Source organism: Pongo pygmaeus, chromosome 14 (genome assembly GCF_028885625.2).
Source record: "Pongo pygmaeus isolate AG05252 chromosome 14, NHGRI_mPonPyg2-v2.0_pri, whole genome shotgun sequence".
NCBI lineage: Eukaryota > Metazoa > Chordata > Mammalia > Primates > Hominidae > Pongo > Pongo pygmaeus.
The window spans coordinates 122,298,893-122,443,071 of NC_072387.2; the positions used below are offsets into that span (position 1 = coordinate 122,298,893).

The 144,179-nt window shown below is 45.5% G+C and overlaps 1 protein-coding gene across 4 annotated transcripts; it reads left to right on the plus strand.

The window, feature by feature from the left end:
* Positions 1-52,359: 52,359 nt before the first annotated feature.
* On the plus strand, positions 52,360-111,498 carry SPACA7 (sperm acrosome associated 7). Of its 4 annotated transcripts, none has more exons than XM_054446820.2 (8): positions 52,874-53,021; positions 55,165-55,253; positions 69,593-69,649; positions 74,695-74,784; positions 75,714-75,821; positions 77,712-77,807; positions 109,239-109,316; positions 111,294-111,498. In XM_054446820.2, exons 2-8 carry the CDS (start codon positions 55,202-55,204, stop codon positions 111,356-111,358), a joined length of 546 nt encoding a protein of 181 aa, XP_054302795.1. In that variant the 5' UTR covers positions 52,874-53,021; positions 55,165-55,201; the 3' UTR covers positions 111,359-111,498. The 4 variants fall into 4 exon arrangements, with proteins under 4 accessions (XP_054302793.1, XP_054302794.1, XP_054302795.1 ...); XM_063650697.1 differs by lacking the exon at positions 52,874-53,021 and adding an exon at positions 54,099-54,253; XM_054446818.2 differs by lacking the exon at positions 55,165-55,253 and having other exon boundaries at positions 52,360-53,021.
* The last annotated feature ends 32,681 nt before the right edge of the window (positions 111,499-144,179 follow it).

Sequence of the window (144,179 nt, forward strand, 5' to 3'; positions counted from 1 at the left end):
ACCCATGGCACCCGGGACTTTATATGGAAACAGGATCTTTGCAGATGTAGCTGGTTAAGATGAGGTCACACTGAGTAGGGAGGGCCCTAATTCAATGGCCGATGTCTTTATTAAATGGGAAAACATGGACACAGACATGGGCAGAGGGAAAACAGCCACGCAGCAGCAGGGGCAAAGACCGGAGTGATGGGTTTACGAGCCAGGAGCGGCAAGGAGCTGGAAGAGGCAGGGAAGGGCTCCTCCCTGCAGAGCTCAGAGGGGCAGGGTCTCAGGCTTCCAGCCTCCTCTGGAGCTGGAGGTAAGAAACTCAGGCTGTCATATGCCACCTGGCCTGTGGCACTTTGTTACGACAGTCACAGGTGGGGGGCGAGGACCACCTGCTGAGGAAGCTTCGTTTATACAGGGAGGGATGCGTGGAAACTGAACAGCCCCACATCGTCCCCCTGCCGCCCCCACCCCCTTTCTAGCCCCAGTCAGTCTAGGGAATAACAAAAACCTGTGATTCTAAAACATCTTCCAAACCAGTAACGGGCCTCATAGAGACAGATGGGGACAGTCAGGAAACTTAGTCATATTAGTCATATAACTTAGTCATATTAGTCATAATTCTAAAGAAAATTATCTTCCTATTTGTTTTCAAAAATACCAATTTTCTTCAAATATGAATATAAGCCTGATCAATTGGTTCATTATATTGAAATGTTCAGTTACGTACAATAATTATAATTAAGCACTGAAATCCGACTCAAACCAATCTATTTAAATGAACCCGAACCTATAAGAAAACATCAAACTCATGTAAAAAAAAATGTGGGGTTAGAATATTCCACAATCCTTCGAAGATATTATTTATAATCGTGCTTGGTAAATCAGAGAAACCCCTTAGAGCCCAAAGACAATGTCTAAGATAAAGCACTGTAGAAATAAAACCCTTTATACATTTTTTATAAAGCCTAAAATCAATCCTGACCCAGGCAGCAGTTTCTACATATTTAGATTTTGTTTGTTGCACCTTTAATGGAATGCTATCAATTTTCTGCCTTCTAGATGCTTGGGCAATTGAAGCATTTTAACACTGCTCTAGAATAAGTGCTTTCTGTGAGTTTATCCTCCAGTTCAAACAGAACTGCATTTCCTGGTAAAATTTTACCTCGTAATTATTACATTTTTTTTATCATCTTCATGCCACAAGATGTGAAGTCCAAAATATTTATGTTCCCGATTGTCAGTCTTTCCTTCTTAGAAATGTCGAAGTGAAAACAAAATAGACAACTCATTTTGTTGAATCAATACAGGCGCATTATCACAGCAAGATTATAATTCAGGTGCACAAAACCTGCATTTTCAGAGTACAGCAAGGAAGTCGGGAGGTGCTGAGAGGCACAGCAGGTAACTAATATCAATAAAGTGGCCCAGATCTGTGTTCAAACAACAGAGTAGGGGTCTAACTTCAACCCACAAAAGTGACGAAAATCAGAGTGAAGCGCAGAGTCCGTCCCTGAAACCGCCCTGCCACGAGGCAGCCAGGAGGGTGACCTGCTGTTGTCTGGGGTGGTGCCGCTGCTTGGTGACCTTGCCACACGGAAGGACCATGATTCCTGCAGGGCGGAAGAAAACCGATGAACAGTGACAGCTCTTCACGGGGGCACAGACAGGTAACCGGGGCACAGGTGTCCTGAACACCGCGAGGCAGCCCCCTCCTCCGAGCTCCCTCTCTCTCTCCTCTCTCCCGCCGTGGCTCCCACACTTCCTTCCTCCGTCGCAGCCACGGCCTCCGCATCTTGATGATCTCTTTTACAGAAACAACGTTATAACGAAATAGATGAAACCTCAATCATCCACGGGGAAAGCAGTGCTTTCCAGCATTTAAGCGCATTTCTGAATGCACTGAGATACACAGCATTTGAATGTAAACTTTATGTCTATTTTGGCTTCCAGAGATCACTCTCTCTAGAGCTTAAACTACACAGAGAGTCTCCTACAATGAGTGAAGAGCAGACCCCAAAACACAGAGCATTTTCCTGGCTGCCTACCCACCAAGCCTTCAGCATGCATAGCTGACTCTCAGGCCAAGAAACAGCACAGGCGTGCAGACCCCAGCCTCGTTCCCTGCACGACCCAGCGGCACCTCTCCGTGAGCCGGACCGAAGAGGGACCCGGTAGCCCATCGCGGCCTCTGATGGTGCTCAGGAGCAGACCACAGCCAAACGTCCCAGTCACCCGTGGAATGTGGAGGAGGTTAGAAATGTTTCTGTTGTATGATTTCAGGACATCAGGACGCTATTTTTAGGCGTGTGAGTCATCACAGTGTTCCCTGACAAGAGCCAGCCCGAGTGTGTGCACGACACCCACAGCGATGGGCTGGTGGAAAACAAGCTCAGCCCGGCTCACGGTGCCTGGAGATCCACCGTGGCACCCACCAGTGACCACAGTTCAGGGCGTCGGGTCTTGGCCTTAGCAAGGCGAGCGACAAAGTAGCCCCAGGCAGCGGGCAGGAAGAAGACGTGTCCTCTGCCCTGGGAGCAGCAGCTCCGCCCTGTGAGGGCTATGTGGGGCCAGTGCCTCCTGCTCTGCCCAGGACACCCACAGCCGGGCACACGGAGGGCACGTGCTCACTCCCCATCTCCTGGAGGCCTGGAGTCAGCGGGGCCCGGGGAGGCAGGGCAGTTAGATAAGGCAGCCGCCCCGAGGGAACGGCCTCCCTAGAGCATCACACTCACCCCAACAGCACACACGAGCACACACATGAGCACAAAGGAGAGCACGCACAAGCACAGAAGGGCACACGGGAATATACGAGAGCACAGAAATGCATACAGAGTATATGCAAGCACATGCAAGAACACCCCCATCATATTCCTTAGCAGCTGGACACCCTGATACCCTCCTTGATGAAGCTTCGTGCCCGTAGCCTGGGCCCTGGCTCTAAGGTGGCTTCGAGGACTGACTGGAAGCTCGCATGCAGCACTGAGCTTTGCCTGGCACCACAGGTCCCTGAATAGCATCACTACGTTCAGCGTCCTTTCCTTAGAACACTGATGAAAAGAAATCTGGATTTGGGCAGGGCGCTGACTGTGCTCAGGGGCGTGTCCCCCACATCTGCATGGTTCTCACCAGTTCACTGTACAGACAGCAGCCGCAGCCACAGACAGCACCATGCCCTCCCACTGCTGCGTGTTCCCCCAGGAGCCAGCCACACAGCCAGCCCCTGCCTTCCGCCCCGCCCTGTGTCCCTGAGAGGGTTGCTCACCTTTTCTCATCCTGTGGCTTGGGGAGGTTAGAAAATCTGATAGAAGGTTAGAAAACCTTCACGCACAGGTGCGATGGCTCATGTCTGTAATCCCAGAGGCCGAGGCAGGCGGCCTCTTGAGGTCAGGAGTTCGAGACCACCCTGGCCAACATGGCAAAACCCTGTCTCTATTAAAAATACAAAATTAGCTGGGCATGGTGATGGGCATCTGTAATCCCAGCTACTGGTGAGGCTGAGGCAGGAGAATCAGTTGAACCCAGGAGGCAGAGGTTGCAGTGAGCCAAGATCAGAGTGAGACTCTGTCTCAAAAAAAAGAAAAAAGAAAAGAAAATTTAGAAAAGCACACTTCCACAGCACGTGGCTTTAGTAGGGCTCTTGTACTGAAGGAGCACCCAGTGGCCAGGGCTGGAAATTCTAAACTAAGAACAATACTAGTAATAATAATAAATTCTATTCCATAGAATAAATATCCATGAGCTTAAGCTGATACAAATAGGTAATCAAATAAGTACATAGGATGGAGAGAGACAGCCCTTTCTCACAGGAGACTCCCAGTTACTCAGTGTGGAAGGAAAGAAGAAATGGGAAAAGCAGGAACACCACCATTTGGCAAGCAGCACGAGAAGAAGTGTAGAAGGCAGTGTTCTCAAGGGAGCTGAGATCGGCAGGCAAAAATATGAGAAACTGGCTATTTCCGTAGTCCTCAGATACCTTTTCATCAGACACTGAATCATGGCAAAGGGGAAAATCCCAAGCTGACAGGGGAGATGCCCGGCAGATGCCACCTACCTGTGTGGTCAAAGTTGCACCACCAGGAGTGAGGCTGGGGGACGTCACGTACCTGCCGGGAGGGCCCAGAAGGACGTTTGGCATTCTGGCCAAAAACACATAATTTTAATTTATTCATGAAGAAACATCAGACGAACCCAAACAGAGGGGCATCCTATAAAATCAGCTCTCCAGACCTGCCATGATCATTGAAGAGGAATCCACAGGGATGAATTCCCCGAGCTGGGCAGAGACGAATGACACAGCAGCTAGAAGCAACCTGGGCCCCGAAATGAGTCTGGGACCAGAAAAGAGGCAATCACAGGGAAATTGGTAGCGTTCATATAAGGCCTGTAGACCGGCTGGTAATAGTGTCATCTGCTATGTGACTGTAAGTTTAACACAATGGATTACGTAACCACAGCCTTCAGGAAGCTGGGTGGAGGGTAGGGCAGACACTTTATACTAGTTTTGCTATTTTTGCAACTCTTTTATAAGCATGAGATTATTTCCAAGGTGTATTAGTCTTTTTTCACACTGCTATGAAGAAATACCCGAGACTGGGTACTTTATAAAGGAAAGAGGTTTAATTGACTCACAGTTCCACATGGCTGGGGAGGCCTCAGGAAACTTACAATCACGGTGGAAGGCAAAGGGGAAGAAAGCACCTTCTTCACAAGGTGGCAGGAGAGAGAAGCCCGAAGGAGGAACTTCCAGACACTTATAAAACCATCAGCTCTCATGAGAACTCACTATCATGAGAACAGCGTGGGGGAACTGCCTGTACGATCCAATCACCTCTCTCCCGGGACACATAGGAATTACAGGTCAAGATGAGATTTGGGTGGGGACACAGAGCCAAACCATATCACAAGGGAAAAGCTAAGAGATAAAGGAAGGACACTGACTAATTGGCATTCTTCACCATCCTTGCTCTGGATTTGTCTAACCAAGGGCGTTGCCCAAGCCAAACCCCCAAGTTGAGAAGCCGGAGTTTCCATGGTTTTATTCGCAGATGGAGTCCTTTCTCAGCCCTTGGCCTTGCCTCCATTCACTGGGGACCTCACAGGGACCTGGCTGGGCCCTCCTCCTGGGACTTACTCTGCTTCAGGGCCCCATTAACTAAGGGCATCAGCAACCTGCCCTACACCAGCCCCTGGGTCCTTCTGTCCGCCCTGCTCCACACAGGAGCATGACCTTCCCAGAAAACTATGATAGTGACCACCCTGCACATCTGATTGGCCTGCCTCCTCCAAGTGGATCCCATCCTCTGCCTGCAGCCTCCACCAAACAGCCTGGTGGGAGCTCCCAAGTCCTGAGTTCTGAGCCAGGTGTTTTGATGTTTTTGCAGACTAGTTTTAAAGATTACGGGGTGAAAGCATAACAAGAAGGAAGGAATATTCTCTATGGACTTGCCTATAGTCACTCAACAGAGGTGATGAACCCCAGGAGCTACCCTCAGCTGCCCTCAGCTGCCCTGGGTGCAGAGGATCCCGCTCCCGCTCTCAGGCACAGAGTCTCAAGGCTAAAGGGCTGAAGGCAGAGCTCACTTTGTTCTGCCAGGGCTCAGAGTCTCCTGGGCGCACTCCCCCAGCTCCGTGCTCCCACTCAAGAGACCATCAGGGGATGAGGGGCCGGGGCAGGTCATGTACACAGCCACCTGGGGCACGGTGGCCGGTGCTCCCCAGAGGTATGAGGGACATCAGAAAACGACTATAGGTGAATCAGGTGTGGGGAGAAGATATTATTGTAAACATGTATACAATAATTTTTTTAGTTTTGTTGTCGCTGTTTGGAGACGGAGTCTCACTGTGTCTCCCAGGCTGGAGTGCAGTGGCATGACCTCAGCTCACTGCAGCCTCTGCCTCCTGGGTTCAAGTGATTCTCCTGCCTCAGCCTCCCAAGTAGCTGGGATTATAGGTGCACGCCACCACGCCCGGCTAATTTTTGTACTTTTAGTAGAGATGGGGTTTCACCATGTTGGCCAGGCTGGTCTCGAACTCCTGGCCACAGGTGATCCGCCCACCTCAGCCTCCCAAAGTGCTGAGATTATAGACATGAGCCACTGCACCGGGCCAAAACATGCTTTTTAAATCACAAAGGAAAGCGGTCAGGGATGCATGTTAGATGCCCCATGTTTGCATACTTACCCGAGCAGCCTCCGACAGCACATCCTGCAGCCCTCTTCAGTCTCACGCATGGCCGAGGACCTCATCCTGTGCCTGCCCGCCCCCCCGAGATGCAGCCTCCCACCGGCTCACCCTCAGTCACACTCCGCTCCATGTGAGTGACGCCCCTTGGCCGGAAGCTTCCTTGGGTCACTGTCCCCATGCCACGAGGCCCCATCCCCCCACCCCACCCCACGGGGCCACCCTCTTCGAAGCTCCTTCAAACACATGCCCGCACCCCCATCTGCTCTTTCTGGAAACGCACAGAACCCTCTGCGGGAACTCAGAATGGAGCACTCGGTTCTCCCATCATGAACGAATTATTCCTATTGGCGCTTAGAGCGAGGGTCTGTATCGTGGGCAAAGAGCATTAGAAATGTGCCGTGGAAAGAAAAGGCTTCTAATCAAAGCTTCTAACAACAGGGCCCAGAAACCGAAGGTCGTGGGCGAGGTTCTCACATCCCCGCCTTCTGCATCTCTACACAGAGCCAGGCACAGCCCTGGGACCTCAGGGACCGAGGACGAGGCTCTGTCATCGCCTCTGCTCTCACTCTGAACTCGCTGCCTGTGGGTGCCTCCTCTTCTCCCCATACCCCTCCTCCGAGTCCGACACGAGGCCCGTGTTCCTGGCTGCTTGCGTCCCACCTCCTAAGTGTGTGAGCTAAGCTATTCCCTGTCGCCACGCTCGATGTGGCAGCGTGACAGTGTCAGTGTTCGCCTGCCTTTAAGTCGGCCCGGGCTGCATGCAGCCTCCCGCGTGCCTAGAGAGGCGAGTGCTGCAGGCACCACCCCTGGGCCCTGAGACCCCAGGAAACTCCTGCCACGCCCTCTTCTTGCACTTACTCAGAGACTGTGAAGTGTATTCGCGGGCTTTCTGGTCTCTGTGGAAGGAACTGGGGGGACATTGATCAATTTCAAATACACGCCTGTATCCGTGAGAGTCCGAGAGGCAGAGTTGGAGCGTCGCCGGGAAGCTGCCCTCTGTGGCCATGAGTGTGTGTCCAGCCCCTTCCAAGGCTGCACCAGGGAGACACTGGTTTTCTGCTCATTGTGACCGAACAAAGCCCCTAAGAGTCAGTGCGCAGAACAGAAGAGCCGGACCCCCGACAGGCTGAGTCCCAACATGAGGCACCCAGCAGAGAAAAAAACGTTCAGGGCCCCAGCCTTCCACAGCCACAGAAGAACACGCACAGGGGCACGCGGTGTTCACAAGGGATTCATGGCTGTGTTTGAAGATTTTTTTTTTTCTTTTTTTTTCCAGTGAGACAAGTTTTACTGAAAACTTTTCCCATCTGGCTCATCAGATCTCAGGCCTTCTCTGGTGGTTTTAGCTTCTTTAATTTAATTAACTTTAAAAGACCTAGAGAGTATTAGTAAAATATACTCCCCGGTCACAACTCCATGGATGTTAACAACCTGTCCAATTACAGCGAAGGGGGTCCCGACCCCTCGCACCTGCTAATTAAAATTGCTAATCACCAGCAATTATCTGGCTGAGCTTTAGAAACCATTTGACCCTTCGCCCACCAAGGGAGCGATGTTTGCGGCCCCTCCCCGGAGCCGAGCCAAGCTGTCCCCAGCGCCTGCCTATTAAGTGTCACTAATAGGAAATCAACAAAAGCGCCGTGACATCTGTGTAGACGTCCCAGGCCCCAGGTCTGAGTGCACAGGTGCTGGCCATGAGGCTGCCAAAGAAAGTGCCAAGAGCAGGAAATTCACCAACAATGAGGCGGACTGTGCTCGCTGCGGAGTCGGCAGCCCCATCACCCGCAGCCGCGCCTTGGCCTCCGGATAATTAGGTCCCCAAACCAGGCAGCCCTTTGTCCTGAGCGGCTGGCTGGCCAAAAGCATTGGACAGGGATTTTAAAAATCTCTTCTTTTTAATGACTCTTCTCCCTGCTCAAGCATAAATGGAAGATGTTATTTTTTTTAAAAGTCCACTGAGAGGATCTCAAATGTGTAGACTTTATGTTGGAGGGAGAGTGGGATTTCCTACTCTTATTGCTGGAGTGCAGAAGTGTCCTATCATTGCTGGGTTGAAGCGGGCTCACAGAAGAGACCCTCATTGTGATCTGCTACTAGGAAAAGGTTCTGGGATAGTTCAGACTCCCAAAAGGCAGCTTCCTGGGAAGCTCGTAGGTTTTAGCACCCCAATCCATAGGTTTCTGCAGTGCCTGCTTTTTCCCTGCAATATGATCTTTTAAAAACACCCCTCGGCCCATTCAGCAGATTCACAGACACATCACACTTTCTTTCTTGCCGTTTGAGGATGAGATGGTCTAAGTTTAGAAATTCATCCTAGGAGTGGTTTCAACAGCTCTGGATATAAAAACAGCGCAAGAAGGAAATGTAAATGTAGCTGAGTGGGACGCGGGTGATTTCAGACCCAATTACCGGCAGACTGCAAAGGAGACAGATGCAGATGGCTCCAGATGCGGGAAGTGCGCTCCGGTCGAGGGCCGTGATCCGGGATAATCATCACCTACAGCGGCCTTTGGTCCTTTATGAAAAAATAAAGTGAATAAAATAAATTGTTTTACCCCACGGGTTTCAATTCCCTGCTCACCCTCTCTTGGCCTTCCCTCCATCTCCCTGCAGCCTGGGTGTGACCTTCAGTCGGCAGGTGGGCATTGAGGCCTTGGCACAGTCTGGCCTTATTTCTACAAGGGGAGAAGGAGCCTGGCACGGTCAGAGTTTTGCCAAAGCCACGGCCATTGCCAAAGTCCACTCTCCACATGTGTCTTGGCTGGAGTGGCTGGTTTCTGGAATTTACCATGCAAAGGCACCAATGACCCCTCTGGGAAGCCAGACAAAGGCAGGTTGGAGGGTACTGCCGTGTTCCACCTGGCCTCTGTCCGCATGCCACAGCTGGGCACCTCCACCCTCTCCCCGCACAGAAAGGGGACTGCCGGACGCAGGCTCCAGAGAACAGGGCTGCCAAGACCCACGGAGGCCTCCCCATCCCTGTACTGGGGAACTGAGATGAAAGCCACCCCAGCATTTGTCCAGAATGAGTGGAGACTGGACTTCAGGGCTGGACCCACCTGCAGGGCTGAGTAGGGGTCGGTAGGCATTTGTTGAAGGTGCTTCCTGTCCCTCCCAGCGCCTGCCTGGCTTCCGCATTAGCCCCGACACCTGGGATCCTGCATTTTCTTATTAATCCTTTATCCAAGGCCGAACTTGATAGTTCTGTCTATTCTCCTTCCCCCCGTTTTCCTCCCCTCTACCTAACAGGTTTCTGGGCTTCTGACCCATACCCCTGACCTCACTACAACCTTTGTTTTCAGTGTAGCAAATACATAAACCAGGACCATAATCATTGATGATCATTCTCAAGTACTATGTACTGTACACAGCTGTCTGTGCTAGACTCTTACATGCTGGCCACGCAGCAGGTTTGTTCATACCAGCATTACTGCACCCACGTGAGTGATGCACTGTGTGACCCCAAGATGGCTGTGATGTGACAAAGCCCAACACACACAATTAGCTATAGCGGTCATATTTGATAATGGTAACAAATGATCATGTCACAGGTTGGTGTATTTATTATGCTTTACTTCTTATCATTGTTTTGGAGTACTGGTCTTTCTATATATGTGTAAGTTAGCTGCAGAACAGCCTCAGACAGGTCCTTCAGGAGGTGTCCAGAAGAAGGCATTGTCATAGATGACGGCTCTGTGTGTGTCACTGCCCCTGAAGACCTTCCAGTGGGACAAGATGTGGGGGTGGAAGACAGTGATGTTGACGGTCCTGACCCCAGGACCAGGCCGAGGCAAATGTGTGTGTTTGTATTTTTGTTTTTAACAAAAAAAAATTTTTTTAAGTAAAAAATTAAAAATAGAAGAAAAGCATATAAAGATACAAAGAAAATATTTTTGTACAGCTGTACAATGTGTGTTTTAAGCTGAGTGTTATTAAAAGAGTCAAAAAATTAAAAGTTTATAAAAGTAAAAAAAGTTATAGTAAGCTAAGGTTAATGTATTATTGAAAGAAGAAAACTATTTTTGATCAGTGTAGTGCACTGAAGTGTACAGCGTTTGTGAGTCGCCAGTAGAGCGCAGTCATGTCCGAGGCCTTCACAGCCAGTCCCCACCCACTCCCTGACTCACCCAGAGCAACTTCCAGTCCTGTAAGCTCCATTCGTGGGAGGTGCCCTGTGTAAGTGTGCCCGTTTTTATCTTTTGTACTGTATTTTCACTGTATTTTTTCTATGTTTAGATATATTTAGACACATAAATGCTTACCATTGTGTTGGAGTTGCCTACAGTGTTGAGTAGAGTCACGCACTGGGCAGGTTTGTAGCCTAGGAGTCAGAGGCTGCACCATGGAGCCGAGGTGTGCTGCAGGCACTACCATCTAGGTTTGAGTCAGCACACTTTACATCGGGGTGTTCAATCTCTTGGCTTCCTTGGGCCACATTGCAAGAATTGTCTTGGGCCACACTTAAAATACACCAACACTAATGATAGCTGATGAGCTAAAAAAAAAAAAAAAAAAAAAAAAAAACGCATACTGTTTTAGGAAAGTTTACGAATTTGTGTCGGGCCACATTCAAAGCCGTCCTGGGCCACATGCGGCCCATAGGCCATGGGTTGGACAAGCTTGCTCCAGATGTCCACACGGTGATGAAATTGCCTAACAACACATTTCTCAGAAAGCGCCCCACGGTTAAGCGATGCATGGCTATAGCTTTGGACTCCCATGTCATAACTAACCTTAAAGAAACTGCCTAATGGGTGTATCATCGAAGAAGGTCCACATGTAACTGAAAAGGCCATTAAAAGACTCCTCTTACCAACTGTGTATCTGAGCGAATGGAATTATCTTCATCCACTTCCACCAGAAAGAGATGTGAGAATCCACTGACTCCTGCTAAGCCAGGCATGAAAGAGATTGGCAAAGGCACACACACCAAGACCACGCTTCTCATTAAATATTTTTTTATCTAGAAAATATCACTTTTAATAAAAATATGCTAGGTTTACACAGAATGTATTTAATATTTTAAATTTCTCAGTTTTCATAGTTATTATTGTAAGTACATTAAGAGCGCAAAGTTGCCCAGAGACTAGGCCACTTGAGAACAGCGGCTCCACCCTCCCACGTCCGTGCTGTGAAGCCACCCCACGCCAGAGGCAGGCCAGGATTCAGGCAGCTCCTGCTGCACGCGTTGGAGAATTACTTCCCCTGGAAGCTGGAGAGCGTTTGGAATGAGATCCAGAAAAGCTGCCACCATCAAGATCACCGCCTCCTCTGTGTGCCTGTTTCAACCCAGCACCGAAACACCAGCATCCTGTTGGCCCAGAAGCTTTGGCCTGGCTCTCAGAAGGATGCTCGAGCAGCTCCTTGGTGAGAACCACAACAGAGAATGGCACCGGGGCCTCCGAGGTGGTGCAGGTGAGCTGCACACAGCTGAAGGAGATAAATGGTATTTTGCACGTCAGCCACAAAACCAGATTAAGGAACTTCCGGTTCCAGACAACATGAAGTAGGTCCAGTTCTCTCTATTCCCCTCACTAAGAACAGCTAGAACTGTATGTATTATACATCAAACACTCAAGAAAAAGCTGTGAAAATTAGAGAAGGCAGATGGGCTAGAGACAGCAGGACCTGAGGAAACATGTAGCATTTTCTTTATCCTCACTGAGGCCTGGAGAGTCCAGCCACCCAGAAACACTAACAGACACAGACCCAACAAAAGGTCAAAGAAAAGCCAGCTCTCTCTCTAGGTCAAAGGAATGGAGCAACTTAGCAGGAAGGAAAACTTTTCAACAACAATGGCCTCCTCCAGCCAAGCACCAGAGGAGAGGTTGTGGCCCTGCCCACCCTCCTGATGGGTGGATCAGCAGAGACCTGATGGAGAGTCTGACCTCCACCCCCTGCACTCAGAAGGCACCCCCCAACACCCCAGGTGTCAGGGCACCTGGTGAGGAACACAGACTTCTACTGCTAATTGACAGTAATGAGACAACAGCCTCCTTCCCTGATGGTGTGCTGTCAGAGGAGACCTGCTAAAGCAGAAGGTGAACATAAGAACGTGGTGTAATACTGAAGGTGTTGAGATACAATTAAAAATCACTCATCTGGTGATTCCTCAAAGGCCCAGAACCAGAAATACCGTTTGACCCAGCAATCTCATTACTGGGTATATACTCAAAGGAATATAAATCAGTCTGTTATAAAGACATATGCATGTGTATGTTCATTGCAGCACTATTCACAATAGCAAAGACATGAAATCAATCCAAGTGCCCATCAATGATAGACTAGACAAAGAAAATGTGGTACATACACACCGTGGAATACTACACAGCCATAAAAAGGTTGGGTTCATGTCCTTTGCAGGAACATGGATGAAGCTGGAAGCCATTATCTTCAGCAAACTAACACAGGAACAGAAAACCAAACACCACATGTTCTCACTTACAAGTGGGAGCTGAACAATGAGAGCACATGGACACAGAGAGAGTAACAACACACACAGGGGCCTGTGGTGGGGACAGAGGGAGGGAGAGCATGAAGAAAAATAGCTAACACATGCTGGGCTTAATACCTAGATGATGGGTTGATAGGTGCAACAAACCACCATGGCACACATTTACCTATGTAACAAACCTGCACACCCTACACATTGCACCCCAGAACTAAAAATAAAATAAAATAAAAACCACTCATCGTACTAAGAATCTGGAAAACTTCAACTTAAATGAGAAAAGACAAGCAACAGACACCAACTCTGACATGGCACAGATGTTGGAACTATCAAACAAGCAATTGTCACAATTACAAACCTGCTGGAAACACATGTGAAAATAGAAAGCATCAGCAAAGAAACAAGATACAGCAAAGAACAAAATGGAAATGTTAGAACTGAAAAATATGATAATGCAAATAAAATAACCTGCTGGATGGGCTCAACACAAGAATGTAGAAGACAGAGGAAATAGCCAATGAACTTGAGGATGGAACAGTAGAAATTACCCAATCTGACCAGCAGAGAGAAGACAGGTTAAAAAAAAAAGAATAAATGCCTCCGGTATCTTGGAAACAGCAACCTAACATTCGTGTTGTTGGAATCCCAGAAGAAGAGGAGAATGAGGACGAGGCTGGAAAAGCATCTAAAAAAATAATGGAAGAAAATTTCCCAAATTTGGCAAAAATCATACACTTCAGAATCAAGAACCTGAGCAAAGCACAGACAGGATAAAGCCAAGGCAGAGCCCATATCCCAGTCAAACTTCAGAAGCTGCAGGCAATGAAAAACTCCCAAAAGCAGCCAGAGAGAAAGAAGGCATCACTCATAGGGAAAAAAAATACAAAAGATAGCAAATTTCTCATCAGAAACCCTAGAGACCAGTCCCAATAGGGCACAAATTCTTCAAGGGCTGAAAGAAAAGAACTATCAGCCCAGAATACTATATGCAGCAAAGATTTCCTCAAGACTTAAGGGAAAATGACATTCTCAGATGAAGAAAAATGGAGAAAATTTATCACAATCAGACCTGCCTTAAAACAATGGCGAGAGGAAGTTCTCTAAACAGAAGGGAAATGATGGAAAAGGGAATCTCTAAAGGCAAGAAAGGAAGGAAGAGTGACAGAAAGAAAGGAAATGCTGGTGGAGACAATAGACCTTCCTCCTCCTCCTGAGGTTTTTGGGGTTTGTTGTTGTTGTTGTTGTTGTTGATGTTGTTGTTTTTTGAGATGAAGTTTCTCTCTTGTTGCCCAGGCTGGAGTGCAATGGTGTGATCTCAGCTCAGTGCAGCCTCTGCCTCCCAGATTCAAGCAATTCTCCTGCCTCAGCCTCCCAGGTAGCTGGGATTACAGGCGCCCATCACCATGCCCAGCTAATTTTTGTATTTTTAGTGGAGACGGGATTTAGCTATGTTGGCTTGGCTGGTCTCAAACTCCTGACCTCAAGCAGTCCACCCACCTCGGCCTCCCAAAGTGCTGGGATTACAGGCATGAGCCACTGCCCCCAGCCTCCTCCTGAGCTTTCTAAATTTTGTTTGAAAGTTTGAGCAAAAATAATCATGTTGTGATTCCCAATGTATGTGTAGGAAATTGCAAAACAATGATTTTTCAAAGGCAGGGGGTGATAATGAACTTACAGAAATGTAAGATTTCTGCAGTTCACTCAAACGGATAAAATGTCAACACTAAAATAAAATAAAAATAGTTTAAAATTTAAAAAAAATCCAAAGACTAGACAATTTTAGAAGAGAAAACCCACTGAGGATGAACGCAGTCCCTGAAATGAAGAATGTGTGATGGGCACCACTGGTGGGGCCTGGGGGCATGTGCCAGGGCAGTGCTCAGTCCCTGGAGTGAAGAATGTGTGATGGGCATTACCGGTGGGGGCTGGGGGCATGTGCCAGGGCAGCGTTCAGTCCCTGGAGCGAAGAATGTGTGATGGCATCACCGATGGGGGCTGGGGGCATGTGCCAGGGCAGTGCTGGTGGCATCTCTCTGCCACCACAGAGACTCATCAAGAAAAATGGTGCTGTCTCCAATTTACAGGTCAAGACAGATCTGGTGACTTGCAAAGTCCAGCATCCAAAAGCCAGAAAGTGACTGAGTGAGAATTCAAACCCAAAACCCACCTTATCTTCTCCCAGTGCTGCATGGCTCCATGGCACCTGTCTGTGTCCAGCATCCCCACTTATTGATGGGGACTCACTGCAAGACCCCAGTGGATGCCTGAAGCCGAAGCTCCTTCAGAACCCTGTGCAGGCACACCTCATTTTATTGTATCTCACTTTATTGTGCTTTCCAGATACTGTGGGGTTTTGTTTATTTGTTTTTTACAGATTGAAGATTTGTGACAACCTTGCAGTGAACAAGACTGACAACACGATTTTTCCAACAGCGGGTGCTCACTTCATGACCTTGTGGCACATTTTTGTATTTTCACAATATTTAAAACTTTTTCATCATTATTCCATCTGTTATGGTAATCTGTGATCAGTGATCTTTGATGTTACTATTGTAATTGTTTTAAGGTGCCACAAACCATGCCCATATAAGACAGTGAACTTCACGGAGAAATGTTGTGTGTTCTGACTGTTCCATCAACCAATCGTCTCCCCACCTCCCTCCTTCTCTTCAGTCCTCTCTATTCCCTGAGACACAACAATGTTGAAATTAGGCCAGTTAAGAACCTTACAATGGCCTCTAAGTGTTTCAGTAAAAGAAAGAGTCATGCATATCTCACTTTAATCAAAAGCCAGAAATGATTAGCTGAGGGAGGAAGGCATGTCAAATGCTGAGATGCCAAAAACTAGGCATCTTGCACCAAATAGCCAAGTTGTACATGCAAAGAAAAAATTATTGAACAGAATTAAAAGTGCTACTCCAGTGAGTACACAAATTATGAGAAAGTGAAACAGCCTTATTGCTGATGTGAAGAAAGTATGAGTAGTCTGGACAGGAAATCAAACCAGCGCAATATTCCCTTAAGCCACAGCCTCATCCAGAGCAAGCCCCCAACTCTCTTCAGTGAAGAGAGTTATGAAGGCTGAGAGAGAGTTGTGAAGGCTGAGAGAGGTGAGGAAGCTGCAGAAGAAAAGTTGGAAGCTAGCAGGAGTTTAGTTCCTGAGGTTGAAAGAAAGAAGCTGTCTCCATAACATAAAAGTGCAAGGTGAAGCAGCAAGTCCTGATGGAGAAGCTGCAACAAGTTCTCCAGAAGACCCAGCTGAGGTCATTGATGAAGGTGGCCACGCTAACAACAGATTTTCAATGTAGAAGAAACAGCCTTCTGTTGCAAGAAGATGCCATCTAGGACTTTCATAGCTAGAGAGGAGACGTCAGTGCCTTCCTTCAGCGCTACAAAACACAAGCTGACTCTCTTGTAAGGAGCTAATGCAACCAGTGACTGTAATGCAACTGGTGACTTTAAGTTGAAGCTAATGCTCATTGACCACTCCAAAAATCCTAAGGCCCTTAAAAATTATGCTAAATCTACTCTACCTATGCTCTATCAATGGAATAACAAAGCCTGGATAACAGCATATCTGTTTACAGCATGGTTTACTGAATATTTTAAGCCCACTGTAGAGACCTACTGCTCAGACAAAAAAAAAGACTTATTTTAAAATATTACTGCTCATTGATAGTGCACTTGATCACCCAAGAGCGCCAATGGAGATGTATAAGGAGATGAATATTGTTTTCATGACTGCTAACACAACATCCTTTCTGCAGCCCATGGATCAAGGAGTCATTTTGACTTTCAGGTCTTATTTTTTTGGAAATACATTTTGTAAGGCTATAGCTGCCAGAGAGAGTGATTCCTCTGATGGATCTGCATAAAGTAAATTGAAAACCTTCTGGAAAGGTTGCACCATTCTAGATGCTACTAAGAACACTGGTTAAGTGAAATTTGAAACCAAAATGTCAGCATTAACAGGAGTTTGGAAGAAGTTGATTCTAACCTTCATAGGTGACTTTGAGGGGTTAATGACATCATTGGAAGAAGGAACTGCAGATGAGGTGGGAACAGCAAGAGAACTAGGATTGGAAGTGGGGCCTGGAGATGTAGCTGGATTGCTGCACCTTCATGAGAAAACGTAAATGGATGAGGAGTTGTTCCTTATGATAAGCAAAGAAAGTGGGTTCTTGAGATGAACTGGTGAAGATGCTGTGAACATTGTTGAAATGACAACAAAGAATTTAGAATATTACATAAACTTAGTTGATAAAGCATTGGCAAGATTTGAGAGGACTGACTCCAATTTTGAAAGTTCTACTGTGGGTAAAATGCTATCAAATAGCATTACATGCTACAGAGAAAACTTTGATGAAAGGAGGAGTCCATCAATGTGGCAACCTTCACTGTCTTATTTTAAGAAATTGTCACAGCTACCCCATCCTTTGGCAATCACCACCCTGGCCGGTCAGCAGCCATCCATATTGAGGCACGACCCTCCAACAGCAAAGATTACAACTTGCTGAAGGTCCGGATGATTGTTAGCGTTTTTTAGCAGTATTTTTCAATTAAGGATTGCACATTGTTTTAGACAGAATGCTACTGCACACTTCATAGGCTACAGTACAGTGTAAATTTTATATGCACCAGGAAACCAAAATGTTTGTGTGAGTCACTTTATTGAAATATTCTCTTTATTGCAGTGGTCTAGAACTGAACCTGCAATATCTCTGAGGTATGCCTGTATGTACTGTTTTTTCCTATACCTGTATACTCACAATAAAGTTTAATGTATACATTAGGCACAGTAAGAGATTAACAACAATGACTAATAACAAACTAGAACAGTTATAGCAATCTACTGTAATAAAAGTTATGTGAATATGCATGTTCTCTCTCTCTCCCCCCTCCCCCTCTCTCTCCCTCTCTCTCCCCCTCCTCCCCCCTCTCTCTCTCTCCCGTCTCTTTCTTTCCCCCTCTCTCTCTCCATCTCTCTCCCTCTCGCTCTCCTTTTCTCTGTCCCTCTCTTTCCCTCTCTCTCTCCCTCTCTCTCTCCCTCTCTCTGTCCCTCTCTTTCCCTCTCTCTCCCTCTCTCTCTCCCTCTCTCTCCCCCTTCCTCTCTCTCTGTCTCCCCGTCTCTCTCCCTCTCTCTCTCCTTCCCCCTCTGTCTCTCTCCCTTTCTCTCTCCCTCTCTCTCTCTCTCTGGCTCTCTCTCTCCCTCTCTATCTCTCTCCCTCTGTCTCTTTCCCTCTCTCTCTCTCTCTTTCCCCCTCCCTCTCCCTCTCTCTCTCTCCCTCTCTCCCTTTCTTTCCCTCTCCCTCTCCCTCTCTCTCTCTCTCTCTCTCTGTTTCTCCCCCCAATATCTTATTGCACTATAGTCACCGGTTTTCAGACCACACTTGGCCTTGGGTAAATGAAACACAGAAAGCAAAACCGCAGATGAGAAGGACTATGGCTTAAGTGTAAGAAACTCTCAAAGCCTATGTATGTTTTCTTGTACCAAAATCTGAGAACGGTTTCACGATTGTTAAAGAACCATAGTGATTAGAAGGAAAATAACTGGGAAATCAACTGATTTCTGTTTATTTTGTAATTTCTAGGACAACGGTGCTCAGGGTGCTGCTCATTCAGGAGCCACTGAAACCCTGCTGCTCAGAGCCCAGCCCAGAGCCTGGACCCAGCTCTCAGGCCGCCCAGTCAGCCTGTGTGAAATCTAATGTCACAGTTGTGTCCAGTGTGCGGCCAGGGGCGGCCAGGATTGAGAATGCCACTCCAGGGTGATGCCAGACCTTCACCTGAATTCAAAACCCATTTGAACTGTTACTGTGAAAACCAAAAGAAAAGCAAGGGATAGAGCCCCACGGCGCCATGCTGGCCCCTGCCACAGACCCAGCCCTGTCCTCATCAATTCTCGCTACCACGGAAGTGTCCTGACCTCATGAGGTCTCCCTTTCCTCATTGCAAAATGGGAACAGTCCCACCCTTTCCTGGTGTGATCAGGATTAAACTAGTGGAGGGGGTTGGACAGTGGTCCTAACCCCCAGACCCTATGAAGGAGACCGTGTCTGGGGAAGGCTTCTCTGCAGATGTAGCTAAGGACCTGGAAAGGAGATTGTCCTAGATTAGGGTAGGCCCTGCATCCAACGCCAGCTGTCCTTCTAAGGGACATGGCAAGTGAAAGCACAGCACAGTGTGGCCGCGAGAAGACCAAGGCAGAGACCAGCGCGATGCAGAGCAAGCCAAGGAGCTCCTGCACCATAGGAGGCTGGAAGGGGCAGGAAGGACCCCCACCCCCGGCTCCCTGGAGGGAGTGGGGCCCTGAGACGCCTGGATTTCTGACTTCTGACCCCAGAACTTTGAGGGAAGGAATTTCAGTTTTAAGCCAACCACCGGGGCAGTCTCCAACAGCAGCCACCGGCGGCTCCAGGCACTGGCTCATGTCTGGTGGGGGTCTCTGCATAAGCGGCTGTGGATGCCTAGTAGCCATGCTCTCAGAGACTTATTCCGAAGCTCCCCCTCCACCTGCCCTCGGTGTGAGAAGCAGCCTTCGGGCCTAGGTTGGGACTAATGAAAACGCAGATTAAACAGCGTCCTCCCTTCGGGCGAGCCTGAAGACCACCCTCCCTTCCAGGCGGGCAGCGATGCCCGAGAGCCCAAGGTCCCGGGACCTGGTGCAGAAAGAGCCGCCTGTGCGGGGGAGACGCAGGGATCGTCGGCCACATCCCGGACGCTCAGTCGGGGCCTTACTCGGGGGGCGGGCAGCCCCAGCCTCCCGGGAATCCAGGGACGTCGCGGTGTGGCCCGGGTTTGCCTCCAAGACGCTGCGTCCTAGGCCCTGCCCAGGGCGGATGGGGTCCGCGTGAGTGAGGCGAGTCCACAAGTGAGGCGAGTCCACGGGGCAGGCCAGGGTCTGAGGGGGAGGAAGCCGACGGCGGCGCCCCTGGGCCCGCTGGGCCAGGCCGGGGAGGGACGCGGAGGGGACCCGAGCCCACCGCGCGCCCTCCGGGGACTCCCCACGCAAGGGGCAGGCGCCAGCCAGGCGCCCACGGGAGACGCCCCTTCTGCCGCCCAGAAAGTGGGAATAAAACAGACAGGACAAACAGGCCAAACGCTTCACGTGCAGCTTTGGGAGTGGAAAGGAATCATTCATTTTCCCTCTTCTTAACAGAGGGTGTTTCCAAGTAAGGATGTATCACTTCAAAAGCTTGTATTACTTTCGTAATTAAAAAATACATTTGGTAAAAGACTGAGTACTTTTCTATCTAACCGGTCCGGGGAACGGGATGAAGTCGACCTTATATCCCAGTGGTCTCTGAGCCAGCCCTGGGCAGGCGCCTCCGCAGCTACACCCATCCTCATCTCAGGATCCTTCTGCAGGATGGTTGTGAAAATCATAAAGGACCAAACACAGGGCCTCATCTCCAAATGCGCTCAGTAAATGGTGGCTGCCGCATGCTGGCCGCCCACCAAACAGCCCCAGCGCGGCGTGTCCTCGCCGTCACCCGCCTCTCCGTCCAGGGCTCGGGGGAGCTTATTAATAAATGCATAGCTGTCCCCTAGGGATGCACACGGCGAGGGCTGCGGCCCTTCAGCGCCTCCGCCAGTTTCTCAGATGCCACAGCCCACGCCCATGCTTCTCTCTGTGGAGACCACGTCCCTGTCCCGAAAGCAGGGGGAATTCGCACATGGGCTGGCAAAGGAATCACCTCCTCACCCCATGCCAGACCATCGTTTTCATCCTGCGTTTTTGCACGTTTTTCTAGGGATTTCTCTCGTTGACAATTCAGAGAGAATGTGACCTCCGTGGCCATGGAGGCCCCTACGAAGCATGCCTTTCCTTTTTCTAGCTCTTAGGTGCTCAGACTTCCACAATATGGGCTAGAACAAGCGCGCACACTCATCTCTCTGCTTCTAGTGACGAGATCCCTGCATCAGGGCTCAGTGAGGCTCAGAGAGTTCTTCTCTGCCTTTTCCCTCTGCTATCCCAAAAACGCCAACGTGCAGAGGAGAGAGCATTTCTCAGCCTCACGTTAGAGAAAGCACAAGATGACACCCCCTGCGTGTACCTAGGATTCTGACATAAGCAAAAATCTCACTGAATTAACTCTCCAGGAATGAGTTGGTAATCCCGTAATCTGAAGAACAATCAGATTCTGCCACTACTGGCTGCGAACCAAGAGAAAACGTTGTACGGGCAAGCTGCTCTGGAGGGTCGTCCTTACATTATGGAATCCCAAAAGATGGTAAACAGATTTGGGAAAGTACCAGCGATGTGTCTGGTTACCGGCTCTGAAAGGGACTGGACCCTGGATAATCATCCAGGAAGTAAACCAGAAGGGAAATAGCTGTTACCACGGTGAGTTCTTAGCTCCTGCCTCTTCCTTGTGTGTCGCTCTGAAGAACGTGGCAAAATTGGCCTAGTAGCCCCTGTCTTCTGAACCAATGGTACAAGAAAAAAAATGTTTAAATTCTTCCAGCTTCTGAGTAAAAAGACTTATGTAAAAAGTCTTTTCTGTTGTTCACGACGCATGCCCCTCACCTCCCCTGACAGGCTGTCAACATATGAGCTTTGCTTTACTGTGAGGAGATTTGAACCCCCAGCCCTGAGAGAGTCCACGGGTTCCACTTGTTTCCAGGAGATGGTTGCAATGACATCATAAACAGTATCCTGTGAGTTGGTCGTCTAGAATTCTGGGGTTTTTTTTTTTAAATAATGGTAAAAAACACATACATTAAAACTTACCATTTTAACCATTTTTCAGGGTCCAGTGCCACGGTGTTAAGTACGTGCACATTGTTGTGTAAGATCTCTAGGACTCTTTCATTTCCCAAAATTGAAACTCTGCACCCAGTAAAGGACATCTCCTCACTTCCCCCGCCCCCTACCACCTCACCCTCCGCAGCCTCTGGCTTCAGTTCTTGTTGTTAACTATCAGTAAGGATCTAATTAAAGAATGCAGAAAGAGAGAAAATTCTGACCCAAGGAATTGGGGGCTGTGAAAATGAACAGAGGTCCCTCATCTGGAGGGAATGTACATAGGCCACATCAGGCCTGCCCAGGGTCTCTGTGGTGAAATTAGTAGCAAATTCTACAAAGACACTGAAATCACGGCCCCTGTGCTGGAAGCAGGTGCATCTCCCTTTGACTCGAAAGCCTCTTTTCCCAGTGAGTTCGTCTTTCATGACAACTGCTGCTGGCCTCCCATACAAAAGTTCATGTTTTCATTCAATCAAGTTGCCGTCTCCCCAGTAAGTTTAGGACTTGCTAGAACCATTTGCTTCTGTGTGTGGGATCAATCCCATGTCACTCATAGGCTAGACTTTTCAGTTTTGACATTTGGATAATGCAGCTACACAAACCTCTGTTCCCTGCCTGGGACCCCCAAGGCTGCAGTCGAGGGGCAGGAATTCAGAGCACGGTTCAGAGTCAATACCTATCAGGGACACTAAAGGTCCCACATGCTCCGTAGCTAACACTGTGATGTTTCTAGAATATCAGCTTCGGAGATACACAACACAGTTTTGTATTCTTTTCACATGCCGAGAACTAAACAACCATATTCATTATGTAGTTCTCCTATCAAGCAGTGGCTACTTTTCATCAAGAAATTCACAAGGTGATCAAACATTTGAGCAAGGTTGCTCCTCAAGGGAGAAAGAGAGGGGCCCAGGAGAACTGTGCTCTGGGCGGGTACCCGGCACTTAGCTTACATGGAAGGTGTTCAGCAGAGGGCTGGGCGTGCAGCTGCGAGGTGGGCCAGGCAAAGCCCCACACACTGAAGCTTAGAAACTCGACTGCACCAGGCCTTTCTCATGTCCCTGCGCTGTGATGTGTCTGATGAGGGTAATGAGGGCAGCATTTGCCTGAGCCCATGAACACCTCCTCCACCAGACATCGGTGTGGTGGTGTCAGGCCATTCAGGCAGGGCTACGAGTTGCCTCCACTGGATGCCCCTGAGGCTCCCCAGATCACATCTGCCAGCTCCCCAGAGAGAGGACGCTGGCAAGACAGGTTCAGAGCAGTTGCCAAGCCTCGAACAGCCTCTGCTGGACGGTTGCCGCTCCAGGGAGGCTTCAAGCAACGCCCTCCCCTGGCCAAGCCGCCCTCTCATCAGTCATCAGGAGCCGTGGGGAAATCACTCTGAGCCCCGAGGCGGGAGCTGCCGACAATTGCCTGTGATTGATAGCACTAAATATGAAACCGCATGTACCTCATCCATGCAGCATGGAATCAGAGGCATATTGTTAGTGGGGGAGATGAATAGAACTTGAGATAACCTCGGCAAATTAGGCATATGTTAGCGTTAAGCTTTGTCAGTAAGCAGGCTATAAATTACAGACAGATTGTAACTCCATAAACTCTCCTAATGAATTGGATGACAGTGGTAATTCAATGCGAACACAGCAGCTTAACCCTTTTAAGAAGTCAGCCCTAGGCCTCCAGGATGCACCTAGCCAAAAGGCCCTGTCAAAGTCTGTCTTTAATATCTCCCTAGAGAGCATCTGCGGCAAGATAAAATAACTTCTTAACATTTTCTGTATATCAAAAACAAAAGTTCGAGACCCTATAGACAATTATATTATTTCATAGTTCGTTCCTTTTTGCGTTTTTCTCCCCAGCACATAATTTTTATTATAGTTCTTTTTTCCTTAAAACGATCACACTAAATGCTAGGAAGGCAGAAGCCCCAGCGTGCCCTGCAGCTCTGGGCGATTACTGAGCACATCGGGGGGTATCCTGCACTCTCAGGCGAAAGGCTCAGAGACTTTTACCAGAAGGAGAGGCGGTCTTTCCATACAAATGCACTACCTGCGGTGTCTTGTTGCAATAATGAAGTGGAATTTATAAATAAAAATAAGGTGCCGAGACAGACCCTGTGTGATTTGCGATCATTACTGACAGAGGAACGACGTCAGTGACAGCTAAACTGAGGCTGTGAGGCTGTTTCGTAATTTGCTGTATATTTTAGTAAAAGTTGCATGTAGAAATAACTGACAAATCAATGTTGATCAAAAGAAAACCTTAAATTCAAATGGGAAAATTAAAGGTAATATGTCATTATTTAAAATGTGTTGACATAGTAAAAAGCATTCTTTAGTTCCTATTCAAAAGGAAGTAACACGAAATAGCACCAATGGGTATAATTATTGCATATCAGGTACAGCTACTGGTACTCATGTTACAAAACTAAGAATTTTAAAAATAAATTACCGTTATCTAGGTGTATTTTCTCTTCTACAGAACACAATTCTCTTTTACTATAGATGTTAAAGGAAACATGTTCTTTACTTCTTTTATCATGGTGTTAACCGTAGCCATCTCTTTCTTCATAGACCCACAGCACGTAATTCCAACCAGACATTCAACCCCTGCAGATTTTATGTGAGCAGATCCACAGTATCATTTTCTATGGCTCTAGTAGAAGGTGTTTGTTCACAGAGCATTTCTACAGAGCCCAAGGGTCACATTTACAGTAGCGGGGGAAATGAATAACAACTGTAACTATTTTACATATTCTGTTTCATAATTTGCTGTATATTTTAGTAAAAGTTGCAGGTAGAAATAACTTGGAAATATACAGCAAATTATGAAACAATGTAACTATTTTACATATTCAAGTTACACCTGTAGTCTGATGATCTTCCAGGACTTCAGAGGACAATGTTAGAATATTGTCTGTTTCAGTGACTCATGCACTGCAATCATTAAGGAATCTGAATAATGCACCTTAAAAAATCTAATCTGGAAAACAATCTATGTACTTGTCCTTTGCCACTCAGACAGGAAACAGATAAATTCTGAACCATCAAACTTCCATCGCTTTTGTGAGGCTGAATGCGTTCTTTTGTTAAGGTCGAGTGCACAGCCATCATCTCACCTTTCTGGGATTCACTAGGAATCACTTTGCCTTCTTGGAGGCATCAGGCACAGCTCAGCTGGCCCTGTGTGACAGGGACGGGAGGTTTTCAAATGTAGGAAAAAGTGACCCTGCTTCCAGGGCCCCTTTCCCTGTCCCCACGCCAGGGACACTCCTGGTCTCAGCCTCCCCCATGTCGGCCTCCTTGGCTATTTGTCCCCTGGGGCTCCGTGCATGCACTGGGTCTCAGGCAGACATTCTGTGTTTCTGGTGACAGACACAAACACAGCCACTGATGCTCAAAATTTTGCAAATATTCTCAGCCCGTAAGGGTGGCCCCCAGGATCTGAGCAGGCCCATCGGCCTGTTTTATTTGGCTTGCCTACTACTCAGAAAAGACAAGATTTCACATAAAAATCCAGCTTCCCATCCATTCTCAAAAAATCTGAAGAGCAACCGTGCAGAGCCCGCTCACCAGGGAGCAATGCCTGGAGCCCCATCTCTGTGATTCCTTCTGTAGCCACAGGCCTGGCAGCCAGTGCAGCCCCCACCCAGCCTGGCCGGAGCCTTCCCCTCTGTCCCTCTCACCCCTGGGTCACCCACAAGGACGTCAGTGTGTGAGCCCCGGATGAGAACACCTGGGGCAGGTGCCACCAGCTGGCCTTAAGTGTGACTGTCCCCTGCTGGGAATTCTTCTTCTGTGTGTCTCTTTTCAAGTCCTGGTTTCCCAGTGAGCTTCAGTGAGGAAGAGACATGACTTTCATCGTTCTGACCTTTAAGGCAAATCCTGGACCAGCAGCCTCACACCCACCTGGGAGCCTGTTAGGGATACAGAGTCTCAGGCCTGCCCGGGTCCTGCTGAATGTGAAGCTGTGATTTCACAAGATGCCCAGGTGGTGCTGTGCTCATTAACCTGTCCTCGAAGGCACCTCCAGCAGGACTTGGAGCAGGTGCACAGTCAGCACTGGCCGACGGCTGGCAAGAGGGTGATGCTGGAGAGTGGAAAACCTGGACCCGATCCTGAAACCAACCAAGAAGCCAACAGAAACCGCACGTGGGCCAATCAGCAGTGGGGAGCCTCTGCACAAGAATTCTAAGACCTTCAGGGAGTAACATGAAGAAAATTGTGGCCAAATTATGCAACCCCATTTTTTAGACAACCTCTGTGCCAGAGAGTTGAATGATGCCTGTGAGTTTTATTGATAAGATTTCAAGAAGACTCTGAGAACTTGCCTTCCTTCTCAGGTGAGTGGGCTCTGCACGATTGCTCTTCAGATTTTTTGAGAATGGATGGGAAGTTGGATTTTTATGTGAAATCTTGTCTTTTTTGAGTAATAGGCAAGCCAAACAAATAAGCTAATGGGCCTGCTCAGATCCCGGGGCCACCTTTAAGAGCCAGAACTCAGCAGTGTTTAGTGATGATCTTCCACGAGCCCACAGCTCTGCTGGAAGGTGTGCTCCAGTGCAAAGAGGAATAGAAGGTGACTCCATTTCCTACATTCCTCTCCAGTGCAAAGAGGAATAGAAGGTGACTTTTGTCCTCAAGGAGCTTAGAGTCTAGTGAGGGCGTTTGCAAATTTCTGTTTGTGGTGGGAAAATTACAAAGAAGAGGCCGTGAACCCTGAGGTCCTCACAAGCCTGCCAGCTTGCTAGTGATGCGGGTTCCCGGGCTGTAGCCCCGAAGACTCGAGCCCAGTAGCACAGTGGTAAGACAGGCATCCGCCTTGGTACGAGCACCTGTAGACTCCCCTAGATGTGGTCAGCACCCTTCTCTGAGGCCCCCGCAGGTGTTTGTCTCCCTCACACATATGCAAGCATGAGTGCATTTTTTAAATGAATGGAGAATACGGTACTCACTTCCGGCTCTGGAACAAGGGAGGCTTCATGAAAGAGGTGGCCCTGGAGCCACCCTGCCTGATGGCAGGACTGGCCTTGCCTTCTCACTGACACTTGCTCTGGTTGTCTTTCTAACTTCACCAAATTCAAGACTACATGGGAGAAACTTCTTCTGCTCAGGCCCCACATGAGAACAAACCAGAGGCAGATTTGGGTTCATTCAGATAAGTGAAGTCTTTGTACTTTCCCTTGGTCCCGACCTCCTGGCTGCAGCCTCTCCCATGAAGGGACTCAACTCTCCTCCCTTCCTCTGCATGCCACAAGGAGCCATGTGCGCTGGGGTTGGGGGGAGGAGGAAGCCTGTGGCTGTCACGGCCCCTCTGTCTCAAGTGCCTCTTGGGTGTCTCTCATGCGTGTCACCATCCACTCAGCATGTCTTCGCAGAACTCCTGAGAGCAGGGCCTGACCTCCTGCCACCTCCCAGGCAGGCTCCCCAGCGCCCTGGGCCCCGGCTCCAGCCCACGAGATGTGCTGAAGCAGCCCGCACAGCAGTGAGCCACTGCTCTGGTTACCCCATGATGGCCTGCTGTGCAGATGAGGCAGCAGCAACTCCACTGAGCAAGCCAGCACCAGCTCCTGTACCGCCACAAATACACAGATTCTCAGGAACAATCTAGTTTTCTCATCTGTAAATGAAGAGCTGAAAAAAAAAACCTCTTCCAGCCCTTAAATTCTATGATCAGAAACTGTCACTACCTTAAACCATCTCCCAAGTACTGTTCACCATGAGTAGCACCTTTGTGTTCCATTTGCTGGTAGCTCTCTTTGCAGATCTGTGTCAGATGTTGTGCACAGCTGTGCATGGCTGTAGGTGGTTGTGCATGTCTAAACGGTTGTGAATGTCTGCATTTGGCTGTGCCTGGCTTCTGGCGATTGTGAATGTGCATGGTTGTGCATGTCTGTGAATGGCTGTGCACAGCTGTGCATGGCTGGGAGTGGCTGTACGTGATTGTGCATGGTTGTGTATTACTGTGAATGATTGTGAATGCGCTTGGGTGTGCATGTCCGTGCATGGCTGGGAATGATTGTACATAGTTGTGCATGGTTCCACATGGCTGTGCATTCCATGTGCATGACTGTGAATGTTGTAAATGTGCATAGTTGCACATGACTGTGCCTAGTTGTGCATGACTTTGCATGGTTTTGCATGACTGTGAATGGTTGCAAATGTGCATGGTTGTGCATGGCTATGCACAGCTGGGAGTGGTTGCACATGATTGTGCATGATTGTGCATGACTGTGAATGGTTGTGAATGTGCATGGTTGCACATGGCTGTGCATGGCTGTAATGTTGTGAATGTGCACAACTGCGCATGTCTGCACATGGATGGGAATGGTTATGAATATCTGTGAATGGTTGTGCATGGTTGATTATGCAGCTTTGAATGACTGTGTATGGCTGTGAGTGGTTGTACATGGTTGTGCATGGTTGTGTGTGGCTGTGAACTGTCTTAACAGTTCTCATGTGAGCAGGGTTTATGAGTTTCTACAGACACTATATTTTCTCACATCCTCCATAATATATGCCACATCTTCATCACAAACCTTACACTCTCTGTCTCTCTCTCCTCCTTTTCTCACTCACTCTTTCTCTCTCCCTCTTCTTTCTGCCCCTCCACAAAAGACAGAAAGCATGTGTACCTTGGTCTGTAACTTAATGAAAGCTCAGTCTCAGAGGCTGTAGGTTTCTGCCAGGTTGCAGAGATGTTGTGGGATCCAGTTCAATTGAAACAAAACAAACTTTTGCTAAAAGCTCTGCTAGAGATGCTTTCTGTATTAGATACATGTTGTCAACAACTCAGAGGAAATAAACACGTTTGGTTATAACTAACATGTACTGAACACTCCGGGGAGCAGGTGCCATGCTAAGCCCTTTACTCAGGTTCTCTCATCTAATCCCAAGAACGCGGGTCAGATGGATACTGTTGTGATTCTATAGATGGGTTTGCATAGCCAGTAAGCAGTCCAGCAGGAATTTGAGAAAAAGGCACCTGGCTGCAGAGCTGCCAGTTGAACCACTGTATCGTGGCCCTCTTAAATTACACCCTCACGTCCATGAAGCATTTGAATTTCTCAAGATTCAAGGTATTTTTCAAATATGTTTTAATAGTGCAAAAAAATCCAGTGAATGTTGAGAAATATTTGGGGAATGGGAGCAATGTTTGTGAAGCTCCTGCCAAGCTGGCTGCGACTTAGGGCCTCTGAGTCTTGCTCAAGAAGGGAGTATTTGGGACACTCATAGTGCAAGGGTGGGGCCTTTCCAGCACCTGGGGGTGAGGACAAAGGGCATCAGGACCCCAGGCTACAGGGAAGACCTCACCATGGCAAACTTCCATTCAGAACAATCCTGTAGGTGAAAAGCCTGTTTCTGTCTACCAAGGCCAACTCTGTTTTCTTCTGTAAACACAATAATATTTGTTGTATGGTTTTAGTATATACTGAATTCTCCAGTAATGCAACTACTTTGAAAATCAAGAGAAGTCAGTACTTTATTTTGTCAGAACGTTATCAAGTGTTGTTTATCATTGAGGAAAATCATGCCACAGACAGGAAAATCCTGTCATTACTGGCGTCTATGATGCAAAGATAGAATTGTTGGTGTATTGGTCTGTATTTGTAACCATTGCATTCATGAAAATCCTCTCTATTAGGATGTGTAAATCCAAATATTTTAGATAGCTTTTATTTCAAAATACTGAACATAAAGTCTTCATAACAGGCAGCCGAATGTTGCTTCACTTCTCTGAAACCTGACTGGCTCATGTGAAGAAGAGGCACGTGTTTGTCTACTTCATTATGTTTGTTCACACTGTCATGCCCAGGTGTTTACATATCGAAATATAGGCCATTGTAAATTAACGTCCTTTGATGACAGTTTATTTTAATTAATTTCCTATCTATAATATTATTTCTCAGGGATGTGGATTACTCATACTAGCTGTGACTTTCATTCCAAGTAAAGGAAAGTGACAACGTGTTTGTCATGAAAGCAGGTGGCATTGGTTTTCGATGGGGTTGGAAACCACAGCTCTGGGGGACACTGCCCTGCTTTGCCGCATGTTCAGATGATAGCGAATGGCTGTGTGTTCAATGAGGCAGCTCTCTGTGCACGCGGTGGAAAACACACGTGTGTTCTGGGATAAATAAATAAATAATCCCTTTGATAAAGCAGGAAGGCTCTCTACAGCTTTCTCACTGTGCCACTGAAAAGCTGCTAGCTTAATAAAGCCATCAAAGTTTTCGCATTCTGACCCCACAAAGGCAGTGAATAGCTACAACTTTGACTTTTAATCTAAGCTGCAGCATTTGAAGAACAAGGAGCTCTTGAAGGCCTGGAAGCCCAGCACCCCTGGCCGCTCTCGTCCTTGGGGCTACGCGCCCGCCAGACGCTCATGAACACAGCACGAGGACAACTTGCTTTTTGAAAGGAGGCCTCAGTCTTGTCGCTTAACCCCCAGAACATTCATTATTTTCAGCCAAAGGATAACAAAAGTTATTTCAGAAATTTTTTTCAGCCTTATCTCTGGAGCACACTTCACCTCCTAACTTCCATTGACTTCGTCTCTCCCAGACGCTCAGGAGGAGCTGGAGGACCTGGCCCAGCGATCGGAGCCTCACGGGGAAACAAGGCAGACTGTCTGCTGAGTCTCAAGAGAAAAACATCTTAAAACGCTTTCAGATGTCAAATTGGTGGGCAGCAGGATTAAGAATGAGGGGGACAGGAAAGAATGGCAAGGGTGGCGAGGAAACAAGGCCTTCAGTGACAGGTGGGTGGGATGGCGAGCTTAGAAAACATCAGCAGCTGCTAGAAATCTCCCTGGAGATGATGATTCCCAGGCCCACTGGAAGGCAGCAGGAGGGTGCATTGTGAGCCAGGAGCAACCGAGGATCCGGGACCCACTGAGGATCCGGGACCCTGGGACCTCCCTGGACGTGCACCCAAGAGCTGAGCCACCCAGAAAACACCCAGCCCGGACACCCAGGGAAGGCCAGACTCAGCAAAGGAGCCCCCCAGCCCCATCCAGGTGGGGTCCTGGAAAGTGGGTCCCCAAGGCCTGGAGGTCAGGGAACTGCGTCGGGGGAGATGGTGGCGAATGGAGACTGGGCCCTGGCCCAAGAGCCCCAGAGACTGTGCCAGGCCTGCAGCCTCAGAGGGGCTTTGGGGAAGCAGCTTTCACTCTCTGAGCTGCCAAAGAGGCGTCCGGTGATGTGACCGTGACCTCTGAGCTGCTAGACCCACCATTGACCCTTCTGTGGCCACCCCAGGCCTCACCTGCCAACAGGGCCCCCGCCCATGGCTACCCAGGGACAATCCTCTTGTGTCACCTTTAGGGACTCTCCAAGCTCAGCTTCCTCCGACCCGGCCTCCCTCCCTGGGGCCAGCGCAGAACTGTGGAGGGGCAGGGGGTGCTGAGTGCCCGCACCCCTGTCTCACCTCCATCTCCCCGAGGGGGTTGCAGGCTCCTCACTAGCCAGGAGGGTTCAGATCCATCAGAAGGGCCTGGCACAGGGTGAAGCTGTGAGGGCAGAAGCCAGAGTCCCAGGGCACAGGGTGACCCAACACCCAGCACTCAACGCAGAGCGCCACTCACCTGATCCTCCCCGCTTCCGGGGACCGCGCTTTACAGATGAGAAAACGGAGGCTTTGGAGCTTAGGTGGCCTCTGAGGGCACAGGGACGCCGGGACCACCCCCTGCACCCCAAGGCAGGGCGCTCTCCTGCCTCTCATGTGCAGGCAGACCCTGTGTGTGTGATCGTCCCAGTGCAGCCAAGCAGGAGCTCAAGCCCAGGGCAAGGCCTCAGGGGAGGGAAGGGAGACGGAAGGGGGAGGGCCACCTGTCTGGCCATGCGGGTCACATGTGGTGGTGCCCTCAGAAGCCACAGGTGTTTTTATTCAAATCAAATCAATGTTATATTTAAATTAACTTTAATCAGGTGTGTCATTCAAGGCTAAGCCGGCGATGGGGGAAGGGGCATCTGTGGAAAGGTCCAGGTGGAAGTGAGAAAGGGAAGCAGGCACCAGGCCCGTGGCCCCAGTTGGAACACCAGGTGTGAGCGGGGCCCACTGGGGGCTCTGTCTGCTGGAGACGGCCACTCACCCCTTTGGCCTCCATCTCAGTCCATTTAGGCTGCTGTCAAAATACTATAAACTGGGTGGCTTGGAACAAAAATGTATTTCTCACAGTTTTGGAGGCTGCAAGTCTGACATAAAGGCACCGGCGGATTTGGCGTCTAAAGAGGGCTTCCTAGTTTGTGGACGGAGCCTTCTCACTGATTCCTCACATGGTGGAGTGGGTGAGGGAGCTCTCTGGGCCTCTTTTGCAAGGGCACAAATCACATTCGTGGGGACCCACCTTCATGACCATCTGAACTGATCCCTTCCCAAAGGCCCCACCTCCCAACACCATCACCGTGGGGCTGAGCATTTCGATACACGAGTTTCCTGGGGGACATGAACTAAGAGCATGGTGGCCCCCACCATGCCCGCTGCGGCCCCCTGGGGGTCTCCTCCTCCCGTCCTCAGCTTGCTCTATGCTCCTTGCCCTCCTGGAGCCCCTCCTGCCTCCTCTCCCTTTCTCTACTCTGCACACGCAGGCAGAGAAGAGCTGGCAGTGTGGAGGTGGGGCGGGCACCCACGCAGGGGCACAGGAGCCCACCCCAAACTGGGCACAGCAACGCCGTGGTCCTGCAGAGCAGGCAGCCCTGGGAGGGTTCATGAGGGCCTAGCACACAGGGCACCTTAGAGCCTCCCCTAATGTGAAGTCCTTCCGTGAAGTTCACAGAGCAGGGAAATACATCTGAAAACAAAACCAAACTTGGATGAGACATCACCTCCAAGGTGAAACAAATTTGGAAAACTTTCCAATGAAAGTACCTTGAAGAGACTTTAGGTTTGTATTAATTTAGATATTGCATGATTATGCTGGTGTCTCACCCCCAGGAGGGAGCAGTGGGGCCCCCTCCTGCTCCAGCAACGGCCTTTCTCCATCGCCATCTCATTTCCGAGCCAGGCAACGGATGACCAGGGGCAGAGCGTCCCTGCTGTGGGGGCCAGATTGGGGTTCACCTCCACTCCTAAACTGAGGAAAGGACACCTTTTTTAAGATCAAAATTAATTTTTAAATTGCATCAAATTATCTCAAATAAAAACATGTAGGGACATGCACATGGTCCCCTGGCTGTTTCTCAGCACGTGTTAGAGAAGGAGGGCGTTTTCAGCCCAGCCACTGGGATGCCTGTTTCCCGCGGTCTCCAGAATGGTGCCTCCGTGTGGGGCATGGACAAAGACCCAGAGTGTGTTACCTGCTCACACCCCAAATGCCAGGCTCCTTATGCTGAAATGATGTCTCTGGCCTGTGCCCTGCTAAGCGCTTGGCACGACTTCGATCTCAGAATAAAATTAGTCTTTGATTCTTCATCCCCGTGGAAATTGCATGGCTCCAGCCTCTCCACTTTCTTAATGGTTTCTTCATTACAAAGACTCAATTGAATGACCCTGTCAGCCATCTCTAATGTTTGGAATTAAATATACCTAAGTGTAAATCAATAGAAAGGGAATCAAAAACTAAAATGCTGGATTATTTTTACAGATCTCTTTGTGCAAAACAAGTTTTCATTGAACCCGGGACCACCTGTGACCCCAGAACAGCTCCGCCTTCCAGTTTCAGGTACATGAATATAATGGAGGAGCTTTGATGAGCAAAGATTAATCACAAGATCTATCAAAATGGAATTATGATTTTGACACACTCACCTCCAAGAGCTGCTGGATAGCAAAATTAGAAAATTCGGAACTATAAGTGTTCCATTTTAAACTGCAAGAGATGCTGCGCTGGCAAGCATCTCCTCAGCCCCTCCTCATTCCGGACTCAGGTGACCCCAGTCCTTCATGCAGACATGGATTTTGAATGCATTTCATTCTCAAACAGTGGGATATGCAAGAAAGATCCACAGGCATATATAGAACCCAGTGGAAGGCAGCTCTCAGCGCCACCAGCACCTCCCCCCTCCCTCTAAGTACAGTAGCTCCAAAAACTCTGGTTCCTCTGGTCTCTTACCTCTGGCAGGGACCAATCTGCCACCTTTGCCAGTCTGTGCATGTGCTAAACCTCAGACTTGCCAACTCGCTACCTTGTCTACAAAACCGGTTTTTAATTTCCTCTTAGACACCAATGCCTGGTAAATTATTAGCACATCGTTTCTTCCAAGAGTGTTTCACGTTTCAATGGTAGCCCCCATAACACAACATGTTAAGCAAAGGAAGAACTTTCTGACAGTAAAAATGCAGCCACCTGAGCTAATCAGAAGGCTTCTTTGTGCCTCAGGTTGTAAGAAGCTGCACCTGGATGGACACCTCTGGTTGGTTCTATGGACCACTGCCAAATTTCCAGTGGTCAGCAGAAGCCCATACAAGATGGCAGAACTAATATTCTATTCCAAACATTCACAAATCAAAGTGCCAGAGCTGTAGGCTTTTATTCATTCTGCATTGCTGTAGTAAATACGAGTTTTGCCTTCAGCTTCAGTAAAGCTGAAGCCTGGGTGAGTGGGCGCTGGATGCTTAATTTCAGGGTTGAAGGAAACAGTAGCTCAGAAATTGTTTTAAGGCTACAGGTGGGCTGTTCAGAAAGTCAGCAAGTGAGAAAAAGTTTTCACTCATCCATCACAAAATTTAAGAGTAGTCAGAGTGAACCTTTTTTGCTAAGTTGACCTTATCTGTAAAACATGTGAATGATAGAGATCTTTGAACGTTAAAAAAACAACAACAAAAACAAACAAACAAAAAAACTGACACGTTCTACATCTTATCTGGAACCTCGGAGTTCTGGAATGCATCTGTCTAAATGAAGGCTAGAAAAGAGCTTGGGAGATGTGGGGGAGTGAAAGAAAGTAAATGGAGAATTTGGGGTCAAAAAGAAAAAAGTGTGTATGTGTGTCTTGTGGGTGTGTTGTGGTTTTGTGTATGTTAGTGTATGTGTATATGTATGTGGTGTGTGTATATTTTCTGTTTGTGGTGTGTGTATGTGTATGTGGGATGTGTATGCATGTTGTATGTGTGTGGTGAGTATGAATGCATGTGTATGTGTATGTGTGATTATGTATGTGTGTGTAGGATGTGCATGTGTACGTGTTGTGTATAGTGAGTGTACATGCATGTGTATGTGCGATGTATATATGTGTGTATGTGTGTAGAATGTGCATGTGTGTATTGTGTGTGTGGTGAGTGTGGATCCGTGTGTGTGTATGTATGTGGAATGTGCATGTGTGTTGTGGGGGAGTATACATGCATGCATATGTGTTGTGTGTATATATGTGTGTAGAATGTGCATGTGTGTTGTGGGGGAGTGTACATGCATGCATATGTGTGATGTGTGCATGTGTGGGTATGCGTGTATATGTGTGTAGACTGTGCATGTGGGTGTTGTGTGTGAGTGTACATGCATCCACATGTGTTGTGTGTGTGTAGAATGTGCATGTGTGTTGGGGGAGTGTACATGCATGTGTATGTGTGATGTGTGATGTATGTATGTATAGTGTGTATGTAGGGGAGGATGTTTATGTGTTGTGTGTGTGGTGTGTGTGTGCATGTGTATGTATGATGTATGTGTGGGTATATATGTGTGTATGTGTGTAGGATGTGCATGTGTGTTGGGGAAGCGTATATGCATGTGTATGTGTGATGTGTGACATGTGTGTGTGTGTAGTGTGTATGTAGAGGACGATGTTTATGTGTTGTGTGTGGCGTATATGCATGTGTATGTGTGACCTGTGTATGTGTGTAAGATGTGCATGTGTGTTGGGGGAGTATATATGCATGTGTATGTGTGATGTGTGACGTGTGTGTGTGTAGTGTGTATGTAGGGGAGGATGTTTATATGTTGTGTGTGGTGTGTATATGCATGTGTAGGTGTACGTGTGATGTGTATATGCATGTGTGTTGTGGTGTGTATGTGTGTATGGTCTGTGTGTGTCTATAACAAATAACCAAATGACTGGATCTCTATGTTTTGAAACAGAACCCCTTAATTCTGTTTGGAAAATGATGTTCTTCCTGTGGACATCAGGATTTCTGTGCCCCAGGAAGAGTGATGGGTCTGCCACAACCTGATATTTCTCCAAGAATAATTTCAGATTAAAAAACATCCATAGTAAGGTGGAGGTCTCAGCAAATGTGAAATAACAGCTCACTGCCAGTTCCCACGTCCCAGGCAAAAATTCCTTTAAGTTAATTATACATTATCTGAACCAGTGTGTACATGTTCAGTCTCTTCATATCTGTACACATCTTCTAGCACTTTTGTTCTGATTTCTAAAGAACCTTGACTAATTCACTTTAGCAAGAAGCTAATCCCGCACTGTAGGGCTAAGTATAAAACAAGTGACATTCTCAAATGGGTGACAGAAACATTCAGGCGAGGGATCATTAAGTGCTCATTAGCCACGTGCCGTCACGTTAACCATGGGGTGTCGCACCAATTTTCTCTTCTTTGTCATGAGCCAGCACTATCCCCCTTTCATGAAGCAAACCACCAGGGCGAATGGTGCCCACACCTCCCGCCTTCCGCTCTGCTTGTCACACAGTGGTCCCTGAGCTGCATTTCCATGGCCACAGTCTTAGAAGTCCACTCAGAAAAGGCTGTTACCCGGGCCTGTTGGTAACAGTGGTGAGTAATTGAAATAGTCAAGTACCAGAAAAAATATATTTTTTCAGACTATTCAATATATACAACTGTTAGAGCCATGTGTGATTATAGTCATTTTATTTCAAATCATGATTTTACAATATTAAAGACGGCCATGCAACCCAGACATTTAGGATTCCCAGGTTTGTTTTTATTTTATTTTCATTTTTAAATAATTTCCATTTTATTTTAGATTTGGGGGTACATGTGCAAGATTGTCACATGGGTATATTGTGTGATGCCCACGGACTGAGGATAGAACCCAACAGTTACTTTTTCAGCCCTTGCCCCACTTTCTCCCTCCCACTTCTAGTCCTCCCAGTGTCTATTGTTGTCATCTTTATGTCTATGAGTACCCAAAGTTTAGCTCCCACTCATAAGTGAGAACACATGGTATTTGGTTTTCTGTTCCTGCATTAATTTGCTTAGGGTGATGACTCGTAGCTGCATCCATGTTGTTGCAAAGATGTGATTTTGTTTTTTTATGGCTGTTTAGTATTCCATTATGTAAATGTACCACATTTTCTTTATCCAATCCACCACTGATGGGCATCTAGGTTGATTCCATGTCTCTGCTATGGTGAATAACGCTACGATGAGCCCACGCATACATGTGTCTCTTTGGTAGAATCATTGTTTTCCTTTGGATATATACCCAGTAATGGGATTGCTGGGTCAAATGGTAGTTCTGTTCTAAGTTAAGAAATCTCCAAACTGCCTTCCACAGTGGCTGAACAATTTACATTTCCACCAACAGTGCATGAGCATTCCCTTTTCTCTGCATCCTCACCAACATGTGGTTTTTTTTGTTTGTTTGTTTTTGTTGTTGTTGATTTTTACTTTAATAATGGCCATTCTCATGTCCACCTACACTGAAAATGGCCCTAAAATAAATCGGTTGAAGAAATTAGATCCCAAAGATTCTTGATTTTTTCCTAGGTGAATTTTGAAGTCTTCATCAGTCTATCCATATTAAAAGGAGATGACAGAAGCCAAAATAAAAGAATTATGGGCTGACAGGACAACTGGATTAAATAAGCATCAGTTTCATTAAAAAGGGCTAACTTGAAAATAAATCTTTTGAAGACAAATTGTTACTCCAGCTCTCTAAATAAAGTGATCTTGATGGACAGTGAAAGAAATCACACCATGGAATTCCTTGAGTAAATTTATTGACTTTAAAAATAATAATAATAATAATGGCCATTCTGACTGGTGTGCAATGGCATCTCATTGTGGTTTTGACTTGCATTTCTCTGATGATCAGTAATGTTGAGCATTTTTTCACATGTTTGTGGGCCACTGGCTTGTTTTCTTTTGAGAAATGTCTATTCATGTCTTTGGCCCACTTTTTAATGGAGTTATTTGGTTTTTGCTTGTTTAATTCATTAAGTTTCATATAGATTCTGGATATTAGACCTCTGTTGGATGCATAGTTTGCAAATATTTTCTCCTATTCTGTAGGCTGTCTATTTACTCTGTTGATAATTTCTTTTTCTATGAAGAAGCTTTTCAGTTTAATTAGGTCTCACTTCTCAATTTTTGTTTCTGTTGCAATTGCTTTTGAGGACCTAGTCATAAATTATTTACCATAAATAAGGCTAATGTCCAGAATGGCGTTTCCTAGGTTTTTTTCTAGGATTCTTATGGTTTGTGGTCTTATATTTAAGTCTTTAATCTGTCTTGCATTGACTTTTGTATACAGTGAAAAGTAGGGGTACAGTTGCACTCTTCTGCATATAGATAGCCAGCTATCCTAGGACCATTTATTGAATGGGGTATCCTTTCCCTGTTGCTTATTTTTGTCAACTTTGTTGAAGATCAGGTGGCTCTAGGCGTGCAGCTTTATTTCTGGGTTATCTGTTCATTCTTTTGGTCCATACGTCTGTTTTTGTACCAGTACCATTCTGTTTTGGTTACTGTAGCTTTATAGCATAGTTTGAAGTCAGGTAATGTGATGTTTCCAGCTTTGTTCTTTTTGCTTAGGATTGCTTTGGATGTTTGGGCTCTTTTTTGTTCCATGTGAATTCTAGAATAGTTTTTTTTCTAATTCTGTGAAAAATGACATTGCTAGTTTAAGATAGGAATAGTGTTGAATCTGCACATTGCTTTGGGCATCATGGCCATTTTAATGATACTGATTCTTCCAAGCCATAAGCATATTTTTCCATTTGTTTGTGTTATCTATGATTTCCTTCAGCAGCATTTTGTAGTTATCTTTGTAGAGATCCTTCACCTCCTTGGTCAGATGTATTCCTCAGTATTTTATTTCTTGTGGCTATGGTGAATGGGATTATGTTCTTGATTTGCTAGCAGTTCAAATGTTACTGGAAATGCTACTGAATTTTGTATATTGACTTTGTATCCTGAAACTTTTTACTGAGGTCATGTATGAGTTCTGGAGCCTTTTGACAGAGTCTTTGGGGTTTTCCAGGTATCAAATCGCATTAGTGAGGAGAGATAATTTGACTTCCCCTTTCCCTGCTAGGATGCCTTTTATTTCTCTCTCTTGCCTGATTTCTCTGGTCAGGACTTCCGGGATTCCCAGTTTTAATTCTTAGTCACTCTTAGTTCCAACAGTTGTAGCACCGACAACTGTGAATTTATGACTGTACTCCACAAACAATGTCTAGGCATTTAACCATGCTGTCTGCATTCAGTAGCTATCGGGAATAACAGCTATTAGACTTGAGCAAACGTATTGGTGGGAACATGGCTAGGAAACATCTCTAAAGTTTCTTTAACCCTGTTTCCCTGTTTGTCCTGCCAGCTAATGATATTCTTTGAAAGAAAAACTGAATTTAAACTCTGCTAACAGAGGCCTAACTCCATAGCTATGTGTTTTACAAATAGTAGGTCTTGATAAACATTTCTAGCACAGTTTTACATCAAACTCATGATCAACACTTTTCTCCTAGTTTTCCAATTAATAATTCTATGTAATCAAATCTTTTTTTCTTTCACTGTGATGTAACTCCATCCTCATACAATGTATTTTGTATTTGATTTTGCCAAAATTATTTCTTAAAGCAACATTGGATTCTTTATTTGAATTCAAGAAACTAATACAAAATGGAGCCTGAATATATGGAAATGGTCTCAGTGAACACACTTGCCCGGATTTTCCAGGCCAGTCTTGGCCATCCTGGGAAACTCTGCCATTTTGTGCTACTGGTTTCACAGCCAGTCGTGGCCAATATACTGGATTTTATCACATGTAGAAATCTACAATTAATCTGATTCCATGTAACCTGATCTTCTCAGCAAACATACTCCATAAGAAGACAAGAAAAAGGAAAAAGGAAAGGAAAGGGAAGGGAAAGGAAGGGAAGGGAAGGGAAGGGAAGATGGATAGATGGATAGATGGATGGATGGTTGGATGGATGGATGGATGGATGGATGGTATAGAAAGCTTTTAGGAGATTTTCTTTCTCAGGTAAATATTTTGCTTTCCCAGAGGAGACAGCACTCGCCCTTGGCATTTTACTTTTGTCACCAACACTTAGAATTTCTAGTAGAGGGACCTCTGGACTGCAGAGCTATTATGGACCATTGAGGTCAAGGTTGATGCATCCAAGAAGGTGCCCTGCATTTTCTTGCTAGTCTTCAAAGACTCCTCCTGTGGACACTTCCTGGGCAGGAAGTGTCATTGGCCACGATCCTGCTGTGACCCTCCATTCTGCATCCAGGTTCTTTCTGCCTTTTAAAGCATCGGCATAATGTCTCTACAATTAATCTGTAAAGCAGCAGAACTTTGTGATTCTGACACAGTTAATCGTTCCCAGTATCTCTATTTAAAGCTTTCTAAAGACAAAAGTAAAGAAGACAATTATACAGATTGCAGAGACCAGAGTAAGATGAGCTTGGAGAGAAAGAGAAACTCAGAGAGCCAACAACAATATAGCATAAACAGCTCAGCAAATAATAGTGCAATTTCCCAGCTAATAGAATGGTTTAACACCTGAATACATTCACATGCCTGATTAAGCACTAACAACATACACCCATAAAGGAAGATTATAAGTTGTAATATGCCTTTGCAAGAAGCAGCATATTAACCACTATTTGTATACTTCTCCAATTACATTCCTTTAATTCTTTCATTTAGAAAACAGTTTACATTATAATAGCCAGCATCACTTCTGTTTTTAAAACAATTGGTTATATGTATATTGCCAAATTATGGGTCTACGGGATATTTTCATAAGAGAAAACAATTGCCAACGTGCCTGGAAAAGGATCTTTAACTGGGGAGTCTGGTGACATACGGATGCATGGCCATTCCTTCTCGCTATGCACAACGCTTCCCAGTGGGTTGAACAGCCCATTTTTTCTTCTCAAGTTTTCTGTGAGCAGAGATTTGTCTTGCAGACATGAAACCCGGACAGTGTGGGCCTGTCCAGCTCCCTCCTTGCTCCCTGTGTGCTCCGTCCAGGAGCCCAGCCCTCCCAGGCCACTGCATCCACCGGGGTCTGCATGCTGGTTTGTCGCAGCTATTCTGTGGCAATGGCCTCCAACACACCTTCCCTACCCAAATCCCAGCACCCTGCTGGTCCCACCCAGCTCAGTATCTGGCCTGCACAGGGTCTCCCCTGGGACCCAAACATGTCAGAAACCAAGATGCAGTCAGCAACAGCAACAGAGCCTTGGAGACAAAATCCAAACCAGCGAAAAGCACCACCATTTGGACCAGAGCAAGCCAGGCACTGCCTCCTTGTGATGAGCAACAGGAAACTCCAGGTGGAGGCAGGAGGAGCCTGGGCGGTGTTGGGGCTCAGAAGGCCACACCCCAAAGCCTGGCTGGGACCTGCTGAGAGGCCCAGGGAGCTGTCTCCAAATCAGGGCCCCCTGGCCTGGATGCCAGCCCCCTCAGGTGCTGAGAGGGGCTCTCTGTGGAATTCCTTGTCTGCCTACCAAAGCAGCTTCAATGAAGTTGTCTTATATCTCCCTCCCTGGGAATCTCATCAATGGCCAAGAAAGCTCAACCATCTGCGAAGGGAGGGAACAGGGGTTCCCCACACCCGGACTTCTCATCCGTTCTTCCAAGGGCAACTTCAAGGGAGGTTTTGGGGGACTTGACCTGCATAGTGAGGCGACCTTTATTCCGGTGCAGCTCCATCCCCCACCTTCCTGCCTCCACCTCCCGGGGCCATTCGCTTTTCCCTGATGATTTATTGTCCCTCAGAAGAACTTCCCACCCTCGCCAACCCCCCGCTCCCCTGTGGAAAAGGACACATCAGCCTCTGTACTGTGCAACACATTTGGGAAATCACTGCAATTTCCCCCAGGCACAGTCATGAACTGCATGTGCCTTTTCTCAGGTCTATCCGCCTTTTATCAGTTGATTTTGGACCAAACCTTCAGAGGGCGGGTAAAGGGGAAGTGAGCCCACAGAAAAGCAGGCACAGCCAGGGAGCCAGCCTGGGCAGGTGCAGCCTAAGCTTTGGCTCTAAGTGGAGAAGGTGAGCCTGAGAAGTGAGGTCTGGCAGGGCAGGTTGAGTCAGCGTGGACCTAGGGAGGGTCCTGCCCCATGGCCACACACCAGCAATGCTGCTACCAGGGAGGCCACAGAGTGGGGGCTGGGCCCAAAGAGGGTTGAAGGGTTGTGCTTTGAAAGCCAAGTTCGAGATCAGGGACCATTGGCACTGGGGGATCCCAGGGCTTCACAGACCTGCTCAAAGGAACACAATTTTTCCCAAAGTCCTAGGAAAGTATGACAGCAGAGGGAGGAGCTTAGCCCCAGTCTAACAGCTTAGAAAGAATGCCAAGACAATAAACAAGCAAGCCACCCTTCCATGCATTAACTTACTGCTATCAACTGGATTCTGTGCCCCCAAACACGTGTGTTGGCGCGCTAACCCCCAATGAGATGGTATTTGGAGCTGGTACTTTAGGAGCTAATTAGGTTTAGATGAGGTCAGGAGGGTGGGCTCCCCATGATGGGATTCCTGTCTCCATAAGAAGAGGAACAGGTCAGGTCCTCTCTCTGCCATGTGAGGACACAGCAAGGGGGCTGCTGTCTGCACATCAGAGAGAGAGCCCTCACCAGGAACTGAATCTCCCAGCACCTTGATCTTGGACTTCCAGCCTCCAGAACTATAGGAAATCAATGTCTATTGATTAAGACACACAGTCTGTGGTATTTTGTCCCACAGCCTGTTATGACTGAGACACTCACTTAACACCATAAAGGGGTGTGGTAAGAACACAGCATGAAGGACCAAGCTCCACCCTCCCTGCTCCCACACCTGTATCCTCCCACTTGGGGCTGGTGCCCAGCTCCACCCCTTAGCCCTGGCTGAGCCCCATAACACTGTGGTTTGTAAGCAAACAACACACCACCAAAAGCTGGGAAGTATTTACACCCAAGTCCTGATGGCCCCTGCTCCTTTTCCACTGTGGTCATGAGAATGTGCTCAAGCCAGCCTGAGGGGAGAGGCACACGGTCTGCACCTCCACAACCCCAGCTGAGAGCCAACTGCAGTAAGTGAATGAGAATAGCTGAGTAAGTCCAGCCCAGACCTGAAGAACTGCCCAGCTCAGCCTAGCCAACACTGCTGGCCACAGACTTAAGCCACTGAGTTTTGGGGTGGTTTGCCATGCAGCAGTATGGTGAAAACAAATGGCTTAGACTTGTGGGAGCTAACAGCTCAGAGGCTCAGAGGGGTATGTGATTTGTCTGAGGTCATCAGCTAGTAAGCCACTGACCAGGAATTAAATCGAGCTGGTGTGACCATGCTGAGCACTTAGCCTAGTGCACACTGCCTCCCAGAGCCTAGCCCACCATGGACTCATGTCCTGCAAGCATGCACTCATAGAGATGCATAGATTGGACTAGAGGAAAATAGGAGCTGCCTCTGCTTCCCTGCTATTCCCACTGAGGACAAGAGAAAGCCCCGGACGCTGCCCACAAGACAAATAGAAGAAGTCTTAGAGAGGTGGAGGGAAGAAGGCAGACTCACTGGGGACCTTGGATTGAGGAATTGCCCAGCAGGAGTTCCCTGGGTTTTCCTTTTGCCTCATGTCTCCCAAGTGGGTGCTGGAGAAGCTGGCAGTGCAGAGATGGCCATGGATTCAGACCAAAAAAGACTCTGGAAAAGCCTACCCTCTGCAGCCACAAGACCAAGGAAGTAGCAGCCCTGCAGGACACAGTAACTTCTCTCCTCCAGCCAAACACTATGGAGCTGTGGCCCTGTCCCCACCCCTCCAGCAGAAGTCAAGTGGGGAGCCTGGACTTCTGCCCTCAGCACACTGTCATGAGATGCCCCAAACCCCTCTTTGAGTGGCATGGGAACAGGCTGATGGAGGGGGGCTTGGACTTCCACCCCCACCTGGTGGTAACAAGGCCCTTTCTCCTCCCCATCAGGATGGTGACAAGGGAGGCAGCAGGAAGTGGGAACTCTCATCACCACCCCAGCAGTCATGATGCCACCACCCCTGTAGTTTCACCTGGGGCCATGTGGGACCAGTAACAAGGCACTGCTGCTTCACCTGCTGCCAGCCGTGCAGAAGAGCCCCACCGTGCCAGTATCAATGAGGGCAGAGAGGGAAGCTGGACTTCCACTCCCAGCATGACAGAGACACGATGGCACCTGCCCTCACCCAGGGTCAGAGAAACCTGCTAAATGGCAAGATGCAGGTAAAATGCAGAGTCTTACAATATGACACACAAACTGCCCAGGTTTCCATCAAAAATCACTTGCCATATCAAGAACTAGGAAAATCTCAAATGGAACAAGAAAAGACAACTAACAGAGACCAACACCAAAATAACACAGACATGAGAATTATCTGACAAAGGTGTTAAAGCAGTTATCATAAAAATGTTTCAACAAACATTTACAAACACTCTTGAAACAAATGAAGAAATAGAAAGTCTATACAAATTAAAGGTTTCAGCAAATAGTAGAAAATAAAAAAAGAACCAAATGGATATTTTAAATCTAAAAATACAATATCTGAAATTCTAAAAATCACTATATGGGATCAATAGCAGCATAAAAAGACAGAAAATAATCAGCAATGCAAAGAAAAAATAATTAAATTTCTCAATGTAATCCACTATATTAGCACGCTAAAGAAAAAAGAATTACATGATCATATATATTCATGCAGGAAAAAAATGACAATTCTTTCCAAAATGATACACAGGTTTAACACAATATTCATCAAATTCCAGCTTTTCTTTGGCAGATATAGACAAGATTATCCTAATATGTAACATGGAAAGCCAAAGGAAGAGGAGTAAACAGTTTTGAAAAATAATACTAAAATGGAAGCAATTGCCCTTCCCATTTCCCAGACTTTCATGTCGCTTCAGCAGTCAGGACAATGTGGCACTGGAGAGGCATAAACACGCAGATTAACCAAATAGCACAAAGAGCCCAGAAATAGCCCCACACACGCATGGCCAGCTGGTTTTTAACAAAAAGCAGAAAGCAAGTCAATGGAAGAAGAACAGAGCATCAATTTAAATGTAAGTCTTATCACGGAAACATCCAGAATAATTTTTTTTTTTTGAGACAGTTTTGTTATTGTCACCCAGGCTGGAGTGCAATGGTTCATCTTGGCTCACTGCAACCTCCACCTCCCAGGTTCAAGCGATTGTCATGCCTCAGCCTCCAGAGTAGCTGGGATTACAGGTGCATGCCACCACACCCAGTAAATTTTTGTATTTTTAGTAGAGATGAGGTTTCACCATGTTGGCCAGGCTGATCTCGAACTCCTGACCTCGGGTGATCCACCCGTCTCAGCCTCCCAAAGTGCTGGGATTACAGGTGTGAGCCACTGCACCCAGTCCAGAATAATTTTTGACCAAATGTCTGGGTACCATGGCACAGCCAAGCTGACATGAATTTAATCATCGCAGAGCCCAGTGGAATCACAAGGTCTTTATAAATCAAGAGAAAGGCAGAAGACAGAACTGGAGAAGGGGAGACTTTGCTGCTGGAGAAATGTGGGCAACCCCCAGATGGTGGAGGAGACAAGGAGCCAGATTTCCTGGAGCCCCCAGAGGAAATGCAGTCACACAGCACCTGGCTTTAGCCTTGAGGCCCAATTTGGACTTCTGGCTTTCAGAACTGGTAAGATAATAAATCAATGTTGTTCTAAGGCACTAAATTTGCAGGAATTTGTTAGAGAAGCAATAAGAAACTAGTTCAGGTGTGAACAGACATGTTCCTGAGAGGGTGCACAGGTGGCAAGCACGCAAGAAGACGTGAGCATCATCAGCTGTTGGGGAAATGCAAATTAAGGTCACAAGAGATTGCCACTACACTCCTATTAAACAGCTAAAATGCTAATACAGCCAATAGCACATACGGGCAAGGACAGTGAGATACTGGATTTCGCATATGTTGCTGGTGGCCATGTAAAATGAAACAGAGACCCTGGAAATAGTTGGGCACTTTCCTGAAAAACTGAACCTACACAGGCCACATGATCCAGCAATTGCACTGCTAGGCATGCACGCCAGGGGAGTGAAAACTTATGTCCACACAAAACCCATACACAGTTGTCTATATTAGCTTTATTTGAAACAGCCTCAAACTAGAAAGGACCAAAGAGTTCTTCAGTATAAGAACAGATAAGCAAAGCGTGGTGCAGCTATGCCACAGAGTGCCTGTTGCTCAGCCATGAAAAGGAACTGTTGATGCAGCCAGTGACTTGGATCAATGTCGAGGGCATTACGCAGAATGAAAGAAAAGCCCATCTCGGAGAAATCACCCTTCTGTATAATATTCTCACACGACAAAATTACATACAAGGAAAACAGATGAGTGCTGGCTGAGGGAGGACGTAGGGGGCAGTGTGATGGAGATCTCATGGATGTGGAACAGTCCTGTGTCTCAAATGCAGCTGTGGTTATGCAAATCTACACATGATAAAATGACAGAACCACACACATGCATTTCACCAATAGAGGCAGTCCCTGATGTATGTTCAGCTTACAACTGTTTGACTTTATGACGAAACAAAAGCCATCCACATTCAGTAAGAAACCGCACTGTGAGTTTTGACCCTTTCCTCGGCTAGTGATACGTGCTGTGATACTCCCTTGCCCTGCAGGGCAGCAAGGTGCAGCCCCCAGTCAGCCGGGGAATCACGAAAGTCAACAGCCCACTCTGTGTGTTGCTAGAGATTTTTGGATACTCTGTTTTGTGTTTTCACATCCCATCATGTCTACAAAATGCCCACCTGTGTACAGTATTCAACACTTCAGTATAAAATAGGCTTGATGTTAGATAATTCACCCAACTGTGGGCTAATATAAGTGTTCTGAGTAAGTCAGGCTAGCAATCTCTTGTTAATCTGGTAGGTTAATCACCTAAACTACCAATTGTGATTTGGTGTATTAAATGCATTTTTGACTTGTGATATATTCAACTTATGATGGGTTTTTCAGGAGGTAACCTCATCATAAGTTGAGGGATGTCTGTAATGTTATTTTGGTCTGTCTTTTGCTTGATATTTCTTTATATGTATATATCAAGGAATTTCAAGAAATGTATATACATATTTAAATATACATTTATTTAAATATATGTAATTATTTAAGCATATGTACTTATTACTTATTATATATGTACTTATTACTTATTTTATATGTACTTATTAAATATATTATATATTTAAATATATACTTATATATAAATAAATAATATATAAATATATATTTTTTAGTGTGCAACAAAAAAACAGACGGAACTGTGACATGTTAATCTATTTTGCCCATTTACACTTACATGGTTTTGCTACTGTACTAAGTTATGTAGAATGTAAACATGGGGTAAACTGAGCAAAGAGCATGCAGGACCTTCTTGTACATTTCTTTGCAACTTCCTGTGACTCTGTCATCACTTCATAATTAAAAGGCTTTTAAAAGAGTATGAATAATTAACCAGATGTGGTGGTACGTGTCTGCGGTTCCAGATACTCAGGAGGCTGAGGCAGGAGGATCCCTTTAATCCATCAAGGCTTCAGTGAGCTGTGATCGCACCACTGCACTCTAGCCTGGGTGACAGAGTGAGACCCTGTCTAAGAAAAAAAACAAAAAGAGCATGAATAAAGTTATCCAAATCCTACAAAACTGTAACTTGCAACTTGGGTCCTTTCTGAAAGAATAAAGGTTTAAAAAACTAGACTTGATAACATGAGCATTGGAATCTGGAACCACTTTGGGCCATAAAGGACTGATTTTGGTGAAGTTTGACTCCGGGGTTGCACAGATTGAGGTACTGCCCCACCCCACCCCACCACCAAACAAGGAAACGGAGTGTAGCCGTGGCATGGACCTTGGTTCACTTCATTTAACAAAATCCCAGCAGAGGAAAGACAGGCCCAGCTATTTCTGCAGAGACTGTCCTGCTCCACACACATACTTGTTCCTCCTTCCCACCACTCATCCCAGCACCACCAAACTCAGCCCTCAAACTTTTGCTTAGAGCAGGGTGTACAGGAGAGTGAGGAGGAAAGAAACTGGGCCTTAAAAAGTTGGAGGATGGACAAGTAGTTGCTCACCACTTTTCAGAGCAACTAAAACATCTGGGAGAACTTTCCAAACACAAGCGAGAGGAGAAGAAATACATGGCAATTCTGCAAACATACTAAAACAAATCTCTATAAAATAAAGGAACACCAAGCAAAAGACACACCAAAATAACAACACAAAAGAAAACCAACTCTAAAGGCAGAAAGCTGTGGAATAACCGGCAAGCTATAGAAAAGCTCAAAGGTGAGATTTTACACACACAAAATAGAATTGGATGAAAATGAAGTTATTGAAACACATTGAGGACCTAAAATGTTATAAACAGCAATGATATAATGACAGAAACAGCAAGAAACAAAATAAATACCTCTAGAAATTATTACCACAGATAAAAAAGCAGTGAATACAGATTTTTTTTTGAAGACAAGAGGGTTACAGCAATTAAGGAAAAGCTAATGGTTAAGGAAGACAGATGGAGAAGGTCCAGTGTAAGGAAACAGGTGCCTGGGGGTAGAGAACCAGAGAGATGGATCGATGACATATTCAAAGACATGAGATTAAAAAGTGCCTGACGTGAATAAAGATTGGGTCTGCAGATCAAAAGGACATACCTTCTTCATGGGAAGTTTAACAGAGAACAGAAACGCCAAGGTAAATCCTAATTCAGCTGCTTAATTTCAAGATAAAGAAAGAATAATTCGGGTCTTCACACAGCCAGAGCAGATCATCTGCAAGAGGGGGTCCATCTCAGGTGGTCCACAGAGCACTCCACACAGCACTCAGGATCTGCAATGGGGAAACTATAACAACTCTTAGGGAAGGAGGGCTGACCCATGAATCTTGTTCCCCCCCAAGTCACTGTTAGATTCTAAAGCCAACAACCTAAGTTCTCAGGTCTGAAGATGTCCTGGGATAGAACATCTCTGAGCTCTTCTTAGGGGAAATAAGAAGTTCATGGCCAATTAGCATTGAATCAAAAGAAAACACACACACAGTGGAGAGAAGGGAAGTGAGAGGAAGGGAGAGTGAAGCCGTCCTCGTATTTCAGATCAGGAAGTTGGCTGTTCCTGTGTAAAAGTGAAACTTGTACATGTTTAAAAAAAAATGCATTAACTCCAAATACCTAAGATTTCCCCCAGAGTCTCCCCTCCTCTCCTGAGAAAGAGCTCTGAGCAACAACTCATAGTGAGGAAATACTGGACGTTCATCAATTCCTTCAGTTGTGCTTCAGGTTTTTTTCCCTCCATTAAATCTGAGTAAATTTGAAGAATTACTTTTGTTGCAGGAGTGAGGGGGTGTGTTCCCACCTTTATTACCTTATGTTATTACCCCACAGGTGTTTGCGTTCACAGAAGAGCTCCTCACACCATGTCTATCTCTCCACGCGCCCACCAGCATGTGCACGTAAACATAGATGAAGAGGTATCTGCCATGATGTTAACCTGATATTCATGGTGGTCATGGCTGCGGGGCAACTGGGGTCATTTTTAAATTTTCACCTTTTTATAGTTTAATTGCCTAAGTTCTCTATAGTGAGTATGTATTATTAGAGTATTTATAAAAACAAAACCATGATTTTTCAAAAATTACAAACATCAAAGGCAAATATTCTAAGATGCTAATGGTGTTAATTTGTACAATGGAACTAAGTATGTTTGCATTTTTCTTGTTTTGTTTTGTTTTGTTTTGTTTTTTGTGAGATGGGGTCTCACTCTGTTCCTCAGGCTAGAGTACAGTGGCACAATCACAGCTCACTACAGTCTCTGTCTCCCCAAGGTCAGATGATCCTCCTACCTCAGCCTTCTAAGTAGCTGAAACTACAGGTGCATGCCACCACACCCAGCTAATTTTCATATTTTTAGTAGACACAGGGTTTCACCTTATTGGCCAGGCTGGTCTTGAACTCCTGACCTCAGGTGATCCACCCACCTCAGCCTCCTAAAGCTCTGGGATTACAAGCGTGAGCCACCGCACTCAGCTTTTTTAAAATTTTTTTATGAGATGGAGTCTCAATCTGCTACCCAGTCTAGAGTGCAGTGACACAATCACGGCTCACTACAGCCTCTGCCTCCCCAAGGTCAGGTGATCTTCCTACCTTAGCCTTCCAAGTAGGTGGGACTGCAGACATTTACCACCATGCCTGGCTCATTTTTGTATTCTTTGTAGAGATGACGTTTTGCTCTGTTGCCCAGGCTGGTCTCAAACTCCTAGGCTCAAGAGATCCACCCACCTCAGCCTCACAAAGTGCTGGGATAACAGGTGTAAGCCACTGGACCTAGCCTTGCATTTTTCTTTTAATTTTTAAAATTTTTACGTTTCCAAAAATTAAAAAAATAATGAAAGCCTATTTATTTTAAAAGAGCCATAAAGAGTTCTTTCCTCTTTCCCCTGGAAGATGCAGGAAACAAATCTCTATTGGCATATGACAGAGACAATCTCTCAACTGAAATGCAACCATGGAGAAAAAAACTTCTAGGAGTCATATGCTGCTGCTATGACAGTTATGCAAATGAATTAAAGTCCCCATTCAAAGAAACTGGTATAAATGGATTAATTTGTTAAATTCCCTTCTGGTTTTAATGTTGCATGCAAATACAAATGCAAAGGGAATTATGTGTAAAATTGTTGCTAAAAGACAGCAAAGAATAAGAAAAATAAATTTGCCATCAACCTCCCAAGGGTTGGTGAGAGATTCTTCAAACTAGAACCTCATAAAGCAACTGATTAAAAACACATACCATACACTCTAGCCTCTTCTTTCCAATTAGCTAAGCAAATCTATGAAATGAGGGGGGCAGAGCTCTGTGAACTAAGCCAGTCTGACTACCATATATATATTTTAGACGGAGTCTTGCTCTGTCACCCAGGCTGGAGTGCAGTGGTGCGATCTCTGCTCACTGCAAGCTCCGCCTCCCAGGTTCATGCCATTCTCCTGCCTCAGCCTCCCGAGTAGCTGGGACTACAGGCGCCCACCACCATGTCCAGCCAATTTTTTTGTATTTTTAGTAGAGACGGGGTTTCACCGTGTTAGCCAGGATGGTCTTGATCTCCTGACCTCGTGATCCGCCCACCTCGGCCTCCCAAAGTGCTGGGATTACAGGCGTGAGCCACCGTGCCTGGCCTCTGACTACCATATTTTAGTGCTCAAATCTGTTCCTCCACTCCTGCATCTGGGATTAGTTTGACTCATTTGGCCAATGAGACATTAGCAAATGTGGTGCAAGAAAAGGCTTGTTTGCATCGAGGCTTACTCTTCTTTCTGCTGTGACCAAGCCCAGGCTGCCTGTTAGAGGCCAAGAGACCACATGGAGGGAAGCCTCAGCCATCCCAAGCCCCAGCATCCTAGCTGAGGCCTCAGACATGTCCATGAGGCCACACTAGGCCAGCAGCTCCCAGAGCCAACCCACAAAGTTGTGAGCAATCACACGTGGGCTGTATTAAGTCACCGAGCTTCGGGCAGCCTTGAGAATGACTCCTTCCTCGACCAAACCAGCCAGGCTCCTCTGACCCCTCTTCTCAACGAGGCCTCGCCCCCAGCCCTGATCAAATTCCTCGTCCTCCGCCCCGAGGTGGAAGTCCCTGGCCTGCCTTAGCCAGACATCCCTCCTTGGTGCAGTGGGTGTCGTTTGACAGGCAGCGGTGCAGGGTTCTGCTGCCATGGGAGCTCTGGCTGCTGTCCATTTGTACATTCAGACTCTTAGGCCCATGCTGCTGGCCCCAAAATGATACTTTGAGTAGCAAGAGCCTGGGTTATAGAAGCAAGCATCTCACTTGGACCATTCATTAACTCAGAGTGGGACTTGGAACCCACTGGGTTTCTGCAAATGTCAACCATGCTTAGTGTGCCTTTATGGACATGCTGAAAATCTGAAATATACTCCCCACACCTTGAGGTAGATTGGCATCTATCAAGAGGAAAACCTGAACAAAAATGTGCTGTGGGTTCCCATACCAGCAATAAAAATTAAAGAGCCAGAGACCCATGGTGGGTCAGCCATCCCTGGGGTCCTGACCAGACCTCGGAGGCATTGTTAGTCTTGTGCATCCAGGGCCCCAGTGATATGGTTTGACTCTGTGTCCTCACCCAAGCATCATCTTGAATTATAATCCTCATAATCCCACGTGTTGAGGGAGGGACTTGGTGGGAGGCGATCTGATCATCGGAGTGGATTCCTGCATGCTGTTCTCATGATAAGAAGTGAGTTCTCACTAGAGCTGATGGTTTTATAAGTGTTCGACAGCTCCTCCTTCATGTACTCTCTCTCTCTCCTGCCGCCTTGTGAAGAAGGGGCCTGCTTCCCCTTCCGTCATGATTGTAAGTTTCCTGAGGCCTCCCAAGCCATGCAGAACTCTGAGTCAATTAAATCTCTTTTCTTTATAAATTACCCAGTCTCAGGGAAGTTCTATATAGCAGTGTGGGAACAGACAAACACACCAGCCCTCTCCACCATGGAGCTGGGATCTGAGGGCTGTTCACGTGGGACCCCACCACCAGCCGAGTCTAGACCAGCTGCCCCACTCTGAGCCCTGGATGTAGGAGTCAGTCCAGGGATGAGATAGGATCCAGGGGAGTCAGCCAGAGTGACTCCTTTGGGGTTTTGTCACTGTGCTGATGGAGAAAGCTCTAGAAAGTCTAGGAGATAGAGCTGGGAGGATGATAACATGGAAATACAGCCATGTTCTCCTCTCGTGATTAAAGTCTCACTGCCAGGGAGAGATTGGGGCTGATGCTGAGAAAGAAGGTGTGGGGGAAAGGAGGCTGAAACCTGGGTCATCTGTCTCCTGTTCTTCATGATCCTGGAACTTTGAGAGTGGGGGAGGGTGGGAGGGGACATGGGGCCACGGGCCTCTGTTCTTCAAGGCTCTGTTCTTCAAGGGGCCTTTAAGAGGTGATTAGACCCTCTGGATCTGTCGGTTCTGGCACTTGCTCTGTAATTCAGTGACCTCTCCAGCATCCTTCAAATATGCCTCTTTCCATGGGAACAGATTTTCTTGGCTTTTGGCCACTGGCCCTTAAGTCCTGATTAGTATCTACCCCTTGAGTCCTCAGGGTGCTCAGGACAGAGGAAGTCACCAGAACAGGCAATAAGAAAGAGTGGAGAGGATCTCTGTTACCTTAAGACCCAAGTGAGCCTCCTCCCTGCTTCCCAGTCACAGACTCTGGACTGAAACCCTGCCCTGCCCCCCACGCCCCCCAGGCAAGATGCCAGCTCCCTTCCTGGTCCTGATGTCACAGGTCCCTGGACATGACCTCCCCACCAGGGCAGGACCCCAGCTCCCTTCCTGGTTGTGATGTCACAGGTCCTGACATTCCACAGTGTCCTGGAGACCAAGGATGGGAAACTGTCAACCTCCAGAACGTCCTTCTCCTTCAGCTGGAGGGAGCATGGCAGTGAGCCAAGGAGACGGGACCCTCTGCTTTGTCCTCCTGCTGTGCTGTTGGCAAGAAACTGAGCTCCGGCCGAGAACCGTGATTCCAGGTAGGGCCCCACAGGGATGGCTCAGCAGAAAGAGAACTGAACCAGGTGGGGAGCGGCGGCCTCTTCTCCCATGGGTTCCTCTTATTCCCAGCCTACATGAATTTACCATTTATTCCTTGGGGAATGAATGTAGCTAAAAAGTCTTTCTATCTTTGAAGACCTTTTAAAATCTAGATGTCCATAGGAAAGTTGCAAATGTTACTTATTTTAACTTTTTCTTATGGAAAATTTCTAACTGGGAAGAATATCATGAACCTTCATGTATTCACCCTCAGGTTCAATTATTGTGCATATTTTGTTTTTTTCTACACACACACACATACACACCCCACACCACATACACACACTTTTCTTGTTTGGGGAGTATTTTAGCACCATCCCAGATGTCTTACCACCTCATGTAAAACATTTTCTTGAGAAGAGATAAAAGCATTATCTACAATGTCATAATCACACTAACATAATTACCAAAAGCCTTTATCTCAGCTCATACCGTTAAAAAATATTTGTGATGCTTGTTAAAGATGAGCAGGCAGACTTTATTCAAAGGGGGCTACTACCATGGCGTCTCATAATAGTGGAGAGTGGGCTCAACTCCAAATACAGGGAAAATGGAGATTTGTAGCCAAGGATCAGGGTGGGTCAGTGGATGAACATTGCTAAAATGTAGGAGAATTCTTTGCTAAACTGATTCAGCAAAGGCCAAGAGGGCTTTTATAAACAAAAATGAAGCATTCATATTTTTTGTCCCACCTGATTACTCTAGAATTTGGATAATATGATTTTCAGGACCATATAATTGTTTGCATAAGTTTAATAAAAATTGATTGTCCTTGCAACAGGACACAAAGGTCTGCTATCTTTGAAGACCTTTTAAAATCTAGACGTCCATGAGAGAGTTGCATATGTTACTTATTTTAACTTTTATTATGGAAAATTTCTAACTTGGAAGAATATCATGAACCTCCATGTATTCACCCTCAAGTTCAATTATTGTGCATATTGTGTTCGCCAAACAGGAGGTCAGGCCTGAAAGGAAGCCAAGGCAATAAAATAATCAAAGATGGAGGGTGAGGAATTTGATCAGATATCAAGGGTGACCAGGCCAAGACTAGGGGATTTCCACTAAAAGACTTCACAGGATTCCTACTAAACATGGGGAAAAGCAGACAAAGACAGAAGCTAGGGTCAAGGCCTAGTCAAAGAGAAGACTCAGAGGAGCCTGGCATGAGGTAAGTCAAGGAGCGAGGCTTTCTCATTCCCTCCTCTTGTTCAAGAAAGAAGAGACATTCCTTTTCCCTTTGAACAAGATAAGTCCATTTTTCATCTGGTGGAGGATATTTGCTGGATGGTACAAGTCGTCAGGAATTTAATGAGGGGAATGTCTACAAAAAAGAGAATAAAAACAAAGATTTATAGTTGGAAACACAGTTCCCGAATCCAGAGGGCAGTCTGTTGAGAAGATTTCTGGATTTTGGGCTCGAGGCATCTTCAGCTGATGGGGCAAGGATGGATTTCCTAGTTTGCAGGGGGTGTGTCCTTGGTGACGTCATGACCATCAGAGCCACAGTCATAGTTCTGCTGGGGGCAGAGCGTGGATGTGTCCAGATGGTCCCACGGAAGGCCTGAGTTGTCAGGCTTTAGTTCTCAGTAACACCCAGTCAGGAGGGCAGAAGAAAGACGGGAAACGTTAGCCTGGGGACATTGAAGGAATCTAAAAGACTTCAGGATCCAGTCCAGTTTCGTAGATAACAAAGTAGAAAGTAAGGTGGAGTTTATCAAAAGATTAAAAAAAGTAGAATACACAGGGTTATAACTCACAAGGGTGTGCTACCATTTTTCATTAAAACATAAAACATGGCTCTATAGTCACCCCCTTTTTTTGATCAAGATAACAAAAGTAATGCTATTCTTGTCTCAAAAATATATCACATCTTGCAAGATTTGGTCTGATTATTTACATAAGTGCAGCAAGAATGGTAATGGACCACATAAATTGAGTTGTCTTTGCTGGAGCTTTTTACAAGGAATCTCAGATTCAATTTTTTAAAAGCTTTTTGAGGCTAGGAAGCCCAGCCAAAAACTCACCATCAGACTTCACGTGTGGTACCTGAAGACTTGGGTGAATTTCTCTCTTCCGAAGGTCTCGAGGTTCCCAAAGTTCCTGGATCTGCCAGAAAATGACCTTCTTCACTCACCTGTGGGATGAGGACCCGGTGAGCCAGGTAGCAGGTCAGTTTCTCCAGCTCCATCAAATCAACCTCAGTTTTTAAAAACTGTCTGGTCACATCTGATTCTATGTATCAATCTCAAATATGACATTCCAGTCAAAGCCTTGGTAATATGACCAATGTTTGCAATCGTGTCCTGTTGCAAGGAGAATCAATTTTAATTAAACTTATGCAAACAATTATATGGTCCTGAAAATCATAATATCTGAATTCTAGAGTGGGACAAAAAATATAAATGCTTCATTTTTGTTTATGAAAGTGTAATTACCAAATTGTTGTCTGTTATGCATAGCCTAAGAGAAACCAGAAGCAGAGAGTTCTTTAAATCTGGAAAACAAAACATTAAAAAACCAGAAACATTTCCAAGAAAATTCAGAAAAATTATAATCGTCCCCACATTGAGTCCCATATAATTAATTCTTGTTCTACTCAATCTTGGGTTAGCAGGTTTACAAATCCGTCAATGTCTCCCTCAGTTCTGGAAAAGTCCAGTCTAATCGTGCAATCTTAGAGGCGTCAGAAACCTTACTCCAGAGTACTTGGCAGAGTCTTACCTAAAAATCTCCTTGAAGACAAAGAATTTTTGGACTGTAGCTGATTGCAAAAGCTTTCAAAAAAGCATCAGAGTAAAACAATAATTGTCTTGAATGACAAAAGACATAAAATGCATAAAATGGCCATGGTTAAAAATCTGATGAGAGTTAATTATGCCGCAATTGACAAGGAAATTTGGTTGTTTCTGTGACATACAACATTACAAGACAATAATGGAAATTAGGACTCATAACTTTATACCAGGACATATCATGGACAGTAAGGACAGTGAAAATTTCTAGGAATTTTATACAATTTCTGAAACACTTATAACATATATGCATACAAATATAAAGAAGGCTAAACATCCCTTATTTGACAATGCTTTTTACGAATTTAATGTATCAAATAAAGCTAATTAGTTTAACATCTTTCTTTTCACCAAGTGAGAGAACAAATCCTTTGAGATTTTCTAGTGGCCCTCTGGGAAATCTCAAAATTAGTTTGAGGTCAAAATTCTTCATTTAGAATTTTACTTGGATGAAGTTGTCAAAAATTATAAAAGGTTTGAATATCTGGTTAAATAGGATCATAAGTTACTATGAAATGGTAGTTATCCATTTAAGTTAAATGACAGTAAAGAATTTTTAAAGAAAATATAGGAAGTAGCATGGTTTTTAAAACAATTTAGCTCTTTTAATATTGAGGAGACTCAGTTTTCTTAAGTAATCAAAAACGTGATAAAGAAAACATGAAACACAGGAAATATTTGATAAGACACAGAATCTTTGTTTCCTAGTAAGACTACTCAACAGGTAAGAAACAAGTACTTCTTACAATCTCTTATTAAGAACAGACCAGACCTGGTGTGGTGGCTCATGCCTGTAATCCCAGCACTTTGGGAGGCCGACATGGGCGGATAATCTGAGGTCAGTATTTCAAGATCAGTCTGACGAACACGGTGAAACCCCATCTCTACAAAATTAGCCAGACGTGGTGGTGCATGCCTGTAATCCCAGCTACTTGGGAGGCTGAAGCAGGAGAATCACTTGGACCCAGGAAGTGGAGGTTGCAGTGAGCCAAGATCACGCCATTGCACTCCAGCCTAGGCAACAAGAGCAAAACTCCGTCTCAAAAAAAAAAAAAAAAGACCAATAATTCAACAAAACTTTGGCCTTTTAGCAGACAGATAAAATCAAACTCCAGTACTGCATTGCTACACTATTGATACTAAAGCTCATCTATAAAATCTTATAATAAAATTCATTTACTCTTAGTGTATCTTGACCACATAAGATTTTTCTCTCTCTCTTTTTTCTCAGAGACTCATTACATCTTTCCATACTAATTTACGCATTTTGTCCGGTTTTTTCTCTTCCTGAAAAAACAAACTTTAAACCACTTTAGGACAAAATTACTCACTTTTTTCATCAACAAAAACACATTCTTCATATCACATATGCTTTCTTATCAAAAACAGATCTTACTTTCCTTTATACTTTGCACAGGAAGTTGTTTTTCTTCACCCTCATTATTTCCAGTAGTTTTAATTACATATGTTGATTATGTTGATTACAATGTTCAACAGAGAAAACTAGGAGTAGACAGTTGTGAATTGTGTCACATATAGCATTCTGTAACAAAGCAGCAAATTGTATGACTATACCATCTTACAATTTTTAGAGATATATTTATCTACAGCATAATTTTTCAAGGTGGCAAAAACAACTTTTGTTAACAGACTCAAATACATTTAGTCTCTCTGTACCATATAAAATAAGAAGTCAAAAGTATATAAACTTGTGCTTAGTACTGAGTGTTTCGATAGCTTATCTTATTTAAAAATTATTAATGAAACTCTTGTTTTACTTAACTGATCATGATGCCAGGGTTATGAGTCACCAAAAAGATGTTTAGAAACTGTTTTTAAAAGGCAAACACAGGTTGGGTGCAGTGGCTCATACCTCTAATCCCAGCACTTTGGGAGGTTAAAGCTGGTGGATCACTTGAGGCCAGGAATTTAAAACCAGCCTGGGAAATATGGTGAAACCCCATCTCTACCAAAAAAAAAATGCAGAAATTAGCAGGGTGTGGTGGCACGTATCTATAGTTCTGGCTGCTTGGGAGGCTCAGATGGGAGGATAATCTGAGCCCGGGAGGTCGAGGCTGTAGTGAGTCATGATCACGCCCCTGCACTCCAGCCTGGCTGACAGAATGAGACCCTGTCCCAAAAAAAAAAAAATGCAGACACACTATTGTAACTGCCCAAGGGGTTTACTTGCCCCCTGCCCAGGCAGAGCCAATTCACCAAGACAGGGGAACTGCAATAGAGAAAGAGTAATTCACACAGAACCAGCTGTGCGAGAGACCAGAGTTTTATTATTAGTCAAATCAGTCTCCCCAAGCATTCAGGAAACAGAGTTTTTAAGGATAACTTTGTGGGTGGAGGGAAGCCAGTGAGGCAAGAGTGCTGATTGGTCAGCAATGAAATCATAGGGAGTCAAAGCTGTCTTTTTGCACTGAGTCAGTTCCTGGGTGGGGGCCACAAGATCAGATGAGCCACTTTATCCATCTGTGTGGTGCCAGCTGATCCATCAAGGGCAGGGTCTGAAAAATATCTCAAGCATTGATCTTAAGAGCAGTTTAGAGAAGGTCAGAATCTTGTGGCCTCCAGCTAAATGACTCTAAACCATATAATTTCTAATCTTGGAGCTAATGTTAGCCCTACAAAAGCAATCTAGATGCCAGGCAAGAAGGAGGACTGCTTTGGGAAAGGGCTGTTACCATCTTTGTTTAAACTATAAACTAGGTTTCTCCCAAGGTTAGTTCAGCCTACGCCCAGGAATAAACAAGGACAGATTGGATGTTAGAAGCAAGAGGGAGTCAGTTAAGCTGGAGCTCTTTCACTGTCTCAATCATCATCTTGCAAATGTGGTTTCAATCTCTCCCTTTGGGTTTTATAACACCTTAATCTTTTTTGTTTTTGTTTTTGTTTTGTTTTGTTTTGTTTCTGACAGAGTCTCACTCTGTTGCCAGGCTGGAGTGCAGAGGCGCGTCTCGATTTCTTGACCTCATGGTCTGCCCGCCTTGGCCTCCCAAAGTGCTGGGATTATAGGCATGAGCCACTGCACCTGGCCAGTAACACCTTAATCTTCAGGTGTAGGCTGTGAAGATAGGAAAAGGCTGTCATTTCTCTGGCTTCTTCCCACTGACAGGGGACGTAGTGGGAATGGGAATGAACCCCAAGGTGAGAAGAGTGGAACCATTTTGCAACTGTCTGAGTGACACATGCAGGCCTGGCTGGGCTTCCAAGGCTTGTGTGGTAAAAACAGTATTACCTTTATTTATAGTTTTAGTACAGTATTTAAGTAAACAGCATATTATAAGGTAAATAATGAGTCCTAGGATAAGGAGTACAATTTTTAATTTTAAAAGCAAAGATTTGAGGCCAGGCGCGGTGGCTTATACCTGTAATCCCAGCACTTTTGGAGACTGAGGCAGGTGGATCACCTGAGATCAGGAGTTCGAGACCAGCCTGGCCAACATGGTGATACCCTGTCTCTACTAAAAATACAGAAAATTAGCCAAGCATGGTGGCGGGTGCCTGTAATCCCAGCTACTAGGGAGGCTGAGGCAAGAGAATCACTTGAACCTGGGAGGCAGTGGTTGCAGTAAGCTGAGATTGAGCTATTGTACTCCAGCCTAGGCAACAAGAGTGAAACTATGTCTAAAAAGAGAGAGAGAGAGAGAGAGAGAGAGAAAGACAGAAGGAAAGAAAGAAAGAAAGAGAGAGAGAGAAAGAAAGAAAGAGAGACAGAGAAAGAAAGAAAGAAAGAAAGAAAGAAAGAAAGAAAGAAAGAAAGAAAGAAAGAAAGAAAGAAAGAAAGAAAAGAAAGAAAGGAAAGAAAAAGAAAGAAAGAAAGTAAGAAAGAAAGAAAGAAAGGAAAGAAAAAGAAAAAGAAAGAAAGAAAGAAAGAAAAAGAAAGAAAGACTGAAAAAGATTTAAAAGCATTAGTTTGGGAATTCTAACTCATAAAGAATTTATAATTTAGTCTAAACTGCCCAAAAAAACTTTAAGAAGCACTAACAGCAATGTACTATGGGTTTTTTGGAAGCATAATTTTTCTCTCTCCAGTCCCTATTTTTTAAAGAAAAACAAATCATGATAGAAATGATTTACAGTTTACAAAATAAACTTTAGTCTTATAGTACTTGGCTTGATTATTTGCATGAAATACAACTAGAATAATTATTTTTCACTTAGGTTTTAATGGGCTTTGATGGAACTTTATTCCATGAAGAATTTTAGATAAGACTTTTTAAAAGCCGAGCCCAGCCATGGATTTGTAACCTTAAATACCTATGAGTTAAGCAAATTCCTCTTTTCTTGAGGTCCCAAGATATCCTGCAGTTCCTGGGCCTGTTAGAAAGTGACATTTTTTATTTACCACAGGTCAGGAACCTTGTACAGGGACTCTGTGTGGACAAGGTATGAGGCCAGATTTCCCAACGGGCTTTAATTGGCTTTATAAGTTAACTTTGATTCTTTAAAGAAGCATGCCAGTCCAGTTAAAGCCTGGTAAAATGACCAATTTCTCCAATTGTGTCCTGTTACAAAAGAAAACAGATTTTTATTGCACTTATGCAATTAACTATACTACCATAAATTGAGAATACTTAGAAATAGTTTTCAAATTTTGGAAAAATCAGGTAGAGAGAAACAAATATGTTGTAAATTTTGTTCACAGGAGTATATTTTACTCACTTGTTAAAAGTTGCAAATAGCTTTAAAGAAATAAGTTCTCTTGACTTGGAAAACAAAAGGTTTAGCAATGTTTAATATGTTAGTTTTCCATAAGAGTTCTAAAGTTTGGGTTTTTTCTTTATTCCAATAACATAATTTTTAAAGTTATCTGAGACCTGTACTTAGAGTTTTATATTTGATTATAAACTGCCTTTTGAAAAGGACTAAAGCAAGACAAAATGTTTGCGGATGACAAAAGAATTAGTATAGCCACTATTAAAGATACAATTGACAAAGAAATTTGTTACCTCTGTAGCACACAGTCATTTGACATAATAATTAAAATTATTACTGATAACATATACTAAGTTATATTAGAATTATAGGAGTTTTACATAATTTTGGAACATATATTAATAACACATTTACACAAATATAGCCCAAAGAAAGCCAAACACCATTTTGTATTTGACAATGTTTCCTGTATGGTTTTTATACCAAATAAGCCAAATGTCATTTTTGGACTTTAAAGGACCTAATATTTAAATATTGGGTTAGAAATAGACAAAATTTATAATTTGATTTTGGAACGTTTGTCAAATAGCAAAGGTTTAAAACACTGGATATCACAAAATAGAATCCCAGGTCATTATAATAAGTCATTTATTTAGCCAAAATGATAACTTCAAAATCTTAAAAGAAAAACCTTTACTCTGATAGAGAACACTTAGCTTTCCAAACAAGACCCAATAAAGACAGCATGAGGCTAACTGAACTTGTCTCTTCTCTCTCCTCCCTTTTTTCCCTGTCATTTACCCAAAGGAGAAAACAAAACTCTTTCATTATATTTTAACATTACATAAAATTTGTCTTCAAAAGAGAAAACCAAATTTCATGTGTGTATTGGTGCATTTTTAATGTTGAAGCTAGTTTATCAAATAAAATTTTATATCTCTATCCAGTTTTAATTAGTTTGACCATAAGGTAACATTTTTATAAACTTTTAGAAACCTTTACAATTTTCCATCAAAGAGCAGATTAATTTTCTAAGAAAACTCTATTGTTCGGACACATGGGCCCAAATTCTGGCCCCACATAAGTATGATTTTAATATTTTAGCCTACAGAAAAAAGCTAATTAAATCTCAGCCAACTTGTTTAAACCCACAGAATTTTTTATAAGATTAACCCTTTACAAACCCTTTTCACTTTGCTTAAACCTTTAGTTTTGTGCCATTACTCTTTTAGGTTAAGACAATCTTTACAACTCTCTGAACTAGACAAAATTGCATTCCCTTTAACAAAAGCCATATTCCTATGCCTTCTTATAATCTTCTACCAAAAACACATTCCCTACACATCTTGTATATAAAACTGTTTCTCCAGTAATCTTAATTTTATTTTATAATGTTAACTCTTAGCAACTTTTATTTTTAGTGAAAAACCTGGTAAGTAAGCTGTTTTAATTATGTACTAGGGGTGCAGCCTAGGACATGAGACACAAACGAAGATAAGGTCTGACTCTTTTCAGCATAGCTAGCGGCATGCCTCTCCACATGTCTCCAGGCCTTATCTATAATCTAATGCTTCAAAGTAGGTAAATTGAACAATTTTTAAAAGTCAAGGAAACAGTTTGACCTTAAAACATTTAGCAAATCTGATATTTGACCTTAATTTAGATCAAATGTCTACATTTTTAAAATATTTTATTTTACTAATAATTTTTAAAACTGCTTTTATTTCTAAAAGATTACTGGTCACATGAACAAAAATGCATTAAAGTTTCTACTTTTCTGACAAAATATTTGATTTAAGTGCTTATTTTTTAAGTCAATTAATCAGAGTGCTTTTATATATAAACAAGCATACAACACATATAAATAGACAGACAAAAGATTCAGCACTTGTAAGATTTTTTCATTGGCCAGTTTTTTAATTGGATGACTGGCTTCAGGGTGGAGCCCTTGGAGGAATGGGGCTGGGAAAGCATGAAACTTCTAGGGCCTAATAAGCAGGCATAGCTGGAAGGCAAAGACAGATCCCCAAAATTAAGGGTGCCATTTTATACTGAACACTGGATCCCCAAAAGGAGAAAAGTACTATGGGAGAAGACAGTGCAATGCTTCTACTGTGCATTTTATTGCAAGGCAACCCAAAGCCAGTCAGCCCATTTTATAATTAGACCATCCCTCATGGGAGTCCCATCTCTCAGTGGGGGTGGGGAAGTTTCCATATCTTCCAGATGCCCAAGAGCATGCATCTCTGATCCAAGAAGGCAAAGAGTCAAGTATTCCTCCTTAACTACTATTAGCCACCCCTTAAAGTAGATTTCCTACCTAGTTATTACACACCAAAGCTTTTTTATACTGCGAAGTAGTTTCTGATACCCCCAAAACTCAAAACTGTCAGATGACACAATGCAAAACAGAACATAGCCTTTGATTTCGAGAGGGATTTATCCACTTTTAATTCCTGGGGTTTTATGAGGAAAACAGTCTTTTTTTGTTTGTTTTTTGGTGTGTGTTTGTTTGCAAAACAGGGTCTGTGGTGCCTCCTCTGTTTTTCCCAAGGAGTCCCTGGCTACCAGAAGTTATCTTAGGGCCTCTCATGTGTGCATTAAGGGTGACAAGACAAAAAAAATGGAGACAAATAATACAGTTGACTGAGAAGAAAAATAAACTTTTTCCAGAAAAACAAGATCCAAGAAGAGAAAAACATAAAGGCCTTTTAAATACATCTATACCTTGTTTATCCACTTTTAATTAACCTGACTTTTAACCATGCTGCTTTTTAAAAAAGAAATCCCTTCAAATCTCTTATTACCTGACTTTAGCCATGCCAAGCGGCTAATATTTTTAGCTTCTGAACTTTACCAAAGGTAACCTCCTAGGTGTTTCAAAAACATGGTAAGAAGTTTCTTTCTTTACAAGATTTAGAATCTCCACAAGTTCAGAGAAAGGAAAATTCAAGAGAGGAAATCAGAAGCTATCTATGAGGGAAAAAACCTCAATAAATGGCAAAATTACATAAATAAGAAATCAGAAAGGAATCATTACAGAAGCCAAGACTAGAACCCAGGCCGCCATTGTCAAAAAGCAAAGTCTTAGCTACTGAGTTACAGCATTGAGCACTTTCTATTGCTCTTTCCAGAAGGAGCCTAGAGAACCAGTTTCAAGCTCGCAAAGGCTTTTAACTGCTTAAGAAAATGTTTAGGGCTAACTAGGACATGAATCCCCAAATTCCTGTCTTCTAGATGGTGGAACCAAGGGAAAGTAACTGCACATGATCACAAGGTTAAGCTCTTAAGGACACAAAACAAGACGGAAAAATTTCATCCGGTATTAGTTTCAGGGACCCACAGCAAAGTTTGTAACTGACCAGCCTGCCAGTCTGGCTTGAAAAGCAGGCTTGAAAGTGGGTCCTAAACCCACATTCTATCCTGTGATACTTCTTTCTCCATTACAGAACACAGAGAGACAAATTCTTAGCACAAAGTACTAAGATTGCTAAGATTTGCTACCACCTAAGACTAGTTTCACAAATCCTTTTTCCATTAATTAAATCCTTGCAGAGAGACAAATAGTTTACCATTTACTCAGAGAAAGAGAGAGAAACCAGAAATTTGGCTGGTAAGAATTTCTTATCCTTTTTATCGGCATACTAGGCTTGCGGGCTCCCTTTCTATGCAGATTTCAGAAGAATGGAGTAGTTTCTGATGACCCTGCTCACTGCACCATAGCCGTGGGGTTCAAGCCACTTTACAAGAGAAAATCACCATTTCCTGTTTTATGGAACCATAGGCAAGATTCTTAATTTGGAAGATGCTGCCCAATGGGCTGCAAGGAGAACAGAATTAACATTTTCTATCCCAGCAAAATACACATAAGAAAACAAACACTGGTCACCTCGTTCAGCACCCAATGTCAACCTGGCAAAGCTCAAACATTTTCCCATTGGTCCCTGTTTTCTTTGATCCACTCCAGGTGGTGATGGACAACCTCTGTATGGCAATTCACAATGAGATCTCTGGGCAAGGCGAAGACAGGCCTATTGAGCCTTCTCTAGGGCTCATCAAATGTGACCAGACAAATAAGGAGGGTTCTGAGTTATGCCTGCTGGACTTCCATCAGCAACCCCTTCAGAGATCCCTTCCACATACACAAACACACATTAAGATGAGATGGACAGAAGGCCTTCCAAATCAGATCCCCAATTAAGAACTCCAAGAGTATCCCTTTCAAACTATCCTCCTATTCTCCATCTGGGAAACCTCCTCAAAATCTTCCTGAGTGAGGAGAAGTTTCCCAAACCAGGAATCTTCCTACTAGTTAGAAAGAGCCAGCCAAGACCCCCAAGGAGCCAAACAGATACCCTACAGTGGGGCTACACACAGACACCCTACCATGGGGCTACAGACAGACACTCAGATAGGGCTACAGTTAAGGGACGTTTCCCCAGAACTATTTCTCCATTGCAATTAAATCCATGCACATTGGTTGGCAGTGCCCCACCAGTAGAGAGAGTACCAGAGTCAGCCCCTAGTCCAAGAGAACTAGGAAGCCACTTGGGCTGGCTGGCTTCTGGATCCATTGTTGAAGGGGAGCCACTGAACCATGAGTGGATATCCAAAAGGGCAGTCCTGTACAAGCCCCCAAATTTGTAACCACCCAAGGGGTTCACCTTGCCCCCTGCCTAGGCAGAGCCAATTCATCACGACAGGGGAACTGCAATAGAGAAAGAGTAATTCACGCAGAGCCAGCTGTGCGGGAGACCAGAGTCTTTTTATTACTCAAATCGGTCTCCCCAAGCATTCGGGAAACAGAGTTTTTAAAGATAACTTGGTGGGTGGGAGGAAGCCAGTGAGCCAGGAGTGCTGATTGGTCAGAGATGAAATCATAGGGAGTCAAAGCTGTCTTTTTGCACTGAGTCAGTTCCTGGGTGGGGGCCACAAGATCAGATGAGCCACTTTATCCATCTGTGTGGTGCCAGCTGATCCATCAAGGGCAGGGTCTGCAAAATATCTCAAGCACTGATCTTAGGAGCAGTTTAGGGACGGTCAGAATCTTGTAGCCTCCAGCTGCGTGACTCTAAACCATAATTTCTAATCTTATGGCTAATGTTAGTCTTACAAAGCAGTCTAGTCCCCAAGCAAGAAGAAGTTTGCTTTGGGAAAGGGCTGTTACCGTCTTTGTTTATACTATAAACTATAAACCTTCTCCCATAGTTAGTTCAGCCTATGCCCAGGAATAAGCAAGGACAGCTTGGAGGTTAAAAGCAAGATGGAGCCTGTTAAACCTCTTTCACTGTCTCAGTCATAATTTTACAAAGATGGTTTCCCTATGACACCAAATAAAGCTACCATCATCTCCAGTTATTTCCTTGTTAACTATTTTTAAGTTTATTTGGCTAGTAACCCAAGTAGAATAAAATTATGTCTGCATTATATCTATAGCTGACAACTCCAAAGACAAACTGTCTTTATTTAACAAACAATCTCAAACTAGCTTTATATATCAACCATCCTAGTAATGTAAACTTAAAAAACATTTGGGTTAGCTCCTCTGTTTCTGAGAGTCCTGGGAATATTTAATCAAGCGCATCTTTTTTCTCTAAGCCAATTTGAATAGAACTCCTTTAAGGAATTTTATAATTACTTCGGCAATACCATCCAGAGGTAGAAAAATATCACATATATGTAACATAGGTACATACACATACAGACAGACACATGAAAACAGTGATTGTATGGCTTCATTCTTAAATTTTAGCCATGAGTCCGGCAACACAGTAACACAAAACTCACTGGTTTATCTCCACTCTATGTTTTTATCTGAATTATGTTTCTGATAAAAACGGGATATGTTGAGGTTACCCACTCAATAAGGGCTAAAGATTTTTCTTTCTTAACCAGCATTTGTGAAGGGGAGTTTCAAGCCTTTCTTTTCCCCTGATATTATTTAATCTTACAGAGGCTGTGACTGAAGCAGCCATCTGGATATGTCAAAGCCTTCACTGAGTAGATAAAATGTCCCATCTGTTTCCAGTTGGTCTTTTTCCTTTTCAGCCTCAGATCAGGTAGTTGATCTGGGGTTGTCTGGGTCCATAAAGCTCCAGGGACTGTTGGGAGTCTAGGGGCTGAGTGGGAAGAGAAGGGTATAATGGGGGTGGGGGGAGGAGTGGAGGCCCAGGGGGACACATCCAATGGTGCAAGGGGGCTAACAGAGATTAGATGGTGCGAAGAGAACTCGGGTGCAGAGACTACATCTAGGAGAGAAATCTGGGAGCCAGTTTGGGGAGATCTGGACCATGGCCACTCTGTATGGTCCTTGCAAAGTCACAGCAAAAAGGAGAGAAGCAGAGCCAGTGCCTCAGTGGGGAGGGTCAGGAGGGTTTTAGAAGGGGTTTCAGTAAACAGAAGAACCTTGCCCATGTGCAGTTGAGCTCCATGCCTTTTCATGGGTATGTGTTCAAAAAATGGCAGTGTTAGCATGGCAGTGTTAGCACGATCCGAGAGCAGCATTTTTGGCCCTCTGTATTAGTCAGTTCTTGCACTGCTATAAAGACATACTTGAGACTGGGTAATTTATGAAGAAAAGAGGTTTAATTGGTTCACTGTTGTGTGAACTGTATAGGCTTCTGCTTCTGGGGAGGCCTCAGGAAACTTACAATCATGGCAGAAGGCAAAGGAGAAGCAAGTACACCTTACATGGCCAGCAGGAGGAACAGAGAGAGTGGGCAGGTGCTACGCACTTGTAAACAACCAAATCTCGGGAAAACTCACTATCATGAGAACAGCAAGGGGGACGTCAGCCCCCATGATTCAGTCACCTCCCACCAGGCTCCTCTTCCAACACTGGGAATTACAATTCAACCTCAGATTTGAGTGGGGACATAAATCCAAACCATATCAGCCTCTGACATCCAAAGGTGAAGCAGAGGACAGGAAACCCTCACTGTGTGTCCTACATGGACTGGCCAGAACCACTCCATGGTCAGTGGTCTCTCATCAGGAAGGAGTGCTGGGGGCACTGCACTGTTTAAACCACAAAAGGGAGGAGAGTCTGGTCACAGACTTGAATGATTGGCTCAAGGAGACAAAGGAATGGGTCCTTTGTTTCTTGTTTTCCAGAGCTGGCTTCTTACTCCTTAGGAAAGCATTCAGGTCACGGTTGTGTAAGGAATGGGTAAGAGAGAAAAAAGGTCAGAGTTTAGTCCTTACCTCCCAAGATCTGATTTCCTCATCCAGACAGTTGAAACAGGTGACCAAGGTCTTCCCCAGCTTGAAGACCAATTAAGGGATCATTTCTAAATCACTTTCTCATGAGGAACATTGGGTTTCCTTACCCTCCTTGGGCCTTAATGACTCAGTGGGCACTTCAGGCATCTGCCTCAGAAATTGAGTTGACCATGTTACGTGGCTTTCTTGAGATGTTGGACCTTGAGGGAGAGAGGAGAGCGGTTAACGTGGTCCTAGTGATTGAGAAGGGTGCAGTGCTGTTTTCCCCAAATTAACCAGAATGAAATCTCAGAACTCCACAGGGAACCCTTTCACAGAGGCCAGAGTGTGCACAATGTAAATATCGAGAAAGAGCAGTGGATTCTTACGATTACACGGCGTGCAGCACCTTAAAACCGTGAGGCTCAAGTCAGAGGTGACACGGGAAGGATATGGCAAAGCCACTCCACTTGACAATGCACTTCAAAAATCGCACGGATGTTATAAAACACAAATATTTTACTGCACATGCTTACTGGCTGACTCGCACAATACTTCCATTATAATTATGGGACAGACACAAAATGAAAAGAATATTTTTAACAAAGCACTTGCACGATGCAGCTGTACCCATTCTTAATGATCATTAATGTCTCATCCAAAGAGAACTGTACTTTGTTTGTTTCGTTTACCGAAGGTCAGCATACTGGGAAGCAATTGTCATCACATCTCAGACCTTTTTGCATATTTTCCCGCATTGTTCTGAGCCTGCATGTGCGCAGACGAGTCGATTGGTATGCAGATTGTCTGTCATTAAAGCCATTTGGAAATCAGCTTTGTCATTGGTTTAGTGTTGGAACTTCAGATCCTAGAAGCCACCACTGGAAAGCTCTGTGCACTTGGAAAGGGAAGGTGTGTGGCCCTGCTGAGCCCAACCTCAGGGCTGGAGGAAGAGGCTGACCTTGACTTTGAGCCAAAGCAATGCCCCAGGACGCTGAGATGCCACATCTCCAATAAAGAAAAACTGTGAATGGCAGAAGCGGGGAACTATTGGGTGGGGGCTGCCAAGGAGATAGCAGTGCTCAGAACCGCCACCCACTCTCAGGGTCACTCAGCACAGTCAGCTCCCGTCAGTCAGGCAGCCGAGTCCACAGGTCAGGAGGCCACGGGGCTTGTGGACAACCCATATTCCAGACCTCAGCATTTCACCCACATGACTCCACCTCTTATCTGCAAACAGGACCACCCTGAAATTACTATGCTTATGAAGGAGGAGGAAGAGGGGTGGCCCGTCTCTCTGAGTCCTGCTCCTCCTAAAACAGAGCCGTGAAGCCAGGTCTTCATGATGCAGCCACAGCATCGCACAGTGTTTCCCATTTCCCCAGAACATGTTTCTAAGCCTCCAGGTGCAGGCATTGCAGGAGGCTTTCACGAAGGAGGTCAAACTGTTGCTTTCACAAGAGGAATGTGCCCTCTTACTCTGCTCGCCTCAAAGCAGCTGGGTGAGCCCAGTCATCCTTGGGACCGGGATGTTGTCTTGACCTCTCAAGGGGTGATTCCAGGGACCAGGAGGGCAGGCTCAGCTCAGAGCTCCTGGGCAATTGTCCTCCATCCTCACAGCCACCCCAGAGGTGGCTGTTTCTCTGCATTTTCCAGACAAGAAAGCCAAGTCCCAGAGAACTTTCCTGGGGCCATCTCTCATCACCTGCAGGAGAGACTGGAACTTGGGCAGGGCTCCTTCCTCTAGAGGGGGCTGGTGGGCACCCACAAAACCATATCCATTTAAAGAGAAAAATATGCAAATTCGATGAACATTGTTAAACTATAGGGTTTTTATTTCCTCCTAGGTTCACCTACTGAAATCCCATTCAGTTCAAAACATGAGGATATGTCTGAATTATTAGGTAAGGAAGCCCCTCCTATCAACCTCTGGCCTGTACGTGAAGGGGGCTGGATGGTTGTCTGTGGCTGTTTCCCAGATAACCTGGTATGAGCTGCAGACAATGGAGGGAACCGATTGGTTTGGGGCTAGAATCATATTCCAATGGCCCATAGCTTTACTGCTGACATTTAAGAGTCAAACCTCAAAACTCTCAAGAAATTAAGGAAGACAGAATTTTAGACCATTACGCCTAAAAAGTGCCTGGGAGCCTTGCTTCTCAAAGTGAGGTTCAAGGACCCTCAGCGTCTGCATCATCTGGTTTGAGGAGCTTGTTAGAAACGCCCAGTGGCAAGCCGGGCCCAGTCCTCCAGCACCAGCACCGCATTCAACCCGATGCCTCTGATTCCTGTGCACCTGAGAGGCCCCATGGCTGAGCCGTCCCCTCCTCCACCGCCTCAGCCCTGCCAGCCCCCTGGAAAGATGGTGGAAACTACGGACCCCCTGGCCTCACCCCGGGGATGCAGACCGTGCTGGTTTGGCTGAGCCTGGTGCCTCTGCGCTTCTCTAGGGCTCTGCAGATGATGCTAAAATACAGCCGGCTGAGAACCGCTGCCCTGGGCCAGGGCCGTCCAATAGAAACACAGCACAAGCCGCAGTTATGGTTTTCATTGTCTAGTGGCCACATTAAAAAGACACAGATGAGGCCAAAGCAGGCAGATCACGAGGTCAAGAGACAGAGACCATCCTGGCCAACATGGTGAAACCCCGCCTCTACTAAAAATACAAAAATTAGCTGGGCGTGGTGATGTGTGCCTGTAGTCCCAACCACTCGAGAGGCTGAGACAGGAGAATCCCTTGAGCCCTGGAGGCAGAGGTTGCAGTAAGCAGAGGTTGCAGTAAGCCGAGATCGCAGCATTGCACTCCTGCCTGGCAACAGAGCGAGACTCTGTCTCAAAAAAGGAAAAAAAGACACAGATGAAACTCATTGTAATAACATTTTATTTCACGTGATGATTTCAATATGTGATCAGTGTAAAATTATTAATGAGATGTTTCAGTCTTTCTGTCACGCTGGATCTCCACAGTTCCATGTGTCCTTTGCACTTCACGGCCATTTCCACATGGACAGCACGCTCCAGTGTGTGAACGTGTGGCCAGTGCCCACAGTTCTGCTCTGACCTCTCATTTTACATGTAGGGAAACTGAGGCCTAGAATGCTGGGACTCAAGAGCATGCAGTCCTGACCCCTGCTCACATCAATGCCCTTGGGAAACAGTCACCTCCCAGGACCTCTCTGCCAGCATTGCCTGTGGAGTGGGGTCAGGAGTAGAGGGTGGGGCCACCTTCCACCCAGCAGGGCCCAGGACTGCAGCTGCAGAGGCTGCACGGCCTTGAAGAGGGACTCCCGTGGGAATGCAGGGCCCCCAGGTGCTGGGCCCTTTCCAGGAGCTGTGGCTGCGGAGGCTGCGGAGGCTGCACGGCCTCGAGCAGGGGCTCCCGTGGGAATGCAGGGCCCCCAGGTGCTGGGCCCTTTCCAGGAGCTGCCACTGTCAGAAGTCAGGCTTTGCTCCCTTTCCACATCTGGGTGGGAGAGGCCTGGGAAAACTCTGCCTGCCTGCGTGTTTGATAGGTTACATGGATGGATGAGTGAGCGCTCCAGTGAATGAATGGATGCTCCCATTCTCGCTCCTGCCGCCCCGTCCACTTTCCAGGTACTCAAGGGAACTGCCCCAGGCAGGAGTTAGACTCCCCAAGGTCAAGGAATGGCTGTGACTGGACTCACTTTCCTGGTGAATCTGGCGGTTGCCAGATTCTGAGAGTTTTAGTCCTGAGACCAGCACCTGCTCCAGACAGTGTCTCAGCCATCCCCAGAGAAACAGCAGCCTCAGAAAAGGATTCAGGAAGAGGAAAGAGTGGCTGGCGTCTCTGATATTTTTCCTGGGTCCTGACCAACTAAACCTAGAAGGAGGCAGCAGCTCTTACCCCTATCCGCACCTCCAAATTTCTTCTAGGTAGAAAGCTGAAAGCGTTGACAGTGAGAATTCAAATCCCTGTGGAGGTCAGCGAAGCCCACCCAGGCAGGCCAGGCCAAGACTGTCTGTCCAGAGCTTTCTGCGGGAGGGGAGTCACCACCATCACGTGCAATTTCAGAGCCTCTGAGTCAGGGAGGGGATGGGGCCTCACTAGGGCAAAGGAAGCCCAGGTCCTGTGCAGGCTGCAGCTGGGTGTGCTGGGGGTGGCTCATCAGACGGGCTGTGAGGGGTTGGTGAGGGAACATGTGTGGCTTTCTCTGGTCAGCTCCGAGTTGGAAGTGAGGACAAAAGCCAGAGGAGCTGTCGGTGATGAATGCATTCCTGGCCCTCTGGGGCCACCTGGTCCAGGGGTTGCGCTTCCGCTGCCTGAGTTGTTGCTAGAGGAGGTCTGACTTCCTGCAAGTCTTACTGCGGAGCAGGCCAGCCTCCTGGACTGGCTGCTGAAGGTGTGGTTGGCTCTGTTTTTGTTTTTGTTTTTGTTTTCTGTTTTTTTTTGAGATGGAGTCTCACACTCTTGCCACCCAGGCTGAAGTGCAGTGGCGAGATCTCAGCTCACTGCAACCTCCACCTCCTGGGTTCAAGCGATTCTCCTGCCTCAGCCTCCTGAGTAGCTGGGATTACAGATGTGCACCACCTCACCCAGCTAATTTTTGCATTTTTAGTAGGACAGGGTTTCACCATATTGGCCAGGCTGGTCTCAAACTCCTAACCTCAGGTGATCCGCCCACCTTGGCCTCCCAGAGCGCTGGGATTACAGGAGCGAGCCACTGCACCTAGCCTGGTCAGCTCTGTTTTGATGGACGGTCTGGTCATTGTATTTCAGCCTCTCTTCTCTCAAAAAATTCAACCATCAGCAGTTAGACTTGGTTTTAAAACAAAGAGCTTTCTAACCTTGTTCCACCTGCTGGCTTCATCTCTACCTAAAGCGTTTTTCTAGCCCTGACCAATCTCCCTGAGGGTGGGGAGGCCCGTGGAAGGGTCAAGGCAGACTTTGGCCATGGGCAGCTCACCGTGGGGTGGCTCGGCCCCCCGCCTTTCTTTGGCCCCCAAAGCCATGACTGCTCTCCGAGCAGGAGCGCACCTCCCCACAGCTGGGCCACCATCCGCCCACCTCAGGGGATCTCAGGGTGTCTGCAGCTCAAGGAGTTTGGGTCCCCAGGAGGCCACTCCCAGTTTCAGGCATGGAGTGGACTGGGTCACACTGGGCCAGGTCAGGGACTGTGGGTGCGGTTGTTAGAGATGGAGAGTTGCAGAGACAGCCCATCCACCATGGATAGGAGTGATTCCCAGTAACAATGGGGTAACTGAAGCCAGAGTTGGCCAGGAAGTTCAGACAGTGCCCCAGGAGGGCTCCCTTCTTAGGGCTGGTCAGCTGAATCCTGTCCTCTGCCTGCCCCCATTTGCCCTGGGAGCCCATCAGCCCTTGGTAGAAGCTCTGTTACTGCTGACCTGCTGTGCCTGGTCACAGCTGTAGAATGCTGCCTCCTGGACATGGCTGGCTAGAGTGGGATAGAGACAGGGACTGAGGCTGGGCCATCCTTGGACCCCAGTGCCCCTGCAGTGTCTGGTTCAGAAGAGTGCACAGTAAATGCTTGCCATTCAAATGCATATCCACTCTTCTCCAAGACCCCTGTCTCACTGGACACCACAACTGTTTAGGAACTTGGAATTCCTAAGATTGGTGCTTCTGTCCAATCACTGGCCCCAGCGGACAGAGCCTGAGTGGCAGCGCCCAGCCCCTTGGCTGGGATCCTGGGGCACCCGCGGCTAAGAGGCAGGTGGCACGCAGCTCTGGTCCGGCAGTTCCGCGGTACGAGGCCATGTCCCTGAGGTTGTCCTGGCCTCTCCTCAAGCTCGTGCCTCATGATCAAGGATGGTGTCCACAGTGCCAGGCACCGCGTCCACTCCCAGGGCAGGAGGCGGGGGTGTAGGCCTGGACACTGGTTCCCCTTTTATCAGGAGGAGCAAATTCCTTGCAGAGCTGGTAGACTCCTCCTACCTTACAGGGCTGTAGCCCACCCGGCCGCAGGGGGCCTCACTGGGGGTCACATTGCCAAAACCCAGCTCTGTGAGCGAGAAAGAGGGAGAGCGCGGCTGCTGGGCGAGAAACCAAGAGCCCAGGACAAAGAATTTTTCTCGGTCGTATTGGTGGCATCTTCATTTCCAGTGGCATTTTCAGCCTCTTCCCCTTTACCCTCGAATTCTGCATGAGCTGGTCCTGGAGTGACCAGACGCCCGCTTTGCCTGGGGGTGAGGAGCTCCTTGTTGAGGGACTTTCTGGGCTAAATCCAGAGGGCCCCAGCAAATCAGGACCCACTGCCCAGCCCAGCGCTGCAGCCTGGCCTGGTGACTGTGCTGCAGAGACAGCGGTGACTCTTAGTTGCCGCAACACCTGGCCATGGCCCAGGCTCCGTGCTGAGCGCCTTCTGCATACACTGCTTTATTGGACCCTCAGGAAAGCCCACAGGCAAACATACACCCCCATTTTACAGACAGGAAACCGAAGCTCAGAGCCATGAGGACATTTGTCCAAGATCACATTCTGGTGGGAGCAGAGCCTGTGTGTTTTTTCTGGGTCTGTCAGACACAAAGCTCAGGGCTCTCATGGTAAAAGCTCCCTAGGAGGACACATAGGGACGTAAAAGAAGAAAGTGAGGCTGCGTTGACACAGAGATCAGGAGCGACGCTCACTCACACACGGAGGGCAGCTTTGGGAGAGCCTCAGAGATGGGACAGAGGGACCCAGGGCAGGAGACTTAGGACCACGTGTGGGCCAAGCATCCAGCCTTGTACCTTTGGGGGGCAATGTTCAGTGTCCAAAACATCCAAATGGTCTGTTTTTCTGAAATTATTGAGGGAGGCAGCGGCTTGCCCACCCAGAGAAGGTTCTTTCGAAAGTCAAGTCCCACATCCCCTGGGTTCCGGGAGTTCCTGTTTCCCATTCACTGTGTGTACAGATGGCCTTAGGGGACAGGAGCACAAGGGCCAGCCCTGTGGGGCTGACTCTAACGTGTTCTTGTGTGCTTCTCCCAAGATGAAATTCTAGTCCAGGAGATTTTGGATCTGAATAAAACAGCACCGACCGAAATGCCAAGTACAGCAACAACATTATCAACACCAATACGTAAGGAAAAAAGCAAGCATACCCCTTTCTAACCCTCTAATTGCCCTTATTCCTAGAGGTCTGTGGTATGGAATACGTTACCCTATTATTTGAGCATTAAGACCAGCTACTTCTGGGGCAAGGGCACATGCAGATGTGAACAATATGGCATCTAAAACCATTTCTACAGCTTCCCGAGACAGAGGAAGTCAACCGTAGACTGGCAGGGATAATTCCCTTTACTCTGGGGTCTCTGGAGTGCACGTTCAGGCACGTTCTCGTCCTCGGGAACCACTGCAGGAATGCAGGGCACAGGAACATGAGAACCCTGCACTAACCAGCACTTTACAGTTCCTCCCACACACGCCCACACTCTCACTTCATGCTCACCTAAGGCTTCTGAGAGAGCAGGGCAGTTATCATTACCCCATTTGACAGAAGGTAAAACCAAGGTCTAGCAAATGACTTGCCCAAGGCCACACAGTGAGTCATGAACCAACACAAAGAATGGCCTTCCCCAAGTGCAGCTTCACATGGTCAAAGACATATGCAAGGAAATAGAACAGCACATTCAGAACCAAGACAGAGTACTGAATCAACAGTTGCCAAGGAGAGAACTGGGAATCAGAAATCCCCACTCAGTGCATGAAAATGTATGCAGCAGCAGGAAAGTTCAGCACTCTCTTGAAATCTTGCACCCAGATGTAAATTCCAGTTCCTAGGACTGGTTCACCTGCCATCTGCCAAGGTCCACACTGTTAGTTCAAGGGAGTCAGAGGACAACTGACTCTGTTTACACATTCACTTGCCAACGCACATTTCCAAATAGAGCTTGCAAACCATATTAACATCCCAACCTTATATTGTAAAATAAAGCATGGGCCAAAAATGTTTATACCTGTGTAATCAAGAAAACTTTTCTCCATTTTTTTCCATGTTCTTCATTGAAGATGCTGGTATTGATGAGAATTATCAAGCTGGTGGTTCTGAGAATTATCATGAATTATTAGAGAATTTACAATTCTCTCCTGGCATTGAGGACAAAATTTCCAATGATGGTAAATGCAACCCAGTAATTAGCCCTTCCCAAGTCCAGCTGTAATGGGAGAGGTAGGAGGCAGGCAGACGCAGGCGGAAACATCTCCTTCCTGGAGGATAAACCCTTGGTGGGAGAATGTGCCTGCTTCCCCTGGTTGGGCAGATCTCCCAGTCTCTGTCGGGGCTGAGGGACCCCCAGCTTCCCCACCCCCTGCTGTGGGGCTGACCCTGGAAAAAACACAGCCCAGGGAAGCACAGCAGAAATGTCTTATGGGCAGGCAGATGCCAAGACAGGGAGGCAGGTGCTGCCACAATGCCTGGCCCCTTCTCCCAAAGCTTTAGCTAAGTCACTTCTCCTTCCCAGGGCAGGTGCAGAGAGAGCCAGAGTGCCCCCAGGGGGTTCCCCCAGAAGTAGAGAAAAGCCTCCCACCAACAGATGAGTCTGCTGGGAAAAAATCAGTGTGCAAAGGCTCAGAGGATAAGATACTTGGACCCCACAGAGGGGCAAAATACCTCCTATTTACCCTGGAGATTCAAATCCAGAAAGGGCACATGTATATACCCAGGTATATGAGTCCGTTCTCACACTGCTATAACGAACTACCTGAGGCTGAGTAATTTATAAAGAAAAGAGGTTTAATTCGTTCATGGTTCTGCAGGCTGTGCATGAGGCATGGCTGGGAGCCCTCAGGAAACTTACAATCATGGCAGAAGACCATAGAGGAAGCAAGTACATCTTCACATGGAGACAGGAGAGAGAGAGTGAAGGGGGAGGTGCCACACACTTTTAAACAACCTGACCTCATGAGAACTCACTATCATGAGAACAGCAAGGAGGAACTCTGCTCCCATGATCCAATCATCTCCCACCAGGTCCCTCCCCTAACACTGGGGATTACATTTCAACATGAGATTTGGCTGGGGACACAGAGCCAAACCATATCACCAGGACACACATGTAGGACATCTGTGGTGTTCACCACACACAGGACCAGGTCACTCCAGTATCTGATGGTGTACCAGGAGCCAAGCATTTCTGCACGGGCCCAGGAATCTGCATGCCAATCCATTACCCCAAACAGTCCCCCCAATAAGACAGACTCTGGAGTTGGGAAAGATTGAACTAGATTTTTTCAGGGCTTAAACAAGAATAAGATTTTATTTAAAATTAATATGAATACCTCCGAATTTGTCTGCCTGATGGTCAGTGTGGTGTTTGCCAACTGGCAAGTTTCTCTTTCTGCCATTGCTTCTCCATTTATTAATTGGGATTCTGCTTTAAGAAAGAGCTGCCCCCTCCTCCCCTGTTTATGTATTCGGTTGCTTATTACTGTCTACACGGGCTACTAGGGATTTACTATAGTCTGTGGGTTATAAAACACTAACACCATTACTGATTGTGAGCCAAGAACTGGGTGCTCACTAAGTGCAATGCACAGCATTGCTTCCAGGCCCTCTCCACAGACAGAGCTAGGAAACATCTGTGCAAATCACGGATCCGTGCAAATCCTCCTTTCCTGCCCACGTTCCTTTCTTCCTACCCCAGTTCTGCAGCCGTTATCTTTTGTATGTATCTTTCCATTGTTTGCAATATTTTGCCATTTCAAACACAGCTGCAGTGAGCAGCCTGCAGCACAGGTATTTTCATATTGTCGGGAATTATCTCCAGGGTCAATTCTTAGCATTGGGATGTTGAGTCAAAGGACGTGTGGAGGAGTGAATAAGTAGTTTTAATAGTCAGATGAGGCCTGGCTCTGTATTCACATATTGAGTTTCCAAAACATATTTTCAAATAAAACTTGAAAATGATATTAGCATTTCAACTTAGCATGTTTAAGTAAATGACCAAAATGCTTATAAGTGTGTAATCAAGAACATTTTCCCCGTTTTTTCCATATTTGTCATTAAAGAAGCCAGTGCTAATGCAAATCTCCATGGCGATCCTTCTGAGAATTATCGTGGGCCACAGGTGTCTCCTGGCAGTGAGAAGAGTGTTTCCAGTAAAGGTAAATGTGCCCTGCCCACACTGAGAGCTCTGTGGGAGAGACGGAGGCACAAGTGTGTGAGGTGACTGTCTCCCTCCAGCCTCGCCAGTATGCCTTGTTACGCCATTAGGTTTCCACCAACATCATGGTGAGAAGTGGTATTTCAGTATTGCTTTTGTTTGCAATTGTCTCATTATGAGTGAGTTTAAACATCTCATATGTTTAAGGGCCATTTTTATACCACTTTTGTAAATGTTGCATTCACTACAATTTCCCATTTTCCTTTAGGTTTTTGGTCTTTTAGCCTCATTTCTCAAAGCTGTTTATATTTTAAGAACAAACTTTTAGAGACAGAGAGAGAGAGATGATATATAGACAGATAGATGATAGATGGATAATTATTGGGGTTTGTTAGTTCACTTTTGACTATGTTTATAATTTTTCATGCAAAAAAATGTCAATTTTTGTGTAGCCAAAATTATCAATCTCTGGCTGCCTTTAGCTTTTGACTTTCTGAGTTAGAAAGTCTTTCTCCACACTGAGGCTAAAGAAGAATTTGTTTTCTTCCAGTATTTATAGGACTTCATCTGCTACGTTAGCTCTTGGATCCATTTGGAGTTTATCTCTGAGCATGGTGTGAGGTGTTCCTAATTTCATCTTTTTACGAATGGCTACCCAGTTATCCCTGAACCATTTTTTAAAAGTCCATCTTTGTCCCATGATTTGCAAAGCCACATGTATTACACCTAAGTTTTTTTGTGTGTGACTGTCCTGTCTGAGCCATACAGCACAGTCCTCTACTAAGGGGCCAGCACCACAGTGTGTTATTCAGAGTGTATTTTAACCTCTGGGACACATTTCCCTCTTTTAGTTCTTCTTTTTAGCTTTTCTTTCTCCATGTTTCCCTGATTATATTTTTGGTAACATGCCTAATTTCCTTTCCTTGAGTTTATGTTTTTATTGGGATTGCATTACATTTGTAAAGTAATTTAGAAAATAACTGGCACTTTAACAATGTTGAGTGGATCTGCCTAAGAATAAGTAATGTCTTTCTGTTTGTTCAATGTCATTTCCTATCTTTCAGGAATATTTTTAAGTCTTCCTTGTTTAGGTGTTATACTGTCATGATAAGCTTATTCCTAAGTATTCAGTCTACTTTCTTGCTATTAGAAGCAAGATGTTATCTATCATTGTGTACTTTAACTGGTCTTTTATATGAATGCCTTGATTTCTATAGGTTAAATTTATCCTGCTGTCTTACTGAATTCTTTTCTTGTTTGAGTTAGCTTTATCATTGATTATCTAGGGTCTTCCAGATATGCTATATTATCATCTGTTAAATAGAAATGGTTTTCTTCTTCTTTACCAATTTTTATGCATCTCATTGATGTCTCTTGCCTAATTGCATTGACTGATATATCCAAGATAATGTTTAATAGTAGTGGAGTGAGTGGGCGTTCTTGCCTTGTGCATGGCCTTTGTAGAAATGCCTATAGTGTTTATCCAGTAAGTAGGATTCTGGCTTTGGAACAGAGGCACACACATTTTAACATGTAAGGAAAGCATCCATCAACCATTTTACATTTTGTCAGTCTTTTTTATCATCTTTGGAGCCAATAGTTTTTTCTTTAGATCTATTAAATATAGTGAATGATATTAATGAGTTTCCTAACACTGAACCAACCTTGCATTTCTAAAATAAATTCCATCTGGTCATGTTGATTATATTCTTAGAATGGTATTAGATTCAACTTGCCAATATTTTACTTCATATTTTTGCATCTAAATACACAAATGACACTAGTCTATGGTTGGGTTTTTTTTAACCTATCTTTATCAGGTTGAAATACTGATGTTATAATTAAAAAATTTATAATAAAAATTAGAAATTTTTCTTTCCTTTTTGGTTCTTTAGAGCATCAGAAGCATTTTGTCTTTTAAAATTTATGAGAAATCCCTGTGAAACCACCTCTTCCTGGTGTTTTTTCTGGGGTAGTTCCTTAATAACTTTATTTCTTCTAGGAAAAGTGATTCTTCAGGTTTCTTAATCAGTGGGGTCAATTTAGCCATCTATATTTCCCTAGGAAGTTATCCACTTCTTCTAGGTTTTCAAATGTATTTGAATAGAGATCTTTAAATCATCTGCTGATGTTAAAAAATTTACTTGTTTCCATTGTTATTTCCCCTTTATGATTTCTTGTTTTGTAAATTTATGCTGAATCATTTTCTTCTTGATCAAGTAAGCCAGTGCTCTGTCTAGTTTATTGTTTTTCTGAAATCCAGGGATTTTTTTAATTTCCATAGGTTTTTGGGAAACAGGTGGTGTTTGGTTACATGAATAAGTTCTTTAGTGGTGATTTCTTAGATTTTGGTGCACCCATCATCCGAACAGTACACACTGTACCCAATTTGTAGTCTTTTATCCCTGACTCTCCTCCCACACTTTCCCCCAAGTTCCCAAAGTCCATTGTGTCATTCTTATGCCTTTGCATCCTCATAGCTTAGCTCCCACTTATGAGTGAGAACATACGATGCTTGGTTTTCCATTACTGAGTTACTGCACTTAGAATAATGGTCTCCAGTTCCATCCAGGTTGCTATGAATGACATTATTTCATTTCTTTTTATACCTGAGTAGTATTCCATAGCATACATATACCACAATTTTTTTATACCACAATTTTTTTATCCACTCATTGATTTATGGGCATTTGGGCTGATTCCATATTTTTGCAATTGCAAATTGTGCTGTGATAAGCATGTATGTGCAAGTGTCTTTTTCATATAATAACTTCTTTTCCTCTGGGTAGATATCCAGTAGTGGGATTGCTGGATCAAATGGTAATTCTACTTTTAGTTCTTTAAGGAATCTCCACACTGTTTTCTATAGTGGTTGTACTACTTTACATTCCCACCAGCAGTGTAGAAGTGTTCCCTTTTTACCACATCCACATCACCATCTATTATTTTTTGATTTTTTGATTATGGCCACTCTTGCAGGAGTGAGGTGGTATAGCATTGTGGTTTTGATTTGTATTTCCCTGATCATTAGTGATGTTCAGCATTTTTTCAACTGTTTGTTGGCCATTTGTATATCTTCTTTTGAGAATTGTCTATTCATGTCCTCAGCCCACTTTTTGATGGGATCGTTTGTTTTTTTCTTGCTGATTTTTTCATTGTAGATTCTGGATATTAGTCCTTTATCAAATATATAGATTGTGAAGATTTTCTCCCACTCTGTGGATTGTCTGTTAACTCTGCTGATTATTTCTTTTGCTGTGCAGAAGCTTTTTCATTTCATTAAGTCCCATCTATCTTTGTTTTTGTTGTATTTGCATTTGGGTTCTTGGTCATGAAGTCTTTGCCTAAGCAAATGTCTAGAAGGTTTTTTTCCAATGTTATCTTCTAGAATTTTTATGGTTTCAGCTCTTAAATTTAAGTCCTTTATCCATCTTGAGTTGATTTTTGTATAAGGTGAGAGACAAGGATCCAGTTTCATTCTTCTACATGTGGCTTGTCAATTATCCCAGCACCATTTCTTGAATAGGGTGTCCTTTCTCCACTTTATGTTTTTGTTTGCTTTGTTGAAGATCAGTTGGCTGTAAGGACTTGGCTTTATTTCTGGGTTCTCTATTCTGTTCTTTTGGTCTATGTGCCTATTTTTATACTAGTACCATGCTGTTTGGGTGACTATAGCCTTATAGTATAGTTTAAAGTCAGATAATGTGATGCCTCCAGATTTGTTCTTTTTGCTTAGTCTTGCTTTGGCTATGCAAGCTCTTTTTTCATTCCATATGAATTTTAAGACAAAATCCAGTGTTTTGATATACTAATTAGCTCCATTGTATTCTCTTTTTTTTTTTTTTGAGACAGAGTCTCACTGTGCCACCCAGGCTGGAGTGCAGTGGCATGATCTCAGTCACTGCAAGCTCCACCTCTTGGGTTCATGCCATTCTCCTGCCTCAGCCTCCTGAGCAGCTGGGGCTACAGGCATCCGCCAACACGCTCGGCTAATTTTTTGTATTTTTAGTAGAAACAGGGTTTCATCGTGTTAGCCAGGATGTATTCTCTTCTTTACCTCATTAATTTCTGCCTTTGTTACTAATATTACCTTCTTTATTTTTTTCTTATAGTTCACTTCTTGCTCTTTTTCTAGTTTTAGACCTGAGTAATTCTTTCATTTTTCCCCTTTTACCAATAAGTGTTTAGTGCTATGTTTCTTTAAATGTATTCCACAGATTCTCATGTAGTGTTTTCATTATTATTTTCCAGAAATTTATCATTTTAGCTTGTATTTCCCTTTTAACCAAAAGTTTTCCAATTCCCAGGTAGTAGGGCATTTTGTCTTTGTTTTTCATAACAATTTCTAGTTTTATTGCCCTGTGATCAGAAAGTACTGTTTGTAATAGTTTTACTTTACAAAATTCGCTCATGGTTACATAAATATACTCAATTTTTGTGAATGTTCCATAAGCACTTGAGAAACAGGCATATTCTCCAGTGTCAAGATTTAACTGGAATCTAGTGTGTGTTAATAACAACCACTTTTTGATTATGTTGTTTAGGTCTCCTCTTACATTTTACACCTATTCAAACTGTCTTTTGTTAAGAATAGTGTATGAATTCTCTATTATAAATATTTTTCTGTCTGTGTGTCCTTGCATTTTCTGTAATTTTTGCTTTATGAGTGTGATTCCTGTGTTATTTGGTGCACAGATTTTTATGAATATTATATCTTCATTGTGAATTCCAACTTTTAGCATTGAAAAGATACTTTCTTTGTCATGTTAATGTTTTGAGGATTGGATATTTCTTTCTCTGCCATAAGGACCACTATCTCTCTGCTTTCATATTAAATAATAAGATATATTTTGTCCATTCTTTATTTTTTAGTTTACCATTTAAACTTTTATTTTTATTCATTTGCTTTTTTCTTCAATTTTTTAAATTGTGTTAAAATACCCACAACATAATTTGCCATGGTAACCATTTTTAACTGTACAGTTCCATGATGTTAAACACATTCATAATGCTGTCTAACCATCACCACCATCTGTCTCCAGAATTATTTCTATCACCCCAAATTGAAACTCTGTACCATTAAGGAATAACCCCCCTTTCTGCCTCCCTCCAGGCTCTGGCAGCCAGCATTCTACTTTCTGTTTCTATGAATTTGACTAGTCAGGTGCCTCATATAAGTGGAATCACAGGGTATTTGTCCTTCTGTGATTGGTTTATTTCACTTAGCATAATGTCTTCAAGGTTCATCCCTGTCTTAGCATGTGTCAGAATTTTCTCTTTTTAAAGCCAAGTAGTTTGGAAATTACATATCTGATGAGAGATTAATATTGAGAATATATTTTAAAAACTCCTAAAATCCAACAATAAATAACTCTATCTAAAAATTAGCAAAGGACTTGAATAGAGATTTTTTCCAAGAAGATATACATGGCCAATAAGTCCATGAAAAGATGTTCAATATCACCAATCATTAGGGAAATACAAATCAACACTACAATGAGCTATTACCTCACACTCATTAGGATGGGTAACATTAATGGACGAGTTAAGCCCATTTACATTACGGATGTGTCTGATAATTCATCACAACTCTGTCAAAATATTATAAAATTTTGTGGATTGTGTTACATTTGCTATGTTTCTTCAGGAGATAAATATTCCTTGTTCTTAGGATATCCAGGAATTGAACTCAGCTCTGCACCAAGAGGACCTAATAGACATCTACAGAACTCTCCACCCCAAATCAACAGAATATACATTCTTCTCAGCACCACATCACACTTATTCCAAAATTGACCACATTGTTGGAAATAAAGCACTCCTCAGCAAATGTAAAAGAACAGAAATTATAACAAACTGTCTCTCAGACCACAGTGCAATCAAACTAGAACTCAGGATTAAGAAACTCACTCAAAACTGCTCAACTACATGGAAACTGAATAACTTTCTCCTGAATGACTACTGGGTACATAACAAAATGAAGCCAGAAATAAAGATATTCTTTGAAACCAATGAGAACAAAGACACAACATACCAGAATCTCTGGGACACATTTAAAGGAGTTATGTAGAGGGAAATTTACAGCACTAAATGCCCACAAGAGAAAGCAGGAAAGATCTAAAATTGACACCCTAACATCACAATTAAAAGAACTAGAGAAGCAAGAGCAAGCACATTCAAAAGCTAGCAGAAGGCAAGAAATAACTAAGATCAGAGCAGAACCGAAGGAGACGGAGACACAAAAAACACTTCAAAAAATCAATGAATCCAGGAGCTGATTTTTTGAAAAGATCAACAAAATTGATAGACCTCCAGCAAGACTGATAAAGAAGAAAAGAGAAGAATCAAATAGATGCAATATAAAATGTTAAAGGGGATATCACCACCAATCCCACAGAAATACAAACTACCATCAGAGAATACTATAAACACCTCTAAGCAAATAAACTAGAAAATCTAGAAGAAATGGATAAATTCCTGGACACATACACCCTCCCAAGACTAAACCAGGAAGAAGTTGAATCCCTGAATACACCAATAACAGGCTCTGAAATTGAGGCAATAATTAATAGCCTACCAACCAAAAAAAGTCCAGGACCAGACGGATTCACAGCCGAATTCTACCAGAGGTACAAGGAGGAGCTGGTACCATTCCTTCTGAAACTATTCCAATCAATAGAAAAAGAGGGAATCCTCCCTAACTCATTTTATGAGGCCAGCATCATCCTGATACCAAAGCCTGACAGAGACACAACAAAAAAAGGGAATTTTAGACCAATATCCCTGATGAACATTGATGCAAAAATCCTCAATAACATACTGGCAAACTGAATCCAGCAGCATATCAAAAAGCTTATCCACCATGATCAAGTGGGCTTCATCCCTGGGATGCAAGGCTGGTTCAATATACGCAAATCAATAAATGTAATCCAGCATATAAACAGAACCAAAGACAAAAACCACATGATTATCTCAATAGATGCAGAAAAGGCCTTTGACAAAATTCAACAACCTTCATGCTAAAAACTCTCAATAAATTCGGTATTGATGGGACGTATCTCAAAATAATAAGAGCTATTTATAACAAACCCACAGCCAATATCATACTGAATGGACAAAAACTGGAAGCATTCCCTTTGAAAATGGGCACAAGACAGGGATGCCCTCTCTCACCACTCCTAACAACATAGTGTTGGAAATTCCGGCCAGGACAATCAGGCAGAAGAAAGAAATAAAGCATATTCAATTAGGAAAAGAGGAAGTCAAATTGTCCCTGTTTGCAGATGACATGATTTTATATTTAGAAAACCCCATCTTCTCAGCCCAAAATCTCCTTAAGCTGATAAGCAACTTCATCAAAATCTCAGGATACAAAATCAATGTGCAAAAATCACAAGCATTCTTATACATCAATAGCAGACAAACAGAGAGCCAAATCATGAGTGAACTCCCATTCACAATTGCTTCAAAGAGAATAAAATACCTAGGAATCCAACTTACAAGAGACGTGAAGGACCTTTTCAAAGAGAACAACAAACCGCTGCTCAACAAAATAAAAAAGGACACAAACAAATGGAAGAGCATTCCGTGCTCATGGATAGGAAGAATCAATATCATGAAAATGGCCATACTGCCCAAGGTAATTTATAGATTCAATGCCATCCCCATCAAGCTACCAGTGACTTTCTCCACAGAATTGGAAAAAACTACTTTAAAGTTCATATGGAACCAAAAAAGGGCCTGCATTGCCAAGACAATCCTAAGCCAAAAGAATAAAGCTGGAGGCATCACGTTACCTGACTTCAAACTATACTACAAGGCTGCAGTAATCAAAACAGCATGGTACTGGTACCAAAACAAAGATATAGACCAATGGAACAGAACAGAGCCCTCAGAAATAATACTACACATCTACAACCATCTGATCTTTGACAAACCTGACAAAAACAAGAAATGGGGAAAGGATTCCCTATTTAATAAATGGTGCTGGGAAAACTGGCTAGCCATATGCAGAAAGCTGAAACTGGATCCCTTCCTTACACCTTATACAAAAATTAATTCAAGATGGATTAAAGACGTAAATGTTAGACCTAAAATCATAAAAACCCTAGAAGAAAACTTAGGCAATACCATTCAGGACATAGGCATGGGCAAGGACTTCATGTCTAAAACACCAAAAGCAATGGCAACAAAAGCCAAAATTGACAAATGGGATCTAATTAAACTAAAGAGCTTCTGCACAGCAAAAGAAACTACCATCAGAGTGAACAGGCAACCTATAGAATGGGAGAAAATTTTTGCAATCTACTCATCTGACAAAGGGCTAATATCCAGAATCTACAAAGAACACAAAAAAATTTACAAGAAAAAAGCAAATAACCCCATCAAAAAGTGAGCGAAGGATATGAACAGATGCTTCTCAAAAGAAGACATTTATGCAGCCAACAGAAACATGAAAAATGCTCATCATCACTGGCCATCAGAGAAATGCAAATCAAAACCACAATGAGATACCATCTCACACCCGTTAGAATAGTGATCATTAAAAAGTAAGGAAACAACAGGTGCTGGAGAGGATGTGGAGAAATAGGAACACTCTTACACTGTTGGTGGGACTGTAAACTAGTTCAACCATTGTGGAAGTCAGTGTGGCGATTCCTCAAGGATCTAGAACTAGAAATACCATTTGACCCAGCCATCCCATTACTGGGTATATACCCAAAGGATTGTAAATCATGCTGCTGTAAAGATGCATGCACATGTATGTTTATTGTGGCACTATTCACAATAGCAAAGACTTGGAACCAACCCAAATGTCCATCAATGATAGACTGGATTAAGAAAATGTGGCACATATACACGATGGAATACTATGCAGCCATAAAAAAGGATGAGTTCATGTCCTTTGTAGGGACATGGATGAAACTGGAAACTATCATTCTCAGAAACTATTACAAGGACAAAAAGCCAAACACCGCATGTTCTCACTCATAGGTGTGAATTGAACAATGAGAACACTTGGACACAGGACGGGGAATATCACACGCCGGGGCCTATTGTGGGGTGGGGGGATGGAGGAGGGATAGCATTAGGAGATATACCTAATGTAAATGACGAGTTAATGGGTGCAGCACACCAACATGAGGCATGTATACATATGTAACAAACCTGCACATTGTGCACATGTACCCTAGAACTTAAAGTATAATTAAAAATATATATATATATATTCCTTGTTCTTTAAATTATAAAAGTTGTTTGTTGTTGGGTTTTAGGAGTTTTTATATATTCTGAATATTAATCTCTAATCAGATATATAATTTGCAAATTACTTGGCCTTAAAAAGAAATAAAATTCTGACACATAGTAAAACAGTGATGACCCTTGCAGATATTATGCTAAATGAAATAAACCAATCGCAGAAGGATAAATACTATGTGATTCCACTTATATGACGCACCTGAATAGTCCAATTCAGACTATTAAAAAAATAGTGAGTACTGAGGAGGATGCAGAGAAATTGGAATTCTTGTGCACTGTTGGTGGGAATGTAAAATGGTGCAGCAACTGCAGAAGACAGTATGGCGGTGCCTCAAAAAATAAAAAATAGAATTACTGTATGACCCAGCAATTACACTTCTGGGTATACACCCAAAATAACTGAAAGCAGGGTTTTGAAGAGGCATTTATACCCCTATGTTCATAGCATTATTCACAATAGCAAAAACATAGAAGCAATCCAGTGTCCACTGACAAATACATGGATAAACAAAATGTTGTCCGTGCATTTCTTTATTTTTAACCACTCAACATCACTTAAGTATACAGCATATACTTGGATCTTACTTTCTCAGGAAAACTGAAAAAAAAAATTAATGGATGAGTTAAGCTCATTTACATTATCAGTGTGACTGATAATTCATCATGACTCTGTCAAAATATCATAAAATTATGTAGATTGTGTTACATTTGCTATGTTTTTTTTAGGAAGTAAATATTCCTGTTATTTAAATTATAAAAAAAAACTTGGGTATTTAAGAAAGTTTATATTTTTGTTCTAGTCACCACCTTTGTACTTACAACTTTTTAAATGTCCCTAATCCCCTTTTTTCTTATTACACCACATACTATCTGGTTTTTCAGTTTTTAATTCATATATAATAGTTGCACATATTTACAGGGCACATTTAACATTTCGCTACATGCATACAATGTGTAATGATAAAATCGGGGTAACTGAGATGTCCACCACCTCAATCATTTATCATTTCTTTGGGTTGAGAACATTCCACATCTTCTCTTCTAGTACTTTTGAAATATACAATAAAATATTGTTAACTGTGATCACCCTACTGTGCTGCTAAATGCTAGAACTTATTCCTTCTATCTAACTGTATTTTTGTTCCCATTCACCAATCTCTCTCTATTTCCTTCTCCCCTTTTACCTTCCCAGCCTCTGGTAACCACCATTGCACTCTCTACCTCCATGAGATCAATTTTTTAGCTCCAACATACGAGTGAGAGCATGTGATATTAGGCTCTCTGTGCCTTTCACTTGACCTAATGTCTTTCAGTTCCACCTGTGTTGCTGCAATTGACAGGATTTTGTTTTTTTATGACTGAATAATATTCCATGTGTATGCGTGCCATATTTCCTTTATTCATTTATCCACTGATGGACACTTACATTGATACCATGTTTGGTCTATTGTAAATAGAACTGCAATGGCCATGGGAGTGTAGAGATTTCTGTGATGTACTGATTTGCTTTCTTTTAGACATATACCCATCACATCAGTGGGCTTGCTAGATCATATGGTAGTTCTGTTTTTAGTTGTTGTTTGAGGAACCTCTATACTGCTTTCCATAGTGGCTGAACTAGTTTACACTCCCACCAACAATGTACAAGAATTCCCCCTTGTTCCCCATCCTTGCCAGCATCAGACATTGCCTGTGTTTTTGAAAAGTTATTTTAACTGGGATGAGAAGATATCTCATTGTGGTTTCGATTTGCATTTCCCTGGTGATTAATGCTTTTTACATACCTGTTGGCCACTTGTATGGCTTCTTTTGAGAACGTCAGTTCAGATCTTTTGCCCATTTTTAAATTAGTTTTGTTTTTTTGTTTTTTTGTTTTTTTTGCTATAGAGTTGTTTGAGTTCCTTATATATTCTGATATTCTGGTAACTGATTTCTTGTCAGATGAATAGTTTGCAAATATTTTCTTCCATTCTTTAAGTTGTCTCTTCACCTTTTTGATTTTCATTAGTTGTGTAGGAGCTTTTTAGCTTGATATAATCCTAATTGTCTATTTTTGCTTTTGTTGCCTGTGCTTTTAGGTCTTACTCAAAAAATATTTGCCCAGACAGCTGTTCTAAAGTGTTTTTCTAATGTTTACTTCTAATGTTTTCATAGTTTCAGGTCTTACATTTAAGTCTTTAATCCATTCTGAGTTGATTTTTGTATATGGGTGAGAGATAGGGGTCAAGTTTCATTCTTCTGCATATGAACGTCCAGTTTTCCCAGAACCATTTATTAAGGAGACTATCCTTTTTCAAATGTATGCTCTTAGTGCCTTTGTTGAAAATGAATTGGCTGTAAATGCATAGATTTATTTCTAGATTCCCTATTCTGTCTCCTTGGTCTATGTGTCTGTTTTTAGTGTATTTATTACAGATTTTTGCTTTGTGGTTACCAGGAAACCTAAAAAACACATCCTATAACAAGTTATTTTAAACTGATAACAAATTAACTTTGATCACAAAGAAAAGAAAATAAACAAGCAAAGAACAAACTAAAAATCCCTACACTTTAACTCATTTCCTCCTACATTTTCACCTTTTGTTGTCTCAATTTGTCTTTTTATATTGCCTATCTCTTTAAAAATTATTATTTTTTTTAATAGATTTGCTTTTTCATCTTTATACTAAAGATATGAGTGGTTTGCACACCACAATTGCAGTATTAGAGTGTTCTGAATTTTCCTGTCTGCTGACCTTTATCATTGAGTTTCATACCTTCAGATAATTGCTTGTTGCACATTAGCACTTTTTCTTTCAGATTGAAGACTTCTTTTCAGCCTTTCTTGTAAGATAGGTCTGGGCGTGAATTCTCTCAGCTTTTGTTTGTCTGGGAAAGTATTTCTTTTTCAGGTTTGAAGGATAGCTTTGCTGAGTAGAGCATTCTTGGTTGGAAGAGTTTTTTTTTTCCTTTAGCACTTTAAATATGTCATCCAACTCCCTCTTGGCCTATAAAGTTTCCACTGAGAAGTCTGCTGCCAGATGTATCAGAGCTTCTTTAGATGTTATTTGATTATTTTATCTTGCTTCTTTTATAATCCTTTCTTTGTCCTTTACATTTGAAAGCTTGATTATTAGATAAATTGGGGTAGCTTTACTTGGGTTGGATATTCCTGGTGATCTTTGATCTTCTTGTACCTCAGTATTCCTATCTTTCTCTAGGTTTGGAAAGGTCTCTGTAATTACTTCTTTGAATAAACTTTCTACTCCTATCTTTTTCTCTACTCCTTCTTTAAGGTTATGACTCCATAGATTTGCCCTTTGTTGATTTCATAAGTGTTCTGCATTCTTTTTTATTTTCCCCTCTGACTGCATATTTTTAAATGGCCTAAGTATTAGTCCCTTTTTGTGTTGCCATAAAGGGATACCTGAGGCTGGGTAATTTATAAAGAAAAGAGGTTTATTTGGCTCACAGTTATGCAGGCTGTACAGGAAGCATGGTGCCAGCATCTGCCTCTGGTTGGGGCCTCAGGGAAATTTTCCTCCTGGCAGAAGGAAAGCGGAGCCAGTGTGTTGTGTGATCAGAGAGGGAGCAAGAGGGAGTGATGGGAGGAGTTCCATGCTCTTGAACAACCAGCTCCTGTGTGAACCAAAAGATCAAGAACTCATTACTGAGGGGAAGGCACCAAGCTGTTCATGAGGGATCCACTCTCATGACCCAAACACCTCCCAATAGGCCCCACGTCTAACACTGGGGATCACATTTCAACATGAGATTTGGAGGGGACAAGCATTCAAACTATATCAGCCTGTATTCAAGCCTGATTCTCCTGCCTGATCAATTCTGTTATTGAGACACTGATGAATTTTTCAGTTTTTAATTATGTTTTTCAGCCCCAGGATTTCTGTTTATTATTGTTATTATTGTTATTATTTCAATCTTTTGTTAAATTAATCTGATAAGTTTCTGAATGGCTTTTCTGTGTCTTTTTTTTTTTTTTTTTTGAGATGTGCTCTCATTCTGTCACTCAGGCTGTAATGCAATGGTATGATCTCAGCTCACTGCAACCTCTGCCTCCCAGATTCAAGCAGTTCTCCTGCCTCAGCCTCCCAAGTATCTGGGATTACAGGCACATGCCACCATGCCCAGATAATTTTTGTATTTTTAGTGGAAATGGGGTTTCACCATGTTGGCCAGGCTGGTCTCGAATTCCTGACGTCAAGTGATCTGCCCATCTTGGCTTCCCAAAGTGCTGGGATTACAGGTGTGAGCCACCACGCCCAACCTTTTCTGTGTCTTATTGAAGTTTTCCTCAAAATAACTATTTTTGTAGAATTCTCGGTCTTAAAGTCACACATCTTCGTTTCTCTAGGGTTGGCTAATGGTGCCTTATTTCATCTATTTGACGGAGTCATATTTTTCTGAATGTTCTTAATGCTTCTGAATGTTCATTGGTGCCTGGGCATTGAAAAGTTAGATATTTATTCCAGTGACCACATGGGCTTTGTTTGTACCCATCCTTCAGAGGACCTTTCATTGATTCAAAGGAGACTGACTGACTGTTGAGTTCCCTAAGCCTGTGGTTACTGCAGCCATTTTTGCACTACACAGCATCCTAAGTCCAGTTACACTGCAAGTCTCTTGCAACCTCCTAGATACCCAGCTCTGATGCAGTTGGGGAAAATCAGGGAGAATTATCTGGGCTCCCAAAGTCCCTCACTCACTTCCCTCCATTTCCCCATAGCAGAAGGAGTCTCTCTCCACACTGAGCTGCCTGGAGTTGGAAGAGAAGTGACACAGGCACTCTTATGGCCGCCACAGCTGGCACCAATGCTGGGTCTCACCCAAAGTCCCACAGCTGCCCAGACAAGCACAGTACCAGAGCTCATCCAAGGTCTGCAGCTGCTACTGCCTAACTGCCATTGATGTTTATTCGAGGTTCAAGGTCACTTTAGTCAGCCAGAGGTGAAGCCAGCCAGGACTCAGGACCATCATACCAGGCTGGTATTATGGTCTTCCAGCCTGGGGTCGGCCTAGAAATGTTGTCTGGGAGTAATAGCCTGGAATCAGGAGCTTCAGGGTTCTTCCCAGTGTGGTTTTGCTGTGGCAGGATTTGTGCTAGGTTCCAATGCAAAGGCCCCTGTACTCTTTTCTCTCCTTCTCCCCAGAAGGAGTCTCACTCTAAGCTATAGTGCCTGGAGTTGAGCGAGTTGTGATGTGGGCACTCCTATGGCCCCTGCATCTGGTGTTAAATTGGGTTGCATCCCAAGCCTTCTGTCTCCCAGACCAGTGCAGCACCACAGGGTTCACCCAAGGACTGTGGTCACTATAGCCCTGCTGGCACTGAAATTTATTTGGGACCTATGGCCACTTTAGGTAACCAGCAGTGAAGTAGGGCAGGACTCAGGTTCATCCTGCAGGGCAGCGATTCTCCTCTGGCCTGGGGTGGGTCTAAATGCTCCCTCTGTGGCCACTGGCCTGGAATCATGGACCACAGAATTCTGCCAGGTGCTGTGTTCCACTGTGGTGAGGCCAGCATTGAGCTCCAATGCAAGGTCCCACACTCACTTCCCTCCCTCTCTGAAGCACACAGATTCTCTCTCTGCACTGTGCTGCTTGGTGTTGGGGCAGGGTGGTGTAGGCAATACTATACTGTCCTTCCTACCTTCTTCAATGTGTCTTTTCTTGTTATTATGCTAAAACTATGTACTATGATCGCTCATCTGATTTTTCAGTTCTTGTGAAGGTGCCTTCTTGCATGCATAGTTGTTCAATTTTATGTTCCTACAGGGGTCAATCGCTGGAGGGTAATATTTAGCTATCTTGCTCCACTTTCTGGATTGTCAGTTGTTGTTGTTGTTGTTGTTACAGACTGTCACTGTCACCTGGGCTGGAGTGCAGTGGCATGATCTCAGCTCACTGCAACCTATACCTCCTGGGTTCAGGAGAGTCCCCTGCCTCAGCCTCCCAAGTAGCTAGGATTATAGGCACCTGTCACCATGCCTGGCTAATTTTTGTGTTTTTAGTAGAGAATGGGTTTCACCATGTTGGCCAGGCTGGTCTCGAACTCCTGACATCAAGGGATCCACCCACCTTGGCCTCTCAAAGTGCTGGGATTACAGGCGTGAGCCACCATGGCCAGCCCCTGATTTGTCAGTTTTTAATGGTGTACTTGAACTATTAATTATTGCCTAATTGATTCAATTAGGCATCAACTTCAATGAGTTTCTATTTTCCTCTTCATCTCCTTTATCACCTCCCATAGTTTAGTTTTATCACCTCTATTTTGTCAATACATATAGCATTTGCATATTAGTTTTCCAGTCTCACCTATGTTTCAATCATTTACATATATGATTATGAGTTGTGTGTGTGTGTGTGTATCTACCTTCACCATCACTATTCTTGTTGAAGTTGTCCAGTTATCTTTTGGTTTGATGAAGCTCATCCTGTAGCAGATTACTTAAGAATGTGCTATGGACACACAAATCTTTAGACTCTTGTATGTTTAAGTTGATGTTTGATGGACACTTAGATGGATATAAAATCCTTGGCTTACACTTTTTTTCATTGAGTTGATAGAAAATGCTGCTTCATTGTTGCCTTGCTTTTTTGTTTGTTTTATCTTTGAAATCTAATGTTTTTACTAGGATACATCTTGGTATTAATTTTCCCAGATACAAAATGGATCCTTTCAAAATTAGACTCACCTATTATTTTTCTATAAAGTTATCTTAATTATAACTTTAAATATTAGTTCTATTCCATAGTTAATGCTGCTGTTGTTTTCTTCAATTACACCAATTATACAGATGTTATTTCTTCTTTGCCTGCCTGTATTATATTTTTCTATTATTTCCTCATTGATGTTTTTTACTTATTTCTTTATCTCATTACATTTTCTTGTTTTTCTGACTTACTTTTCTACCTTTTATTAAGTTTCCATTTAAGTTATATCAGTATTGAAAAATACTGATCCTTTAGTGAATATTTTGATTGCTTTGATATAAGAAAAATAAGTGTATCCTCTGATATTTTTGGTTCTTTTTAATCTTACAGGACCATACATGTTCCCCTTTTGCTACTTTTGTCCTTTGTCATTTGATTTCTAAAAGGAGCCTACTCCTTATTTTTTTTGTCTTTTCTCTTTCCCAGGTGTTATGTATTTTGAAGACTGATACATAAAATTCACATGTGCTTTTTAAGTTCTTTCTCTGTAGCCCTTTCTCTGACCTACCCAGGACCCATATTTAGTATTTTCAGTCTTACAGTGGACTTGCTTATTCTGATAGGGTTTTCAGATCAATGTTAGGCTTTTTCTAGCTCACTTTTCTCACTGTTTTATCTCAACCTGCCATTGCTCATCAATAAATGTTGCATGGAATAGATGTAGGGCAGGAACAGAGATTCTTCACTATAACTTTGAAATTTTTATTCTTTATTTTTTACTTACTGTTATTTTGATATTTGAGTATTTTATAGTTAGGTTATGCCTGAGTGTCTAGTTTTGTGTAATCTTATTTTTCTTTCCTGTTTTTCTGTGTCATTTTTTGAGGAAATATTGGGAGACACAGGCCTAGGCAGCTGCCATAGTCCTTAGTCACATGGAAATCAAATCAAAGGACTGAGAAGATTCAATTTACTTATTTGTGTTTGCCAATGTTGAAAACTATATAAGTTGAAAATCTTTAGAAATTCTAGATAAAACATAATAAACATTTTTAAATGTCTATTATGATCTGACAGCAAAGTAAAGGAAATCTTCAGGGCTAGAAAACCAAGAGAGAATTAAAATCCAGAGCAGTAAGTTACAGATCTAATTGCAGAACAATCCTCAACTGTAATTTTCCCTTATGAAACATAGAAATTTGGTTGTTAGAGTTTATTTGCAGAAGATGAGGCCTAGGGAAGAAAAGTGTTGCAAATGAAATCCCTGAATAATGCTACGACTGCTAACAAGACTACACCCTCAGTAAAAGGATAGTGTAGATAAAAAACCATCTACCAGCACAGGGAAATGGAAATATGTCTGTGTAAGCCTGCACCACATGGGGACTTCAAGTTCTGTGTATTCTGGAATAGCTAATCTGTGAAACCAGCATGATAGGAAGTCTCATCTGGTGACACTCCGGGTCAGAGGACACTTGGAAGAAGCAAATACAAACTTGATGTAAAGAATGATTCCCTTAACTTGGGCTATACAGGATTTTCACAGACAATAGCTCTGCCAAAGGTGAGCTTATAATTCAAAACACAAACTTATGGGAAGCAATACACCATGGGTAATAAGCAGCAGGCAAAATAATAGCATTACTAGACTTCAAGAATTTCAGATAATTGAACAATCTGATAGAGCATTTGACATAAGTATGTTTCAGGTTCTCTACCTCCACTTAGAATGCTGTAAAAAAAAAAAATGTTACTGTCTAGCCAGGTGCAGTGGTGGGTGCCTGTAATTCCAGCTACTTGGGAGGCTGAGGCAGGAGAATCACTTCAACCCAGGAGGCAGAGGTTGCAGTGAGCTGAGATCATGCCATGCCACTGCACTCCAGCCTGGGTGACAAGAGTGAGACTCCATTTAAAAAAAAAAAAAAAAAATGCTACGCTACTCTCACCCTAATAATAAAAAGTGGGATCCTCTACAAAACCATGGCTTTCCTTGAGCCCATAAGAACATTCCAGTAGCAGGGTAGTTAAGTAGGCAGAATTCAAAAGAGAGGCAAGCCTACCCAAACAGAGCTGGAACACATGAGCTTTCTCATTTTTGGCCAAGCAGGAGAAAAACAGATCATCACCATACAAGTGGGTAAGAAGTAACCACTGAATTTTTTAATAGCCAAGTGTGGGATATCATATGCATTTGAAAAATCCAGAGGCCCCAGGCACAAGGGGGCTTGCATTCACAAGGTCTTCTCCATAGGTCTCTGTAAGATGCTCACAGGAAGGACTGGGGCACAGCAGGGCCGCAGAGGCATGTAGGGAACGATCACCCACAGCTGGGGACAGACAGGTGACCCCTCCCACTTTCTCAGTAGCTCTGAAGCTATAAAAGCCTCTTGTGGAGGGGCAGCAAAGCCTTTTATTCACAAAGCACAAGCAAAGATCTATGACTTCTGGGGATAGGAGTAAAAGCAAAACTTTTCTGCCTCTAGAAGAAAGATGTTAAACTATCTTGGGGCCAGGGTCCTTCACCATTACTAACAGAGAGCTGTTACCACGGGAAGAGACAAGAAATACCACCCAAGACCAACCACAGTAAAAGGCAAAGTTTGGCTACTGAGAGAAGTGACATGGGTGCTGATCAAACATCACAGATTGCCTGAGAGTGAGGCTGGATAAGGACAAGTGAGAAATCCTCTGCCCATCACAGGCCTAGCAGGGAGTAACCAGTGAAGGGAGTATATCCCCTGAGGGAAGGGAAGAACTGAGAAAGAAACCCGCTCTGTCATGCAAGTGTTCAGGGAAGGCTGAAAGCTAAAGGGAAATAGAAACACTACGAAAGTCTCTGGCCCCCTAGCTCCTACTATGAACACAAGGCAACAGCAGCACACCTCTGGAGGAATTTGATTCTTCGGTGCATTGAAGATGTCAATAGCCACAACTGATTCCAAGCCAGACTTACCTCTCACAAAACTGGCTCAACCCCCATGCTAATGGCATGACAAAAGAAGAGGTGTGCCCATTTTAAGGCATAATACAATTTACGTCAATCTCTACTGTGCTTCAATACATGATGTCTGACATTCAATAAAAAATTACAATACACAAAAGGAAGCAAGAAAAATACCCATTATAAAGTAATAAACAACAGAACCAGACACAGAGATGTCCCAGATGTTGGAACTATCAGACAATGATAACTATGATTACTACGTTAAATAATCTAGCGGAAAATGTGGAAAATATGTATTAAAAGATGAGGAATTTCAGCAGAGATATGGAAATTATAAGAAGAGTCAAATGGAAATACTAGAAATAAAATACATAATATCTTAAATTAAGAATTTCTTCCATGAGCTCATCAGTAGACTGTGCACAGCTAGGAAAAAAAGTCAGCTATCTTGAAAATAGGTCAATAGAAATAAAAACTGAAACATAAAGGGAAAAAAAGAATGAAAAAACACCATATTACCAAAGAGTTATGGGTAAATACTTCATTTCCTCACATACATGTCATTGAAATCACAGAAAGATAAAGAGACAAGAGAGAGCAATATAGAGGGAGAAATCATGGCTGAAAATGCCCAAAAGTAATAAAAGTTATCAAACTACAGATCCAAGTATCTCAGAGAACACCAAGCAGGATACATTTAAACACAGAGACACACACACGCTCTAGGCATATCATATTTAAGTTGAAATTTTAAAAAGAGAGTATTTTGAAGGCAGCTAGAAGGGAGAAAAGAAACACTTTATGTAGAAAAAAACCAAGATAGGAATTACAGCAAACTTCATATCAGAAACTATATAATCTAGAGGACAGTGGAATGACATCTTTAAATGACTGGAAGAAAAAATTGCCATCCCAGAATTCTATTCTCAGAGAAAATATATTTTACATATGAAGACAAAAATAAGGATTATTTCAGACAAAGATAACACATCGTTAGCAGATCTGCAAAGTTAGAAATGTTAAATGGCATTCTCCAGGCCAAAATGTGGATTGTACAAAGAAATAAAAAGTACCGGAAATGGTAAAAATGAAGTAAATATGAAAGACATTTTGGTACTCTTAGTTGAGATCACTTCAAATACAATTGAATCTTCAGAGGAAAAAGAAAGAAAGAAATATGCAAAAGAAAATGTATGTCAACATAGCAAAAAGGAGGGCAACTGGAGGTATGCCATTTAAAGGTTCTCACACTTTACATGAGGTGATAAATTACTATTTAAAGTTAGACTGCAATAAGTTAAAGATAAATATTTGTAAAGCCTAGATGCAACACTAAAGATATTTAAGGTGTGAATAACAAATCAATAGAGGAAGTAAAATGAATATTTAAAAATACCCAATTAATTCAAAGAAGACAAGGGGAAAAAGAAAGAAAGAACAGATAAGGCAAATAGAAAACAGCTAGCAAGTTGGCAGTTTTTAATCCAAAAACATCAATAATTACCTTAAGTCTAAATGTTTTACACCAGGGGTTGTCAAACTATAGGCCAAGTGCCAAATATAAATATAGGAATATAAATCATTCTATTATAAAGACACATGCATGTGTCTGTTCATTGCAGCACTACTCACAATAACAAAGACATGAAATCACCCTAAATGCCAATCATTGAGAGACTGGATAAAGAAAATGTGGTGCATATACACCATGGAATACTATACAGCCATTAAAAAGAATAAGATTATGTCCTTTGCAGGACATGGGATGGAGCTGGAGGCTATAATTTTTAGCAAACTAACACAGGAACAGAAAACCAAATACCGCATATTCTCACTTATAAGTGGAAGCTAAATGATGAGAACACATGGACACATAGAGGGGAACAAAAGGCACTGGGGCCTACTTGAGAGTGGAGAATGGGAGGAGGGAGAGGATCAGGAAAAATAACTAATAGGGACTAGGCTTAATTGCTGGGTGATGAAATAATCTGTACAACAAACCTGGTAACACACTTTAAAACTTGGAGAAAATAAATGTTTTTCTAGAAAACTTTAGGAAAAAACAGAAGAAAAAAGAAAATTGAAGTGGCTATGTTACTATCAGACAAAGTTGACTTCTAAACAACATTATCAAAGATAAAAGGAAAACTAGATCATTTAGAAGGGTCAGTTTCTTAGGAAAACACACAATAATCTCATATATCTATGCACTCCACCGCAGAGCTTCAAAACAAGTATGAAGCCAACCCTGATAGAAATCAAAGTAAAAGCAGACAAATCTATAGGTATATTTGGAAACTTTAGCACTCTTTTTCAGTAATTGATAAAAGAAATAGACAGAATAAGGACATAAAAGGCCAAAACAACATTTTTAGCCAAATTACTCAAATTGACCTTTTATAGAACACAATCCACCCAGCAACAGAAGAATGCATATCTTTACAAATGCTCTTGGAACATTCACCAACGTCCACCATATTTTTTACCACAAAACAAACTTCAACAAGTCTAAAATAATTAAAATCATGCAAAGTATGTTATCTGCACACAACAGAAATAAACCAGAAATCAATAATAGAAAATGAGTGGGGAAATCCTCCAAATATTTGCAAATTATGCAACACACTTCTCAACAACCCAATGTGCAAAGAAGTCACAAGGGAAATTCAAAAATGTTTAACCCTTTTCCCATTTAGAAAAATGAAGTGCAGCTCACTGCCAGTGCTCATTTGCTTTTTACATAAACATGCTGTTTAAGGCAGAAGCAAATCTGACTGATTTTCAATGTGAAGATAGAATAGAAAAAGCGTTCTTGGAGTTAAGCAGAACTAACATCAGAATCGTCTGAATCATCAGAATTGTCTGTTTCAGAAAAATCAGATTCATTGAACAAATCTTTGGCCAACAACGGTTCGAGAACAATGTTAACATTACACATAGGAATGCTACATTTTCTAAGATTTTACATTTTCAGCAACTGAGAATTACTATATTTTGTAAATGGAAATACCTCTACTAAACAAAGAATGCTATAAATAGAATGATGGCTTGTGTTTCCAAAGTCGATATACTCGAGCGATCCAAAATTTAAAAGTGAGGTATTTCATGGCAAAGGTATCTTGGGGTAAATGCTGCTGCCACAAGTACCATTGGCAAGTATTCTCGGGGCAAATGGGAAAGGGTTAATTAAATGAAAAGGAAAACACAACATGTCAAAAGTTGTGGGATGCAACTGAAGCAGCGCTCAAATGGAAATTTATAGCATTAAATGCTTATGCTAAAATAAACATGTTTAAAATTATTCATGGCATAGAAATGGAATTGAGAACAGAAAATATCAAGACACTGTGAAAAACAGGCAAAGTTGTCAAATACCAAAAAAGAACTAGGAGAAATGGAAACAAAAGAGTCATTAAAATTCAAGATGAAGTGATGAGTGGAACAGCAGATCTGTCATAATTGGAAAAAAAGTAAATTGGAAGGTGAACCTGAGACATTACACAAGTTTAGCATATAGAGCTATAAAACCAGAGACCAGGAAACATAAAAGGTAAGAACCAACATCCCACGGGAGGGAACGGAGAGTGAGCGAGGGGCAGTGTTTGAAGGAATGATTGATGATCAAGGCTATCCCCATATCAGTGAAGAACGTAATCCTCAGATTCAGGAATCACAGTACGTTCTAAAGGAAGAGAAATAGAAATGAAATTAGACATATCACTTGTAGAGCTGCAGAACTCCAAAATCCAAGAGACGATCTGGCAATCAACCTGAAACAAGTTGAGATTTCTAAAACAGAACGATTAGGCTGTAAATGGTTATGTCCACAGAAAACAATAGAGGTCAAAAGACAGCAAATCATATCTTCAAAAGATTTTTTTAAAAGCATGGCTATCAACCTAGAATTCCATACCCAGCTGAAGTATCTGCCAGTGAGAGCAAAATAGACTTTGCTGGAAAAGGCCAAGTGTTTCGCATTGAGAGAACTTCGTTTTAAAGAAAACGTCATGAAGCATTTGAGGCAGGAGAAGCAAGATGCAGGAGGCAGGGGTGAACAAAAGCCTGATAAATACGGGGTGAATCCGAACAAGGACCCCCCTGGGTGAGGCGGAGCAGCCCCTACCCGCCCGCAGGCACCGCACGTGACCAGCACTGCTCTTCCCTGTCTCCACCAGCGTCTCTGCTGCCCTCCAAAGAGCCTAGGTGCATCCGTGGTGATGCTGCGTTGGGAGCATGAAGATTCCCTTGTCACCGCCGTCATTTCAATTCTGCGTTTAGCCCTCTCATCACACTGAAGCGGAGCTTCTGCTTCTTACCCAGTCACGGCTTCCCTGCAGCAGTCTGTGGACTTCAGGATGTGTCAGGAATGAGGGCTGGCCCGGGCCAGGGAGGATCTGGATGATCTACTAGAATGAGCTGTTTCTCTGATGAGAACAGAATGACAGAAGTTCACATATAGACAATGGCATTGTGTTGGGGGCTTGGTCCTTTTCATTAAAAGAAAAATCCATCCTGAAATTCAAACCCTGCTTCCATAGCACGGGGTTAAAGAAATGGAGTCTGAATCTTACAAAGTGCCTCCTCTGGGACCTTCTACTGCCAATTATTGCTTTGCTTCCTCTCACCTCCTCCTCCAGCCTGAGTCATGCCTTTTAATTTTTACCAAAAGCCAAATGGAAGTGTCCAGGCAGCTCCTGATTTAGCTCAGCTCCTAAGATGACAGGAACGCAAGAGGCAGGGCCGGGGGCTTGGTCTCCTGGGCTGGCAGCTCTCTGTTCGTGCTGTCTCAGTACCTGCTGCTCTGAGCTGCAGGTAGTTCTCGGTACGTCCATATCCCCCCGTGGGAACAAGGCTTCCTGAATGAGACAGTGCACCCTCCATGCCGACCCTAGCACCTTGCCTTGAGTAGATGTTTGTTGAATGAATGAATGAATGAATGAATGAATGAATGAATGAATGCATAGACACTGAGGAGAACGTGAAACCTTGACCCTTATTTGAGCAGAGGACTGGAGAAGATGCTTCTGTGAGAATGTAAAGGAAAAACCCCCTGGATTCATTAACATGGAAGAAAGGTAAATCCCACAAAGTCCTAGCGACCTTACCAGCAACTCAGATGCAACCTGACAGGGTAGCCATGCGCCACGGTGGCGTGGGCGCCCGGATCCAAGAGAACATTGCAATAGAAACAGATGCGAGTCAGAGGGCATGAGTTGAAAAAAAAGTTGAAGAAAAGATGGGGAAAACCATTTCTCCATGTTTACTGATGGCACATGACAAGGATAAATTGTCTGAAACAGAAAAGATAGACGATGAAGCCGATACAACTGGAAGGAAACATGCCTTCTCCCTGGTGGTTAGGAAATGGGATGGCTTCCCCTCAGCTCGGCCCGGCTGCTGTCCCCTCAGCTCGGCCTGGCCGCTGGAGCCAAGGTAGGGAGTGCCCTGACTCTGCTCCCAGTTTTCAGGCAGCGCAAGGCCACCCAGGATGGGCCATAAAGTCCATTTATTCGATTGGCACCAACATTTGAAAAAGAAGAACAGAATAAAGACAGAGTGTAAGTATGAAACTGTTTTGTTTTCACCAAGGGTGGAGGCAGAGAGAGAGAAGACAGAGAGAGACGGGGAGACAAAGAAGATGTGTGAGAGAGAGAGAGCTCTCACAACGTAACATGATTTTTTTGTGCCCTGGTTGAGAGCTAAAGAACAGGATGGTGCAGCTCTGGGGGACACATTGTCTCTGCAAGCCTCTGAGGTCTGGGAGATGCAAAGCACCCCCTGCCTCCCCACCCCCCATGGCACTAGAGGCTGGGCCCACATCACAGGTCCTAGGCTGGACAGCACCAGCGTTCCACCTGCCAGGAGGCTGGTCCAGGATCCCCAGGGAACTGATTTGATTTCAGCATTGTATCCTTAACAAACAGTAGCCCCATGCAGGCACATGTCACTACGTTCAGTCACTATGTTTAGTCACTGCTGGTTCCCTGGGGCTGCCATACAAAGTACTTAAATGGAAATGTATAGCATTAAATGCTTGTATTGAGTTAATTTGCATATATGGTGAGGTTATTATTGTTTTGGTTTGATTTCGTTTGGTTTGGATTTTTGCATATTCACATCCAATTGTTCCAACATCATTTGCTAAAAAATTCAACTTTCTCTCTTGAGTTGCCTTAGCATATTTGTCGAAAATCAGTTCATCATATATATGCAAGTCTGTTTCTGGACTTTTTATTTTGTTTTATTGATGTAAGACCTGTTCTTCCTCATTGCCCATTTCATTGTCTTGGTTACTGTATGTTGATCACAGCTTTGAATTTTCCAACTTTGTTCTTGATTTTCAAAATCAATCTGGCTATTCTAGTGCCTTTATCTTTCTGTATAAATTTAAGAAACAGCTTATTAATGTGTACAAAAAATTCTTCTAGGATTTTAATTTGGATTGCTACAAATCTATAGATCAATTTGGTAAGATCTGCCATCTTAACAATTTCCAGTCTTCCTACCTATGAGCAACCCCATTTATTTAGATCTTTGCTTTCTTTCACGTTTTGTAGTTTTTAGCATAAAGATATTGCATATATTTTATTAGGTTTATACATAAGTGTTTAGTAGTTACTGATATTATTATAAATGACACTTTTTAAAATTCAATATCTAGTTATTCATTTTTAGTATATATAGAAATATTATTGCTTTTGTATATTGACTTTATAACCCATAACCTTACTAAACTCACTCTTTAGTTCCAGTAGCATTTTTGTAGATTCTTTTGGATTTTCTACGTAGAGGATCATATCACCTGGGAACCGTTTGTTCTTCCTTTCCAACATATATGCCTTTTGTTTCTTTTTCTTGCCCTGCATCACTAGTTCGGATCTCCAGTGCAATGTTGAATGTTGAATAGGAGCGATAAGCACAGACATTCTTTCACAAGAGTGAAAGCATTCGGTCATTTGCTAGGAAGGGTGATGTTAGCTGCAGGGATTTTTTATACATTCCTTTTGTTGGGTTGAAGAAGTTGCCTTCCATTCCTAGTTTGCTGAGAGTTTTGTTCATGAATGGAGTTTGAATTCTGAGAAAAGCTTTTTCTGAATCTCTTCTGAGCATAGCAAATATTTTTTGTACAAAGTCAGACAGTAAATCTTTCAGTCTTTGAGGGCAATGTGGGCTCTGTTCCTCGACCTTGCCATGGGACCACAAAAGCAGCGTGAACAGTGTATGAAAGAATGAGCATGGCTTTGTCCAAGGCAGCTTTATTCACTAAACCAGGTGCGTCCACAGTTGACCATCAGCCGCAGCTTGCAGCCCTGCATCTGTTGGGATGGTCACTTGGTTTTACTTTATTCTGTTGATGAGGAGAATCACATGTGATTGATTTTTGACCCACTTGGTCATTATATTGTTGGATTTAATTTGCTAAAATTTAGTTCAGAATTTTTGCATCTGTATCCCTGGGGGACACTGGTCTGTGGTTTGTTGGGTTTTTAATGCTTTTCTCTAGCTTTGGTTTTAAGGTAATAATGGTTTCATAGAAATGGGTTGGGAAGTAGTCTCTCTTCTTGAATTTTCTAGATACATTCATATGAAATGAATATTATTTCTACCCAAAATGTTTGATAGCATTTATCAGTGAAGACATCTGGGCCTATATTTTCTTTATGGAAGGGTTTTAACTACAATCTTAATTTATTTAATAGATAAAGAGCTATTTTGTGTATTTATTTCTTATTTAATAAGCTTTGATAATTTGGGTCCTTATGGGAACTTTCTCATTTCACCTAAGTTGGCAAAGTTACTGGCAAAAGTTGTTCACAATAGTTTTTTTTTATTCATTTTCAGTGTCTGCAGGAACTGTAGTGATAGCAATTCTCTAGTAATTTGTATCTTTCTAAAAATCCTATCAGTCTGATTTGAGGTTCATCCATTTTATTGATCTGCTCAGAGAACCAGGTTTTTTGTTTCATTTTCCTCTATTGATTTTGTTTTTAATTATAGTGATTTCTTCTCTTAACATTATTTTCTTTCCTCTGCTTATTGTAAATTTTATTTCCCCTTTTTTCTAACTTTTTGATGTGAATACTTAGATCATGGGTTTGAGACTTCTCATGTTTTTTAATAGAAATGTTTAGTGATTTCCTCTAAGTATCACTTTTATCTCATCCCATAAATTCCAATATGTTGTGTTTTTATTTTCATCCAGTTCAAAATACTTTATCATTCACCTTTTAAATGTCTTCTTTGATGCATAGGTTGTTTAGAAATGTGCTATTTAGGCTAGGCATGGTGGCTCACACCTGTAATCCCAGCACTTTGGGAGGCCGAGGCAGATGGATTACTTGAGGTCAGGAGTTTGAGACCAGCCTGACCAAAACGATGAAACCCCATCTCTTCTAAAAATACAAAAATTAGCTGGGCTTGGTGGTGGGCACCAGTAATCCCAGCTACATGGGAGGCTGAGGCAGGAGAATCACTTGACCCCAGACAGCAGAAGTCACAGTGAGCCGAGATCATGCCACTGCACTCCAGTCTGGGTGACAGAGCAAGACTCCATCTCAAAAAATAAAAAAAAAACCCAACAAAAAAAAAGAAGTGTGCTATTTAGTTTCAAATATTTGGAGGTTTTTTCCAGATACCATAATTTTATTGATTTATAATTTAATTTATTTTGGTCAGAAAACATATGTTATATGGCATGATTACTAAATGAATTTTAAAACTTTAACTATAGCCCAGAATATAGTGTGCCTTAGCAAATATTCCAAGTGTTCCTGAAAAGTATGTGTATTATACTGTTAAGAGGTGGACTGTTCTATAAATGTCAATTAGATCAAGTATGCTAAGTAGACTCATTCAACTCTTCTATATCCTTATTAAATTTCAATCTACTTGTTCACTTGATTATTGAGAAAGCACTGTTGAAATCTCAAACCATAATTGTGGATGTGTTCATTACTCCTTTTAGTTCTAGCAGTGTTTCCTTCATGTGCTTTGAAGCTCTCTTATTTGGTGTATAAACCTGTAGGATTGTTATGTTTTCTTGGTGAGTTATCCCTGCAACATGACTCTTGGCCAGGTGCAGTGGCTGGTGCCTGTAATCCTAACACTTTGGGAGTCTGAGGCAACAGGATCACTTGAGCCCAGGAGTTCAAGACCAGCCTGGGCAACATAGCAAGACCTCATCTCTACAAAAAATAAAATATTAACTTGGTGTTGTGACACACACCTGTAGTTTCAGCTACTCAGGAGGCTGAGGTAGGAGGATTGCTTTAGCCCAGGAGGTCATGACTGCAGTGAGCCAAGATGGTGCCACTGCACTCCAGCCTGGGTAACAAAGTAAGATCCCATCTAAAAAAAAAAAAAAAAAAAGAAATGACTCTTTTATTCCTAGTAATATTATTTGTCCCTAAATATACTTTGAGATTTAAGTAACTATTTTACCTTTCTTTTGATTGGTATTAGCATGTCATATCTTTGTCTATCATTTTACTTTTAACCCATTTGTGTCTTTAGGGGGATTTCTTATAGACAGCATATGGTTGGCTCTTGCTTTTTTATCTAATCTGACATTCTATGCTTCTTGAACATATGGTATATAGTATTATAAAAACATTTTTAATACTTTTGCTTTCTAATTCTACTCTCATGTGTCATTTCTGGGTCAATTTTGATTAATTTTTCTTCTCATTGTAGATGATATTTTATTGCTTATTCACATACCTGGTCATTTTTGTTTGAATGCCAGACATTGTGAATCTTACTTCATTATGTGTTGGATAGTCTTGTATTTTTAAAACTAGTATTGAGCCTGTTCTTTTACCCAGTTAAGTTACTTTAAAGCAGTTTGGTCCTTTTGAGGCTTACTTTTATGCTATATTAGATGGGACCAAGCAGCATTTATTCTAAGTCTACTATTCCCCACTACTGAGGCAATGTAACTCTGTGTACTCAATGTCCTGTGTATTATGAGGGTTTTTTAAAATGTTTTCTGACAGGAACCCCACTTATTTCTGGCCTGTGTGAGCTCTGGAAATTGTTCTGCCTGTTCAGTTGTGTGGTCCTTTTTCCATCCTTGAGTAGTTTTCTTACAGCCATTCAATGGCCAGTAATCAGCTAAAGGCTCGAGTCATCCCTTGCATCTCTCTCTCTCTCTCTCTCTCTCTTTCTCTGTGTGTGTGTGTGTGTGTGTGTGTGTGTGTGTCTCACTCTGTCCTTTGAACTCTAGCTACTTTGACCTCTCCAAACCCCTCAGTATATTGAGATCACTGGGCTCTGCCTAAGTTCTCACTCCTAATACTGCCCTGGAAACTCTCCAGGCAGTGCCTGAAGCAAGCATAGGGCTGCATTCAGCTACTTTCCATCTCTCAGGGGATCACTGGTCTTTGCTGATTATTCTCTGATATATGGGAAATCACTGTTTCATATATTTTTTCTTGTTTTTTAATTAAATTGGGAGGATAAATCTAGTCCTTGTTACTCCATCCTTTCCAGACATTAAAAATTCAAATACTAGATTTTTACCTATGTGGTTCCATTGAGAATCCTGGAACTGTGAAAACCTCTGCATTTCAACTCTGGAAGGAAAAGCAAGGACTGGGGTGATGGCCCCTGGGTTCTCCCAGCTCAGCCGCATACAGCCTCAGTGCCCTTAGGAAGATGCTTTGCCTCACTGGGGCCTCATCTACACATGAAGACTAAGTATTACCCACGGGCTTCACCAGGTGCCCTGTAGTCGAATGAAACCACACATACGTAGGGAACGGGGAAATGTTAGCATCATATACACTTCCCTGGGACTCCCAAGGGCTAGAGATTACACTCTACAAATAAACAAACTAAAGATAAAATGTTTTGTATTAAATGATGAATTATATATGTTTCCACAAATAGCTAACCTGAATTATCTGCCAAAATTTTCTAAGGAATCTTCTCTAAAAAAACTGTGTGAATTCATTTTGAGTATGAAATTGGCAGCAATCTCTCTGGTGTAGGTTATCCCTGGAAAGATACACAGGAAAGTGGGTCACAGTTGTGGCCTCCAGGAGGAAACTGGTAGTGAGGGCCAAACACTGGAAACAGCCCAGGAAAATGGGTCACAGTTGTGGCCTCCAGGAGGAAACTGGTAGTGAGGGCCAAACACTGGAAACAGCCCAGGAAAATGGGTCACAGTTGTGGCCTCCAGGAGGAAACTGGTAGTGAGGACCAACCACTGGAAACAGCCTGATGTTTCACTGAACGTCTTTTCTAAAACTTAAAAATTGTTCCATGGGCTTGCGTCCTTATTAAACATATAAACTGAGCACCTAAGAATAATTTGGATAAATGTTTTTAAAGCCTGAAGCAGCCTTTAAGGATGCCTGCAGCCTTTAATGAATGTTTGCAGATCCACGTTCCTCTTAATGTAAAATGGATTAAGAGGAAAATAGATCTGCAACTATCTTCTCTTCCTTGTTGCTAGAAAACCCAACTTCCCCATGTAATCTGTAACTTCTGGGAGTAGGAAAAGTTTCATGGTTCATAATATCATTCCTGACATACTGACTGTGCCTAAACTTCAGTTTAAGACTTTGGGACCTGGTAAAATCTAAGTATCCCATAGGACATATATAAATTCATGTCATAATCATTCATTTCCTGTAACATTAATGTCAACAAGAGACTCATTTACTCAGCAATACCTGCTGAGCCTGCTAGGTGCTCGGCAGATATATGAGGGATTCTTGTTTCCAAGAAATGAGACTGAGGGGTCAGGCCAGTCAACAGTAGTCATTATTCATGCGTTCACAAAATGCAGACGTACCAAACCATATCTTTAAGGATTCCAGGTTGCACCTGCACAGAGTTTTGGGAGAACTAAAGAGAGGTGGGTCCTCCTGGTGTGCTTTGAGAGTAAGAAAAGTAAATAAAGGAAGAGGATTAGGGTTCTCTGTAGGGTGCCCCCCACTAGGAATGGTGCCTCCCAGGCTGGGGGCTGTTCCAAAGGGAGCCCCCCACCCAACAGCTGCAGCAGCCAGGACCGGTTTGGGGGGACTTGGAGCCGCTCCTGAACTGATGTCGCCTCACACTGCCTGCACCTCTTCCTGAGCAGCGGGGACCACACAGCATAGTTATTGGTAGAAAGGGCTGGACAGGAAGAGAGGTGGGGGAAATTCAGTGTCTATAAAACCTGTGTCCGGGTCCAAGGACCACGGCTCAAGTGACCATGAGTGTCAGATCCACAGACGGGAGCCCTGCTCACCACCAGCAGTGGGGAGCCCTTAGGACTCGGAGTGGACAGAATACTTTTATGCTGGCGTCTCCTAAGAGTGTAAAGAGAAAACGCAGAGAAAGCATAAAGATGTAGGACTCCACTCATTGCTTGGGCACCAAGCCACACTTTCTGGGGCTTGCTGGAGGAAATGTTTTTGATGGCCTCGCCTGAGGCTGTGTCTCGAGAAGCCACGGCACCTCACCTGGGTTGCTCTGTGCGTGGGCGCTGCTTTGCTCAGCGCTTACGGCTCCCTGAAGTTAAAGGAAAAGTGGAATCATGCCTTAATTATTTACAAAGTGTGATCATTGTACTTATTGTTTTCCTCACAGAAAAGAATTCAAAGAACACTCAGTATGAAAATCTATCCATTCTGGACAAAATCCTTCAAAATATTGGAAGATCTTCAGGTAGATTGGAAATAATAGATAAGTGTCTTCTTGTTTGGGGATTCTTTTTCCTGCTCAAGGGACAGGTGTGTCTCCGAGCAGCTCCAGGGAGAGCAGGTGAGCCCAGCCCCCAGGTGGACCGACCTGAGCTCCACAGAAGCCCCTGTCCGACTGTTGATGTGTGGACACCTGACCGGACAAGTCCAATTCAAGGAGTCGAGGCCCGTGTCAATGAGGGAGTGCTCTCCCTTTTCAGCTGAATGGAGCAGGGGACCAGTCCCCCTTTTCCCAAGAATAATCAGGACTCACAAGGCTGCCGCCACCCACCCACACAAGAGTCCCAACCACGTGGTGACGGGAGCCTGCTCCCCCATGACAGGCCCAGGAAGGGCCCCCACACCCCTCTCAGGAGGCCCCCCACACCCCTCTCAGGAGGCCCCCCACCCTCTCGTGGGGTGGGGACCCCCAGGCTAGCCCTTCTCCACTCCCTGTTCACACAGCTCCACCACTGTCCACCTGCTAAGAGTTGGCCATGCAGATCCTGTGGCTTCTGCCCCTGGCCCCAGGCTTCTCCTCGGAGCTTTCCAGAACACCTGGGAGCCAGTCCTGGGTGAGGCTGACAGCCCTCCTGTCCTCCTGGTATCCCTGAGTCACATGGCAGCCCAGTGTGCCCAGACCCTTCCCCCATACCCTGCAGCACATGCCCGTCCACGCAGCCTGAGACCCTCCATCTGGAGCGTGTCACACCATGAATCCGGAGCTGCTGTCTGTGAACGCCAAAGACTTTGGCAAACGAGCCATTGCTGAGCCACACGGCTGGCTTTTCATAGCCCGAGCACAGAGCCAGACGTTGAGACCCTGTCGCCTTCACTCACCTCCACTGGTGCTTCCCAAGCACCCACCACGTGCCAGGCACTGTCCTAGGCTCTGGGTTTTCTCACATAAAACAGAGAGCCCTGCCTGGGAGCTCACCCACTAGAGGACGGTTAGGTGGGCCTCCGTGTCCCCTCTTAAAGCATGGGGGTTCTGAATTTTCCATCCAGCCTGTCGGCTGCTGCTCCCAGCCCCTCACTGTCCACAAGCGTGGGAAGCCGGCCAGCTCGTCCTTTGTTAAAACGCTGAAGAGGACGGTCCCGGGAAGCGTCTCTGGAGACCTCCCTGCTACACGAGTTGTCATCGAGCACAGGCCAGGAACTTCTCTGAAGTGCGGCCCCCAGCCCCCCATGTTCAGACTTTGCCAGGCCAGTGTCAGTCCTGGACCACAAAACCCCAGGCCACAAGGTCTGCTCGTGCCCCCAGCAGCAGGGACCAGGCCAACACACGCAGTGTAGAAAGGGCAGTGAGCGGTCGTTCAAGCTACGGCCAATTTCCCAGACTGTGCTGCTGTCCAGGACAACCTCTGCTGCTTTAGATACAATTTCATGATTGACCTTGTCAAGGTTCCAGTTCCCTGGGACCTGACTGTTCTGCGGGGAGAACCACAAATTCTCCTACAACACAGACAGCAAAAGACAGGGGCCTCTGCACTGATGAAGCTCCTGTACGTCACCAGCACCTCTAGGTGTGGCCGTCGGCAACAGAAGCCCCGGAGGTGACAGTGGGGACTTCCAGAGCCCTGGCAATGTTGGACAGTGAAGAACCAGGAGTCCCCAACCTCCTGGTACTGACATCCCGGGAATGAGATCCACAGCCAGCAGCCGTGAGGGGAGGACAAGGAGGATCAGCCCAGCTCCGCCAAGCTCGGAGTTGTTGATGGGTTTTGAGGGAGAATGTGGGGGAAATGACACTGGACAGGGTGGCCCCGCGGGAGAGCTAAAGGCAGCCTGACGCAGCCAGCGCCCCCTCCGTCCTCCTGCCCCGGACACATCCACGGGGCTCTCCCCTCCCTCAACTGAGAGCTCGGTTCCTCCTGTCCCCTGGTGTCCCTCGATCCTGCTGGTGCCCCCATCTCACTCACACCACACACTGCCAGGCTCAAAACCTCCTCTTTCCACACAGGAAACATTTTCCATAAAGAGCAGCAGAGGACCAGTGCACAGAGGAGGAGCCAAGGCAGTCAATGAGGCTGCAGCCCCGGAGCCCCTGCGCAGGAGACGAGCCTGCTAGAACCCCCACCCACCAGCCTCCGGAACAGGGCACTTGTGTGCGCATGCCCACGTTCTCTGAACCATTCCGCATAAAGGAAAATCGTTTATTCACACAATCCCAATTGGAGTTGGTTTATTTAAGTGTTAAGCCAGAGCGTATGTGGGATTTGGGTTTTTTTTAAAAGAAAAGAAAACAAGAAACAAAAAACATATCGAACCTGGAAATAAGAGCATCAGAATATTCTGTCTACAAATAACATAATCTCAGAGCTCATAAAGAATTCGTCCACGAGGAACAGAGACTACGAAGGCCTGAGAGTCTCTTCCCTGCTGCCATGCCTTGCAAAACACACACGCACACATATAACACATGCGCACACACATAACATATGTGCACACATATAACGCATGCATACACACACAACACATGCATACACAACACACATGCACATACAACATGTACACACATACATGCATGTGTATGCATAAAACACATGTGACATGCACACACATGCAACGTACATGCACATCCAACATGTACACACGCAACATGTGCACACATGCAATCCACGTGCATACAATACACGCACACATGCAACACACACATGCAACACGCACACACATACAACACGCACGCACATGAAGCCTCATTGCATTGGAATGTTTGCCGAGCTTGGGAATGCTGGCTGGGACTGTGTGTTGTGGAAGGTGAAGGTTTGCTCCAGGTGGTGTGTGTGACCTACAGCATTACCTGGGGGTAGGGGCTGGGGATGACCAGGACACATCTTGGGCAACTTTTCTTATCCAAACTGATTCTGACTGTGGACGGGCTGCAACCTCTGCTGGACTCATTGAGGTGACCCATCTGGAAAGATTTAGGACAAAATATGATTTTTCCATTTCTCTAGAAAGGCAGCCAGGCTTGGAGAAGCTCATGGATCGCGTTTGAGAACAATCCTGGAGAGACGACTTCCATGCCCTTTGCACAGTTTAGCAGTGGATTGGTGTCCTTTCTATTAATAACACCATTTTCAAAGGCAGCTGGAAACGGAAGCAGACAATGCCATTGTACTTGTTGCTGCTGACTGTTCTCTCTTCCTAAGAGATGCAAACGTCCTATGCCCTCTTTCTATGATGTCTCCAAGGCAACTGCAGAGGACTGAGGGTTTGGAATCAGAGAATGCTTGTATTGGAATGGCCCTTTGAGGCCTTTCATGCAATCCCTCAATTCCAGATGAGGAAACCGAGGCAGCAAGGATACATGACTCACTAGTTACTCAGTAAGTCAGTGGCATGGCAGGATGCAGTTATTTCTGATGCCCAGTGCTATCGGGTCTACTAAACCATGCTGCAGCCTCTCTGTTAATACAGGGACAGCTCCATGTAGTTCTTCTCCTTTCTTTGTGCACTTGTAGTTTTTATTTTTCTGTTTTGTCCATGTATCTCACAAAGCATTTTTAGCGAACTCTGTGGTTTATAAGTTGTTTCCATGCACAGTGGGCCACCGAGTCCTCACAGCAAGGCCAGGAGGCAGGCGTCGCCTCCACTCCACATGAGTGGGCCTGGGGCTCAGAGGTATTCAGTGGCTCACTCACTGCCACATCGTCACATGGCCTGTTGCAGTCCTGACACTGTGCCCCAGGCCAGGCATTTGTTGCTGGATGTTTTAATCGTCAATGGCATCATCGTTTTCCAAGCAGGGTCTTGCAGGGTTTGTCCCCCAGGAAAACTTGGCAGAGCAATGCTGACCCAGAGAAGACAAAACATATAAAGTGTCATTGATTTGACCACTCTCTCTCCTCTGTCCTGACCACATGAGATCCCTGATTACACAGTCTTCAAAAGCTGGAAGTTTGATGTATTAGTTTGATCACATCAAAATATTCCCTCTCTCAGGGATGGCACTGAAAACAGCCACGGGAACACGTTGGGTCTCCAGATTGACGATTGCTGTGCAGGGCTCAAGCATGCCCCACTTGCTGTATGGGACCCACCCTTGCTGTTCCCAGGAGGCTTAAGACAGAGTCGGGAACTAAGCTGATGAGGAAAATCATCAATGTTAATATTAGCTACCCCAAGGCAAGTGATGAACTGGCTTACAGGGGTGTTAAAGATGTGCCTGTGAGGTGGAAGGGACCCCCCACATGTACTACAATGGGCATTCCAGGAAGAAAGTGTCCCAAAGGTGCCAGGGCAGGGGTGGGTGAGTGTCGGGGGGGCTCTGTCACCCAGGGTGGGAATTGTGGCCAGAGTTGTCCCCTATTATATGTTATGGGTGGGAGAAAATGGTGAAACATATTAATGTATGCTGTATGATTTCAGTTTTTTGAAATTTTTTGAGACTTGATTTAGGGCCAAACATACAGCCGATTTTGGTAAAAATTCCATTTGGAACTTGGGAGGATGGTGTATTCTGTGGTTTTGGGGGGTGGGATCCCACAGAGTCAATCGGGTCAAGTTTGTTAATTGTGTGGTTAAAATATCTCCTTACTCATTCCTCTTTGGTCATCCAGTATCAAAAGAGGTGTGTAAAAGATCCCCACTGTGAATGCAAGGGATTTATTTCTTTAGTTCTATTTTGTTTTGTATGTTTCAAAGCTATGTTGCTAGGGTCCTACAGACTAAATTGTCTTTCTGGTGGATTTGAGCCTCTATTGTTATGAAATATTCCTCCTTATCTGTAGTATTTCTTCTTGCCTTATATTCATTTTGTCTGATATTAACATAGCCACGCTAACTTTCTCTTGGTAAATGTTTGCATGGTATATCATTTTCCATCCTATAATGTTATATTATATTCATATATATATATATAGAGAGAGAGAGAGTAATATAGTAATATATAGGAGCACATTTTTAGAAATCCAGTCCTTTTGTCTTTTAATTGGAATACTTCATCCTTTTCCATGAAATATAAGCAGTGCTAGAGCTGGGTTTGTATCTATGAAGCGACTATTTATTTTCTATTTGTCTCACATGCCTCATTTTTTTCTTCTTTCACTTTATTTGGATTAAGCAAGTATTTTTTTCATTCCATTTTCCCCTCTATTAGATCATTATGTATTTTAATATTGTTTTAAAGGTTATATTAGAGACTACAATATATATCCTTGACTTACTATCACCTAAAATTAATACTTTTACCACTTCCTTTTCTCTTCTTTCACTTTATTTAGATTGAGCAAGTTTTTTTTTCATTCAATTTCCCCCTCTATTAGGTCATGGATTATGTATTTTTAATATTATTTTAAAGGTTATATTACAGACTACTACAGTATGCATCTTGGACTTCCTATAACCTAAAATTAGCACTTTTACCATTTCCTGAATAATGCAAGAATAGAAGAATACTTAACTCCACTTACCATTTTTTGCATTATTTTTGTCACAGATTTTAATTCTACATATATTTTAAATGCTTTAAAATATTATACTTAGTTCTATGCAGTTAATATTTGTTTCAGATTTATCCACATATTTACTCCTTTATTTGTTCTTCATTCTGTTATGCATTTTTAATGCTTCTGGCTAGCAGTACATTCCTGCCAACTAACTCCTTTTAGTATTTTAGTGTAGGCCTACTGGGAAAATCCTCAGTTTTTATTTGTCTGAAAATATCTTTACCTTCATGTTTTGAAGAATGTTTTCACTAGATGTAGGCTCTAGATTACCAGTTACTTTCTTTTCCATTGTCTTTTGACCTCCATCATTTCTCCTGGGGAATCTGCTGTCGCTCCCTGTGTTATTACTGATCCTTGGACAGTAATGTGTCTTTCTACCTCTGGCTAATGTTAATCATTTCTCTTTGCCTTTTCATTTCAGCATTTTTACAATGATGTTCCTAGCTGTGTTTTCATTGCATTTATCCTGTCTGGGGTTTATGGTGATATTTGAACCCATGGCTTATTTCTTTAGTAAGTTCTGAAAAATTCTGTGTTTTCAAATACTCTGTGCCTTTCTTCTCTCTCTCTTCTCTCCTCCAATTATGCACGTTCGATGTTTGTGCTGTGTCCCACACTTTTCTTATACTCTTTTTATTTTTCATTCTTTGTTCTCTTTTATTTCAATCTGAATATTTTCTCCTGACTTACATCCAAATCACTAAATCTCTCTTCAGCTTTGGATAATCATTTAATCATCATATTAAGTTAAGATTTTATTTTAATTAATTAAAAATTAGAATAATTAATTAAATTTTAATTACTACATCTTTTAATCCTGGAATTTCCATTTGGTTCTATGGATTCCACTTATCTGTGACGTTCACCATTGTGTCATCTGTTTTATGGATATATTAATCATAGTTATGCCTAATCTGTATTTGATAACTCCAATATATTACCCAGAAGTCTGTTTCTATTGCCTGGATTATTGATATGATTGGTACTTTTTGATGGAATGCTGGACATCGTGTGATGAAAAACTAGAAACTCTGAAAGACATCTAGCTCTGGTAGCCAGTTAGAGTGAGGACAGATCATCTTAATTAAGTTGTTCTAATACTAGATTTGTCTTTGTAACACCTGGTCTATTTCTAGTTTTCCTTGTTCCTATGGGAGTTCCAATTTAGAGCTCTGAGAATTTACCAGGGCCCTTCAAATGCAACTTTTATTTTTTACACTGGGAGACTGCTTGAAAACTCTTTGGCTCCTCAGCCTCTCTGCTACCACTTTCTGCTGACCTTCTCCCCAGCAGCACAGCTGAGGACTTAGGGAATGCTTTAGGGGGACAAGCAGATTGGCTAGTTGGACTCACTACACTGAACAAGCCTTCTTTCTGGGATCTTAGCACCTGAAGCCCTGGCTGTGTAAGAAGCCCTTAACTCACATTTTTTCTTCCCAGCCCTGGGAGATTACTGAAAACCTCCTAGCAACTGCTTTCTGCTGTGCTGCTCAACCTGTCTGTGGTGCATAAGAATTAGCAAATGCCTCAAGGGGGTGATGAGCTCAGAATATAAAACTCACATCCGCAAATTTCCTTCTCTCTTAATCTTGACCACTCAAGTTCTGCCCGTCTTGGGAGTTTTTCAGTATACACATCTGCATTTTATCCAGGTTTTCCCATTGTTTTAAGTGAGGATGTGGCTGCTACTTATCCCAGAACCACATTTTGAGAATCTTTAATCTAGAAACAGAGTTAATCAGCTACATCCTGACATCTACAAGGAAGACAGGATTTTGCCACAAATAGGAAAAAACAGAGCTTCTGTACTTGGGGTCAGGGAGGGAACAGATCAAAACCACCTCAGAGGAAGGGGTGTGTGTGAGCAGTGGGGAGCACTGCAACATTAGGGAGCTCAGAGATGGCTCCAGAAACTAGAGGTGACAGCCGTGCCACCTCCTGTGAGTCAGGGCAGGACCAACCAAGAGCCTAACACCAAGGGCAACAGCCAGCCACTTCCCAAACTCTACAGTTTTAGGATTGAATGTTAATTTGTTGCAGACAGACTGAGAGGGCTCTGAGCATTGCATTCTATCGCCAATATCATCACTGGCTAAGAGCATGTGCACCAGGAACAGAACAAGACCAGGGTAATGGAAGAACACAGGTAGCAGGGTCAGGACCAGGGCAAGGCTGGTTCCCAAACCACCTTCACAAAGTGCTTTACAGAAAGACACTGCTCAATACATCCATGGTGAGTGTGTGTGTGTGTGTGTGCATGTGTGTGTGTGAAAGAGAGACAGAGAGAGAGAGAGAGAGAGATTTGCTGACTAAGGGCTCTATCAATGAGGAGGAATTGGAACTTCGCACTAGAATCAAGTTACACCTGTATGTTATCTGGAACATCTCTTGCATGTTTATAGCGTAAGTTACCTATTAGAGAACTACGTATAGTTCCTTCTGCAGTTTGAGTTTCTCAACCAGCTGGTCTGTTAAATGCACAAACCCTCTCTCCCCATCTTGCATCAGGGCCTGGTCACCTCTGGTGCTCTGGGGGAAACTGGTGCCCGAACAAGATTGAGAGCCACACCCCAGACTCTTAGATTTCCAAAACATAAACCATGACGAAGTGCTGACGCATGGTGGTACAGCTGGCCTTTTGCCCAAGATCCTCCCAGTTCCTCACTCTGATTCCAGAGGAGGTTGCCTCCGTCCCTATGAGCCAACAGCTGTGTCCAGATGAACAGATTCCAACCCTGGGTCCTCTGAGAACCACAGTTCAGAGGCCAAGGGACCCAAAGCTTCCCCCAGCCCTGCAGTGACTACAGATAAGCAGCAGGAGAACTTGGAACAGTGCAGTTGAGACAGTCACTTACAGGGAGCGTCGCGATGCTGCGCTCAGAGGCAGATGACTGCAGACAGGGCACCTGCTTGCCCTCCCTGAGATTTCCTGAATACGTGTCAGGACACCATTCCACCATTCTTTTTTTGAGATGGAGTCTCACTCTGTCACCCAGTCTGGGGTGCTGGAGTGCAGGGGCACGATCTCGGCTCACTGCAACCTTCACCTCCCAGGTTAGAGTGATTCTCCTGCCTCAGCCTCCCAGGTAGCTGGGATTACAGGCACGCATCACCACGCCTGGCTTATTTTTGTATTTTTAGTAGAGACCAGGTTTCCCCATGTTGGCCAGGCTGGTCTCAAACTCCTGACCTCAGATGATCCACCCACCTCGGCCTCCCAAAATGCTGGGATTACACGTGTGAGCCACTGTGCCCAGCCACCATTCGTTTATTCACAAAAGCACACACTCCTCTGCTGTTAAACCAACTCCAGGAGTTTCACCACCTTTCAGAAGATGCTACTTGTGAGCAGTGTCTACACAGCAAGAGCCATAGAGGACCCAGCCATTGTCTGCGGCTTTCCTACAGAGAAGAGGGATGGACTGCCATGACCCACCCTGTCCCTAACTTGCCCGTGTCTTCACTGCTGAATCAGCTGAGCCCAAGTCCTCGGCGGCTGGAACAGACCCTTCCAGAACCGCACAGGCCCAAGCCCCACGCCCCAGTGCCAGCGTCCTTGCATGGCTTTGGCTCCAAGGACTTCTGCTATCGATGCTCGGCGCCCTCCTCACCTTTATTCCAAGTGTGAGTTTCCCTTTTCTGGAGTTTATGCTGTTTGGTGAACTGCACTTTCTAGACACAGCTCTCCAGAGATGAACCTGATTTCCACTGGAAAGCATGGCCTCTTTCCCCTGGCGACCGTGGGCCAGGAGGCCTCTGCTATTCCTGGTCTCTCTGAAAACAGCCTATGGTCCTTTTCCTTGGGCAGAGGGGTGGTTTCTGCTCTGGCGTGGTCCTCCGTCTCCTTGTGCCCCAGCCAGAGGAAATGGTCCTGGGCAGTCCCGTGGCCTAACGCACGTCTGCCCAAGGAGACGCTGCTCACACGCTGGCTGGACGCACCGCACGGGAAACACGCATGTTCAGGCACACTTGAGGTCATCTGTGCCGAGGCCGCTCCCTGCCCGCCCCCCCACCTCTCGTGCTCTCCACGACTGGCGCCTTTGCTGCTGTGCACAGAAGCCCTACCGTGTGCACTGCCGTAGCACAGCCCAGACCTGCCACTCACAACATGGCAAGGCCAGCACCCCAGCGCCCCACATGACCACCTACAGTGGGTCTCAGGTGTGATGCAGCCACACTGCCTTGCAGGCAGACCCAGCTGGATTTCACAGCTGTGCTTGAGGGCAGGGGTCGGCAAAGGCTCTCCATCAAGGGCCAGATGAAAAGCATTTGAGGCTTTGCAGGCACTCTGGTCCCTTTGGCAACTCAACCTCCGGACTGTAGCACAAAAGCACTAGAGGCCAGTTGCAGTGGTTCACTTGAGGCCAGGAGTTCAAGACCAGCCTGGCCAACATGGTGAAACCCTGTCTCTATTAAAAATGTTTTTTAAAAATATTAGCCAGGCGTGGTGGCGGGAACCTGTAATCCCAGCTACTCGGGAGGCTGAGGAAGGAGAATCGCCGGAGCCTGGGAGGCTGAGGTTGCAATGAGCTGAGATCACGCCACTGCACTCCAGCCTGGGTGACAGAGAAAGACTCTATCTCAAAAAAAAAAAAAAAAAAAAGCAGCAGAGGGGATCCATGAACCACGGGCTTGGCTGTGTCCCGGGAAGCTTTATTTACAAACCTAGGTGGGAGCTGCGCCCACGGGAGCTTTCTCAGCGGGAGAAGCCCGCCCTGCAGTCCCTCCCTGCACAGGGACCACGGTGGGCTCCTGAGCACTTCCAGTAGGTGCGACTGCAGAACTGAACTCTTCATTTTATCTGGATGAGTTAAAATGTAAATGATCTGTGTGGCTGGTGACTCCCACGCTGCCCCGCGCGGCTCTGAGAGCGCAAATCTCAGGACGGGTCTCTGCAGGCCCCACCTCTCCCACAAGCCCCACCTCCACGTGTGCCTGGGGCGGGTCTCCCAGCAGCACCACCTCTTCCACCCCCGATGCTGCTTCTTAAACCAAAGGCTTGCTCCTTGCAAAAGACTACACAGCTGCCTCGTTTCCTAGGTAAGAGGCTGCATATGAAGCTTTAGAAGACTAAACGTGGCTGGCCCGGGAAACACTGTGTTAAAAAGATGGGACTTTTTAAGAGGCCACATAGACTTGAAAAATATTTGTAATAAAATGTTTTCCAGCTAAAGATCCCACACGATGTTTTTCAACCCAGAAAGCACTCTTACTCCTTGATCCTGAATCACTGATAGAAGAGCTTTATAAAAGGTGATTCCGACGGCCCTACCAGGCAGATGGCCAGCAGACAGCCCCAAAACACCAGGAATCCGTCCCCGGGGCTGGGTGGAGCAGGCAGGGCTGGCTGGGAGCGAGCAACCAGGTGCTCCCAACTTCACCCTGGCCACCCCTGTCCCTGGCAACGCAGGCTCCAGGAAGGGAGTTCCAGGGTTCGCGTCTCAAAGTCAGGGGCAAGGTCTCTCAGCTCGTGAGGTGGTGGTGAGGACTGATTTAGACGTCAAAAACAGTAGGTCCGAGGAGGTGAAGGAGATGATTAATAATAAGAACAACAGGCCCCTCCGCCACTGCTGGGGGCTGACTCAGAGCCACACGTCTCATCCACCCGAAGGTGACAGCACCGGGCAGTGAGGACACACGACCGCCACCCTGTGGTCATCATGCACCCTCCAGCCCCAAGGGCAGCCCCACGCCTGGAGTGGTGAGGAGCTCCAGGAGCCAGAAGCTATGGGACCACCCACACACGCACACACACATCACGCAGAGGGGGAGATTTTCAGGAACTGGTCGGGAACCTGAGAGAGTCAATGCTGCAGTTCAAGTGCAGAGCTCTCTGCAGGCAGGATTCCCTCTTCTGTGGGGACCCCAGTCTTTTTCTTAAGACGTTCCGCAGAGTGGATGAGGCTCACCCACACCACTGCCAGACGACTTTCCTCAAAGTCCCCTGAATTAACATTAATTTCATAGAAAAAGTAGTTCCCAGCCATGTCCCAGGGGTGTCTTCCACATAACTGGGTGCCATGGCCCAGCCAGGTTGACATGAGGATTGACCATCACCTCACCCTCCCATCCTCACCCTGCTGAACACAGGGGGATTGGCGGAGAAGACAGGATCTGTCAGTGGACAGAGCCGAGGCTGAGCCCAGAAGCTGCAGCGCCTGGGCCGGGACCTCAAGCCCTGTCCTGCACTGCCTCTCTATGGCGGGCCCGGGAATGACAGTCTCCTGCGGCCGGGAAGTCCAGGCTCAGCTGTGCACACCGCAGGGTGGCCAAGAGCCCATCCCGGACCCAAGTCCCCACAGCAAAGCCCTTCATGCTGCCTTGCCCCACACAGGCCCCCGTGACCTTTCCTCCCCGGCAGATGGGGCCACAGAGGAGACCCCGAAAAGATAGCCCCCCAACAGTCCCCCATTACCAAGGCCCTGTGGCTGCACCAGAGGCCTTGAGAGTGGGGGGCGGTGGGCAGAGCAGACTGTGAAAGGGCTTGGGAAACATGGGGCTTGGGGGTCTCGGGTAAAGGCTGGGGTTTGGGGTCAAGCGGGAGTCTGGGACTGTGCCTCGCCATGGGACCTGTGTACACAGCGATACACTCAGCGTCCGCGGACCCTTCCCTCTGAGCCCTCGGCCCCTCATCTGCAGGATGGGTGAGCCCTAGAGAAGCAGGCAGAAGCAGAGGAGGCAGCGAATGCAGAGCATGTGGCCTGTGACTGAGCCTAGAAAGTCCGCTCGGCAACAGAGGCTGCAATCTAGAAAGCTCGCTCAGCAATAGAGGCTACCACCAGAAAGCCTGCTCAGCGACAGAGGCTACGATCTAGAAAGCCCATTCGGCGACAGTGGCTACAACCCAGAAAGCCCGCTCAGCAACAGTGTCTATGATCCAGAAAGCTCACTTGGCAACAGCAGCTGTAATCTAGAAAGCCTGCTCAGCGACAGAGGCTACAATCTAGAAAGCCTCCTCAGTGACAGTGTCTATGATCTAGAAAGCCCGCTCAGCGACAGCGGCTATGACCCAGAAAGCCCTCTCAGCGACGGTGACTATGATCGCTCACAGCTCTGGCCCCTGGCTCTGTTGGTCAAGCCTTCCACAGCCCGGAAGCCTCTGCAGCCTCCCTGTTGCTGCTGAAAAGGGCACCGGTTAGAGAAAGACCCAAGGAAGCACCAACAGATTGAGACTGGCTCGGGGACGACTGGCCAGGAGGCTGGGAGGCTGGCGCCCAGGCTGCCCCTTGACCCTGCTGCACCAGCGCCGCCTGTGTTTGGTCCTGTCTCAAAGACCGAGGTGAACAACAGAGCGGGGTGGGGGTGAGGAGACTGAGGTGAACGGGTGAGGAGACTGAGGTGAATGACTGAGGTGAACGGGTGAGGAGACTGAGGTGAACGGATGAGGAGACTGAGGTGAACGGGTGAGGAGACTGAGGTGAATGGATGAGGAGACTGAGGTGAATGGGTGAGGAGACTGAGGTGAACGGGTGAGGAGACTGAGGTGAACGGGTGAGGAGACTGAGGTGAACGGGTGAGGAGACTGAGGTGAACGGGTGAGGAGACTGAGGTGAATGACTGAGGTGAATGGGTGAGGAGACTGAGGTGAACGGGTGAGGAGACTGAGGTGAACGGGTGAGGAGACTGAGGTGAATGACTGAGGTGAATGGGTGAGGAGACTGAGGTGAATGACTGAGGTGAATGGGTGAGGAGACTGAGGTGAATGACTGAGGTGAACGGGTGAGGAGACTGAGGTGAATGACTGAGGTGAACGGATGAGGAGACTGAGGTGAACGGGTGAGGAGACGGAGGTGAACGGGTGAGGAGACTGAGGTGAATGGATGAGGAGACTGAGGTGAACGGGTGAGGAGACTGAGGTGAACGGGTGAGGAGACTGAGGTGAACGGGTGAGGAGACTGAGGTGAACGGGTGAGGAGACTGAGGTGAACGGGTGAGGAGACTGAGGTGAACGGGTGAGGAGACTGAGGTGAACGGGTGAGGAGACTGAGGTGAACGGGTGAGGAGACTGAGGTGAATGACTGAGGTGAACGGGTGAGGAGACTGAGGTGAATGGATGAGGAGACTGAGGTGAACGGATGAGGAGACTGAGGTGAATGGATGAGGAGACTGAGGTGAACGGGTGAGGAGACTGAGGTGAACGGGTGAGGAGACTGAGGTGAATGACTGAGGTGAACGGGTGAGGAGACTGAGGTGAATGGATGAGGAGACTGAGGTGAACGGATGAGGAGACTGAGGTGAATGGATGAGGAGACTGAGGTGAACGGGTGAGGAGACTGAGGTGAATGACTGAGGTGAACGGGTGAGGAGGACTGAGATGAACCCACCCTTGTTGGCCATTTCTGTTTCCCCACGAGGCAACATTACTTTTCAACACTGGGTAAAGGCTGTGCGACCACAGAACCGCAGATGTCAGACCCCTCCCGCTCTGACCAGAAAGCCCCCTTGGAGGAGCCTGAGGCCGCCCTGCCTAGACCCGCTTCACTCGTGTCCACACTCACAGCTTCCACCCCTTGCACCCCCCACGGAGGGGGCGGCAGGCGGCCGCTCAAGGTCCGCTCCCCGTGCCCTGCCCGCCATGCCCACCCTCCCTGGGCTGTCACCGCCCCCGGTCCTGCACAAGCTCAGCCCCTCTGCCTTCACCCTCAGGGAAGCGGCCTCCCTGTTAGGGACTAGGAGCAAGGTCAGCCCCTATTTTCCCGCTGCCCCTCAAGATTTCACAGTGAGAAGCTGGGCTGGGGACACACAGGTGTTCACAGAGGCTCACTGTCACTGTCTCAGCACTGGGGTCTGTTTTGTTTAGACTCACCTCAGTCCTGTACCTGGACACAGTAGGGTTCACGGTCTTTTGCTGAACTGAGTTGAGCTGGATTCCAGCCCTCCAAGGAGCCTGTGATGGGAGGGGCTGGTCTCTCCCTTGGCGAGAAGTAGGGAGGAGCCAATGGGCCCAGAATAGAGACACACCCCACTCAGAGACACACCCCACTCAGGTCCAGTGGTCAGAGATGGGGCAGGGGACCCAGTGGCCAGAGTGACGAAGGTGCTGTGTCCTGGGGAGGCTCAGCCCCTGCCAGCATCCCACCCCCTCCAAGCAGCAGCTTCCCGGCGTTCCTGGATCCTCTCTTGCCTTTAACTCCCACCTGCACGATCCAGTTCTCCCACACTCCATGTGTGTTCCTACTGAACGCCGACGGGGACAACCGCAGAAAGCCCAGGAGCCTTTAGGTTGGGTTTGCCTGCTCTTCTCTGACACCCAAGGGCTACAATAACATTTGCTTTTGAGGGAAGCTGCCATTTTTAATCAGCTGAACAGTGACCCAGAACAACAGGCTGAGTACTGCAAAGAAAAGTTTAACAGAATAAATGTGGGGTCAGGCACGGAGTCCGAGAAGAGTGGCCACCATGCAGGAGGCAGGTGTGTCTGGGGCAGATGGGGGAGGCTCCGCGGCAAGCCCAGGAAGCCCAGTCCTCAGCGGTGGATGGGGCTTCTGTGGCCAATCCAATCCGCGTGGCTGGATTACAAAGAAGGGTGTCTAGAAGCCGCGCTGCCTCTCCCAGGCACCTCTGAGCTGCTCCCAGGAGGGGCTGCTATGAGTTAAGGAGAACAGCAGTCAGCTGGGACTGAGAGTTATGTCCAGCGAGAAACGGGGGAGTCCAGGGTGTTTCTCCTGTACTGACACAGCAAAGGAACCACAGGGTGTGTGTGCACAAGCGACCACAGCTGCCACGAGGGCCAGGCTTGTTCTGCTGGTCCAAGGAGTCCAGTGGCCACAGGAAGACATTTCAGCCCCATGCAGTGCCCAGCACAGGGAGCACCGCCTCTGCAGGGGCCCGGCTCAAGGCCACCCCCAAGGCCCATGACCAGCACTCCCCGATGACCAGCACTCCCCGGCCACCCTGCCTCCCCTCCCCGCAGACACACAGCCCCTGGGCCCCCACTCCAGCCACTAACTCCACCAGAGCCTCCAGGGGCAGGTCAGTCCCGTCTGCCACCTCCACCCATCCAAACCGCCCTGGTGACTGCGCAGCAGTCTCCATGCCGCGAACCTAGACACAGGCTGTGTTGTTTCCCAAAGTCCAGGGTGTTCAGCAGCCGTAAATGAGCCCAGCCATCCCTCCCCCTGGGATCTACTCCCCCCGGTAATCCCCTCCCCTTGAGCACGGACTGAACTCGTGGAATATGGAAACATGATGGAATATTGCTTCCAACCTCAGGCCACAAAACAACTGTGGCTTCCATTTCAGGGCCTCTCATGCTTTCTCTCTTATGTACTCCGAGGCAGGCAGCTGTCAGGCCGTGGCTTCCCTCTGGAAAGCCCAGGTGACAAGGAACCTGGCCACAGTCAGTGGGAGCCCAGTGTGGAAGCGGATCCTTCTCCTGCTGAGCCCTCTGATGAGACCTGGGCCTGGCCACAGCTTGCTGTCCTCAGGAGAAGCCTTGGGCGGGAGGTGCCCAGCTACAGGCCCTGGATTCCCGACCCCACAAACTGTGCCATAATGTGTGCTTTAAGCCATTGCATTTGGGATAACTTGTTACACAAAAGTAGACAAAGGGCCGCAGATCTTCCTGAGCCCATGGGGAAAGCTCACTAATGGGGGCTCGCTGCCTCTGGAGCAGCTTGTGTCCCCCGCCTTTCCAGCAGCAGCAATGTGCGCAGGAGGAGGGTGGGACCCGGTGGGACCCCCCCTCAACGGGCTCTCCTGCTCCCGCACCCCTCCCCACTGGGCGTGGCTATCCATGGACGCCAGGTGAAAATCCACATCACAGCAGCCTTGAAGGAGACATGCGGCTCCAGGGGGCTGAGGAGCAGGAGCGGGGATGATCAAATCAGATTCGGGAGCATCTCATCGCCCCTAATGGGGCCACCCTCTCTCCAGCCCGGACCCCTGCCTGACCACCCCCTGGGAGCCAAGTGCTCAGCCGCGCCCGACAGCCCCCTAGGAGCGGAGTGCTCAGCCCCGCCCGACCGCCCCCGAGGGGCAGAGTGCTTAGCCCGGCCCCCGCTGCACTGCGGCCAAGAGTTTGCAGGTGATTTGTAACCAGCAGTAAGGTATGAACTAAGAGCATGAACCAGTCAGGGTTTGAGGCAGAGAAGGGAAGCCACTCCAGGTGTCTTCAGCAGGAAAGGAGGTAATGCTGGTGTCTCTGAAAGCCAATGAAAAGTTGAAGCAGGTTCTCACTTGGCTGTGGCTCGCAGAAACTACTTACAGGACAACGTAGAGCCCACCCATCATGGGGGCCGCCATTCCTGGGGCTGCCATTGACCATGGATTCACCTGAGCCAGCTGGGGACCAGGAGCAAAAGCCAGGAGCCCGCGGGGTCGTGGCTGCCATCCAATTGCGTCTGGGGTTTGAAGAACGGACATCACGCAGAAATACTCACATCTCAACAACGGTGCTTTCCAGCAAACACGGCACAATGGCGACAAGATGCGCTCCTCTTCCGCCTGCCTTTTGGATTGCCTTTGGGTGCCTCTCGTTGGTGGACTCTGCCTGGCTTCCAGAACCCGGCTGCCAAGCATCTCGGAAATGAGTTGTTTTGTTCTCTGTCTTCTCCAAGCACAGGGAGAATGGAAGGAAGGTTGAATAAGCCAACCCCGTGCATGCCCCACAGAATGTAGAATTTAAACCGCTGGACGGCTTCAAGGCAGTTCAGCCCATAGCCTGGATGTGCTTCTTCATGATGAAGACGACTTTGGAACTCCAGCCCAGAGACCCCAGGGACGTGGTGGCAACACATGGGCACCATGCTTCCAGGGGCGAGGCCTCTCCCACCACTGGCTTAGCCACAGCACAGCTCAGCTGGGTCTGCCAGCTGCCACCGACGCACTACTGGGAGGCAATTCTCCGCGGGTGGCACATTTTCTATACACCCCATGTAGCGAGACATTGGCCTCCCCTTTGTTCAGGGCTACCTGTTCAAGGATACCTGAAAGCAAATACAGCCTTGGAAGGCAGAGGCAGTGCCTTCCTCTGTGGCGGAAGACTCAGGGGTGCTGTCCTATAACCCTGACTCATGGTGTGTGTGGCAGCACTGGTCCCTTCACGTGGCTGAGTAGACATGGGGCCCTGCGGGTTCCCAGCCACTGTCACTGCTGTTACAAGCTGTCCTCCCTCCCTGACCTCAGAGCCCCATATCTCCTCCCAGCACCCCTGTAGCTGGGCAGGTTAGCTTACAGGTAGGGTGACATTCCAGAGCTGCCTCAGTCCTCGACACCCCGAAAGGGCCATCTCGAATGAGAGGCAGTGGTCACAGACCGGCATGGAGACCAGGAGAACGGCTCTCCCTCTTGACCCAAGTCAGGAGCATCCAGCCGCCCACAGAGAGGGAGACTGGGCTCCTTTCAGGCTCCAGGAGCCCGTCCTGCTCCTGAACCTCATGGTTCAAACCTTGTTTCCTGCTTTGTAAACACTTAGGAGTCATTGATTTAAAAGTGTCCAGACCCCAAAATGCCACACGTCTTTTTGTTTAACTCTAAAAAATACTGACTATAAATGAGTCCAGACTCGTGTCTTGATGTTCAAAGCCTCCCGCATTCTGTCCCAACCCGCCTTGCCACCATCAGGGTCTCCTCCAGTACTGGGGGCGTGTCTCATCCTCCCACCTCCACAGTCACTGTTCCTGAGACTGCCTTTCTCACTCCTTCCACCAGGCCAGCCCCAACCAGGGTAGACCCAGCCTCTGGCCCCTGGGAACCCCTGCTCGGAGCCTCCGTCACATTTTGCAGTGCTGTCACTGTGCACACTTCATCATTGCAACTGCACACACTTCCCAGCTCTCCCAGCAACCGTGCATGCTTCATCATCACAACCACACACACCTCCCAGCTCTCCCAGCCACCATGCACACTTCATCACAACCGCACACACCTCCCAGCTCTCCCAGCGACCGCGCACGCTTCATCACAACCGCACAAACCTCCTAGCTCTCCCAGCCACCATGCACACTTCATCACAACCGCGCACACCTCCCAGCTCTCCCAGCGGCCTCAGGTCTCTCACAGTGGCCTCAGGTCCCTCCCAGCGGCCTCAGGTCCCTCACAGTGGGCCTGGGGTTTCTTCATCCTGCACCCCTGCAAGTCCAGGACGGGGGCCCGGATTTGAAGCGTGGATAGTCCTGTGACCTTTGGATAAGTTACTAAATGTTTACAAACCACAGGGTGTTCAAATATATACAAATAAAATTAAGAAAATGAAAATTTGTAAATTAAACAGTCGATATTTGTTGCTTCGTTGATGAAGGATGGTTGGCTTCCACAAATGCAACCCCAGGCAGTTCTTCAGGAAAGGCGGCCACCTGGAAGGTGCATTCGCCTTTCCGCTGTCTGCAGGCTTGGCCTCCAGCCGGGCGTCCAGCCTGCCTAGCCTTCCACAGCCCTCACTGAACACATCGTCTCCAAAAGTGCAAATCCAATGAGCTTGAGCTAATCACAGTGCTTTAGAGAAGGGACCTGTCTTCTTCCAGCTCCTCAATTGACTTAGATTCTGCTAACAGGAGCCTTGTTTTTGCAAGATAGGTCCAGTCTCCAACCTTTCCGCTCCACAGGGCTCGGTCCCTGAACGCTGCCCAAGGCCTCCCCACGTGGAGATTTCTCTTTCCTTTCACCAACACCAGAAAGATCAACCATAGCAGATTTTTTCATCTGAAAGGATTTTTTTAAAGTAACTATTTAAAAATGGTGTTTCCTTTGGCCATCTGTATTCTAAATGCTGGCTCCTCCCCCCAGAGGCCTCTGTGAGAACTGAACTGTAGACGCAGAGGGGCAGGGAGGAGGTCAAACGCAGTTTCCAGCGCCCGGGGCCGCCTAACTCTGCCTCGCTGCATTAACACTTGACGAGCATATTGACATACTAGGCTTTGCGATCCTCTTTCTATTTTTAAACCCTTGATTTATGCCTTTCAGTTGGATCTTATTCAACTAAAAATGTACTGTGTGTTCAGCTGAAAAAGAGTAAACATTTTCCATGGCTCTGGCAATATGTTTGCAGAGACCTCAATTACAAAATTAACAGGGCAGATTTGGTTGTCTTTGTTGAGCCGAAGAGATTACAATGAAAACCTCTAATGAAAGGAGACATGAGAAATAAGACCTAAAGACAATACTAAACAAGAACGGCTCGTTTATTCACTAAATTTGATTTACTAGACAGCTGTGTTGCTTCCATTTTAGAATTCAACAAGTAAGAACGTCATTTCCAAATGGCAGCAAAACCCGAAATCCCAGGTTAGAGCCAAGGGTATGTGGTCAGTTGGTGGACGGGGATGGGTGGAGGGCGTGGGGAGAGATGGTGACGGCGTGGACCTCCCTAGGCACGATCTGCGCTCTGGAGTCACCTGTGCGCCAGCTGATGACACAGTAAGAATCTTGTCCAAGGCGTGACTCCATGTCCCGGGACTGGCGGAGGCGGAAGGTGGGAGGTGGGGACTGGCTGCGCCCAGCCTGGAGGGAAGAGGTGCTCGGGCCTGGGCTGGCGGGGCTGCCTCAGGGGCTCAGTAACCAGCAGAGCCCTCAGACCTGTGCCACACCGCCCTGGGACGGGGACAGGTGCCCTGAGGCCAGGCACAGAAGGGCAGGTGTCACTTTCTTCCCCTAGCCCGAAAGGTCGCTGCCCGCCTGGACAGCATCAGGAGGCTGGCAGGGGACTGGTGCCATGGACGGGCCCTGGATGCCGATGGAGGTGGGCATGTCGGCCCGCAGAGGCTCTCCTTGACCCACACTCAGTTGGCTCCTGAGCCCTTTCTAATGAGGCCTGACCTGGGGCTTCCCGCTCTGTTCTCGTGAGGGGGAGCCGCTCCACTGGGTGAAAATCCTGGCACATCAGTGTCATGGGAGCCCTGCCGGCCGTCAGCCGTGGTCCTATCAAATCTGTCGGAGCCCCTCACCCTGATGCTTCCTCTTCATGGTGTTCCATCCCCAGTCCTTCTTCATCCACAGTCACACACCCTGTCCCCTCCCTCCCCATCCTCACGGTGGGAGGAGCTGAGTCCACTCTCCCCATCCCACAGTCCTGCTGCTGCCATCCTGAAACCTACCGCCAGGGCCCCCGGAATGGAGCCAGCCTGGCCGACTCCAACGCGCGTTTGGTGAGGTTTTTTGTTTGTTCTTGAGCATGATGTACAGAGAAGAGGGTGGGAGGATGTGGCCACGGGGCAGGAAGTGCAGGGCGACACCCGAGGGCTGACAGCTGCCCCCGAGCCCCCAGCCCCTCGCCTGGCCATCCCATACCACCCCCAGACCCCATGCTGGCCACTGAGAGGCCATGCCTGGCAGGCCAGCAGCCCCCCAGAAACACCACGCAGCTACACACCTGGCCGGTGAGGGCCCCACACACAGAGCCGGGAGAACGAGCACCTGGCCGGTGAGGGCCCCACACACGGAGCCGGGAGAACGAGCGGGCAGGCGCACACTGTGTGCTGGGAAACCAGTACCTCTCATTGCTCTCCAATGCTGGGCACACACACTGCTGGCAGCAGACGGAAAGGCGGCTTCCGGGCCCTCAGACCCAGGACGGGCACCACGCTGGAGCTCAGCCATCCCGGCGGTGGCATCACAGAGAGTGGCCCTGCTCTCCCACAGAGTCCTTGCCCGGGTGAGGGCTGCCAAGACAGGGCCATCGGGGAAGCCGCTGCCGGCTCACTTGCAGCTTCCTTCCAGAGGCCCAGATGCAGTTCCGCAGGAAGAGGGTGGAGAGAGTGCTTCGGGGGCTCCAGAGCCCACTGCACAGCCCCGGCCACCTTGGAGCCACACTGGCCACTCCGCTTCAGGTCTCTGGAACACCAAAGGCAGGTGGAGACCGGCCCCCATCAGGACTAGGAAGCAGGGGGCTTCCCAGAGCCTCCACCGGGCTCCAGGCCAGACAGGCTTCACCACACCCCACCGCAGCCCACCACACACCCCTGACCCCCAGCAGCGTCCTGACCCCAGGCTGTCACCCCACATGCAGGCACATCAGTGAGGTGCACATCAGTGAGGGAAGGAAGGAACGCAAGGCCAATGCCAATCACAAAACTGCCCTGAGAAAACGGAGAGAAGCCCCTCCATTCAGGGAGTTCCATGCCCAGGATGTGGCATTGGAGAAGGACCGCCCAGACGCCCGGACCCCTGAACTTCTCCCCAGCACTGACAGCTGCAAGCCTGGCCACACTCGCAGCACGGAGCCCCGCCCGACGCCACAGTCACTTGACTTTTCACAATCACAGGAGCGTGACGCCCACAGCCTAATGTTGCCATGTAGGGCACTGACTTCTTAAAAAGAATCTTCAGGGGACGTCACCAGGTGATGGCGGGAATCCTCAGTGAGAGGGTGAGGCCGCCAGGGCTGCTGTGTCCGCAGATGTGACGCTGCCTCCGAGGGCCTCCAAGGGTGCACGTGAGCCACAGTCACCACCACAGTGCGCCAACGACCCCACAGAAACAGCCGCGGCAGCGCGAGGGCCGTCCTGCACCACAACCAGGACACAGCGATAAAGATGTCGCATCCGTCTACCGCTTAATTCCGTGCCAGCTTTTATTTACCACCTGAGTCATGGTTCACATTTTTAAAGGTTGGGGGAGAAGACACAGCTTGTCCCAGAAGTCATGCTCGGGTGTCCAGAGGCCTGAGTGCCGCTCTAATCGCAAGTGATTAGAAGGTTGTACCGGGAGGGATAACAGCAGGAAGCAGCAGGCACAAGCGGGGTCGCCAGAGGGACAGGGATGGTCTGTAAAGGTGGGGACAAAGGAGTCAGTGGGGACAAAGGAGTTGGGTCGTGAGTGCAGGAACTGGGGGCTCTGGGCAGGGCAGGGAGGGGACTGGGCCTTGTGCTGTTGGCAGGAGGGACCGTGGGAGCCAGACATCCCTGGAGCGCCTGGTTCCTGACCCACTGTGGTTCCCAAGGGCAACCACACAGCTAAGCTGGGCACGTCTACCGGGAGCTCGGGCCCCTGGAGTGAGGGTTCAGGCCACCACCCCCAGCAGAGGCCGTGCTGAGGGACAACGGGAGCCCCACTAGGGCCGAACCCCCTTCCACCACCCGCCCCCACGAACTTCCTTCAGGAAGACAGTCCTGGAGCCATGGAGGCTTCCTCCTCTCCCACAGCATGAGCTGGGTCCTCAGCCAATGTGGAGGGTGCAACTCAGACCCTCCCTGGAGGACGCCTGTCACTGCCAGAAACCTGTAGGCAGCAGCCTCCAGCGGCCGAGGGGAGGGACTGGCCGCACTGTCCCTGCTGGACGTGCCTGGAGAGCAGTCCTTGCCATCCGACCACCTCTGGTCATGACCTGCTGAGGAAGGGCTCACCCTCCACCCACAATGAACCTGCATTTCCAAGCCCCCGAGATCCTGACACCAAAGTGAAGCCTTGCGTGAGGACACGGGCGATAAGGCATCAGCGCAGCCAGGTACAGCCCCAGCCTCTCGGAAGCGAGGTGAGCCTCCATCCTCCCTCCAGAGGAAATTAATAAAGCTACCTGCAGATTATTATGGAAAATAGATTATCTCCTGCAGTGATGATCTAAAATAAATCCTGTGTGAGGACCCCACTGACACAGGACAGATGGAGCTGGCCCTGACACGGTGGGTCGGGGGGGCCTGGCATCTGCAGGCCCTGCCCAGACGGGATCCTAGGGGGACTAAAGGAGACGCGTCTGGAATGGCACAGCTCAGAGGCAAGGAAGAGGAATTTAACTTTGGGGACTAACCTCATCTCATCTTGATTCCTAATATATCTATTTTTAAACTAAACAAAAGCAAACAAAACATGCTCTCCCAGGGATCCAGTGTTGGAACTCGCCATTGTGCTAAGGGAACAGCCAGGCCCACTGAGGTGGGGGGAGCAGGGGCTGCCTGAGGGCCCCAGGAAGCCTCCTCGCCTGCAGCCCATCAGCAGCTCAACCCCCACTGGCTCAACCCACTTCAACACCACTCCCCTCCATCCAGCTTCTCTCCCTGTCTAAACCACACACAGACGATTCCCAGAGGTCAGCCTGATCTGTCCAGATGGGTTTCATGGCCCAAAGCTGAGGCCACACCCAGACCTTCCTCAGGTCCTGAATCCCAGGAAGAAAATTTCCAGGAAGAAAAAGCAGACAGAGGCACAAACAGGACCTCTGAATCTCCTTGTATCTGTGAGGAGAAGAAATCAACACCATGAGCGGCTCACCTCCTGTCCCCATCCCAACCCCAACTGATCGAAAGGGCCCCAATGGGGTCCACAGATGCCACATGACGCTGGTCTCATCACGCATTAGGAAAAGGAGACCACGGTGAGGTGTGGCAGACAGGAGCTGACCTGGGGGAGCACAGCGAGCTCCTGGAAATGGGCACTCGGCTCCCAGCACCCCAGGCAGGCAGCCCAGACAGTGAAGTCAGCTCGGCAAGCTCAGCCTGGAGTGCGGCTTACATGCAACTAAAACGCCCAATGGATTCAGCCCATCTCCATTCCGAAGCTTGAGCCAGAAGGATTAACTATCTGAAGTCAGATTGTCACAGACGAACAGGGAGCAGGGGTTTTGGGGGGTGCAGACACTCAGGGCTGTACCCTTACCGAGGCATGCCTTCCTGGCTTCTGTGTGAAGAGGGAGTCTTCCTATAACGCCCGCCATGGGGAGAACTAGCACAGTGGCCCCGCCAGGGAATGCCACAGCTTTAAAACTGACCAGTTAGATTCCGTCTGAAGGAGAAAGTCTCCATGCCTGATTCTGTAAACAACTTCCAGCTGTCCCTCAAAGGAGATCCATAAGTTTGAATGATCACAGCAGGAACCTTGGAGCTTGTAGGTACATGGGATTCGGCTCAGTAAACATCTGCTGAGCACCCACTTTATGCCAACCTGGTTTAGCAACAGGAAACACGGAAGTAACTCCAAGTTCTTGTCCTCAAGGAGCCAGCAGTCTCACGTAAGGACAGGTGTGTAAGCAGACAAATGACAAGATGCAACAGTGCAGGCATCTCAGAGATGTGGGTGGAGCCCCGGCTGCCGCTACTGCAGGCAAGTCACTGCATGGGGTGACTGTGGACACCTTGCCTGCAAGAACCCAGACCAAGAGGGGCAAAAAAGTCAAGGCTGAGTTGGCCGCATAGAACAGGGCTATCCAAGAAAGCAGTCCGTTTCTCAATTGTGTGAAAGAAACCAGGGGCAGGCAGGCCATGCATGCATAAGGGCTCCTCCCATAACAGTGCCTCCCCTCTCTGGGGGTGGACTCCTGTGGTCAAGAAGGCTGCCTAAGCTCCAGCCTCACGACCACATTCCCAGCAGCTGGAAGGATAAGCATGAGACTAGAGACCCACTAGAGAAATTCCTTCACACAGTGTCTAGTTACCGCTCATTGAGAGTCATGCGGCAATACCTAGATGTGAAACAGATTAGAAAACCAGGCTTTCATTGGGGCTCATTGCTGCCCCAAATCAATGCATGGTTCTGCTACAGAAAGAGGAAGGAAGACAGCGAATGGGGTGGGAAACAGCCCCCTCGACTGCAGATCCGCGAGGGCCGGGGGTCCCAGGCTTCTCCCTGACACCCTGAACTTCATCCACAAGGAAGGCAAGGAAAAGACAAAGAGGGGAGGGGCCTGGGAAGGCACCAGGACGGGACGGGGAGCAGCAGAGGAGGGGACATTCCTTGAAGTCCACGCGTCTTGTCTGCTTCAGAGGGAATGAGTGCTGTGCAAGGAACTGTGCGAGCCACAGACACAAGCCACGTAGAACTGTAAATGTTCTAGGAGCCGCATTTTTAGAAAATGAAAATAAACAGGAGAAATTTGTTTTACTATTTTATTTAACCCAATATATCTAAAACATTGCCATTTCAATAAGTAATCAGTAGAAAAAATGGATTAATAAGATATTTACTTTTACACCCATGGCACATCTCTACCTGGAGCAGCCACGGCCATGTGGTGAGCGCCGGCTTCACTGGGCCACGCAGCCTGAAGCCACTGGAAAACCCCCATCTGGGGCACCCAGGAGCAGGCACCGAGACAGTCAGGAGGGCGTTTTTAAGACAGAGTTCCCCAAACCACACCCATAAATACACAACTGTGCCACCTACACATTAATACCACTCTGGTTATAGGGACATTGTATGCAGAAAATAAATTTGGGAATGAAAACACAGGTGGCCTTGGTCGGGCAGGGCCGGCCAGCAGCTGGTCCTCAGCACCTATGCCTGCCCCAGGCCAGCCCTCCCAGGTAAGGGCCACAGCAGGGCCCCGAGGCTGTGCAGACAGTGCCCCCTTTCCTGTCCCTTATGGTCAACACGGGCTCTTCAGCCGCTGGCCGGCAGGTGCGGGTTTCAACAGTCCACGCGATCATTCTTGCTGAAGTCCGGCTGCTTCAAAGCTCCAGAGGGATGGCGGCGCTACATCCCTTTCAGAGGCACCTTTCGGAAATGCAGACTCTCCAACTCCACCCAGACCTGCTGGGCCGAAAGCTCTGGGCGGGGCTGGGGCATCTGAGTTTAACAAGCCCTCCAGGTCCTGGGCCTGACTCAGGCTTCAAAGGATGGTCTTCAGCTTTGGTGTTTACTTTTTATTTTTCAGCAGTGACACATGATGGATGCTGTCTCCACTCGAAGAGCTTCCAGGATGGATGCGAAGGAAAGAGGGGCTCCCCAGGGACACCTCCAAGCCAGCTCTAATACATATTAGAAAACGCATTATTAGAAATGCTGCCTTTGGGACTTATTCATAAATTATATGCAGCCTCCCCCAAAAGCATCGCTACAACAGTGCTTTTGACAGCACACCCAAGAATGGATCTTCCAAAAGAGTAACCTCTGAACTTCCTGAAACGAGAACTACGTTTTGAAATTCGGAATGTGAATCCCAGTGAGCACGCACACTTATTTAAAAGTTGTGTACAAGAACTATTACTATGTTATACACATCACATAACAAAAAGACATTTTTGAAGGATGAGATACGAATTATATAAAAGAAAATTTTCTGTGTAATTTTGCAATCATCATTTCCTGCTCTCACTAAAATATGGTATAAATAATAATTATTTTAGAGAGTGTCATGCTTTGATTTGCTTAATTATTTCTGAAACATTTGATTTACTTTTTTTTACTATTTTAACTTTTAAGTATTAAAAGTCAATATTCAGGGGTACATGTGCAGGTTAATGTTCAAGGGTACATGTCAGGTTTGACATATAAGTAAACTCGTGACTCAGGGGTTTGGTGTACAGATTATTTTGTCATCCACATACTAAGCATACACCCAATAGCTGTTTTTTGTTTGTTTTCGTTCTGCTCCTCTCCTTCCTCCACCCTCCACCGTCAAGTAGTGCCCAGTGCCTTTTGTTCATGTGTTCTCATCATTTAGCTCCCACTTATAAGTGAGAACATGCAGTATTTGGTTTTCTGTTCCTGTGTTAGTTTGCTAAGGATAATGCCCTCCAGTTCCATCCATGTTCCTGCAAAGGACATGATCTCATTCCTTTTTATGGCTGCATAGTATTTCATGGTTAATATGTACCACATTTTCTTTATCCAGTCTCTCATTGATGTGTATTTAAGTTGATTGCATGTCTTTGCTATTGTGAGTAGTGCTGCAATGAACATACATGTGCATGTGTCTTTATGTTAGAGCAATTTATATTCCTTTGGGTATACACCCAGTAATGGGACTGCTGGGTTGAATGGTAGTTCTTTTTTTAGTTCTTTGAGGAATCACCACACTGCTTTCCACAATGGCCAAACTAATTTACACTCTCATCAACAATGTATAAGTGTCCCCTTTTCTCCACACCCACGCCAGCATGCTATTTTTTTGCCTTTTTAATAATAGCCATTCTGACTGGTATGAGATGGCATCTCATTGTGGTTTTGATTTGCATTTCTCTGATGATTTTTCATATGCTTGTTGACCAAGTATATGTCTTCTTTTGAAAAGTGTCTGTTCATGTCCTTTGCCCACTTTTTAATGGAGTTATTTGGTTTTTGCTTGTACTTTAGTTTAAGTCCCTTGTAGAATTTAGATATTAGATGTTTATCAGATGTATAGTTTGTAAATATGTTCTCCCATTCCATAGCTTTTCTGCTTACTCTGTTGGTAGTTTCTTTTCACTTTAGTTTAATTAGGTCCCATTTGTTTACTTTTGCTTTTGTGCAATTGCTTTTGGCTTTTTTGTTATGAAATCCTTGCCAGTTTCTATGTCCAAAATGGTATATCCTAGGTTATCTTCAGGGTTTTTATAGTTTTAGGTTTTACATTTAGGTCTTTAATCCATCTTGAGTTGATTTTTGTATATGGTGTAAAGAAGGGGTCCAACATTGATCTTCTGCATATGGTTAGCCAGTTCTCCCAACACCATATATTGAAGAGGGATTCCTTTCCTCCTTGCTTGTTTTTGTTGACTTTTTCAAAGATCAGATGATTGTTGGTGTGTGGTTTTCTTTCTGGGCTCTATATTCTGTTCCATTGGTCTACGTGTCTGTTTTTGTGCCAGTTCCATGCTGTTTTGGTTACCGTAACCTTGTAGTATAGTTTGAAGTCAGGTAATGTGGTTCCTCCAGCTTGATTCTTTTTGCTTAGGATTGCCTTGGCTGTTTAGGCTCTTTTTTGGCTCCAATATGAACTTTAGGATAGATTTTCTAGTTCTGTGAAGAATGTCATTGGTAGTTTGATGGGAATAGCACTGAATCTGTACATTGCTTTGAGCAGTATGGCCACTTCAATGATATTGATTCTTCCTATCCAAGAGCATGGGATATTTTTTCATTTGTTTGTGTCCTCTCTGATTTCTTGGAGCAGTGTTTTGTAGTTCTTCTTGTAGGGATCTTTCACCTCCCTGGTTAGCTAAAGTCTTCCTAGGTATTTTATTCTTTCTGTGGCAACTGTGAATGGGATTATGCCCCTGATTTGGTTCTTGGCTTGGATGCTGTTAGGAAACACTTGGTTTAACACTTTGCAGTGCAACTATCTGAAGTGACATTTAAGTTTAGTTAATTTTGATACTCAGTTTTAATGACTATGACATCTGAAAAATGATTCCTCAAAATGATTCCTCACAAGGATACATTCATCACAATGGAGAAGCACATCATTGCTACACTTCTAAACAGTGCTGTGTATTATTCAATCCCAGTGACCAACTCTGCCCGGGATTTTGTTAAAATTTGGGCAGCACGTTTCTATACTCCATGATGACAATCAGCTCTTCCTCCAGGCTAATTAGGATGTATTGAATTTCAATAATTTTAACAAATAGGGCCAATCAACTGGAATCCCTTTCTTGGTATATTTTTAAACAAGTTTGAAAACTATTTTTTCAAGTTTCTTAAGGATTTAAATCAAACTTAAAAAAAAGTGACACATCACTCTTAGCCACAAAACCACATAATAAAACCACATTTTTGAACATTCATTTCAAAAACGTTTTCTCCACAGACGCATTTCTTTTGAAAGGTAGCTGCTTCATTCATTGTCAAAACATTATTAGCAAGGTTCTACCTTGAAGGGGTTGAGCATTTTAATATTTTTGAAACTATTTGATCAGTAGCATACTATGGATAGCCATTTATCATCACAGGGAATACTGGCAAATTTGGAGCATTTATTCTTTTGTAAAATGAACTGTTGAATAGCTCGGCATCTCTTTACAGTGCTTGGCCATGAGCTGACCTTCGAAACTCTGTGCTTCACAGAGGAGAGTCAGGACACCGTACCGTCTCCTCACGAGATCCTCTGAGGATCCTGCCAGCTGAAAGAAGACACTGATGCTCTGTTCCCACCCAGGGTGCAGATGGCACAGGAAATGTGGCTCCCTCCTTAAAGTGAGAAAAACTTAGATCATCTAAAAATTGTCATCTTTTAAAAGCCCATCGGAGAGCTGGAACTGGACAGACGCCCAGTGAGCTGAATCCACGAATCGGCAGCCTGCCCATGATAGAAGTGTCCACAGCTGCCATCAGCCACGGACCAGCCGTGGGGGAGGCGGAAGCTTCCAGGGACACAAATAAGAAGACAACAGATAGCTTCTGACAAATGTGTAAAGGCTGAATGTGGGGTGGCATGAGCATTAGAGTGCCTGTGAGTCTGGACACAGAAGAACCCACCCCCACCTCCAGGGATTTTTCATGGTCCTTCTCCAGGTGCCCTTAAGAAGGATGGGGTACATGGCAGAAGGCTGAGAGATGCCCTCCAAAACATGGGGATGAAGGGCCTACTGAGGAGCAAGGGTGCAGCAGAACGGGGATAATCCCTTGAGAAACCCCATGCCTTCTTCTGAGGCCTGCAGAGAGTTAGGGAAGCAGAGGGCCCCACCCCTCAGGCAGAGGCACATGAAGCCTGCAGAAGGACAGGGAAGCAGGGGGCCCCACCTCTCAGGCACAGGCACATGAAGCCTGCTGCAGTCTAAGGGCAGGGACCAAGGCTGAGCGAAGCCCGAGGCACCCCAGGGCTGGCACTGAGTATAAAGCAGAGAGTGTTTACCACAGAGAGGGGGAGGGGGTGGAGGGTTCCCCCAGGTGCAGATGCCAGGAGCCAGAGGACACCCAAGGAAAGGCAGGGGAGCTAAGATGGAACCCACAGGCACCTGAGCCCAAGAAAAGGAGGGTTCTGATTTGGCCTTCAAATCACATGAAGTCTGTAGTGAACAGAATCTTACTAAATTAACAGTAAAGCCCAAACCCAGCTCAGCTACAGAATGGGCTGACCAAACCCACTGCAGTACAGACTGGCAAGAAGAGGCCGCAGCCTGGGTGTTGGCGGCGTATGCATGCCAACAAACAGGCTTCCAGCAGTCAATCAAACACGACAGGACACATCAGAAAGCAGGAAAATGCCACCCACCATCAAGAGAGGAAACAGCCAACAGAACCAAACCTAGAAATCACTTAGATACTGGAATTTCAGACAAAAACCTTAAAACAACAATGATAAATATGTTACAGAATCAAGGGGAAAAAAGGTGACAGCAGACACGTGGAAATACTAGAAGTGAAAAGGTTGTATCAGGTCAGAGCTCTCTTTACAGGCACCTCTGCAGACTGTGGATAGCATGGGAAAGAATCAGTGACCTTGAAGACATGAATAGAAATTACCCAAGCTGATCAAAAGGGACAAATAAAGTGGGCGGTGGGGGGGGGAAGAGAGCACTGGAGGCCTGTGGGTGAAGAGTAATAGCCAGTGTACATGTTACTGGAGTTCCAGAAGGAGAGGACAAAGAGAATGGGGCATAAAACTATCTGAAAGAATAATGGGCAAGGACATTGAAAAAAATAAGAGAACCACAAATGCCAAGAAGCTTGGCAAACTCCAAGTAGGAAACTACAAAGAAACCACTCCAGGGCCCATCGTGGTCAGATTGCCAAAGGCCACCCAGAAAGTGCAAGTCTTGAAAACAGCCAGAGGCAAAAGGACATGGCACACACAGCGAGGCAAGATGAGAACACCACCAACTTCCCATCAGAAACAAAGGAAGCCAGAAGATGAGAAAACATCATCTTTAATGTGACAAAAGCATCAACCTAGATTTCCAGATCTAGCAAAAATATTCTTTAGAAAAAAGACCTCCTCAGATAGGTGAAGGCTGAATGACTTTATCTCCAGAATTGCATTATCCAGAACGCTAAGAGAAGTCCTTTAGTCTGATGAGAAATTATACCTCATAGACATGATAAACACCAACAAAATTTTGTATCATGTTAAATACAAAATACCTTAAAAATATTTATATGTATATATATATATGTTCTCTATTTCTCTGTATTTACATTTTCTCCCAAACATATATATGTGTGTTGAATAGGCTATTGTTGTTTAAAGCAAAAATAAATAAAAAGTAATTTGCTGTCTACAATATCTGTAGAAGTAAAATAAAGACAAAATGTACAAAGGGATTATGCTATTGAAAAATTTCTTACACTCTTTATGAAGTAGTAGATTTTCTTTTAAGATGGAGGTTGACAAAGATGTACATTTTAGTATCTGGAGCAACCACTAAAAAAAAAAGGACGATGCAAAAACACCAAATCAATGGAGGAAATAAGATTCAATACCAACCAAAATTACAGAATTCACCTTGGCAGGGGAAAAGGCACAGATAAAGAAAGGGCAGAAGAGATGATTTATATGTAGAAAATATGGAGAAATATGGTAGAATCAAACCCAAATATATTGATCTTGTATGTAAGTAGACTAAATACACAAGTTTAAAGGTAGATATTATAAAACTAATAAAAATAAAAGACCAACTATATATTGTTTATAGAAAACACAGTTTAATCCTAAGGACACAAAGAAGTTAAAAGTAAAATGTTGGAAAAAGATATACCCTGTACACACTAAGTGAAAGAAAGCCGCCGTAGCTTTATTAATACTAAAGCGGACCTTAAATCCAACAGTTTAAGAGAAAGGGAGGGACAGCTTATAATGATAAAAGGGTCAATTCATCAAGAAGACATAATAATCTTAAATGTGTGCATCTAATAATAAAGCTCTCTAACACTTGAAGCAAAAACTGCCCAAAGATGGACTTAGAGCGGGACCCAGGTCTTGGGTGCCATTCTCCACTAACAAGACCCAGGGCTCTTTGGAGAAATGGTGGATCCCAGGGCAGGGGCAGGGAAGGCACCAGAGAAGCCTGGAATATTGTGTTTCGTCAGAAGTAAGGCAGGACTCAAGCAGCCACAGCATCATGGGGAGAGGGCATGGAAGCCGGCTGGAGGGGCTCCTGCGGGCCAAATGTGGGAGAATTTCAGCATGAAAAAAAACTAGTGAAGGTAACAGATTATATCCCATTGAATAAAATGGAAAACGATGACTCTACCCTGATAAAAATAAATACATACGCCAGGTGCAGTGGCTCATGCCTGTAATCCCAACACTTTGAGAGGCCGGCCAAGGTGGGTGGATCACTTGAGCCCAGGAGTTTGAGACCAGCCTGGCCAACAAGGCAAAACCTCATCTCTACTAAAAATACAAGAATTAGCTGGGCATGATGGCGTGCCCCTGTAATCCCAGCTACTTGGGAGGCTGAGGCAGCAGAATTGCTTGAACCCGGGAGGCGGAGGTTGCTGCGAGCCAAGGTCGCGCCACTGCACTCCAGCCTAGGCAACAAAGCGAGACTCTGTCTCCATAAATAAATAAATAAATAAATAATCTGAAGGGTTGATGAGGAATGGAATATTTACATATTCTCATAATCCACCCCCCAAAGGCTGTTAGTTTCAAAGAGGGAAAGACTGAGCTCACAGTGGACACATCTGGCAGGCACCTCACTGGGTAGTTGTAGCTGAGCTGAGGCACCACCCAACAGCAGGGCACAGGAAGGACACCATGTGACTTCAGCAATTTTGCTGCCACAGGTACATAATTTGAATGTCGTGGTGAGGAGACACTGGACAAATCCAAACTGAGGGAAAAGTTACAACATAACTGTCTATCCTCTTCAAAAGTTTCAGGGCCAGAAAAGCCAAGGCAAGACTGCTAACCTCCAGGCTGAACGAGAACCAGGCGCCTGCCGACTCGTGGGGGTGTGATCTGGACTGAGCCACTCACCATCTAATCGCAATCTAAGACCTCGCTGGGGACAGAGGGCAGAAGCGGAGTGAGGTCTGGCTGTCAGGGAAGCAATCGATCCGTGTTCAACTCCGGGTTCTGCTGGCTGTGTTGTGGTTACATAGGAGAACATCGTTGTTTGTAGGAAAAACAAACTGAAAAACATGGGGGTGACGGGGTGACAGGTCTGCAACTTATCATTAAATCCTTCAAGAAAAAGTTATTTTACTGTACTTGCCACTTTTCTGTAAGTTTGAGATTGTTTGAAAGTGAGGAAGCTTTTAAAAATTAAACTGGCAAGCCATAAATAGGGAGGAAGTATTTGCAATTCGTATCTGACAGAAGGCTTGCAGGCAGAATCTACGACCATCACCTACAATCCAATGAAAACGAAAAATAGCCCAACAGTGGACAACACACTTGAGAGGCACTTCACAAAGGAGATGAGCAAACGGCCAGCAAGCCCAGGAAAGGCTTTCAGAGCTACAGCTACCAGGTGGGCGTGGGGGACGCGAGACACCACCTCACATCCTTGAAATGGCCAGAATGAAAAAGGCTGGTAACTCCAAATGCTGGTAAGGACGTGCAGCCGCCAGAACCCACAGGCTGCTGGTGAGAATGCAGAAAGGTGTGAGCTCTTTCCACACCCACTTGCCAGTTGCTTATAAAGTTCAACATAACGCTTAGCACATAATCCAGAAATTCCACTTCAAGCATTTATCCAAGAGATGTTCAAACGTGTGCACACACAACTTGCACACAAATGTTCATGGCATCTTTATTAATAACATATTAAAAAATAGCCAGAGGCTGGAAACAGCCTTGGCATCCGGTGAGAGGAGTGGATAAGCTGTAGTACCTTCACACGTGGGATGCGCGTTACCCGCCCATAAGAACCCACGAGCGGAGACACGCGGCACCAGGAGGACTCTGAAGAGCAGAGCGCCAGGCAGAGGGCATGTGTGGCAGGCGGGAAGCTCAGGGATAGGCAGAGCTCACCTATGCCACTAGACACCAGCTCCACGGTGGCTTGGGCCAGGCGACAAAGGGAGCTTTCTGGGGCTCGGGGAAGTGGGTGGCAGGGGAGCCTGCATCTGTCAGAGCAGCCGAACCGCGCATCTCATACCTCAGTTTTCACAAGCGTAAATGTCAGAGCAGGCTGGCACACAGGCACGCACACAGGCACAGACAGTGCCCCATCCATGTGCACACACATGTGAACATGCACACACCGAAGGAAGCCTGGTAAGTCAGGCACAGAGAAAGGGCCACACTGAAGTGTGCAGAAAGCACGGTGGAGCGAGGCCCTGCTAACTCGGAGGCCACGGGACCCCACCCTCCCTCAGGACCCCTCCCGGCATGTGTGCCTCCTGTCCCTCTGACACACGGGTTGCACCAGAGATCACCGGGCTGAAGACAGGCAGCCCTGCGTCTCCCCTTCCGGAAGCTCTGGACTGCACCTTGTGGATGCCGAGGCGCCCAGAGGCCTCCTGGCCCCCCTAAAGCACGTGGCTTTGACATTAGGCACTGTCTCTTAGGGGCCACATCAGGACCCAGGGTGAAATGGCTCCGAGGACAACATTGCACCACTGTTCAGAGCTGCTTCCACCCAAGTGTCCAACTCAACTTGCCCCTAGACACCCATGCGTGGGATGCAGACTTCACCCCAGGAACACCTGATACCCCTGCTTGGTCCCAGGAGCGGCGCCTCCTCCCAGCTTCTCCACGCACAGCCCCACATGGAAGCGGGGGCTCCTCTCCACAGGACCCCAGCCACAGGGTGCATGGAAAAGCGTTTTTCCTCTCCAGCCTGCGGGTGGGGCGGCCCACACCAGGAGGGCGCAGAAACTGAAACAGGCGCCCGCTTGGCCTGGAGGCCCCCAGGGTGCCCAGGCCTCCTCCCCCAGGA

What these genes read in the sequence shown, in the direction of transcription:
- SPACA7 (XM_063650697.1), top strand. Translation starts at nt 54,177, where the DNA reads ATGGGGAAAAGCAGACAAAGACAGAAGCTAGGGTCAAGGCCTAGTCAA. An exon ending in GGATATGTCTGAATTATTAG is followed by an intron (nt 69,650 to 74,694) that starts GTAAGGAAGCCC and finishes GCTTCTCCCAAG; the next exon opens with ATGAAATTCTAGTCCAGGAG. An exon ending in AAATATTGGAAGATCTTCAG is followed by an intron (nt 109,317 to 111,293) that starts GTAGATTGGAAA and finishes CTTTCCACACAG; the next exon opens with GAAACATTTTCCATAAAGAG.